The following is a 144,179-nucleotide window of genomic DNA, read 5'->3' on the forward strand; positions in this document are numbered from 1 at the left end:
GTGAGTGGGAAAAACAACTAGTAAGTCATGGATTTTTACCTATTTTTTTCCTTATGTATCATCTGTGAAAGATGGAAGGCCGGAGAAAAGCAAGCCTACAGGAACTTCATTTCTATACATAGAGGGAAACATGGTAATATTTTATGGGAAATTCAATTTCTCTTTTGTCACTACAAAACAACCAAGAAAAAGGAGAGGACGTGAAATGGCAAATTAAGTTTGGATGACAACATGGCATAGCCCTATAAGCAATGGGAGAAGAAAGGCTAGTTTAACAGTGCAGGTTGCAATTATAAGCCAAAGAAACAACAAAAATAACAAACAAAAAACTTAGATATTTGGGGACTAATAAAACCACCACTCCTTTCCTAGAGGAATAAATGGAAGAGAAGGGCTAAAAAAGAGAGAATAAAATTCTAGTTATGTATGATGAACAAGAGAAAGAAGATTGAATACAAAAATGAATTTCTAAACCCCATATACATTTTACCTGATCAGAATTAAGAGTCCTTGTAAGATGAGTAGAATTTCTTATCCATTCTGAATGCCTGATAAAATTGGTTTAAAACAAAAGGTCATGAAGCTACCACATTCTGCTGGATGCTATTCAAGAGACACAACATTTCCTTATACTGTGCTTTCTCATTAGATTCTGTTGATGGAGGTCATATCTGAGTTGTGACACAGGGAACATGAACTTGAACTGCTATTCAAGGAAGGAAACTCCCCTTCTTCCAGCTCATCTCACTCTGCTTTATCTCTGCTTCCAATTTACTGGCTGCTAAAAATGTTTGTATCTGGTCTTTAAACACATTCTTCACTTTCCTAGTCACTTTTAAGAATACGATTGGTTCCAGTTTTCCAGAGATGAATTCACTCCTTCATGATATCCAGCCACAGAAAATCCATACGAAATCAATGAAGCTGAGTTTATCAACATCTTCATCCACTTGCTATATCATATTTTTAGGGCTCTGATGTATCTAAGCCTTTCACTCTCTTCCTATTTGGTTTTCAACATATGAATTGAATGTGGTTATCATTTCAAGGCACAAGTCCTCAACACATTCCCTGGTACTTTATTTGCCTGCATTTGGAAGTAAATGCAAGAGTTGAAGATTGTATATGCATGTCTGCTGCTCTACCCTTAATGGCCTTGACATTTAGCTCAGATTTGAACTGGTGCTCAGAGCTTAGCCAATCCTGAGAACAGAGCTCAGGCCTGAAATATCTGCCTTACATAGGGTACTTTCTTCTTCAGTTGTCAGCAATATCACAATTTTTAGTCAAGTTTCTCAAAGATCTTATCATGAAGGGCTTTACATAGTAGTGATGAACTTGACCCCATGGCCAATATAACCTGGCTAAGGTCTTAGGAGTTTGGAATTACTTTCTTATTTTTTTAGAAAACATGGGCACTAAATTGAAAGAGCAAGTAGAGGGAAGAGAGATATCAAATGGGAAAGAATGGACTTGCTTTTGGAAAATCATTTTCTCATGTCTAAGATTATGGCATTCTTTCTTGATTAGTTAGCAAGTGAAAAAAATTTTGATGAGCACATAAATAGGCCAGAAAGACAATTTCATTTCATATTGAAGTTTGGCTTTTAGTCTGATGTGGCATATAAAAGAATATATTTAAAATCCTGGACCGGTTTTGGGTTAAGATTCACTTGGAATAAGTTTATTAATACAGGTATAGAATGATTGCAGGATGGCGTGCATCAATTTGACCTCTTCTGAACATCACAAGGGTTCACTTACAGGCTATCTCAAGTAGGAGAGTAGTACCATGATTGGGAAAGGACTGTTACAAAATATTACTCATAGAAACCTGAACTGAGAAATATTGTTTTCTTGTAAGTCATTTCTTCACAGGGAATCTCTTCCATCAAACAGAAACCACCTTTCAAAATTACTACTGTCAGTGATAATCTCTATTTTACAAAGGGGTTAACATATTGGAACTTCCATGTCTCTATACTAAGTTCCAACATTTGGCGTACAATCATTGGAATGGGTTGTCCTCATCTAAAACACTCAGAGCATTCTGACCAACACCTCTTTTGGGGAGGCTTTCTCTCTAAATATGGAAAGGTTTGTAAGAATCACCTTGTTTGTTCCATATTAATGCATTAGCAAAAACAGGAAGTATTCTGACAGATTATTGCCAACATTAGCAGGATCTAATTAACATTGAAAACACTTGCATTTACTGACATTCTCTGATAATTAAATAGGCTCCACTGTATGACCTCATCCAGCAGGATTTTAAGACAGAATATTTAAAGTGCTCAGTGAAAGCAGCAGCAGTGAAGGATACCTTTATTATTGTATTATTAATCAGTGGGTTTTTCTTTTGGATCTTGTAGATTCATCAAAACATTCTCTTCAGAGGCAATGAAGAGCTTATGTTTTGATGGAGGTAACAAATTATCAACATAAACCTTCAAAGGTTTTGAACAGAAATTATAATCTCTACACGTAATAGTATGAAAATTCTGTAAGAAACTGTGAACAGATTCAAAATAATTTTCCAAGTTAGGCTTTTGTAAAGTTCCTCATGGCTCCCATTCGTGGAAACATGGTAAGATCTTCCTTATGTGCCATAATGGAACCTCTGAGACTTGCTCAATAGATCTCACCTCTTCTTTTAGAGGCGTGACAATGGAAGTATTCAGAATTTCTTTCATCCTCACACATCAATAATCTAGGCACTCATTAGAGAATTCAACAACAAAAGAGTAAAGATTCAGTAAATTTGTCAGACACTTGCTTTTAAAAAAATCAAATATCTGAGATTAGAGAAGCAAGTTAACCACCTGCTACAATTTGAGTCTGGTTTTTGGTCACTACAACTCATGCTGAGGCTTAATTTCTTAATGAGGCAGTGTAGAGAGGTAGGAAGCACCTGGGAAGTGTTTGAGTCTTCATGAATAATTTAATGCCATCAGATGGGAGTGAGTTCTCATTCTCTTCAGGGACTAGATTAGTTACCTGAGAGCAGACTGTTATAAACTGAGCCTGGTTTTCCCTCAGACTCTGCCACATGTGCTCCTTGTGTACTCTCTCTTTCCACTTTTTCACCATGATAGAGTATGTGCCAACTTCCTTACCTCCAGAATCAAGAACAAAATAAACTGCTTTCTTTATAGATTATCCAGTCTCTGGTGCTCTGTTATAGCAATAGAAAATGGACTAAGACACTGTCCAGTTCTCAAGCGAATACTGGCTGCATTCACTATTGTCAAAATGCAACTTACTCATGCTGTACTATCTTAATTTTCCAAAAAAGTAGCTTCACTTTGACCTTAATATTATGTCCTTGGTTTTTAAATACAGTAAATACAGGAAGAATCCATTTCAAGAACATTTCTGTAGCCTTGGTAAAACCATGTATTGTTATCCAGTGACCTTTACATAAAGATTCTCATGATGAATTCCTCATAGAATTTCATGTCAGAAAATGCCTTTCTCTAAGTTAATACCAGCCTTCCTTTTTAAGACTCAAATACTTTGTAACTATGATCTAATACTCCCCATTTCTTTCCATCTTAATAGAAACCTCAAGTAACTTAAAAGTTTTATTGGGGTTATTGACTACATTCAGGGATCTGGCTATTTATATTCTCATACCATGCCTCTGATTGAATTTAATTCATTTTTTAGGTTAAATTGATTTATTGTCATAAATTACACTGATTCTTTTTATAATAGATTAGCTATAAACCTAGTGGCCATATATATTGTGTTTTACAAGGACATTTTGATTTCAAGAGGCTTTATTCTTTTACTTAAAGATGACTAATTGAAATCTAATAATCTGCTCTCATATATATTTGCAAAGTTTCAGGAAAATCCATTGCTCATTGGAAACTGGAGAGAATTTTGAGTTTATAGCATTGTCACATAAATAATTCCAACCACATTCCAACATTCCAGACCCATATTTCCACTGACCATTGACATCTTCACTTTGATGTCTCCCACACTCCTCACACTCAGCATATGTTTACTACCAAGCCTAGTGCTTTTTCCTAAATTTTCCATACTTTAGTTAGTGGCAAGTTTTCTAAACAATGTCCCTTACTCCTCACTCTTATTCAAATTAATCATCTATTTTATCTGTTCAACCTTTGAAATGCCTGATATGGTCATTTTTTACCTTATTTCCCTAGTTCATCATTTCTCCTTGGACACTTCCTATTGCTTCCCAACTTCAATTACCTACGTTTCCAGTCTTATCTCTTTCTAAAACCAAAACCTAATTAGGTTACTTTCCTGTTTAATAAAATTTCAATAATTTCTCCATTATCTACAGCATAAAGATCACTTTATATAACTATGACAAACAGCTGCTGTCCCTGACCCACCCTCCATTCCCACCATCTCCATCTATAATAGGGGTGTGTGCAGGTTTTATTCTTCATCCACCCTATTTCTGCTCCCTGCCTTAACACAATTCTTTTTAAGGCTGACCTTCCTCTAGTAACATAGGAGGAATTAAGGGTGTTTGGTGCACACCAGGGCCTGGTTTTCTGCTGTTTCCAGCTCTTAGCTGCTGCTGTCAGCTCTGGCTCACACCATCATCTGGTCTGCTTTCTTGGAGAGCATCACATTTTGAAACAACTGTCTAGTTAACAGCCACCAAGCACATCTCAGTAGAGAGACAATACCAAGGAGACATTCTTTTCCTTCTTTACGTTTCTCATGGCTCCTCTAACATGAGACTGTTTATATAGCTGGCTTATATGAAAGGTTTAAATATACCAGGAGAATATATAGAATAATTTGGAATAGGGAATAGCTTAATATTAAATGTTACAATCACACATCTTTAAATTCCTTTAGCTATCCTTGCAACTGAGAATTTCACAACTAGTTGACCTTTCCTTCTTAATCCTGTAATCACTTTATTGGGCCTTTTCCCTCTGTTCTTTTCTCCCCCGTCCTTGTTTTTTCTTCCTAGCTGCCTATGTCCAGTCTTCAAACTCCTCCTTATTTATTATGTACAGTGATTTTGCTTTCTATTCACTTTCTCTAATCTCTAACTAGGCTCTTGTTTTTTTCACTCAATAAAAGGACTATATGCAAGCAGAGCATGGACATTATAGATTATATTATTAGCCTGAGCTTCTCTTTCTACTACTTCCTATAAGCCAAAGGGGAAATATGTATATATGTAAATATTTATATACATATATATGTGCATATATTTATATATATTTCCCCATCTTTGTAAAACAAGTACATAATGATTGTTTTATACCTATAGAGATTCAGTCTGGAATTTTTTTGTAAATTCTAATACTTCTTAGAATGACCATTATCAAAAAAATGAAAGACAACAAGTGTTGACAAGGATGTGAAGAAAAAAGAACCCTTACATTTCCCTCTTTGTTGGTGGGAAAATAAATTAGTGCAACTACTAGATATATATCCAAAGGAAATGTTGAAGAGACATCTGTGGCCCATGTTCATTGTAACATTATTCATAGTAAATAAGATATGGAAATAATCTAAGTGTTTATCAACTGATGAATGAGAGAAGAAAATATCGCATACATACATAATGCAATACTATTCAGAGTTTAAAAACAAGAAGAGAAAATCTTGTTATTTCAACAATATTGATGAACCAGGGGGACCTTGGGTTAAGTGCAATAAGCTAGGCAAAATACTGAGTGATTTCACTACATGTAGAATCCAAAAAATTTAATTTAGTTAAATAAATAGTCGAAGAAGAGAGTAGAGAGTGGTTACTAAGGTTTTGGAGTGGGCAGAGTGGGAGAGATAATTGGTGAGAAGCCACAAAATTATGGTCCTATAGGAGGAATAATTTCAAGAGATCTATTATACAACATGGTGACTGCAATCAGTAACTATTCTAAAAGTAGATTTCATGTACTCACCACAAAAAATTGATAACAATGTGAAGCAATGCATATGCTAATTAGTTTTGTTTAGCCACTTCACCATGCATGAATATTATGAACCACCATGTTGTATACAATATTTACAATTTTATTTATCAATTAAAAGAATGATTTGTGTGAATTCCATTCTAAGTTTTATGAGTTTTCCTTCAACTTTCACACACAAAGAAATGCTGGTTATCCACACAGGACTTTTTGGGCTAATTTCCAATTTCCCTTCTGGTATTTTTACTTAACTTGATATTACACTGTTCTACAAATATCTTTTATGGAGCTTATCACATCATGTCATAGTTTTTAATGTTATTTCCAGGTGAAAATTTTCAGTTTTTCCTTGATTAGACATTTATCTGTGCATACATATTGTCAGAAATGTTTCTATCTACTAAATAGTTTAAGGACAGAATTTGTGAATATTGCTAGAATACAGGAAAGACAAGAAGAATGTTCAAGCCATGAGTAAAAAGCTTCTGAGGGTGTATTATAATAAGATGGAGAAAACAGTAACCTATATTGTTTAGCATAGTGAGAAAAGAATAGTAGCTATTTCACTAACCTGTTTTCTTGCTGGTACTGGATAAGATCAACAGCAATACCAACTCCTTTGAATAACTATAGGCCTCTTGCTAAATTAGAATATTTTTTATTGTTAAACAGATATTTCTTTATCCTCTGATGTATATTATAACTCAAACGTAAACTCATAGAAGTCCCAGAAGAGGAAGGAAAACTGATGAAGTACAGTTCTGCACAAATAATGCCATCTAGCTTCCAGCTAAATTATCCATGGCAGCTATTTATATGGTGTAAATCCTATATTTACCTGATAAGATGCTGATAAGTTTTTCCTACTATATCTTACTCAGTTGGCTTAATCAAGTCTCAGAAGAAAGGTAAGTGAGCAGTAGAATCTCTCTTCTTAAGAAATAGTTTATGGTTGTTATTCTAAGTTGCAGATAAAAAAATAAGCTATTGCATTTACAGGAAGCAGTCTCATCTTTGTGACTCCCTTAAAGAATGAGAATATAAACTTAATTAGGAGATGAACTGGGTCATCCAACCCTGCTCTATGTTTTCATGAACCATTGACTCATAGCCCAGGCAGAGGCCTTGAAAGCCTCATCCCACATGTTCACTTGTAACTGATTTTACACTAGCAATCCTGGATATCAGAAGTCTCCTAATGAATAACTGAATTCTTCATGCTGTTTTTTATCTTCTTATATCAGGCCTGAGGGTCAAAAATTCATAATTTATTATTTTATTCATTATTTGTCTTCTGATTTCATTTTTTTTCACAATCATAGTATATTTAAGTGCATGGACTAGAACACTTACCAGCTGTGTGACTTTGGGGATTTTTTTTTTTTTTTTTTTTTTTTGCAGTACTGGGGTTTGAACTCAGGGCCTCACTCTTGCTAGGCAGGAGCTCTACTACCCCTTTGAGCCACTCCACCAGCCCTGGGGAAAATTTTTTAAATTTACTGTGCTTCAGTTTCATCATCAATAAAATTGAGGTAACAATAGTACCTACTTTGAAGGATTAAATTAAAAAGAGTTAATACTTGTAAATTCCTCAAATTAATCCAGGCATATATTAAGAATTATGTGTTTGTTGAAAAACTTAAAACACATTAAGAAAATAAATAGAAGGAAATATAAAAATACAACAAAAGAAAAAAAACTGACAAAACCTCATTCTAAAGACAACACTATTTACATTTCAATAGGTTTCTGCTAGTTTTAGGCATGTATAAATCATACACATAGCTTGTAATTCGAGGTATTCTCTATTTGGATTTTCACTTAGCACTACTTTATAAGCATTTTTTCATATCCTTAACATTTGAAAATTATGCTTAGTGATTTTATAGCAATTTATTTTGTGAGTCTAACAATTTCCATTGTTGAGCTATAAAGCTGTTTTCATTCTTTTAGATAGCTTTGTAAATAAACTTTTATCCATACTTCAAATATTGCTATTCTAAATTTTCTTGAAATAGGTTATTGAGAGAAAGCATATTTTGAAGATTTCAGATATATACTGTTGAATTATATTTCAGAAAGACATGCAATAATTTAGGCTCCCATGAGGTAATGTATGAGATAACTAAAGTCTTTAAATGCAATATTAAATATTGCTCTAAAAAGGAAGTATTCCCAATTTGATGGTAAAAACTGTATTAGTTTAATATTTTAATTTGAATATTTTGATTCTTGATTTGAGTGAATGCTTCTCTATTAACTATTACAACCTAGTTAATATTTTTATCAAGCTTTAGCCTTTGGCTTTTCATTAAAATTCAGAATTATTTTGTGTTTCCTTTGGGTCATGTTTTCTAACTTGAACCAAGATTTTTCTTCTTTCAGTTATTTAATTACTGAAAACCAGGACAAAAGGGCTACATTAGTATTGAGAACAGACTATCATGTATTTGCCATAATGGGAGAATTCATCATGGTACTAGTTTGCAAGTCATAAATAATCATCACATGGCTAGTGTGAGTTAGTATCTATTTAGGTAGTATGAAGGTAAGAGAGGATCCTTGCCCTTTCAAAGTTTAAAGTCTAGTTGGGAAAAAAAGACAGATGCATGAAACAATTAGTGATCGATATAGGGTGAAAAAGTGAATTGTGGAATACAGATACGAAGTCATTTAAAGAAAGGAGAGATCAATGACATGAGTAATCTTGGGTAAAGCAGGGGAGGGGGCTGTCAGAGGGAAGAGCAAGAGGGTCAGGTGGAAAAAACTACTGAAGCAAATGGCAGCCTACTATAAGTGAAAAGAGCCTGGGATTTGGTTAGGGAGCCTCAGCTACACTACTTATCGTCTTAAGTAACAGCATTAACTAGTCAGGCTCTCTGGGTCTGAATCCCAACTCTGTTACTGATGAGCTATGTTATCTGGGCAAGTTAAAATGTCTATAGTCACTCTAGCTTTGTTCACTAATTGGGATTATAAATGCACTCACAGGTTGTTGTAGGGATTAATTGAATAGATGTGAAAACCAGGGCCCAACATATTGTAGTTACTTGTATTAGCTTTTATTATTAACCTACTTAAGCATCAATTTACTAAACTTAGTAAGCTATTGTTAATATGGTAGGTGTACCTATAGTTGCTTACCATAATCAATCACATTGAGAACTGAGCAGATTTGACATTGAAAAGGAGAGGAAGAGACTAGAACTTGAAGTTTTACTCCAAATCATAACCCACATCTTCTATTTTGAAATTAGTGCTCAGCTTTTCCTTTGGGTCAGTTAATTGTTCTAATCCATACTCACAGGCCTGTCTCCTTCAATCTGAACACAAGAACCCGATTTTTCTTTGCCAAGTTGAAAGTCAGCTCTGATTTTTTAAAAGCAAATCCAATATCCTCATCATACTTCCTAAATAAAAGATTTAATTAAAATTACAACGATAGGAATTAAAATAGAAATGTTAAAAATATTAATTAAGTATAAAGAAGTACTATATTTAATGTTACTAAATAGAATAAAAGGACTTGGAAAACTTAGAATACTGAGTGTAGAGATTTTAAAATATGTACAGAGAGGCTTTACGAAATTACTCTTCTTAAAAAGTGGAAGCCTAATTCCCCTCACCTGGACTGTGGGCTGGATTTGGCAATGATTCCAGTGACTGGAATGACATAGTAGAATGACTTCTAAAACTTGGCCAGAAAACAATTTGCAGTTTCCTCCTTTCTATCTTGGATTTTTCCCTTTAAGGAAGCTCAGTAGCCATGATGTAAGAAAACTCAGGTTCTATAGAGAAGTCCCCATAGCCAGGAATCAAACTGAGTTCTTCTGCCACCAGTCAGCACAGAGCTGTCATCCATCTAAGTGAGCCATTCTGGAATGGGATCCCCAAGTCCTCAGTAAAAATGATTGTAGTTCAGACAACACTTTGACTAAAACCTTATAATTAAATTCTAAGAAAAAACCACCAACTATCTGATTTCAGATTTCTAACTAAGAGAAACTGTGTAGAATAAAAGTTTGGGTGATTTTTTAACTTGCTAAATTTTGGGGCAAGGTGTTACTTAGCAGATATAACTTAGAGACTGAGCGTAGTATAAATTGAGATTTTACCGTGAGATACTTAACCTAATTTGCTATATAAAAAAGGAAGTCAAGTGCTTTTAGTGAACTAGAGGGAAATTTTGGTAAGTAAAATGAAGAAAATAATGTTAGAAGACAATCACCTATAAGCAGGTCATACATTGTGGCAGAGGCTGACTAGCTGGACACAAAACTCATATCTTCTTTTTCTTAAATACAGTGCTAGACTACATTTCTCAGCTTCCCCGGCAGTTTGATGTGGTAATAATATTGAGTGCTAACTAGCTGAGTGCATCACCGTTTGTTTGCTATGTACTGACAGCCAGTGTGATCTTGGAACCCACATGTTGAAGATGACAAAGGCTCTACCAGCCTAAGTTTCTGAATGTGGAATAGACAGTTCCCCAACCCAGAGTGATGCTGGGTTTGCCATCTTCAATGTAGCTTCAAAGTGCTTCTTAGGCAGCTTCACCTAGCTACCAGGTTGGAGAGGAAAGTGGGTAATGGCAGGCTGGTTACTTAACCACTTCAGCCAGGACGTGACACATATCACCAATACACATCCCACTGGTACAAACTAGTCACTTAGACACACCTAAATGAAAAGAGAGCTGGGAAATGTAGTCCTAGTATAGGGTACTACTCTCCTGCAATAACTCTACTTAAAGAAAATGGGGCCAGCTGTCTGGGGGTCAAGCCCATAATCCTGTCTACTTGAGAGGTTGAAGTTGGGAGGATCATGGTTGAAGGCCAGCTGGAACACATAGTTCAAGAGACCCTATGTCCAAAATGACCAGAGCAAAATGGAATGGAGATATGGCTCAAGCAGTAGAGCACCTGCTTTGTAAGCATGAAGCTCTGAGTTCAAATTCCAGTCCCATGAAAAATAAAAAAGTAAAGAAAATGGGGCATGGGTCTTTGGGAATCTTCCATGGTCTATCCTTTCTTATGCGTGGGCAAGGTGGATGACTCAAAGACCCACCCAGACATTGCTTTCAGCTACAAATACAAGACCTCCAATATATACAAAGTCTTCTTCAGAAGGGTGAGATGTTTCTTTTGTCTTTTCTTTCTTTCTGTTTTTTTTCATTACTGAGTTTAACCACAGGGCTTTGTACTTGCTACACAGGAGCCCTACTGCTTAAGCCACACCTCCAGCCCTTTTTGTCCTGGTTATTTTTGAGATAGGGTCTCACTTTTTGCCCAGGCTGGTCTGTTTAAGATTTCCACCTGTTGCTGAACTGACATGCACACCATCATGCCATGCCCAGGTGTTTTTCACTGAGTTGGAGTCTCCCAAACTTTTTGTCTGGGCTGACCTGGAACCACAATCTTCCCAATCTCAGACTCCAGTGTGGCTTGGGATGACTGGTCCACACCACAGCACCCAGCTACTAGATATGATGACGGTCTTGCTTTTGCCTGGGCTGATCTTGAACTACAATCCTCCTAAAGTTCAATCTCCCAAGTAGCTAGAGTTATAGGCAGGAGACACCACCTCCCAACTGGGGAATGTTTCTTCTTGTGATTTGGCAAACGATAAACAAAAAAGATAAGTTACACTTCGTAAAAAATATACAATAATGGAATGGGGACATGGCTACCACAGAAACCTTCTTCCAGTAATTACTGGTCCATAAAAATGCTGGAACTTTTTTAGGCAGTAATTTTGCAGTTCTTCTGTCCTGGGTGTGGAGTAAACTCCTTGATTAGGCTTTGTTCTCCTTTCTAGAAGAAACTCACTTGACCTCTGTTCTGCAAGGTCCTATAATTAAGCCTCTAGAAGTTTCTTAATATTGTCTTTTATTCTCTAGGACCACAGCTAAACTCAGGATCATGCCTTCTTTGTGTCTGCACAAAATTTCCAGTCTGTTTCCTAATAGTATAAGTTTTGGGGTGCAAGTGTTGCTTTTTTCAGACTCAAATAGTCAAGAGCTCATGGATTCTTTGACAATGAAATTTCTTAAGAAACGTTAGCACTATTTGTTTTCCATCAGTTCCATGTGCCAATAACCATTCTCAAATTTTCCTGTCTCCTGCTTGAATTTCTTTGCTTCCTGATCCCATGGCTTCTTTCTTAGCTTAAAGATGCTTTTTTGCAATTATCCCAAACAACCATGCCCTTATGATCTTTGACATGTCTTCACTGCAAATGAATTTTCATAATGCAAAATCTCTCTGCCTCATCTTTTACTGTTTAGGGTCTAGCATCTGTTTCTTTTAGCTGCCTTTCATTCTGCTTGCAACCAGGAAATTCTTTCCCAAGTTCATCATTTGTATAAGATATGATTGAAGGCAGAACTTGTCTCTACTCTCTTCCTGCTCTGGTGTCCTGGTTTCCCTGCTATGGATTTACTCAGCAGTAAAGGGCATCACTGAATATTTCATTTAATTACCAGGGGGAAAATGAGCTTGATTTTTAGCAATTGTTCTTAATGTCATTTGTATTTCAGAGCAGTTTTTGTTAATTTGGCAGAATATGGGCAAGGTTAAATAAAAGTCAAAGACAAATTAAAGCACATGAACTCTGCAGTCTGGAAAAATGGAAGGGGAGCAGTCTTTTGCCAGAATGCTGACTGTATAGAATCTATAAAGTTTTAATACTGTGAAGAAGAGAAAGAGGAAGAAGAGGAGAATATTTTCAGTCAAATATAAGAACTTTGTTGGATTTCTGTCAAAAACTCCTCTATTCAAAAGATAAGTGAATTTTCTGCCACATATCTTGCTGATGATAGGAGTTGGCTACTCAAGATCTGGAGGATTATAATACAAAGTATTCATATATTATACCCCACAATTAAGCAAAAGACAGTTTTACAAATTGTTCTTCTGTCTTATGAAGGAAAATCTAAATTTCTTTCTTGTTGATATATTTATAAAATGTTGAACATATAAGACATCTAAATGGGGATCAGGATGAAGAAGACGATGATGGCAATGATGATGACGAAAATAATGTTAGTACTTCTACTAGGGGGAGAGAGAGGAAGGAAAAAGAAGGAGAAGAAGGAGAGGGAAAAGGATAAAGAGAACAAGAAAGAGGAGGAAGATGGAGATGGACAGGAGGGAAAAGGAAAAGGAAACTTTATCATAGTGATGAGTACCCACTACAATGGCCTAAGTCAGTTTTTGGTCAAAATCCCTGATTCTGCTACTTAAGATAACGGGAGGTCTAATGATGGAACATCAGGTGGAATCCCCTTTCAGCATTCCTGTCATTTTATTTAAATTCCATCAATGTCATCTATAAAACATGATCATTTTATAGATGAAGAAACTGGCTCAGACAACTTGAGAAGAGTAGAGGATCAGATATTCAAACTTTGAATCGGTTGTCATGCCCTTATTGCATCATATGCTGTGAAGATTAGATAAGACACAATACGTGAAAGCAGAATGTCTGGCAAATAGTCATCTCTCAAATGTGACTTTCTGTCTGTCATTACATTCCTTACTGAAGGCTACATGTTACAGTTTCTTTTCATTTTCAAAGAAGTGTCAGCATAGGTATCTGAACCTCAGTGGTCGAGTGAGTAGGACAGCTGTGAGTTTTGATAATTTGAATTGGTTTAATATTTTGAGAAACATTACATTATCAAAAGCAGAATTTGTTATGATTTCTTTATAGAAAGGGTTTTCGCTTTCTTAAATCATATGACTATTACTTTATTTTATATGACAAATACAAAATAAAATAGGTAATATAGACTTTCTTGCAAGAAGGATAGTATTTCTTTTAACCTGGACTAAATATGGGTATTCAGTGAAACAAGCCTAGATTTTTATTTTTTTATATATTGCTTATTAGTTATTTACCTTGGGGTAGTCATTTAACATTCTTCAGCTACAGTTAATCGTTTGTTATTAAAACGCAGAAATTATGTCTTCCTTGTATGAATATGGTGAGAAATAAATGAGGCAAGGTTTCAATGGAAGAATATATATTAAAGACTCAAGAAATTATTTCCTCCTGTCCATGAGCTGAAAGCAGTGGTATTAATTTCTTAATTTTTATAATTAAATAGTATAATAAAGTCATACAATCTTAAAAAAAACTGATACTCTCCTTTTTCAAGCATTTTTAGCAAAAATCTACTAAATTAAGTATTTTCTGGAGAGAATGAGAAGAATTTTCGACCTCACTTATTAAAGTATGAAATTGATCAAGTGATCCTTATATATCCTATGTTCATTGAAATGCTTAAAAAAATGGAGACCTTAGAAATCAAGGTAGTCGGTATAATTTGGCAGAGTTCTAACTCTCCCCATTTCAGGGCACACAACTGAACTCCATTTCCTGGCTTGCATGAGACATGCAGCTGATCTTTGCTAATAAGTCATGAGGACGTACAGCGCCTGTTTGAGACTTTCACACTCTCTTTCTCCTTTTAGCTTGGCAACCAGCAACATTTGAGAAAATAACTGTCAAAACGGGTCCTCAAAAGCATTCATGGGCCATGCAGCAAGAGACTGCAGAATTGTTATTACTTAGCTCTTTCTGAATGACCAAAAGGCCTTCTAGAGAAACATGTATGAAGAAATAACTAGATTTTCTTCCTTAATAATAGATAAGAATCTTAATTTGATTTTGGTTTTAAAAAGGTGAAAGAATATATGGTGCCTCAGTTCTGATTGTGTCTTCAGAATCTTCAACCTTGATAACACTTATAAATAACAAGTACACAATTCCACTTAATAATACAAATTGTGGTGCATCCCTCAAATCACAATGGAGAGCAAAATTAGAGAAAATTAAGATCAAGGGCATAAGCTAACACAATATTTTCTTCTCACCTAAAGCTACCTACATTTTTAGATTTTTAAAAGCATTTATTCATGTTTTTCCCACATCACGCAGTTTGGTATAAATTCAATACTGAATAAGTTAGAGAAGCCCAAACAAGTTTTTGGGTTTTCATACATAGAAAGCCAAAAATTAATTAATTAATTAGGAACAGTTTACATTGTTTAATGATATGGTAACAAGAACAATGTTACACTTGAATTGGGGACAAATGTTACTTGTTTTGCACAGATACATGTCAAATATAATTTAAAAAAACCAAATCTGCATCAGATCAGATTTAAATAAGAGCAAACAAACACAATACAAACATCTTAATAGATTTATTTTAAAATGATGACACACTTACTGTTAACATAGAAGGCATCAAATGCCATAAGAAAAAGCTCATAACCTTCATGATTGCCCTTTATAATATCAAAAAGCACATAATCAACATCAAATTATTTTCATTTGGCAAGAAAAGCAAAATTTAAAGCACAAGGGAACCACAGGATAAAAATTCTAAATGCATGGTATAGGAATAACCCATCTTTGCTTTTTTACACAGCACTCATTTGAAGCCTGGCTGGAAAGCATAAAGATGCTAATGGGATCACAAGGCTGGCTGTTCCTGAAACTAAGACTTGTAGCAAAGGAATATGCTGCCACATTTCCCTGTAGTAAAATAATAATTCATGGTAAAAATAACTTCCAAATATGCCACTTTTGTGAGCCTGAAATTAAAAGGTTAAAAAATAAGTCAATAAACATTTATGGGATGCTGACCAAACAAAACAAATTTATGACTTATGGCATCTCATTCTGAAGTTGATTCTGAATTCTTCTTTAGTGACTTGTGAAAGAATAGTCTCGTTCTTAAAGTCAACAATAAGGCATGCCAAATTCCTACAAGAAAACTGTTATAACAAAAGCTTTGGGATATTAAAGTTCCATAACCATAAAATATATCCTAATATATACATAGACTTGTGCACATAAACTTGCACACTAACAAACATAAACTGTAAGTACACTCCTGAGTGTAAGCCACAGATTTTTGAAATCACTTTTATGTGTTTAAAATAACATCTTTTTTACAGTGTCTATTCTATAGTCAGGCAAATTACTTCCCAAGCTGTATGCCCATAAGTGCTAAAAGTTTTGAGACAACATTATAGAATACTATATGGACCACAAAATGATATAGGTGGAAATAAGGTGAAAGATAACAATTTGTTAATTATTTGTCTTACAAACTTTTATACACTGAGAAAAGCCAGTGAGACTTCATTGTAATTCTTCTCATCATATACATTCCTTATGCCAAGTTTTGGGAAATATTAAACCCATTACAGAGAGCTGTACGGATCTGTCTTATTCCTTTGATGCTGCTGAATCTAGTTGATGGTATTAAATCTTGTTGCAACTGGTGAATTTTGGCAAAGATTGTGAACCTCTTACATCAAACCACATTTTTTTGTGGCAGTATTACTTGTTGCAATAGAATGACCTTCAGATTGAAAAATCTCCCAATAGATATATAAAAAGATTGCTCTTTAACTTTAGGTGATTAAGCCAAGTAAGGTTTCATATGTGCCTACCATTATACATGTGAAAAAAAAGGGCAGAATGTTCACAGGCAACTATGTTTTTCTGTTACAAAGAAGTGAAAAACAAAACAGAATCACTTCCATTCAGACTCTTAATTCTTGATTCAATTGGCATGGTGCTCACTCACTCATTTGACCTTACCCTGGGAAGGGGAGAAATCACAAATGATTTTTGTGGGTGACTGAACCTCATTATAATGTCAAAACTGAAGCATTTTTGAGGTGCCAGGTATCTGCTTGGATACATATGCTAAACTTTTCTCAAATACCCAATAGTCTATCATTTATTTTCTGGACATGCAACTAAGAATGTTGTTTTCAGGGCTGTTAAGTTTTAATTTTCAGGTACTCCAAATTTTTCTTTGCTTTCTCCTTTTAATACAATTTACTTAATTTTTGTTTGGGTGAAGAAATAGAATTTAACTTAGGAAAAAGGAAAAGGTACAGAAGTTTTCTTTGTCTAAATTTGTACTTTGAAAGACAGGTGCCAGTGCTGGGGTGAAAAGGTTTTCCCAAACAAGTATGAGGAATGGACTGAGATTTTTAAGCAGACAGTAAAACTTGTGATCTCAAGGCAAGGATTCAGGTAGTACCTATTCAAGAGACACAGCAAGGAGATTAAGGTGATAGTATATGGTAGATGGACTTCATATACCTATATGAAACACAAATAAGAAGTCTCCTATAATTGCTTTAAGTGGGGTGGGGACAGGGTTGAGGGGGACAGACAATGGGGCAATGTACGTAATGTACAATATAAGTCTAATCAGAATTGTCACTATGAATCCACCCCCATATAATGAATATATCCTAATAAAAATTTTATATATAAAAAAAGGGACACAGCAGTCATGTGGGTAAAAGTGCTCCCAGACATCAAGAACTTCATGGTTCCCAGAAGCTCTGTATTTCTCTAAAACACAAATCAGCAAACCAATAGGGAGCCTGGAGAGAAGACATTCTTCATATGAATGGCCAGTGCATCAAATTATATGGCCTGCATCAGGAGCTCCAAAGTGCTGCTGAGGACACACAGAATTGCAAAAAGAATTCTGCAAACTCTGCCACAAACAGTTTAAGGTGCCTTCAAAAGGGCAGTTTATGAAAAACAAGAGGCTTAAGGTGTCCATTAGCAGCATTCATATTCCAATACTAAGGAGGAAAGGCAGTTTTCTTTCTGCTCCTCACTGTTGGATGTGCTGCTGAAGAAATCACTGCATAGCCATTAAGATTAGGAAGATGAACTTCTAAACCCAAGTAAACAAGCCAAAGACCCAGTTTTGTTTCTCTGGGTCTAGTATTACAGATGTTCATAGATAAAAACCAGCACCACATTGAAGAGATAAAGTCATACATCTCCATGAAGGATCCAAACTAACACCATAGCTCCTGTCTGTTGAATGTAACACTTCTCATGTGGGCTGGCCACAATACTTCTAGTATAAAAAGTATACTAGACTGAAAACAACAGTGCAAACATTTTTTGCCTGTATTACTTTTATTTTAACTTTATTTAAAAAAAAAAAAATTGGCAGCACTGAGGATTGGACCCAGGGCCTCACACCGGCTATAGTGGCAAGCACTTTACCACTAAATTACATTCCCAGCTCTTACCTTCATTTTAAATTCAAGTAATCTTCATCTTGAATTCAGGCACTGACAGGATGGATGAGGGTAACACAAACAGAACACCTGGGGAAAATGTGATTAAGGCAGTTACCTGAATTATGTCAACACAGCCTAAAGGTGTCATTCAAGTGGTTTTCTGAATTGGTCCCTTTTGATGTAATGGTCTGGTCTCAAAAAAGTAGAACCTTAAGAGTTGTGCTGTACATTTAAGCAGATTTAAATAATATTGTTGAACTAATAAGCATTTATTCGCTTTTGACTTTAAATTTTCTTTGCCTAAATGGCATTTTAAAAAAATGTTGACTTTACACTACATCTCTGTAATTTAGTAGCCCAGCAAGATTCATTAAATGTTTCCACATGAAAACCTCTGGCTTCTTTTCCCCTTTATCATCAATTTTATAGAATTGAAAAGCTTCCCTCACATTTGATTCTCAAACTAATCCTTCATCATAAACTGAAAATTGGGCCACAAATTAGTTCAGTTAGGTGTACCATTTGGCTAATTAATCTTGTTTCACCAATAAATAAACCCCAAATTCCACTGGTCTCAGGTATCTCATGATCTTTCATGAATAAATATGTAGATTTTAAAATGTATTTTAGAATTAAAAAACAAACATCACTGACCAGCTCCTCAAGCAGGTTAAGAACTGGACAATTAATAAGCCTCAGAATAGTAAAATTTATACTGCTGCTATGGTGGCCTCAACACAAATTTTGATATGAAAATAGAGTGAAACAAAAATATGGTTCAAAAAGCACAAAGAAAATAAAATAGAAATGAAAATCACGTTGTTAAAATTCTTTCTGAATCAGTAATTCACTAGCTCCTGGTTACACATGTACTTCAGTAGGGCAAGGCAATCGAGCTACATCTAATTTCCTCTGATGTCCACATGATTTCTTATTCTTACCTAATAATTCTCTTACACACATGTTCTTTTTTTCCTTTTTTGCATTTCACTGTCACTCTTAGTAACCCAAAGGGTACTTTACCCAACAAATTGATCATACATCCTAAAGAGCTCATTCACTTAAGATACCCTGACTCACATATTTTGCCAGTCAGTCATCCACATATTCCACAGTCCTCAGTACCAGCACAAATTTCATGTTACGATGATTTGGGCATTAGAATCTACAAAAGAATCACTTTCTCACTCCCTCATCCCTACCCATGCCCATTTCCAGCTCCAGAGTCCTCTTCAAGAATGACCCCACTGATACTTACAACACATTAATAAAACTCCTACAGTGGGAGATTGGAAAGATCTCAAAGAACAGTTGTGTGATGCAGGATATTTCTGAGGCTGCATTCCCCAACCCCTTCCTGAACAACTGCCATACTAAGGCAGTGTCAGTGAAGATACAGGGTGTGCATGTTACAAAGCTGTGACCACTCTACTCATCACATCTCTCATAGACCAGGAGTTTGTACTTTAAGAGGCAAGAACACACCACTACAATGGCCCAAATACGAGGTACTCAGAATGATATCTAGATTTGTATGAGGAGGAGATGAGGTCTGAAAATGAGTGCAGCTCCCACTGAATGGGTGGGTTTGATTCTTCTCTTCCATTGTAATTTTTTGGCTGTGGGCTTTAGGACTCCTGAGGCAACGGCTTGCTGCAAGTGAGACAGTCTGCTAGGCACAGTTCCCAAGACTAGCTGCAATTATATTGGCAGTTTTGTCCAAATAACAAGATGTCACCTGGAAATATGCCAGAGCCAATCATGACTCAGACCTATCTAGATGTTTAAATGTCTGGAGATATACTTTAAAGTCTCATGCTTTGTCTCTCTGGTGTGAGAACCAGCAAAGACTACAAGTGCACTGGTAACCAAAAATATGTCAAAACTACAAACAGAAAATGAAATTTACATTATCAATCAATCTTACTTCATTTTGAAAAAGGGCATGTACAATGCAAGTATCTGGTGCTAACATTGTGGGTTAGTTTCACATTGGTCTTATGATGATTTATATAATTTTCTTTTATTAGAAAGTTTTCCCAATGACTTATATACCACTTCTGAATACAGGAGTAATTTTAAATATAACACCTTTATAGTTTTTCAAAAATGACCAACATCCTCAAGCTTCAAAATAGTAACACTCAAAAGTCTATATTTTAGTTTTTAACCAAGTCATAAGAAGAAAAACTTAGGAAGAAAATGGATAAGCACCTGTGAGAATGAAATGTAAGCCTTACTATGTGATTAGTGCTTACTTTTCACAAATAGGCTACAAACTGATTTCAGTATATGTAGGACTTCCTCAAAGAATAATATCCCATATTTATGTAAAAGGAATCATTTTTATATTGGTCATTTGGCATGTTTTGCTATAGAATTAGAAACTTATGGTCATTACAGATTAATTAGTTTACAGCTCTCAGAAAGACAGGTGCAGCTGTTTGTGATTTCTTATGCATTTTTACATGGCTTCTTTTCTTCTAAATAGAAGATATGTGGAGAACAAAAACAATCACTGGCTGTTGTTGGATTATGAAATGAACTTTTCTTACTAGACAACTGTTTTTTAAGGGAAAAAAAATGGTAAAAAATGCCAAGGCAGATTCTCAAGAATTTTACAATCAGAATTAACTCTGTACAGCAAGAGCATCTTCCTCTACCAAGGACAGTTCCAAGCTATTTTCATTAGTGCTGGTTTTCATCCTGAAGTTGAAAGAACCATAGAGTTTTGCAGACTCTTTGGAAGAGGCAAATCTGTTTCGACGATAGAGCTCACCTTTCCACATAGACATCATTAGCAAACAAGACAGAACAACCCCTCCAAGTGTGAGGAGACAGAGCCCAGCAATGACACAACGGTCCAGGTGAGCTCCCAGCTTTGCACTCTCTTTTTCTAGCCGTTCCATCTCCCGGGCTGCCACTGTATTGGGATCCACCGTCACCTCCCGTGGGACAATGTAAGAAATAATCACCAGCAATATGCCAGTGACTAAGAACAAGATGGCACTGATAAAACCATAGTCAACTGACTTCCCTGAAGACGTGGCTTCTGAACTTGTATCATCTTCATCTTCAGATATCAAAGATATGGCAGCCTCCTGGGACCATTCACTTGGATTTACCCAGCCAAGTTCTCCATGATGATTACTCCCTTTTGTAGAAGGAGACCTTCGGTTCCGCTGCTCCAAGTTGATATTCTCATCCACGTAAGTGAAAGAAGTTTCTAATTCCTGGCTGCAGCAGTTGCAGACCTTCCGTTCTGCTATTATTTGGTTGTTTCCTGAATCAAGATGTCCTGGTGGGAAAAAGCTTGGCTGAATGGCACTGTTTTGCAGAGAGGAGGAGGGGGATGCTGGAGAAGAGTTAAGTTTAGATCCTTCCATCCCAGTTTGTCTTGGAGTGGATGTACAGTGTTTCTGAGAGCAAAGAGCATCTCTGATGGCTGCTGAATCTGCCTGGTCACCAGGAAGCCCTCCTGAACTCCAGTTCACAACATCACACAGATCTGCCTGGCTATTGTTCTTAGCAAGGTAGTGAAGCTCCATGGGAGTTAGCTAGTATCCTTCAGCAGCTTCCAGAAATTCTGACAACAGCAACAGAGTTAATAAGAACTCAACAGAAGCTAAGACTGTCCTGCTGGGAGTGCTTATCCTAAGGACCCTATTTCCTTTGCAGCCATAGATGGCTGTGGGTACCTCAGTCCCAATTCCTCCTAAAAGGGGCAAAAGAAGGGGAAGGGTACCTCTCAGCAGAAGAGAATGAAAAGAGCAAACTGTCTGACTTGTCACAGGGGTTGACAGTGAGAATCTCAAGTCAGGGTAGAAAAGGAGCCCGAAGGAAGTGACAATGTCTCTGAAGAAAGCATATTGCCATCACCAAGCCAAATTTATCCAAGGTCTCACACATTCCAGTGACAGGATCCCTCAAATAAGAAGGTAGGTTTCCTGTAGAAAGACACAAATGAGAAAGGCAGGGGCCCGTTTAAGCAGAGCTCTTGGATTTCTGGAGGACTTGAGGGAGCAAGACTTCTGAACAATTCAATTAAAGTGTGTTTACACTCTTTAGTTCAGAAATGATTCTAATACAGATTAGCTTTAATGAATATATTTTCCTATCAGCTGGGTTTCACTAGAGCAGGTGCTCAGCATCTAGATTCAGCAGCTCTAAAGTGGATGAAAAAGCTAGCCACCTCTTCTTAAGCATTTGCCTTGTACATCCAATGACCCAAGTCATAGAGCAGTGGACCCTGAATTTATAAGATCACACACTGATTTTTCAGTATGTTACCACTCTCCCTGAGCTTTTCACTGTTCCATGGGGGCAGCATGTGCTAGTTACCAAAGTGTGTAGACAACACACTTCACTGTGATTCCTGCAAAATGCAAGGAGCAAGCCCACTGCCTGCTCCAGCTGTGTGTCTGCTGTCCCTGCTCGATGAGTCTGAGTAGGTCTGAGTTCTTCCTCTCTCTATAGTTTACTCACAAACAAAAGAAATTGGCCTTCCAGAAATTTTTTACAAGGCCAATCTAGAAGTAGTAACAATAACAAACAAATTATAAACCCACAGAATTCTGTAGAGGCAAACAGGTGAGAAGCTACTTCCAAGGTTACCTGTGTAACTTCATATCCATGACACTCCCTCATTTCTATTGCAACATGCTGTCTTTCTGGAATGGAACTTTGGGTTGAACAGAAAGCCATCTGTCCATCTTTCTCTTCCCCTACTCTCTCTCTCTGAAAAATAAAAATCCACATTTTACTTTCACTAAATGTGGGGGTTTTAACCAAGAGCCCATTTTATTTTGATTTCAAATCCAGGGTGATAATTGCTTTTCAACCCATGGCTGGAGGCTTAATATACTTCAAAATCTACAATTCCAACTGCTGGTAACAGAGCCACAGGCAGGCTCACATAAGGTCAACCTGGCAACTCAAAGACTAAAAGTAAGGGAGAGGGAATAAATGTCTTACGCTATACATCAGAAGTTGATTTCCCCCCCCCCACAAATAAACATTTCTCTTCTATTATCAGAGTTTCTCTGCACCTAAAACAGGAAAAAAAAAAAAGCCAAAGCAAAACAAACAAGACACTAAGTGAGAGAAGATAAACCATAAGTGAGCTTGAGCAAATGGACAAACCCCCTACTGAAAAATCTCTCAATGAAGGAAGGGATGGTAACTGGTTTCATCAATTACTGAAATGAGAAACCCCCTCAAGGGTCCCTCTGGCATTAGGCGCTCTGATTAACCTTTGGCGCAATTAACTAATCACACTAGACTACTTTGGATAAAATCGGCAGGATCCTTTTTGGGACTTCCAATTTTTAACAAAAGGGGAAGAGAAATATCACTCAATTCTCTTCTCCTGCCTCGATCTTTCTTAAAAGAAAAGAGACTGCTTGTTCTATCGGAGATACACTAGCTATTACGGCCAATTTCCTTTGCAGCTCGGTGATCCGAAGCTTCCATCCTCAGCGGAGAATGGATATTGCCAGGGGACCAGTAAAGGTCTTTTCCCCTCCTCCTCTTTTTTTCCCCCTCTGATCTGTTTAAAAGCCCAGTGAAGGTGACTGCACCTCAAAGCGAGGACAGCACTTTCCCTGGTCGGTCTCCGGTCCACTAAAAGCAGTAAGATTTGCATAGGACCTGACTCGGGTGCGGCTGGTCTAGAGACAGCTCCTCGGGATGCGTCCGGCGCGCGCTGTACGAGAAAGACCCGCAGCGAGCACCCGGCGGCGGAGCCCGGCACCTGCACCGCCAGATCAACCACTCCATTCCGGTCAACCTCTGCGACCACCCGAGACACCCGCAGCCGGGCGGCGTCCTCCAAGGTTCCTGGAGCGAAGCAAGCACCTTGGGTAGGACGGAGACACGCGCCCCTGCTCCGCTGGGCACCTGGCTCTCACCCTTACGCCCGGAGCTTCTTCCCCATCCCATTCTCCGCCACTCACCTCTGCCTGGCCCCGGCCACCCCGCGCTGTAGGAGCACCGTGCGCACACCCCCACCCCGGCGCGGCTCCCGAACAAAGTCCCCCGCTCCCCAGCCGCTGCACTTGTAGCCTCTGCGCGCCGCTGAGCTCTGCTGGGTGGGCAGCGCCCGCGCCGGCTGGGCGGGGTGGGCGGGGCGGGGCGCTCCCTCTTGCTGAGCATCCCGGGAGATGTAGTTCAGGGGCGGTGCCTGCACCCCGTATTTTATCTGTTTCTTCTCACACCTCCTAGATTTTGCCTTTCCTGAAGACCAGTTCCCTCTGTCCCCTCATACTCCTGCCTGGCACTTTTAAGATGAGAGTGATGCCCTCCAGCCTCAAGTATGACCACAGGACTGTGGGGGAAGACAGGAGAAAGGCGTGTAAGTAAGTTCCTACAGTGTACCAAGAAATTTGTGTACTTTTCTTATTTAATAGTCAAAATAAATCTTCAAAGCAGATTTTATTAATCCTCTTCACAGATGAGGAGGCAGGCTCAGAGAGATTTAAGTGGGTATCTCATGCACGGTTACAACGTAGATTAGAAACTACAATAGTAGTTTCTAAAATTTTATCCAGGAGTGTAATTCCAAAGTTATTGCTTTTTCCAAAAAGTCAGGAAAAATGTGAACATTGAGGGTAAGAGATTATCCTGTTCACAAATTTATCCCGTGTTTAATGTAATATGTGGTATCATATGAATGTATTAATAGTAATGACTCCAAGTAACTACACAAATGACAGTCATAATTGCCAGGCTTTCTTCGTGGACTTTAGATACTTAACTCATTAAATGATCACAATGAAATTTTAAAGCACTGTAAAAGTTCTCATTTTTACAGAAGAGAAAAGTAAGCTAGGAGACGTAGTCTCTCCAAAACCATAATACTGGTCTTCAAGATGGGAGATGAAAGATGAACCCAAACAGATTATAAGTACCCTACATTGAGTGAACAGAGGAAAGACCAGAAGCAAGACTAGAAGGCCTCAGTAGTAAAGGAAAACTGGACATTGAAGCCTTTGAGCTATGGCTGTAGGATAGGACAAACTAACTTCTCTGGGTCATTTTAACCCAAAGTACACAGCCAAAGCCAATAGTTGAAAACCCAAAGCATGTGTAGTTTGTGGATCATCTCCAGTTTTTCAGCATCTCCTTCAGGATGATTCTAGGTTTATTCATTGTTTCAATCTAAGGGGAGAGCAAGAAAGATTACAAGTGTTTTTGCTAGTTTGCTGCTCATGAGTAACTCACTTAACTGGTGTAGTTGTTTGCTTTCCCGGGATAAATCTGTTTCCTAAAACAAAAGCATGCTTTTCTTTACATTGGATACAAGTGATAGTCTCATGACCTCAGACATTTTATAATCCAGCCTTTGTGAACCACCCCTCACTCTCTTTTAGCCAGGTAGGCCCATTTATTCAGAGTATTTATGGTACTTTTGTTCACTACAGTGTTCTCCAGTGAGAATATCTTTCTTCTGTTCCCTATTCCATTTATCCTTTAAGGACAAGCTTGTCAAGGCTCATTTACACAGAGGTTTCTATTTTTAGCACTATATATTCAATAAAGAACACAAAGGCACTGTGGGGTGTCCAGAAGAGAACAACTAAGATGTTGAAAGAAATTGAACTCATGTTAGACAAGGAGACGCTGAAGGAAACTTGGGATATTTAGCTAAATGAGAAGACTTAGCAAAGCCTAGCTTTAAATAATTTAAAGTTTGTAAAATCAAACAGGAATTTATGTCATGGTTTAAAAGGGCAAGTGCAGAACCAATGACATTAATGATATTTAATAGTGCAAATGTGCTATCATCTTACTCTTATACCAATATGGGGAAGACAGTATCATTGAAGTCATTTTCAGTGTAGAAATTGAGTTTTGAAAAAGTGTAGTCTCTCTCCAAAGGTCTGAGAGCTAATAACTGGCAGAGACAAGACTGTAACTTGGATCTGTCTTAATCCAGAACCTGGGCCTCTTTGCCACCATATTAGACTAAACAGTGCTTCATGGTCTTTTTCACCACAGAGCACACACAAGAGGTGATAAAGTTTATAACACAGGGATAATTGTAAAAGGTTTCTCATGGCCATTGTCCTGTGGCTGTGACTTCTTCAGTCCTGGCAGGACTGCTTGAAGGGTTAAGGGAGTAGGGAAGCCAGCACATCTGTAATATACTGCAGCACCTGAGGATGCCAGCCCCAGGGCTGAGAAGCTCTGTATAGCACTATCAGATTTCATAAGGAGATGATTTGAAGCTTAGCATAAGGGAAGATATTCTTTCTAAGAATATCTTAGATATTCAGTGTCTTATACAAGTGAATTCTCGTTTACTGGAGAGGTTTTTGTTTTTTTTTTTTTAAAAAGAAGAGCCAATTATTAGTGCTATCATAGAAAGGATTATCTAGAGGACCTTTATGGTGTCCCTGTTAGACTAATTCTAATTTACATCTCTTTCATGAAAGCACTCTCTTCTAAGCCAGCTCCCAGAGATTCCACCTGCTATGAAGTTTACTTGGTCTTGTCAGTGTTGACATTTTTAATATTTATTTTCCACTGCCATGTGACATTTCTTGAGTGGCAAGGTAGCTACTGAATGTTGTTTAATTTCTCACTTCAGCCCTTAACTATCTAATAGTAATTGTAAGCCCCTTTATCCTGCAGAAAATACAGTATCTCTGTTGAATATAGTGAGGGAAGATGACTGGAACTTCAGGTGATTTTCTATTAGTTATTCCCTATCACTCCTACTTATAAATAACACATTTGACTAGCTACATATTCTTTATCATGAAAAGAATCAACTCTATGCTAACACACTACAACATTTCCTTCAGAGTTCTGCAGAAAAATAAATAAAATTGTATTGACTGAGATCCTGGAAAGATAAGCTCTGTAAAAAAAGATTACCATTTGCTAGCAAAACACCCCCCTCCTCTGTGAAGTCCACGTCTAAAACTTTCTTAAAAATCTGACTGAAGAACATTTTTCCAAAAGCTTTCCTTGTTCAACATCCTGAATTTCATACTCTTCTAATTGGCATTCCAGCGGCAAAATGCATTTCCCTTTAAATTACCATTTTACATATATATATATAAGTATTTTATACATATTTTATACTGTCTTCTATGTGATCTCTCTTTCCAGATAAAATTTAGGCTCCTCGAGAACCAAGAAATTCTTTCTATTACTTTGAAGCTATCTATGAGCATGAAATAGTGCAACACATTAAATAGTGGTTCTTCAATACATTTATGAAACAACTGACATTAGCAAAATGAAATTAAAAACCTACATACTGATTTGGATCTTATGTAAATTCTAATATGTCTCATATTTTCCTGTTCACTTGTACTCTGGTTTGGGAACAATAATCATTACTAAACGAAGTTAACTAGTAGAAAAACATATTCTGAGAAGTAAACTTACCATGTAAATCAAGGAGAGTACTGAGATTTTTAACATCCTGTCTTTTATAATTACTGAGAATGCGTTCCAGTTTTCTCTCCATAGCAATAACAATAAGGGCTAATTGTCAATATGTGTCCCTAGTGGACTCAGTGTTATCATGAGGGGCTGAGTCCTAGGAAAGTAAAAAAGACATTTTTTTTCATAGGATAGATAGAGAGCCAGTAATTTAAAGGGAATAGTATTAGGAATATGACTTACTTCAAATCCCAAATTGGTGCTTCCGAGTAATGGAAGAATAAAAATTACCATAATTTAAAGTAATGAGGAAGATCTTGTTTATTTAGCAAGATTCAAAGAACAAAAAGAATTATATTAAATTTAAAAGGTTTTATTTTAGCAAGAATTCTCTCAATTGTCATGCAAATACATTAAAGAAATAAAGTAGCTGGATACAGACAGTGGGAGAAGACTTTAGCCAAGTTGAGAATGGATATTTTCTCTAAAAGAGAGAGAACTCCCAACCACTTCTCAGCCTGAGTTTTGTCTTGACTGAATGCAGTTATCAATAAAGGTTCAATATCCAAACTGTTAACTAAAAATTTAAAATGTTTTTAACACTGTATGAGTCAAAGAAAACTGTAGCTATGAGGAATGTTTGTTTAGAATCACAGTAGACTAGATAGTTTAGACTCCCCCCCCACAGTAGAAAAATCTGCACAAAATTTACAAAAATCACTTCCTTGAAAATAAGGTTAACAAGATAGAGAGAAACATTTTTTTATTTCAGCTCTCTTTGGCTTGGGATTTTCAATATCTGCTCTATACTTGCTTAATATCCTTCTATTTTCTCACTTAAAAATGACCACTTGTGGCTCACTTCTTTACCTGACCTTTTGGGAAATGGAACCACCTCTGACACCATATTACCATGGACTCTTTTTTTATTTTTTCAAAAAGTTTTTCAATTGCTGTAACTCTCTCTGTATGGTTTATTACATTCCTTTCTAGAAACATTATCTAGGTAATGGGACCATTGCTGCAATGAACTTCCTTGTTAAGATCATTAACACCTTTTAATAATTCATTCACTCAACAAATATTGTCAACATGTTCTATGCTAAGTGCTTGGAGATACATACAACAATGAACTAAAAGGACACATTCCAGGGAGCTTACTGTTTGGTGGAGGGTATGCAATTCAATATGCAAGTAAAACACCATTCATAAATGTTACAGTGAAGAAAATAGATAATGCAAGAGTATATACAGGAAGAATATCTGATTCAGAATTAGGGAGAGAAAGTCAGAGTGGATTCCTTCATAATGTAATATCTAAATGAGGCAAATATAGGAAGAAACTGGCCATTAAAGCATAAGGCAGGATGAAGATGGATAGTAGTTGATAATTCAGAAGTGAATTATTAGAACTGAAAAAGTTCACTGTGTTTGCAGTATGAAGTGTGAGAGGAAGAATGTCAAGCACTGATAGTGGGAATGTCAATAGTGAACAGATCATCTCTGAACCTCTAAGTAAAGATAAATTATGTGGATCTAATTCTAAAACCAGCAAAGTACCAAGGGTAGTTTTAAGTATGAGAATAATGAGATCATATTTGAATTTTGAAAAGATCATTCTGGGGAATAAATTGAAGATGAGCTTAGCCTAGTATCATCAGATAGCTTACTATCATCATTCAAGTAAGAAATAGTGGCAATGAAATTTCAATATAAAGACACAGGTAAGTTACAAGAATGAAATATATCCTGCGAACCTTAATCAGAAGGAAGCTGAAGTAGCAATGTTAAAGTGAGTTTCTGAACAAAAAAATATCACCTGGGGTAAAGAGAAATAATAATGAGAAAATGGGGTTGAGTTGAGTGTAAAATTCAATAGCAGAACACTAATCATTGTACTGATGTACAAGGCACTGGGTTCAATCCCCAACACTGAAAAAAAAGAAAGATGAAAAGCCAAATGCATCAAGAAACACAATAATGCTAGCTATGAATATACTCACTACATCTCTAAATAGCTGTATTTACAGTACTTGTCAATGGAATATGTGTGGAGTGATGTATGTTCATTTCCAGGCTGAGGTACTCGATGTGTCTGAGGTCTCTGTGTATCTCTTCACACTGTCCTCTTTCTCTATGTGATTCTAAAATGATCTTGAAGCCACAATATGGAAAAAGCCAGGGTACCCAAATCACAACTTAGGAAAAGCATCACCCGATCCATGTAATACTCAGGTGTGAGTATATAACCAGTTTCTATCCTGTTGGTGAGGTTTGGGGCTTATTTGGCACAGCCATCAGTCTGCTTCTTAATTGCAGCTGGTCATAAGGGACCTCTGAAGATGGACAGAAGTGATTGGCTAATCGATCTTCTGAGAGAATCATTTAAGCAATTACTGTATTTTGCTTTCCTTTAATGTTATAGAGGCCAACATTTTATTTTAGCCTTTTAATATAATAATTATCATTACTAATATTTTTTCTGTACTTAAACTTTTTTTCTACTTGAATTTTCACCACCAGTCCTTTCTCCTTTCATATAAAACATTCTTAAAAAGTATACATTTTTATGGCTACATTTTATACTTTTAAATGGACATCAGGGGAATTACTAAGTTGAATTACCATAAATATTTAAACATGTCTCTAGAGTAATATTTTCCCAAATACACATGTACATGTATATTTATTATATGTGTATATATGTATATATACACACATATCCCACTCTTTAAAAATTTAGTATTCTGAGCCCCCTTGATTTGTTAATGACTGATGTGAGGCTTTAAGGGTAAGACATATTTTTAGAGTTTTCCCCAAGCTTAAAGGATTATGAATCTTTCATTTTTCACTCAGCATATTGTAGAACTGGTATATAAAAATAAACTTTGAGATACACTGTTATGAAAGAATGATATTTTTCAAAATCCTATCAGAGAAGAACATGACATACTTTGATTCGTATTTTTCAGAGTCTTTATGGGTCAACTCTTTCATGCACTTTGGAGTTTACTGCCTTGGGTCAAATTCAGTGGTTACTATTTACTATCCTTGTGACTTTGAATAAGTTTTATAAAAGTACTGTAGTTCAATTTCCTTGTCTGTAACATAGGAATAATAATATTGTTGTTTATTTGACATAAAGTGACAAAGAAGTAAATAAGATGTTTAAAGTACTTAGTATGGCACCTGACATCTGTTAAATGATCCAATATATGTTACATTATTATTTTTAGTATTATTGCTTTTCAGCTCTTTCTATTATGCTGTTTAGTCCATCCATTAATTTTTATAATTTCAACAATTTTGCTTTTACTTTCTCACTGTTTAATTTTTTCTTTTTGCATTACCATCTGTTCTATTTCTTGTTTCATAAATGTGTTGTTGTCCCTTAACTATCCCTGAAAATTAATTATAAAAATCCCCAATTTCATAAACAACTGTCCATTTTTATTGCTCTGTTAACTATTTGTTGAGTTAAGGTCTTCAGTTTGGTCTCCCTTTTATGGGATAGGTGGCTAGTTGTTATTGTGCTCATCTTCATAGAAGGAATTTTCTGTTGGATTTGATGCTCCATCTGTTTTGGTAGCCTCCTTGAAGTGACTTCATATTTCTTCAGTCACAGCTCATCTGCTTCTCATATTTTAGGAATCTCTCCTTTCTGTCCCACTAACAGTCTTTCAGGTTTCTGAAAGTAGCTGCCCTGTGCTTTCTTCTTCCTTATCTCCCAACATAGACTCCAGTCTCATAAACTATGAAATTAAACAAAATTTCCCCTTGTATTCACAATATTCCTTTTCCTACCATGCCACCTCTACTTTGGCCAAGTGGATCTGAATTTCACCCCATCAACTTGTTGATCCGGGGAGTACCTACATATGTGTCAACTTCCCTAAACTGTGGTTTTCTCTATTAGCTTCTTCTTACCAACCTGTATAAGATTTGTCACTACTGTCTTTGTACCTCAGCTTATCCTAGTTATTACAATCATATCAGAGAACCAGTAGTATATTACTATCTTTAGATGTCTCAGGGAAAAGGGGAGAGCTTTGGTTATAATTTAGCTTTTCATCTCCAACCTTCATTTCCAGGCTAAAGAGCGAGGATGTCAAGGAATGTCTGTCAATTTGCTAAGCTTGCTGATGCATAAAAGTGCAAACTTTGAAGCTGGAAAAGATCTACATAGTACTATATAAGGAAAGAAGTGGAGGAAGGCAAATTCCAGAGTGGGAAGGAGGCTGGAAAGAGGGACTTTAGAGGAGGAGGGAGAAAAAAACAGCAAGAGGAGATTAAGAAAGATTCTTTGTGAGTAGGATGAGAAGAAGCAAAGAAAAAGAATGGCTACAATCTTTTGGATACAAAATGGATTAATGAATTTTCAGGACTCTAATTTTTTAGATAAATATATTTCAAGATTCAAAAGAGATTTTTAAATATTTTATTTTGTATTTGACAACTAGTGCACGTATTTATGGGGTATAGAATAATATTTGTTACACATACACATTTTATGATGACAAAATCATGACAATTAGCTTATCCATTATATTCAATATTTATCATTTCTTTGTGACTAGAACTTCAAAATTCTCTCTTGTGGCTATTTTTAATTACAGAATTCATTATTTTTATCAATAGTCAGTCTACTGTGTCAGAATCCATTCCTTCTAACTGTAGTACTTTATACTCATTTAGAAACCTCCCTGCTTCTTCCTGTCCCATCCTCTGGTAATCACTACTCTATTCTCTGCTTCTATGAGATCAACTTTTTTAGATTCTATACATAAATGAGGTCATGAAGTGTTTGTCTGCCTGTGCCTGCCTTATTTCATTTAACATGATGTCCTCCAGATTCAGTCATGTTACGACAAATGACAGGGATTGCATTTTTGTCTGGCTGAATCGTATTCTGTTATGTATATATACCACATTTTCATGATCCATTCACATGTTGATGAACACTTGGATAGGCTTTTACTTTACTTGTCATTTGGTTTTGTTTTGGCTCTTCTGCTGTGTAATTTAGAAAGCTAAAACTTTGTATATATAAAGTTATAAGCGTTGCGTAAAACTTTGTAAAAATCACCATATGAATTTGTGGCAGCACCCTGTGGTCAAACACATTATCTTCTTCAGCACAAAGTCTGGATATTCACACTAGCTGATAAAAAGAGTACAATAACCTTACATAATTTCAGATTTGCTTTTGATTTCTATGAATTTACTACCAATTAAAAATTATTTTGGTTTTAAGACTTTATTGGATTTCAGACTGATAACTAAGCAGTGGCATTAGATTATCCCTGCTTTCCATTCTCCTCTCTCCCAGGCCCTCCTGGTCTTGCCTGGGCTAGTTTTTGTCTCTGTGGTCAAATTATGGATCATAGATTTTTCTATCAATGGAACAGCTTGTCTCCCTTCTATGTGACCTCCCATCCTCTAGCTGACTGGATCTTTTCATAGGGTAGCAGCAGGGGTTCAAGAAAAGGAGTAGAAGTACCCAGAGCCTCTTAAGGACTTAGTTCAAAACTGACACATGGTCATTTCCAACACATTATTTTGTCCCAAGTCACCAGTCTAACCTAGATCCAAGGAATGGAGGATAGACTATTTCTTAATGGGATGACATACAAAGTCATATTACCAGCAATGTGGAACAGTTAGGACCACTTTTACAATCAAACTACCTTAATAATAAGGTGCTCAGTTTGAATATAAAGTGGGAACCCATGTTATCTTTGGAGACCCAGTCACATAGTCATTGGTTGCCCTAGCAAAATCAATTTTCCACCGTTCTATTTTCTAGCAGCACTTGGATTTCCCTTGAGGTAAGCATCTTCCTTTTTTATGTAACAGTTTTGAGGCTTGGAGGAGATTGACTATCCTCTGCTCAAAGGCAAAAATCAATAACTGTAATCACATTCCACATGCAATTGTTTCAGGGAAAGGAAGGAAAAGTTCCAAGCCAAATCAAATATGGGATTTCCATTGCCACAGCAGACTCAGAAATAGTGCAGTCAATTTAAAGTTCAAAACTGTGATCAATGATTGAAGATGGATATATAGTCTGTGTATCTTTTTATACTACATGATAAGCTAACCTGAGGACAAAGCTGATATGCAGGAAGGGAAAAGGGAATATCAACAAAAAATGGAATAAAAATCAAGGTTTAACTTTATGGAAGTTTCTCTTGCTTTTGAGCTTCTTGGTAATAAATCTCTAGCTTGAGTTGTGTTTTCTGCTACCCATGAAAGCATTCAAACATATGTTTCCATGTTATCTCATTAGACTCCTTGATGGACTAAGTTTAATTTGTCTAACACTCCAGTTTCAGTATGGTGCCTATTTATCATCAAATGTGCAAAAGAAGTCTTTAAGGACCTTATATAACCTGAACTCTACTATGACTTAGTTATCTTACATGAAAAAGTAGAAACAATATTCATAAATAAGAAAACAAAAGGCAGTAAGCAGACTCCCGTTAATAATAGAACTCAGTTGATATTTATGAAATGAATGTTAAATCAATTGATAAATGAAAAATCTGAACCTGAAATCAATAATCTCATATAGTTCTTCTATTTTGCTAAATCATAACTTTAAAAAAGTTACAAATAACTAAACACACCCAAAACAAACCAAAACAAAGAAATCCCTAACCAAAAGGAAGGGAATGTTCCAAAAAGGACAATCTGATCACTTTTTATGCATAATGAGTTTCAGAGTAAGAGAATAAGATAAGAAAATTAAGTCACAGGAGAGCTTAAGGACAACTTGATGATGAATTTCATGAACATCACAACTCCACTAACAGCATTCTTATTTTAGAAACTGTGTAGACAGGCTAAGGTTAATTCCCTACATCCTAGGGAAAAGGGAATCTGGCAGTGACTGTTGCAAAAATTTAACTAGAATGAATGCTTTTCTAAAGTGAGAACCTAACAGCAATGTGAAGTGCTAAATCTGTGAGACAGAGTCAGGGCTCTTACTAATGAATATTCTTTCTTTTATTTTCATGAGAATTACAATGTACTATGTGCTTTAACCTGCAAGATAAAACTTTTCCTTTTAAAAATCAAGGCAAAGTAACTTTAAGCAGCAATCTAAATGAAAAGGCTAAATATTGGGGGGGGGGAATACTATACTGAACTGTGTATTGATTTTGTCACTGCAAAATCAATGTCACTGTCACATCTGTAGAATGATGACATCTATCTATCAGAAAAACTTTAGAAATAATGAAGTGGATCACTGCAGTTTTACTCTCTCTCCCTTGCTGTGAGGAGGGGCTGTGTAACTCATTACCAAATCTCTTACCCCCAGCAGAGTCCTGACTGCTACTTTAATGCACCTCCTAAAGTCTTACATGTTTTTTATAGTGGTAACATATGAGAATGTTGCATGCTCATTTCTTCAAGACTTATGATTGTGATGAAAATCATGTTCAAACACCGTCTTTGAACAATACCAAGGAAAATGAAATTGCAAATTTCAAATATAAAACAACTTGCTTTGTTAACTCTTCGCCTAGTTCTAATTGATAGTTTTGTTACAATGATGCAGTCTGCACATTTGTGGCTTCAGGCATTCAGTAAAATCTATTGAGTATACACATTGGCCAGGAACTAGCTAGGTGTTGGGAATTCAATGCAGAAGAACATGTGATTAATGTCTGTACTTTCAAGTATTTCCCGGTATAGTTCAAGCTAGCTTGTAGAAGAAACATTTCCCTTACCTTTTCTGGTTTTCTGAAAGTGCCATAAAAGTCCCAGTGTTTAAGTCTATAAGCAATTGTTCTTTTTTTGGTGATAACTGGGTTTGAACTCTGGGCCTCATGCTTGCTAGGCAGGCACTTCACCACTTCAGCCACACCACCAGCCACTTTTTGTTTTAGTCACTTTTCTAATAGTGTCTCTCATTTTTACACAGGGCAGGCTGAATGTGGTCCTCCTATTAACACCTCTTATAGCTGGTATGGTAGGCATGCACCACTACATCCAGCTTATTGGATAAACTGAGGGTCTCACTAACCTTTTTCCTGGGCTGGTTTTGCAATGTAATCATCCTAATCTCTGCCCCCCAAGTAGCTGGGATTACAGGTATGAGCTACCAGGACCAGAGCAATTGTTCTTGTGTATTAAACAGCTTACTGCTTATTTATCTACCTAAAATATGCCTTAAACATCTCCTGAACTTAACTCAGTGATTCTCCTGAGCCAGTTTAAAAAACTGACCCTCTGCTGAGTACAATATGCTTGTGTCTTCCATAAACTGGGAAATTCCCTTTCCTCTGTCTTTTCTGAAGAACAGTGAGAAGCCACATTCTCTTGGTGTGAGTTGGAAAGAAAATATTTGAAAATCATCAGAGATGGAGGGATTCATTCAGTTCTCATGCTAATAGTTGGTACATTTTGAAAAGGAAGTTATAATGAAGTAAAAAAGTCCAAAGAAATTCTCCTTTCATATAGTCATGAATTAGAGTGAAAGACACTATTACAGACCTTTTATCCTCATACATATTTTAAATATCATGACCATATGTGCTTGCTATTTCTCTCTTAATTGAGCTGTGGGAATCTAATCACTGAAAAGGGCTGGCACTTCTGATTATCTCCAGGCATTTTTCCTGTTATCTCTGCTGCTCTTCTACTGACTTTCAATGGTTGAAAGATACATTGATTTAAAATTAATGTATATTTTCAGATATTTGTGTAAATGTGAGTAATATTATTTCAAAAACAATTCTATTTTCATCATTTGTAAAATCACTCATATTTGGAAATGCATGATCCAGAAATGTGTGGGTGTCATAGCTGTTAATCTCAGACCTGTATCTTGTTCTCTCTTTAAAATCTGAATTTGAATTTTTATTGCTCTCTCTTGAATAGGTTAGACACTGAAGAGCTTTAGTTTTGCTTCAGCACTCCCATTTCCTCTGCTCATATCTCTGCATTTGTTACTACTTGTCATCTTCAGTTCCCATCTCCTTGAACAAAATGTGAGCTCCTGTAGAGCAAGGAAAAATGCTTCATTCATCTCAGCACCCTCAGTGCCTAACAGTACTGAAGCCAAAGATCAAAAATTTTGAAAAAGAAGGAAGAAAGAGCAATATTGGGAGATGAAAGAAAGTTTCAGGAATGCAACAATAATGATAAGTGCAAAAGTATTTTAATAAATGTGGTAGAAGATTGTAAAAATTTCATTATAACATCTACTTGGCAAAACTGTCATGTTTGTTAAATGTTAATATATCTGTCAAGGAGGGGAAAACACTTGGAAGTAGAAGACCACTTCAAATACATAATAGTGTGCAGCTAACTTTAGTAAACTCTTTAAAAATATAGAGGCCTCCCCCCCAAAAAAGGCTATTTTATTAGGAAGACTCAAAAATATCACCGAATAACAATATGAGTCTGTACTATAACTTGACCTCAAAACTTGTACTTTCTCTGGCTGTTTAAAAGCAATAATCATGCATATGATCAACCCATCCCACTTATGGGTATTTATTCAAAAGAACTGAAATCAGGATCCCAAAGACAGAGTAGTAGTCCTATTTTAATTGTAGCAGTTGTCACAACACCAAGATGTAGAAACAACCTAAATGTCTAAGGATGGATGAATGGATATAAATATATATTCAAGGAGCTATTACTCAACCTAAAAAAAGAAAGAACACTGAAATATGTGACAGCATGGATGAACTTTAAGGACATTCAATTTAGTGAAGTAAGCCAGTTACAGAAGAGCAAATAGTGCAAGAATCCACTTACATGGGCCATTTAAAATAGTCAAACTCGTAGAAGCAGAGAGTAGACTAATGGTTTCCAGGCCTGAAGAAAGGAGGAAATATGTAATTGCTACTCAAGGGACTTAAAATCTCAATTATGCAAGATGAATAAATTCTAGAGACCTGTTATACATTTTCCTTATAGTTGACAATACCCTATTGTAGACTTAAAAGTTTGTTAAAAGTGTAAATCTCCTGTTGCATATTTTTATAAAATAATTCTTTTAAAGGAAAACGAAATCTTTTGTAGAGGAGAGAAACAAAAGAGGAAAGTTTAAAGAAAACTTTCACTTATACTCAATGTAGTTCTATTGTATTTATTTTTATTTTTTTGAAGGGGAGTGTTGTTCTGCCGCTCTAACCCAGGGTCTTGCATGGGCTAAACCAGTGCTCTTCCACTGAGCTACACCCCAGCCCCTATGGTTATGTTTTGTTTCAATATCTTGCCCATTGATAAATGCTCAGTCCCTTATGCAGTGCCTGGCATGTGATAGTGATAAATAAGTACTTATTGTGTAGTAAGTTTTTTGACTTGACCAAGATGGTTTTCGTGAATCAGGGTGAAGCTATGTCGCATTATTAACAAAGAGAATATACCACAAGAAATACTGCATGACTTCCAATGATAGGTGAAAAGTGGTGATGTAGTTTCTATATTGTTTACTGTAACATTTGGAGCTCTAAACCTTCTCCTAGGAAGTCTGATTACACCAAAACCAACGTGTTGGAGAGGCCATGTGGAGATGTTCAGTGGACATCCTACCCGAGGTCTAGCAAACATCTTCAATCAACTGCTTGCCGTGTGAGGGAGCTATTTGGGACATTTGGCCCCATGGAGTCTTCTTAAAAATGCAGCACCCATCATGCCATTCTCTGGGATCAACTGCATGAGGGACTCAAGCAAGAAATATCCAGTTGACCTCTTCCTGAACTTAGGACAGCAAAACTGTAAGCAAAATAAATTAGCTGGTGTTTTAAAGTTTATTTATTTTTAATTGACAAAAATGGTATATATTTGTGGTATACAACATGATATTTTGAAATATGTATACATTCTAGAATGGCTAAATTTAGCTAATTAACATTTATATTACCTAACATACTTATCCCTTTTTTTTGTAGTGGGAGCACTTAATATACATTCTATTAGCAATTTTTCAAATATTAAAAAAATTTTATGGTAAACCCTTGCTTTGGAATAGCTTCCTGCACCAGACCCAGAAGACTAGACCAAACCAGAATGGAGGCACTTGTGTTAAGTGCTTTATAATAAAACTGAAATTTGAAATGGGCTGGTTTAAAATAAACAAAGACAGAGATTCTAGTTATTCTGAATCAGGATAATAAAGTTGTTTGTGTTTTAATTTTATAACAAAAGTAACTTTGTTATGACCAATTTGCCTTTTTAAATCCTTTTTGTTATAAATATTTTATTAAAATATATTCATTATACAGGGGGGATTCATACTGACAATTCTAGTTAGGCTTATATTGTGCATCGGTTAGATCACCCCTATCATCTCTCCCCCTCAACTTCCTCCCCACCCCACTTAAAGCATTTGTAAGTTGTTCTTTGTTCTATTTCATGTAAGTACATGAAGTCCATCAATAATATACCCTCACATCAATCTCCTTCACCTCCCTCTCCACTACACTGGACCCACACACTGGACCCATTTTATAGTCTTGTCTTTCTTTGTTAATGTTTAAATTGATGTTCAAACAGGTTTCTTTGTGTATCACTGCTATGGGTATACTGTGTTTTGGTCTGTTCAACCCCTTCTATTACTCTTGCTTACCTCTTTACCTCCCACCTCCTTTTTCAAAAGTTATCAATACAATCCTTATATCCTCTACCTTCACAGATCTTATGTTTACGATATTACTGATGCTCTAGCATTTGCTTTTCCTTTTCCTGAGTTGCATAGAGTAGTTCCACAATTACTAACGTGGTCTGCATGTGAGTTTGTATATGATCATGATTGTTTTTGTGCATATGTTTATCTTTTGGATTTATCTTCCACATATGAGAGAAAACATGCAGCCTTTGTCTTTCTGAGCCTGGCTTACTTCACTTAACATGATGTCCTCCAATTGTATCCATTTACCTTCAAACTGCATGTCATTATTCCTTATGGCTGAGTAAAACTCCATTGTATATATATATACCCCAATTTCTTGATCCATTCATTAGTTGTAGGGCATCTGGGTTTTTCCATAGATTGGCTATTGTGAAAAATGCTGTGATGGACATCAGTGTACAGTTGCCTTTATTGTATCCTGACTTACGTTCCTTTGGGTAGATGCCCAAGAGCAGTATCACTGGATTATATGGCAGTTACTTTTTGAAGAATCTCCATACTGCTTTCCATACAAAGAGCCCAGACTTGATGGATTCATGGCCAAATTTTACCAGACCTTGTTTATACTCTCTCTTCAACAATATTAGAGATAAGGGCAAAACAGTTTCTGCCTGGCAGCGTGGAGGGTGTGAGGGAGCGGGAGCGGGTGGGGGAAAAGGGAGGGGGTGGGGGGTAGGGAGGAGAAATAACCCAAACATTGTATGCACATATGAATAAACAAAAAAATAAAATAAAAAGAAATATGGAAAAAAATAAAAAGAACCGATACCAAATGCTCCTCAAAATTTTCTAGGAAACAAAAAGGGAAGGAACACTACCAAACTCATTCAATGAAGCCAGCAAGCAATGCACTCATTCTGAAACCCACTAAAAATGCAACCGAAAAAGACCAGTCTCTTTAATTATAGACCAGTATCTTTAATGAGTATAGATGCAATGATTCTCAACCAACTTTCTTTTGGTATCTGCTTTCTTCAGGCCTTTTCTGTTTATAGAGCTTACCTCTTCTGCTCAGTTCCTAGGAACACTCACTCTAGTTTATAGAACAAGTTGTTGCCTGATTCTAGAATTCTAAACAAAACCCAATTAGATCTTTAAAATGAATTCTTGGTAATTTTGTCTTATAACAAAGTAGACAATACATTGTTGTTAACTACAGTCACAATGTTATACAATAGATCTCTTAAAAATCATTCTATCTTTATAATGGAAATGTTGTGTCCTTTGACTAACATCTCCCCAACCCTGTCGTCCATCTCAACTAATGACAACTTCTGTTCTATACTCTGTTTCTGTGAATTTGACTTTTTAATAGTTCATGTAAAATCTTGAAATACCTGTCTTTCAGTCTCTGGCTTGTTTTACTTACTATAATGACTTCCAAGTTCATCCACTTTATTTCAAATGATAAGATTCTCCTACCCCACCTCCTTAAGGATGAATATGTACTCTACTGTATATATATGCCACATTTCCTTTATCCATTTATTCATTGATGGATGCTTATCCATTGATGGTTATTATGAATAATTCTCCAATAGACATAGGAATGCAGATATTTCTTCATTATACTAATTATTTTTCCTTTGGATATGTGTCCAGTAGTGGGGTGTGTGGATCATATTGTAGTACTATTTTTAAGTTTTTAAGGAACCTCCATACTTTTTCCAATAATAGCTGTAGAAATTTACATGCTGATAAACATGGTTCCCTTTTCTCTACCTCCTTTCCAACATTAATTATCTTTCTTTCACCTTCTTGATAAAAGTCAAATCTAATTGTGGTTTTAATTTTTACTTCCCCAATAATTACTAATGCTGAAATTTTTTTCATATCCTTATTGGCTGTTTGTATGTCTTTTTTGAGAAATGTCTATTCCAGACCTTTCTCTACTTGTTAATTGAATATTTGTTTTCTTTCTATTGAGTTCTTTCAGTTCTTCATACATTTTGGATATTAGAATCTTATAGCTTGCGATCTGTTTTCTTCCAATCTGTAGGGTTTTGTTTCACTGTGTTGATTGTTTCCTTTGCTGTACAGAAGCTTTTTAGTTTCATGTAACACAATTTGTCTTTTTGATTTCCTTATCTGCTTTTGGGGTCATATTAAAAAAAAATCATTGCCCAAACTAATGTCATGGAGCTTTTACCCACTAACTCTTGGGAGTAATTTGTTATGTAGTACTTTTAGAACACTTCCATTTAAGAAACGTCTAATCAAAGCCTACTTAAAGCAGTTGAGAAGTCAGGTAAGAGTAGTTAGTAACAATTTTTTTTAAATAGAAAAAGAAAAATTTAAAGGGTTTTGCTTTAAATTTTAGGGGGGGCAAATGAATATAAGTAGTTTTTATTGGGATGGGTGCTAGCTGAACAAAGGAGAATATTGATCACAATCTGCATAATATAAAAGGCTTAAAGTATTTAAATATTTGGCATAAAGTTTGTTGATTTAGACAGAAAAACTTTGAAAAGTTCCACAGGTAATATTTTATACCAAACTCAGTAAGCATGCTATTTCACCCATCAAGCAGAGATTATATAAAAAGCATAAGATGGATTTTTATATTATTGATGCTAGTTACTGAGGCATAATTCTGAGATACATATTTTTAAAGAGGTCAATATGATAAAAGGAAAAAAAAGAAAAAGCTAACCTGCAAAAGATTCTAATGCATTTCATTAGCCCCTACAATGTCTTCAGATTGTTTCAAAATGGCTAAGGCTTTTTTCTCTTTTATTATGTAGCAGTTTAATGTGGAGTCTGGCAATGAACAGATATTGAGAAATCTTTCCCTTGGCAATCCTGGATTTTAAATGTCTTCTGAAATTTCAAGTAGCACACAATATGGCAATGTCTAGAAATGAATGCAGCACAGATCTTTCCTTCTGGGGAGAACATTAATTCTGATAATGAAAGTTCAGGACATTTAGCTTACGTGAATTGGCAGAAAGCTAATGTTCTCTGGAGAAATTTTAGAATATGGGCAATAATTATAATTGCAAAAGCTTAGGTTTTACACATATCCTGTGATAAGAAATTACCCTGCAAAGATTTTTAAAGCACTTTCAGTTTCTCAGGCTGCTGCTTCAGTCTTTCTTGCAAGTCATTTCTCATGTTTCTTTGAAACTTTTTCCAAATTCTTTTTTATTCCTTGACTTGTTGAAAATAAAAATTTTTAAAGTATTACATGTTAAGAAATATTTGCAAAAAATTAAATGTTAATGATGCTAAAATGCATAAAAATGACCTTCAGTTAGTCAAGTTGTCTTGCTCCCCAGGAACAACAGGTTTTAACTTATTTAGCATATTTTCTACGCATTTGCCTCCAGAATTTTAAACAATATGCTTTTCTTTTGTCATCAATAAATCATTTCAGTTATGGTCATCAAAGAAAAATAATTAGAAGGCCATTAACCAGGGGTTGGTTCTGTACCCAGAGTTCCTATGCAAACAAACTGGAAATTAACTTGGAAACATTTCTTATAAATGACTTAAAAAATAAAACAGCAAGATAAATCTCAGCAAGTCACAGGCAACCAGCTAACTGCTTATGTAACAAGGGCCTCTTTTAAGACCATGCTCATATTCAAATAAGGTAAATGCTCAACCTAGCACACTCAAACAAGTCAAGGGCATAGCTGTAGCCAAGTGGGTGACTCCTCAACACTGCTTTCCTGTTTCACCACTCACATTGCAAACACAGCCTCTCTTCTGGTCCTGACCAATTCCTGAATCATTCTTTGCTCCAATAAAGGTAGATAAATTTAATTTGTCTAAATCTTTTCTTTTAATGTAGTATGCAAAGATTTAACTCACAATTACTCTTCTCCTTTCTTACTCCTCATTTCCTCCTAGTATATAGCAATTTTTAGTTAAGGAATACTCAGTATTTTCACTATTATGATTATGTAAATATTGGCCATACTGAATTAGAAAAAGATATTAGAAAAATAAGCTTTAAAGCTATAAAGCTCCTTTATAGTGACTAAAGCACATGGGATTTTTTTTGTTGGTTTGGTCTTTTGGTTTTTTGATAGGACTAGAGTTTGAACTCAGGACTTCGTGCTTGCAAAGTAGGCACTAAACAAAGCAGGTGCTCTGCCACTTGAGCCATACTTCCAGTCTATTTTTCTTTGCTTATTTTTGGAGTTGAAGTTTTGATTTGTCCAGTCTGGCCTCAAATCATGATTCTACTGATCTTGGCCTCCTAAGTAGCTAAGATTGCAGGCATGAGACTCTGACACCTGGGTAAAGCTCATGTTTTATTTTTTACTTCATTTTCTTTGAAAAATCTAAATTTCCTACTTTCTAGTAGCTCTTTAAATACCTCTCAGTACAATTTTCCTGACAGTCAAACATGTCAGATGAATTATTAATCTCAGATATTTTTTCTTGAAACAGCCTTTCATGTTCTGATATAAACAGGTTGCTCTCTAGGCTGGATAAACATGTTTTTCTCCTCCTTTGAATTGTTTCATTTCATATTGAAAGTTACATTTGTTTCTGTCTTTTATTGATTCTTTTTCTTCTCTCATTTGGATTCAATTTTAAGTAAAAAAACAAACCTCCCTAAAGAGGTGTTTAAGTAAAGGAAGTTTTTTTTTTCATGTAAAGATAATCTATAGTAGGTAGCTTGACTGGTACTGTGGCTTCACAAATATCATGTAACCAGGCTCCTAATTTGTTCCTCTGCCATACTTACCATGCTGCTTCATGTCTAAGAGAGTGGTTCAGTCTCCAGTTTATCGTGTTTTCATTCCAGTCAGTATAGAAGTGGAAGGGTGACTCCTCCTTTAGAAACACATTCCTTACCCCAAACACAACTACTTGCTATTCCAACTTGAAAGAGAGCTTAGAAAATAAATTATTTTATCTGAGCCTCAATATCTCCACTTAAAATTTGGAATTGAGTTATTAAATATAATATGCACAACTTATAATTTAGAATTCCTAACCCTTTCATGTTCTCAGTTGGTTTTTGTGAGGATTGGTAAGTGAAGATACAAATAAGGATGGTGAATAAAGAGTAAAGGTACTTCTCTGGACACTTCCTTGTCCATGCAATTCTTCCTCCGGAAGATTCTTTTTGATGAGCCTTTCCAGTTTTGCAAATATAAAGGCACTCATATCCCTAAATAAATGGTATTATAAGATGTTTATGGACACAAGAAAGCATTTCCTTGAGAATAATAATCCTGTATATCTAGCTCTGCTTCCTATGGAAGAGATGAAATAAATGTGTATAAGGGCAAAGGACCAACCTCCACTTCCACACAAAAAAGTAGAGGAATGGAAAATGTCTTCCAAATATTTAATAGTTGGAAAGGGAATCAAGGCACTGAAAGGAAACTCATCATGATGGAAGGAGAGATCTGGACTGCTGACCTGGTTTCAATACCTGGACTCAGATGTTGCTGTGGAGGGCTACAGTTCAATGTTCTTCTGGAGGATCCAGATCACAGACACCATTACCACCCATTTAGAACTGGGACCAACTTGGGAATCAATAGAAATGTTTAATCCATCATTGTGGTAGAAATGGAAGCATTTTAATTTTTCTGTGGTTAGTGTTTTAAAGTGGAATTGAGCTTTATGAAATAATTAAACCTCAATATTTCTTAAATAACTTAGGGATATAAGGTGGCTTCAAAAAGATTTTGGTATTTCCTGTTTATATGAGTATATGAGAAATAGCTAATTTCAAAATAAAATAAATGTGACTGTTATTGAACAAAGGTTTGTCTAGAAACCAAATTGATCAGAACCTTGATATTGGACTTTAACTTCCAGAACTGTGAAAAAAAGTAAATCCTGTTTTTATGGCAACCTAAACAGACTAATGTGATCTGTACTCCAAGTTAATAAAGTAGATCATAAAATAGTTAACATCAAAATAATGAAAAAAATGTCATGATTAGAGATATGGGGGTTAAATGGGAACAAATATGTTCCATACCACAAGCACAAAACTAGGAAGTTACTCATTGCCCTCTCAGACACTCACATGAAGTCAAGGTAAGCTTAGCATTGGATTCAGCTGGTAATCTACTACCCTAGGATAACTAGTAGAGCATTTTAGAAGTCCAACAGAAGTAGATAGTGTTGGCAATAATGGCACTGATAGGTTTTGGTTCTTACTGCACCCTTAAGTTTCTGTTTCCCAGGGTCACAGTCCTGCCTCAAGTCTACCTTGAATTCCCCTTCTGCCCCAACCTCCAGTCAGCATGAGCCATAAGATCCTAATCAATCAGATCATGCCAAGTCTCACTGAGGGTTATTTAAGCCCCTGCCCTTCTCTCTCTCTCTCTCTCTCTCTCTCTCTCTCCCACGCAGCTTGCTCCTCGCCTGGCTGGCAATAAAGAATCTCTTGGCCAGATCACTCCTCTCTGCATGGTCACTTTGGGGCCTACAGGTAGATTTTTTTTCCTCTTTGATTTCAATATACTGCCTTTACCAAGTTAAGGAACTATTTTTTGAGAAACCATATCTCTGTAGTGACACGCATATGGGACAAGTTTTGTCAATGTCTTTTTTTTTTTTTTTTTTTACTGTTCTTAAAGGAATGAAAACAGATAAAATTCTATTGAAACCAACGTTCTCCAATTCTGGGATAACTAAATGCTAAAATATATTTTCTTTGACTCTTTAAAGTAACTCTGCTGTGGGAAATCATGAATAAAACCTTGCTATATTTCAATGTTTCTTTTTGCTTTGTAAATTAAGTTGGGCTCTTTATTACCTTTACTAGTTAAGAGGGTAGACTTGGTGATAAGATAGCTTTGGGATGACAGGAAAAATGACCCTTCCAGAAACAATGCACAGGCTCACTGATATTCAAGAAATTCTAATTTCTAATTATCTACTTCTTACTTTAACAATAGAGTAAACTATTAGAAGTATCATGGAAAAGGTTTGCTGAGCTTAGGACACAGTCCATTTATTATTCATTTCCACTTAGCATTGGGAGAAGGCAGTTTGATTCATATCTGATTTCTTGGTCACTTATGCATTTTAAGCACTGGTAGGTATCTTTTGAGTGAGGTTTTAAAAATTATGCTTTTGTTTTGAGAAAAAGAAAAACACTAATCCATTCCTCTGGATGAGTTGTAACTTGCTTATGTGAAGGTCACAAATTTTAAATCAGGTAGATCTGGGTTTAATTTTGGGCTCTACCACTGGTGTATGACCTTGAGTATGCTCTTTCACTTTATCTGCGTAGTACGGTAGGATAATGATGAGGATTAAATGGGAAGAGACAGAAAAGTTTTGACACAAAGCCCTGTACACAGCAGTTGTTTGATAAGTCATAGCTATTGGTGCTATTGAGATTCTGCTAGCACGACTAATGGTGAAGACATGTACTAAGACCAGAGTGGAAAGAGTTCCTTTCTCTGATTTTCATGTTCACTCAACACTAATTCTGAAAATGTTCATGAGGTATCAACCATGTGTCCAACACTGAACCAAGCACATAGTGTAACAGAATACACAAAATAGGTATGACTTCTGTGTTTATTACACTTACAGACTAATCATGGGCAGTATTAAACTCAATAAGGCTAACCTCTCTGAATGAAAATTCATAGTGCTGTGAAAAAATATAAGAGGAATGAAATTTAACTAAGGGATAAACAATGAGATCTGTGAAGGTATAAGAAACCTGAAAATAATTGGGCAAAGAGGCTTTAGGAAGAGGTATTGCAAAAGCCCTTGACTAGAAAAGAAGTATGTGCTCTTGAGGAGCTGTAAGAAGAGCAATGTGACTGAAATTTATGTGGAGGGTGGGGAGAAATGGTAGGACATGAAGAGAGAGAAGTAGACATAGGACAGATCCAACTTGTTAAAGAATGGATTTTTTTTCTTTCCTGAATACACTGAAAAGTCATTTTGAATGGAAGAATGATATTTCTAGTTTATGTAGTTTTTAAAACCCTTTGACAGCTTTGTGGATACTGAAGTAGAGAGATGCGGAGCAGAGCAGGATTATCAGTTAAAAGCTGTTGTATTAGTCTAGGGAAGATATAATGGTGGCAGTCAAGAAAACGAATGGCTATTTTATACACATGCACACATACATTAGGTAATGCTTTCAAAAACCATCCTGTTTTTAATTTGATGAGTCAGAGAAAACCAAAATGATGTTCAATGCCACGCAGGTAGAGAGTGGTGTTGCTGGAAACCGACCTTGTATCTAGCGTGGTTCTAAAGTCCATTTCCTTAAGCATGACTCCATTCTGTACTTGCCACCTAAATGCAGAGAATGAATCTCACTTCTACCCCTCTGCATGACTACCTTTGAAGCTTTAAACCCTCTGCTGGGGAGCAGTGGCTTGTGCCAAGAGCCTTTCTCTGAGGCCTCCTCAATCACTTTCACATCTGCCTCAATATCAGCATCACCCGTGGTTCCAGGAGCCCTCCTCCAGAGTGCTCTAGTGTTTCAGGAAACTGGACTTTATAGAAAGTGAGAGGAATTATCAGAGTCTTATCCTTGTACATTAGGAAAAGTGGAATGGTAATTGCTTTATACTGTGTGGTGCTTCAGACAATGAAGCAGAGGAATCAGAATAAGTATTTTGCAAGAACTGTGGAAGATGACCAAACCAGATGTGTTTTTGATCAATGACAAATAAGAATTCAAAGCAGATTTTAAGGGAGTATTCTTTGGGAGAGGAGAAGGAGGTAAATAGACTTATTAGAAACATCTCAACATAATTGAAGAGAGGAGACATGGGGAAAACACATCAGATATTGGAGAAGGGAAATTCAGCAATAAATGATACCAATTTTGAAAGGTTATAATATACAATTAAATGCATAATTTCTTTTAATTCACTCTCACAATAGCACCTATTTACTGAGGCACAGGGATATCAGGAAATTAGACTTGCATCACACAGCTAATAAGTGGTGGAGTCAGGATGTTATGCCCACCTGTCTTCAGGGCTGAACTTGATTACTACATCCTCCCAACACTGAAAGGGAGACAATGTGATGTGTTTTAAATGAATCCTATCAATGAATCTTGCCTTGACCCCCCCCTCCCACCAAGCTGGAAAGGAGCCCATAAAGGAGAATGTAAAATAGAGGAAAATAAGTTGCCTGAATAACCAGTAGAATGCTCTCCTTTTAGAAGACAAACACTTGCTGAAAGAATTAAGGAAAGATTACAAAGCTTGACAAACAGCACAGGCAAACCCTCAAAGGCTTTGTCTCTGGTGACAGAATGAGGTCTCTGAAGAGTTATTGCAGATACCAGACAAATGGTTGCACATTTTGAATCATGCATGGAGAATAATAAGGGTGATGAGATTTCTGTTCTTATTGTCCCTTTCTTTGGTTTGACGTATTGTGGAGGGAGTAGGGCATAGGAGAAGGGATTTGTGTTTGGTTTATAGATTTTAAAATGTATGAAATGCCAATAGTTAGAACTTAACTGCTTGCACTTCAGTCAAAGGAGCCTATTTCAAGTGTGAGGATATGTTATCAAAGACAGAAAGGACTTCTCAATCCTTGGCCAAGGCTGTTTATGGAGGAACACAGTGAGCTCCCAAAGATATTTGTGGATTGCATTGGCTGCGTGAGTAGTTACTAGGTAAAATGGACAGATGCAATTATCAAGTACTTTCTGTGTCAGGCACTACTCTAAATGCTCCCCTTGCTTTAAAATATCATTCAGTTTTCATAAGATGTCATGTACTAGGTGCTATGATTACAATAATCACCACTTTATGGATAGGAAAACTGAGGCAGAGAAAGTTAAAATTTTATCTAAGCTTGTATCATTTTTAGATGTTAAAGTTGTGTCAGTTTTAGGTGTTAAAGGGCAATGGGTTACACTGAATGTTTCTGGTGACATTTGGGAAATGTGTGAGTGAAAAAAAACTATGGAGCAGAATCCCCTTTAGTCAACTGTGACATTTTTCCTTCAAAAATTTACTCTCCTAACTGTAGTTCCCTGATTTTTTTCCCTTATCATAGTCATTCTCAAAGTCACCTGCATTTTCCTCCCCTATAGCACACAAGGCCAAAATGAAATTGGTACCTTTCTCTTCTCTGAGGCATTTTAAAAGCATCCTCTGCAGCCAAGTGGGAGACATGAACTTTTAAAATTTCAGTCAAAAACATTAAAGCAAATGGGAGCTATAAAAAGGTTGCCACTGTATCTGCTAAAAGCAAAGGTTTTACTCAGACAATCTGGGTTCCAGTTACTTCTATTACTTACTGATTGTGTGTCTGGTACTCTGTCTTTGTGGCTTTAGGCAAAATTATCTGATCAGTAAAATATTATACCCATTCCAACTCCATAAAATAGTTTGGATGATTCAATTAGAGAATATAAGCGAAGCTTCCTGGAATAATTTCAACAGGTCTCATTTTTCCATTTGCATACATGTGTATATGGTATTTGGAACTATTCCAGGAATGCAAGAGGGGGATAAAGGAGAATGATGGAGGGAGGGGTGAATGCAACAATGTACCCCTAGAACAATAAAAAAAAAATGGAAAAAATATATTTGAAAGGAAAAAAAAGTGAGGCTTGGGGAAGTAGACACCTAATAGATGGTGGCTATTATCTTCATTTATATTATTATTAAAAATGGTCAATGCTTGCACTTTAGGTTCTGCCTGGCACATACTGAGCATTCAGTAAGTGGGAATCGCTATTATTATCAATATTTTTTGTTCTGAAATGCTGGTATTGGTAGAACAGACTAAGCAGCAGATTAGAATCTATTCAGTAAGTTCACTTTCATCCTTACTGAACTGAAATTCCATGGTAATTTTCTAATTTAAACTATTTGGTTCTTTATTGGAATAAAAGAGAAAAACCATAAGATACAGTGCTGGAGTTACATATCAGGCAATACTATTTATGTCATTTCATCTCCTTACTTTGGGGTTCAAGCCTGGGATCCTGCTCCCTCCATACTCTATTGAGAGAAATCTGGTTGATATGAATTATGGACTCTAGTTTGGCAACAAAAAATATGAGGCTCATCTCTCTTAGTGAACTCTGAGATAAAAGTTGTTAAGCTTCAGAATCAGAATGGGGCAGTGTCAATAAAAATGTGAATAAATAGTTTTGCAAATATAAAAATATAATATCATAAAACTAGACCAAGCATTTATTAATCTAAATTTGAAAAATCTCAAATAATGATTTAACTAAATTTTTTATCCTTTAATTCAGCAGGTTTTTATTTAGTGCTTTCTGTTCCCTAAGTCCTTAAAATTTGTATCATTTAAATACCCAACAATAGAATTGGTCATAGAATTGAATTGAAAAATAATGAGCTAATAAAGTAAAATTGAAGTTTGTAATAATGTGGAATAATAATACTTCCATTTGTGGTTTGTCTTATTTAGCAAGTTTGTGTTTTTTCATTTTCTACCTCAGTCTTATCTATATATTAGCAAGTTACATCAGTTTCATTGGCTTTTCTTCACCAAGTATTCCTGATTTCACTTGAAGTCATGATCATGGCAATTGCAAACTCTTCTTTCACTTCAATATTCATCACTAGTACTTTAATACTCAAATCACATTTCATATTTCAAGTGTATCTAGAAAATTAGAAAAGGGCTGCGTATATAGGAATCAAACAGTCAATGTAGAGTGAAAGCAAAGAATCAATGCAGGTGGTCAGGTAGGTATTGCATTAATGAATAAATCATGAGACATTTAGGCAAAGGGTCCAGACAGCACTGAAGTAGACAGTGCTGATGGCAGGGAGGATGGCACTGAGTTGATTCTAAGGGCAGATGTGAGTTTATCACTTGGTTATCTCCTGGGCAGGGCTGTGATAAATAAATTAGAGTGGTCTGTGATGAAATGACAGATCAGTGTACCTCACTGCTGTTTGAATGCTTCATCTTGTATGTATATGTGTGCTTCTGGTTCAGTCTCATAAGTCTGGGCATGTCTAGTTATACCCAAGTTACATTCATTGTGCCCAATGTCTGGAGGTTTGTACAAACATTATTTTTCTGTGTAAACAAGCTGTTTTCTACTGTGTCTTTTCTGGAGTCACTCCATTTTGGGAATGCTCTAGAGACCATAGGAGTACTTCTACTCCCATGCTACTTACTCCTTGTCCATGCCCCTTCTTACTGGCACCTGGCACAGGTAGCATTATTTTTTCCCCTTGCTCCTTCAGGCTTAGAGGTAGCAATTCTTTCACCTGTTCATAGTTCCTGAGTGCAAATATACCTTTTGCTGGTTTCATTACCTCTGTCCACTCCTCTATAGACTGTCCTTTTGTCACATATTCCTCAAAATCTCTTATGTGTGAGCTTTCTCTTTCTTACCTGAATTTTGACTGATACCTACATTTAGTTATCTAGTAAACAGCTGCATCTGTAGAGCGAGGAATCTGTTAAAAATATAACAGAAACTCACCTCAAACAGTTTTAACATTTCAAAATTAGTATCTCTACCAATCAGCATCATTAGGTGACACTGCTTGGCTATCATTTTAATTCATATTTATATCTATATTTCTAGTAGTATACATGTAGAGCATTGGCCTTTAGTGACTTCCAGGCAATAATTTATCTGCTAGCTTTTATTATCCTGAGATAATAAATTAACTCACATGTTGTTTTGTGTATTTTAGCCTTACATGCCCAAGCATAGGTTTGGCACGTGTCTGGTTAGGTACACTGAGACTTTTCCATAAGAGATCAAGTTGCTCCTACTCTTTGCCTCACAATTTCTCTTGATTGTAGAGAATAGCGACATGAAACCAGAAAGGAAACACTGTGTTTTACACTGTAGCAGGAAAATCAAAAGGAACAGACAAGCTTCCATATAGGTGACAATACAGTTGGAAGAATAAGTACTAATTAGCTAAATGAAAAGCTCAAGCTGTGATTGTTGAAGAGTTTAATTTTAGAGCAAATCGAGATGTTTTCCCAATTCTTGAGAGGTAGAAGGAGACAAAAGTTCAGAACATCCCACCTGCAAAATCTTGTTAGTAAGACCATTCTATGGCTCAGAGTGCACATCTCTGAAGCTATTTAAAGGAAATGCTAAGAAATATTCTGGTTGAGAATTAAGTCCTTTGGTTATTTAAACATATCTTACTCTGAAAAAAAGTAAAAATATTATCCTGAAAAATTCTTTAATTATATTAAGGGAAGTCTATGAATGTATACATTACATACTAAGATTAGGTTTGTTATAGTATTGATAGAGTCTTCTATAGAAACTACTATTCAAATATATTGCTATGGAATGAACAACAGAAAAAATTATTTCTGCCTGGCTCAAATGATCACATTGAAGATAAAAGGAAGATTGTAAGTGTTTTTCTTCACTCCAAGTTAGTAATTATATTTATGTCATCCAAGATTTCCTGTTAAAACATAACAGGAGGTGGGGTCTTTGGGAAAGTGACAGTCATCGGGTTAGTGCGCTTGTAAAAGAGACCCTCAGAGAGTTCCCTTGTCCCTTCCCCCATGTGAACATATAGTGAAAACACTGTGATCTATGGAACAGAAAGCTGTCTGAACAGAATTTGATGATTGTCATTTGTTGATTTCATTTTCTGAAATCAGACAAGTCAGTCTGTTTCCCATAATGTTTTTACTTCTTAAGAAGAAAAAAAAGAGGATCAGGATATTCACGGTAACCAGTCTCCTGACTTCATTTTCATTACTTATTTTTACTTTGAGATTATTAACAGAGAATAAATAATGTAATTTACAGTTTTTTTTTTTTTTTTGGTGTCCTTGGTTGTAGAGTATGTCAGGAGACAACTCATTTTAAGATTTTGTATTACTACAAATAGTTCGCATATTTCAGGATTTAGTTCTCTTTTCACCAGCATTAAACCTAGCTATTTGAGATCTAATTCAGGCTCTTTCTTCCAGACATTGAAAACACAAACAAAACAAAGAAAAACAAAACCAAAATCAGAGTTGAGTAGCTGAGCATTGCCTTTATTATGGTGATCCTCCATGCCTTCTCTGCCTTTGGCTTCAGTTATTTCCTATGAATATAAGAGACCTGACTGAGAGAATGAGGTCTTAACCTCTTCTCCTGTCTTTCCTTCCAACAAAGTCATTTGATGTAAAGACAAGACTGTGCCAAACATATTTATCATAGAAATTTCTGTATCAACTTTAAGTTAATCCTTAAAAAATGTGTTTGGCCTTAATAACAAGTCTCCTGAAAAAGCTGGCTTGGTATTTTGATAAATACAAGCCTTGGTGCTGATGTGTGTGCAGATTTTCTGAACTGAATATAGTTCACTTGTTTAACATCATGATAAGAGATCAGCATGATAGAACTGGCAGTGATCCTGAAAAATATTAACTTGAAAATCTCATTTGGAAAAATTCCTTTACATGGCAATTATAATAAGTATTTTAATAAAAGCTGGAAATTCTTGGTTATATGTATGTATAATTATAATCTTCAATTATTAACTAGGCTTCTGGTTAAATTTTACTTACATTTCTGATTAAGGGAGAGGTATACTTGATACTAAGCAATCAACACTTCATTTTTGCTCATTCCTCATAGAAAATATTTTGGATTCTGGTAGTCATCATTTCTACCTGAAATTTACTCTGACTTCACGATTGTACCTGATCATATTCTGTACATAACTTGAACAGTGAATTTAAAACAAGGCTTTTGCACTGTATGAATGACCCTAGAAAATTAAAAAATAACCAACTCTTTGGTCAAAATTCTTCTAAGAGAGCATTTTCCTCTAAATACATATCAATATATACAAACTACAGAATAGCCCAATATACCAAGAGCGTAACGAAATAACAGAAAGAAAAGAAAATACATTCATGAAACTAGATCAAATAAATCTCAGAAAAAATTAGAAAATAGTATCTTATTGTTTAATAAATGACTTTAATAGAAGCCAAATGAAACTTTGATTCTCGTATAAAGGTCAATATAAAATTAAGATTTGGAAATATAAAATTGTTACCTATGTATGACATCTGTGAAAAAATTACAAAGGCACGTATCTCTTTTGATGACCATAAGGCTATTTACCATTCTTTATTTCATAAATGATATTAGACACACACACACATAAGGCACAAAGTAACTATTTTCCAAGATAACATCAGTTACCTAGATGCTTAGAAGGCCCACTAGTAGAACAATTGTATTAGGAATAGCTTGTAATTTACCTTCAGTGGTAGATACAAATCTTTACTCTTTAAACATTAAGTATGGTTCTATACAGACAGGTATAAAGTACATCCCATCTTCAAAAGAGATAAACTACTAGTATACTCAAATTATAAACCTTCGCTGCAAAATTTAATACCTTCTTCCAATACAAACTGTTTGATTCTAGCAAAAACAAATCGAGTTATCTTTATATATTGCTTCATTTCAAAAAACTAGGACGAGAGACTTGATAGGGATAAATCATTTTGTAAATGTCTTCACAAGTGTTAGGATTTGCTTCACACTATAATATGTCATAGACACTAATTTCTTGGAATGTAAGTTTTGTACAGGCAGAAGCTGTCTGAGTTTGGTTCAATGATATGTGCACAGTGCCTAGTACCAGCAACTGAATTGCTGTTGTTGATGATTCATGTTAAAATCACACTACCATGGTGACCCATTTCATTCTTGCCAAGAATATAGTGTAGGACAGAAATTTTTTCTAGCTCTTTGATTTTACAGAAAAATAAAACTTTATACCTTGGAGGAAACTTCAGGATAATATGCTCTGTTCTCTTATACCTGAATGTCTTATTTCCCAAGCAAAATAATTTAATTGTGGATCCCAGGTTAAGCCTGCTTTTCAAAAGCTAGTCTTACTAACAGAATGGGAATGGTTGAAATTAGGTTTTTGATTGATGATGTATCAATTCAAACAGTTTGGAAAAGGGTTCTTCCCAGTTTCCCTTCTTATTTAGAAAATATTTTGGTGAAGCTAATAGCTTTAGAGTTACAAGTCACCCAGCTAACAGGAGTAAAGTTAAAGAAACTACCTGCTTCAATGTTAACAACATGACCTGGACACCTTTAACTAGTTCCAAACTAGTTGTTTGTGCCAAACACGCTTAGTATTACTTTAGTAACCACTAATCAAACACTTTCAATTGTCGAGACATTCCTGAAGCAAGTAAGTTTTACATGCACAATTTCTGCCCTCTGCCTAGCATATAAAGTATTTAAGGTTTTCATCAGTCTCTTGAATTTCTAACAACAACTTATTGTATATTTGGAAACTTCTATCATAAGCCAGAAATAGAAAGTAAAATTAAAATATTATTTTATAAAGTTCTTGTTAAATTTTGGTTGCATTCTCCTCTGCATAAATTAGATAGGTATCCAGAGTTGAATGCTAATTATTTATGACACAGATAAATTTCAGAGCTGCTTTTTTCATAACTAATAAAATTTTGACAACAATTCCTCTATTAGAGGATTTTGATGAAAATTGTATGAGATAAATATGCCAGCTATCAAGTTGATCTGCAGATCCATTTTTCCAATCAAAATTCCCACATATTTTCCTTTTTGATTTTAAAGTTTATGTGGAGATGAGAGACAATTTTATACAGACAGTAGCCAAGGATATCTTGAAAAAGTAGAACAAATTTTGAAGTTTTTCACTGGTACTTTAGGGCAATGATAGACAAGCTAATCAATGGGACAAAATAAAATTTCAAAAGCAGATCCAGATATCCTTAGTCATTTGAAATACAATAAAGATGACATTCACAGTGAAATGGGGAAAAAATGGTCTTTTTGTTAAACAGTGTTGCCACAGTTGGATATCAGTTTGGAAAAAAAGTGCATCTGAACTGCTCATACAAAAAATAAATTCCAGGTGAACTGATGATATAACAGTGAGAGGGAAACAAAGCTTTCAGAAGTGCCATCTTCATGACCTTGCCATACTCAAAGATTTCTTGGGCAGAATACAAAAATACTAACTATAAATTTTAAAACTTAAAATGGAATTACATTAAAATTAATAATTCTTGTTTACTATAAGACACTGCTAATAATATCTAGGAGAAACCTATTGCCAAAGAAAAATATTCATAATATATTTGCCAAAGAAAGGATTTATATTCATGATATAGTTTAACACTCTACAATTCAATAATCTGTGGCAAATTTGACCCAATAGAAAACTGGCCAAAAACACTTGAACCCTTCTCACAAGAGAATGTTCAGTACGTCAGCGATCATATGGAAGGATGCAGAACATCAAGAGCTTCAGGGGAACACTCACCATGTACAATATAAATTTATCACAAAGAACTAGTATCCAAACTACATAAAGAATTTCTGAAAATCAAATCAATAAGATGAACTACCCAATAGAAAAATGGGTAAAAGACTTAAATAGACCTTTCATAAAGGATGGAATCCAAAGACCAATAAACATGCAAAGGTGTTCAACTTCTTTAATTATCAGGGAAATACACAGTGAGATTCACCTCATAATGACTGGATTGGATAAAGTCTGACAATAGAAAGCATAAGAATTTGAAATGGTATGTGATCTGTTTTCTTTTTAAAACTGCCCAATTAGTGCAGTTCAGAAACACTTGGGCATTGTCTATTGAAGCTAAACCTATGTGGCCCTACTCAATATGTCTAGGTATGTACCATAAACCTATCCACATGTGTATAGACACTTAAAAATTCTCATAGCAGTATTATTTAACAACTGTGAAGAACAACAGATGTTGGCAAAGATGTGGGGTGGGGTGAAGGAAGCAACCCTTATATGTTGTTGGTAGAAATGTAAATTAGTGCAACTACTATGGAAAGCAGTATAGAGGTTCCTCAAAAAAACTAAAAATAGTGTGTGATCCAGCAATACCACTCCTGGGGATGTATCTGAACAAATACAAGTCAGGATACAATAGAGATTCTTACATACCCATGTTGATTGCCAAGCTGTGGAAAAATCCTAGATGCCCTACAACTGTAGTATTTGTACACAATGGAGTCTTATTCAGCCACAAAGAATAAAATTATGTTGTTTGCAAGATCATCATTAAGTGAAATAAGAAAGGCTCAGAAGGACAAAAGTCATATGTCTTTCCTTATATGTGAAAGAAAGCTAGACCTAAAAGATAAAAATATATAAATATATACACATGATCACACACACACACATATATATGGGAGAGAGCAAATATGATTGTAATAGTATGATTGTCTAGGGGTATTGGGGGAGGCAAGAGAGGACAAGAGAATGACAGAGTGAATAATATCTAAATACATTGCATCTTTGTATGAAGATGAAACAATGAAATGTATTGAAAACTGTTGAATAAAAGGGGGTTTGGGGTCAAAAAGAGCATAATAGGGTTAATCTGATTAAAGTACAATATATGCTGTCTGGAAAATTATAGTGTGGTGTATGCTATCTTAGTGCTGACTGTTACATAGAGTAGGGTTAGTTTGGCAAAAAAGGAAAACTCAGTCAATAGCACTGGATGGGGGGGAGGTGTTCTACCAAGTTGAAAGCTGTATACTGGACTTGTCCTTATATCCTCCTGTCTCACTTCTTTTCTCTAGGAAATGCTACAGAATTTAATTTTCACAAGTATAATGTGACAGCACCATATTGCTTCTATTTTTGACTTGGGGATTCTTTTGGATGCTGTGACATAAGATAGCTGTGAGTACTTAAAGGTGCTATGTGGCACCTTTTGACTAATGGTAGAGAAATCTTGTCCCTTCTTTTCCTGAAGTAAACATTCTAAGGCTTAATCTCTGTCTCTCAGAAGATCTTGTCTGGATTGAGCTCCAGTTGTCCACTGAAGAGCTCAAAATTGGCATATTATCAGTGAATGTTCTCTTGGTTCATCTGTCCCACTCTCTTGTCCCTCCTTACTATTCTCTCTTCTCACTTCCTCAATAAACTACTGCACAAAAAGCCCTGTTCCAGTTTCTGCTTTTGGGAGTTGGTGGAGATGAGGTATGAAAACATCAGGCTAATACCAAAGTACAAGAAGAGAAAATGGAAAACTGAAAAAAATTGGTGCAAATAAAATAAAAGGGTTGTTAGAAAACAAAACTACGGTAAATTAAATTTATTTGTCTTTTATTTGCAATTCTAGCATCAGGCCACATTTCATTCTGTAAAAAATATTTTTTATTCATGATTCTAGAATTGGGCAACGTTGTCACTCTATAAGATAGAAAAGGTGTTCTGTTGGACAGGAGAGAATAGTTGGTTTTTATAAGGTGAAACTTGGGAACAGAACAATAATGAAAAGCAGTGTGGTTAACTTCAGATTTCTGCGGGTCACTTTTTTTGTAAGGGTCAAAGCAAAAGAAATATTCTCAGTATGTTGATCGAATAGACCGGGTTCTTTCCTTGGCTGCAGTGGATACACTGCAGGAAAAGCTGATGTGATTTTAGGATTGACTAGCTTCCTTAAAGTTCCGCTTTGATTATATGGCATTTGGTACGAATGACTTCCTTTTAGTTTGGTCTGATCTGCTGGGGCTTAGTACAGTAATCCAAAACAATAGCCTCCCATAATGTTTGTTTACCAAAGTGCCTTCCTTACTTTAAACTTTCAAAAGAGGACTGAAGAAAGTTTATGATAATAGAATCGTAGTAATAGACTAAAAGGCATTAACACAGTAACAAAAGCAAAGCCGCATTGCAAATGAGAAGATGTTTGCATCAAGTTCTCCAGTTGGAACAGAATTCTAGAAACTGAGTGAAACCTTTATATCTGAATTTCCTAGCACCAGTGCAAAATGTGGGTCATATAACTTTCAATGTATAGCAGTCGAGAGCAAACTGATTAATCAGTCAAAGTAAATGCTTTCTGGATGCTGCACTCCAGGAGAAATTTTATCAGCATGATTTTAATACATGGGATGTTGAATAATGTAATAAATAGTGTATTTGGTAGTAGAGCTGTAAATATTCAGAGACATCCCATGAGGGCTTCTTCGTGTATTAACTCTTCATCAGTTCTGAAAATGTAAGTTCTAAAATGCTTACTTTTAAAAGTAAAAGTCACTTTTCCAAAAAAGCAGTTCTTAGTTATGTAAAATATCCTCAAATGTGTTCAAATATCGACTGATTAGAGCACAAAAGAAGTGACTATTACTGGGAAACAAGTCAGAGATCAACACTTAACTAAACTAAGGTGGAACCAGAATATGATCCTAATGATGGTAACTTTTGAACACAACTGCATGTTGATGAACTTTGAGTAAGATACAATAGTTCCATGCTGCACCCTCACGTAACTAAATAAATTACCATATTAAACAACTTTTCTTAATCATGCAAGTATGACAAATGTACTGCAGATGTCTCCACTCCCTCCTGTATGTATGGCAGACATTTATTCCTATTTTCATTCTTTCCTCCTGATCTTGGAAGCAGCGTCTGAGCTTCTTAAAACAGTGCTCGGCACTGAAAACAGTAGATATCACAGATGAATTGAATACTGGTGATTGTTACTGTATATTTTAACCAACTGGATTAAAACACATGCCTCCCAAAAATGATTTTTGGGTTTTGTTTTCTTTTTTGCAGGGCTGAGGATTGAACCCAGGGCCTGGTGCATGCTACCCAAGCACTCTACCACTGAGATACATCTCCAGCCCCCAAAAATGATTTTTGATTGAGAATAATAAATAACTCTTCTCAGTCACATTATATGGACCATGGATCTCAAAGTTTCTTCAAACTACTCCTGGTGTTGAAGGTAGAATAAGTTCACTGTGCTCAGCATTGAAAACATAATATGTGAAAATGGAATGAGATTTCTAACATGACTAAGATACCTAAAAATCACAAAGAACTAAGTGTCTTTTTAATTGCTTTTTAAAAAAGTTTCCATGTCTGGGACTATGGGACAAATGAGGAGTAAAGGAATATTCTTTCCCTCCTTCCCCCACAAAAGATGAATTATTTTGCCAGAAAGATAAGATTCACAACAATAAATTTAAGTGTCCCATCATTCTGAAGACTATTTGGTACCACAGGTGTGTGACACTATTCCTGGCTTCCTTTTTCATATACTCTCAATCCTCTACCCTCTCAACTACAGGAGAGTATGATAGAATTCTTGTAAATGTGATCAGTAAAAGAAAAACTCCATCCACAATTTTAACGAAAGTAACAGAAAGAAACCTTTCTTACATCAGCACACTGTTTTTCATCTTATAATATTGTGGTAGGTCCTCTTCCATGAAATTGAAATCTCATATATTATCTGTTTACCATCCTTAATACTAGAAATACAATGAGCTGCTCCTGCTCAAAGAAGCAGTTTTGATTGTTGTCCTGGGTGAGCTGTAGAAAGGCATAATATTACAGTATAGAGTTTAAATGAAATCCTCTCCATCTTTAATGTGAATAAATTAATAAAACATTTACAAAGTGTATAATTAATAAGTAGATGATTTCAGTTTAAAAATAAATGTGTGAAGTCAAGCACTGGTGACTCATGTCTGTAATCCTAGCTACTCAGGAGGCAGAGATCAGGAAGATCGCAGTTCAAAGCCAGTTGGGCAAATAGTTCAAGAGATCCTATCTAGAAAAAACCCTTCACAAAAAAGGGCTGACAGAGTGGCTCAAGGTGAAGGCTCTGAGTTGAAGCCCCAGTACTGCAAAAAAGAAAAATAGAACTTCTTTAGAAAAAGTAATTTTAAAACAAACTGTTGATGTATTAAGTTTCTAATGCTACATATCTTTTCAGATTCATAGATGTTCATTATCTACATAGGTTGAAAAATGTAACTAAGTAGTAAAACCAACTGCATTCTAGGTCAATGGAGGCCATATTAAGGGAAATAATTAGTACTCAAGTAGTTAATAATTAAGCTTGATCACTGTCTAAAGAGGTCTCTTTTCATGAATAGTGTATGAAAATAGTGTCATTGTTCCAGTAGTCCTTATGTACTAGTCTTGTGATGGCAATATATTTTATGCCTAACTTTCTTTCTAGTCATGGATAATTTTCAGGGAGATTAATTTTAGGTTACTGAGTTTTGTTGATAAAAAAGGAAATAAATGTCACAGCATAAAGAGAATGTCAGTTATTTCCTCCTTAAAAGAGAATGGCATCCATTTGTGTAGAAAAGTATAATTCAGTGTGAATTATTTAGTACTTACAGTCCTATGCTGTTAGCATTAGAAGGAACCTTGGGGATTTCCTAGTTCAAAGGTTTTCAAAAGACATTCTTTGGAGTCCTGGGGCTCCTCAGATGTGCTAGGTACCACTCAGCTCTTCACTTCTACTTCAGCTAGATCAGTTATTTTATTTACTGTTTCATGTAATGTATGGCTTATAAGATTTAATTGAAAAAAGAAATTTTCTATTAAAAAAAGTAACTGTGCCATTATATTTTTCCAATAATAAATTGTAGGATCTCATGATGTAATGAGATTTCACTTCTTGGGTAATAGAGGTAGATGCCAAAGTCCTTTCTGCTCAACAGTGATGTTTTTCTCCACAGAATTAATTGAAATGGCTCCTGTTCAAAATTGTTTGTAGTTTTTTTTTTTTCTTTTATTATTCATATGTGCAAACAAGGCTTGGGTCATTTCTCCCCCCTGCCCCCACCCCCTCCCTTACCACCCACTCCACTCCCTCCCTCTCCCCCCCCTCAATACCCAGCAGAAACTATTTTGCCCTTATTTCTAATTTTGTTGTAGAGAGAGTATAAGCAATAATAGGAAGGAACAAGGGTTTTTGCTGGTTGAGATAAGGATAGCTATACAGGGAGTTGACTCACATTGATTTCCTGTGCGTGGGTGTTACCTTCTAGGTTAATTCTTTTTGATCTCACCTTTTCTCTAGTTCCTGTTCCCCTTTTCCTACTGGCCTCAGTTGCTTTAAGGTATCTGCTTTAGTTTCTCTGCGTTAAGGGCAACAAATGCTAGCTAGTTTTTTAGGTGTCTTACCTATCCTCACCCCTCCCTTGTGTGCTCTCGCTTTTATCATGTGCTCATAGTCCAGTCCCCTTGTTGTGTTTGCCCTTGATCTAATGTCCACATATGAGGGAGAACATACGATTTTTGGTCTTTTGGGCCAGGCTAACCTCACTCAGAATGATGTTCTCCAATTCCATCCATTTACCAGCGAATGATAACATTTCGTTCTTCTTCATGGCTGCATAAAATTCCATTGTGTATAGATACCACATTTTCTTAATCCATTCGTCAGTGTTGGGGCATCTTGGCTGTTTCCATAACTTGGCTATTGTGAATAGTGCCTCAATAAACATGGATGTGCAGGTGCCTCTGGAGTAACAGTCTTTTGGGTATATCCCCAAGAGTGGTATTGCTGGATCAAATGGTAGATCGATGTCCAGCTTTTTAAGTAGCCTCCAAATTTTTTTCCAGAGTGGTTGTACTAGTCTACATTCCCACCAACAGTGTAAGAGGGTTCCTTTTTCCCTGCATCCTCACCAACACCTGTTGTTGGTGGTGTTGCTGATGATGGCTATTCTAACAGGGGTGAGGTGGAATCTTAGTGTGGTTTTAATTTGCATTTCCTTTATTGCTAGAGATGGTGAGCATTTTTTCATGTGTTTTCTGGCCATTTGAATTTCTTCTTTTGAGAAAGTTCTGTTTAGTGCACGTGCCCATTTCTTTATTGGTTCATTAGTTTTGGGAGAATTTAGTTTTTTAAGTTCCCTATATATTCTGGTTATCAGTCCTTTGTCTGATGTATAGCTGGCAAATATTTTCTCCCACTCTGTGGGTGTTCTCTTCAGTTTAGAGACCATTTCTTTTGATGAACAGAAGCTTTTTAGTTTTATGAGGTCCCATTTATCTATGCTATCTCTTAGTTGCTGTGCTGCTGGGGTTTCATTGAGAAAGTTCTTACCTATACCTACTAACTCCAGAGTATTTCCTACTCTTTCTTGTATCAACTTAAGAGTTTGGGGTCTGATATTAAGATCCTTGATCCATTTTGAGTTAATCTTGGTATAGGGTGATATACATGGATCTAGTTTCAGTTTTTTGCAGACTGCTAACCAGTTTTCCCAGCAGTTTTTGTTGAAGAGGCTGCTATTTCTCCATCGTATATTTTTAGCTCCTTTGTCAAAGATAAGTTGCTCATAGTTGTGTGGCTTCATATCTGGGTCCTCTATTCTGTTCCACTGGTCTTCATGTCTGTTTTTGTGCCAGTACCATGCTGTTTTTATTGTTATTGCTTTGTAATATAGTTTGAAGTCAGGTATTGTGATACCACCTGCATTGTTCTTTTGACTGAGTATTGCCTTGGCTATTCGTGGCCTCTTGTGTTTCCATATAAATTTAACAGTAGATTTTTCAATCTCTTTAATGAATGTCATTGGAATTTTGATGGGAATTGCATTAAACATGTAGATTACTTTGGGGAGTATCGACATTTTTACTATGTTGATTCTACCAATCCATGAGCATGGGAGATCTCTCCACTTTCTATAGTCTTCCTCAATCTCTTTCTTCAGAAGTGTATAGTTTTCCTTGTAGAGGTCTTTCACATCTTTTGTTAGGTTTACACCTAGGTATTTGATTTTTTTTGAGGCTATTGTAAATGGAATTGTTTTCATACATTCTTTTTCCATTTGCTCATTATTAGTGTATAGAAATGCTAATGATTTTTCTATGTTGATTTTATATCCTGCTACCTTGCTATAGCTATTGATGATGTTTAGAAGCTTCTGAGTAGAGTTTTTTGGGTCTTTAAGGTATAGGATCATGTTGTCTGCAAATAGGGATATTTTGACAGTTTCTTTACCTATCTGTATTCCTTTTATTCCTTCTTCTTGCCTAATTGCTCTGGCTAGGAATTCCAGTACAATGTTGAATAGGAGTGGAGATAGTGGGCATCCTTGTCTGGTTCCTGATTTTAGAGGGAACGGTTTTAATTTTTCTCCGTTAAGTATAATGCTGGCTGTAGGTTTGTCATATATAGCTTTTATAATGTTGAGGAACTTTCCTTCTATTCTTAGTTTTCTTAGAGCTTTTATCATGAAATGATGTTGGATCTTATCAAAGGCTTTTTCTGCATCTATTGAGATGATCAAGTGGTTTTTGTCTTTGCTTCTGTTAATGTGGTTTATTACGTTTATTGATTTTCGTATGTTGAACCACCCCTGCATCCCTGGGATGAAGCCTACTTGGTCGTGGTGAATAATCTTTTTGATGTGTTGCTGAATTCGGTTTGCCATTATTTTGTTGAGGATTTTTGCATCAATGTTCATTAAGGAGATTGGCCTATAGTTCTTCTTTTTGGAAGTGTCTTTGCCTGGTTTTGGGATAAGTGTAATACTGGCTTCATAAAATGTGTTTGGCAGTTTTCCTTCCCTTTCTATTTCGTGAAACAGTTTAAGGAGGGTTGGTATCAGTTCTTCTTTAAAGGTCTGATAGAATTCAGCAGAGAATCCATTAGGTCCTGGACTTTTCTTTTTGGGGAGACTCTTGATTGCTGCTTCAATTTCATTTTGTGTTATAGGTCTATTCAGGTGATTAATTTCCTCTTGGTTCAGTTTTGGATGATCATATATATCTAGAAATCTGTCCATTTCTTTTAGATTTTCAAATTTAATTTGAATATAGGTTCTCAAAGTAGTCTCTGATGATTTCCTGGACTTCCATGGTGTTTGTTGTTATCTCCCCTTTTGCATTCCTAATTCTACTAATTTGGGTTTTTTTCTCTCCTCATTTTAGTCAGGTTTGCCAGGGGTCTATCGATCTTGTTTATTTTTTCAAAGAACCAACTTTTTGTTTCATTAATTCTTTGTATTTATTTTTTGGTTTCTATTTCGTTGATTTCAGCTCTTATTTTTATTATTTCTCTCCTTCTATTTGTTTTGGGATTTACTTGTTCTTGTTTTTCTAGGAGTTTGAGATGTATCATTAGGTCATTGATTTGGGATCTTTCAATCTTTTTAATATATGCACTCATGGCTATAAACTTTCCTCTCAAGACTGCCTTAGCTGTGTCCCATAGGTTCCGGTAGGTTGTGTTTTCATTTTCATTGATTTCCAGGAACTTTTTAATTTCCTCTTTTATTGCATCGATGATCCACTCTTCATTAAGTAATGAGTTATTTAGTTTCCAGCTGTTTGCATGTTTTTTGTCTTTACTTTTGTTGTTGAGTTCTACTTTTACTGCATTGTGGTCAGATAGTATGCACGGTATTATTTCTATTTTCTTATATTTGCTGAGGCTTGCTTTGTGCCCTAGGATATGATCTATTTTGGAGAAGGTTCCATGGGCTGCTGAGAAGAATGTATATTGTGTAGAGGTTGGATGAAATGTTCTGTAGACATCTACTAGGTCCACTTGATCTATTGCATATTTTAGATCTTGGATTTCTTTATTGAGTTTTTGTTTGGATGACCTATCTATTGATGATAATGGAGTGTTAAAGTCTCCCACAACCACTGTGTTGGCGTTTATATATGATTTTAGGTCTTTCAGGGTGTGTTTGATGAAATTGGGTGCGTTGACATTGGGTGCGTACAGATTGATGATTATTATTTCCTTTTGGTCTAGTTCCCCTTTTATTAGTATGGAATGTCCTTCTTTATCTCGTTTGATCAATGTAGGTTTGAAGTCTACTTTGTCAGAGATAAGTATTGCTACTCCTGCTTGTTTTTGGGGGCCATTGGCTTGGTAAATCTTCTTCCAGCCTTTCATCCTAAGCATATGCTTTTTTCTGTCGGTGAGATGAGTCTCCTGTAAGCAACAAATTGTTGGATCTTCTTTTTTAATCCATTTTGTCAAACGGTGTCTTTTGATGGGTGAATTAAGTCCATTAACATTAAGCGTTAGTACTGATAGGTATGTAGTGATTCCTGCCATTTAGTTTTCTTAGTTGTTTGAGGTTTGATTGTATGTACCTAACTTGATGTTACTCTCTACTGTCTTGCTTTTTCTTATCCTGTGGTTTGGTGCTGCCTGCCTTTTCATGGTTAAGTTGGGTGTCACTTTCTGTGTGCAGGATCCCTTGCAGAATATTTTGTAATGGTGGCTTTGTGGTCACATATTGTTTTAGTTTCTGCTTATCATGGAAGACTTTTATTGCTTCATCTATTTTGAATGATAGCTTTGCTGGGTAGAGTATCCTGGGGTTGAAGTTATTTTCATTCAGTGCCCAGAAGATTTCACCCCACTCTCTTCTTGCTTTTAATGTTTCTGTTGAGAAGTCTGCTGTGATTTTGATGGGTTTACCTTTGTATGTTACTTGTTTTTTCTCTCTTACAGCCTTCAATATTCTTTCCTTAGTTTCTGAACTTGTTGTTTTAATGATGATATGTCGTGGGGTAGTTCTATTTTGATCTGGTCTGTTTGGTGTCCTGGAGGCCTCTTGCATCTGTATGGGAATATCTTTCTCTAGATTTGGGAAATTTTCCGTTATTATTTTGTTGAATATATTACGCATTCCCTTCACTTGCACCTCTTCTCCTTCTTCGATGCCCCTGATTCTCAAGTTTGGTCTTTTGATGGAGTTGGTGAGTTCTTGCATTTTCTTTTCAAGGTCTTGAGTTGTTTAATTAATAGTTCTTCGGTTTTTCCTTTAATTACCATTTCATGTTCAAGTTCTGAGATTCTGTCTTCTGTTTGTTCTATTCTGCTGGATTGGCCTTCCATTTTGTTTTGCAGTTCTGTTTCGTTCTTTTTTCTGAGGTTTTCCATATCCTGGCAGTTTTCTTCTTTATTGTTGTCTATTTTTGTCCTGAGTTCATTTATCTGTTTATTATTCGTGTTCTCTGTTTTACTTTGGTGTTTATACAGTGCTTCTATGGTTTCCTTTATTTCTTCTTTTGCTTTTTCAAATTCTCTATTTTTGATGTCTTGGAATTTCTTGAGTGTCTCCTGTACATTTTGGTTGACCCTATCCAGTATCATCTCTATAAAATCCTCATTGAGTACCTGTAGTATGTCTTCTTTTAAATTATTCTTGTGGGCTTCATTGGGTCCTTTGGCATAGTTTATCTTCATTTTGTTGGAGTCTGGATCTGAGTTTCTGTTCTCTTCATTCTCCTCTGGTTCCTGTACTAATTTTTTGCTGTGGGGAAACTGGTTTCCCTGTTTTTTCTGTCTTCCTGTCATTGTCCTTGGTTTGTTACTGTCCCTGTACTGTGTGTAATTAAGTATTTTCTAGCTTGTAATAATAACAATGGTAATATTTAGAATGGAAGAGTGAGCTGAGATGGAAAGCAAGAATTTAAAGAAAGGGGGAAAACAAATATACAGACAAGAGGGAGAAAGCAGAACAAGGTATCAGACAAGAGAGTTTCAAAGGTATAAACAGGGAGTGTTAGTGTACTAATTGACAGTGAGCTGAACAGACAGTAGAGAGACAGAGAGAGGATTGAAAATCAAAGATTAAAAAAAAATTAAGTAAATGAAAGAAATATCTATATATAAAATGGAATTAAAATAAAATGGAAAATAGAAAATTAAAAAAAAAGAAACCAAAAAACCTCTAAGTTTATATGCAATGCAGTTTCAGTCTTAATAATTTGGGTGTCCGTCTCAATCTCCAGTCCTGGAGTTGGTGCCTCAGATGTTGTTCTGTAGTTGTCTCATCAAAGGGGATGCATAAAGTAGAACAAAACTACACACTCACACACTCACACACACACACCCACACAAAAATAAAAAACAAAAAACAAAAAACAAATAAAAAAAATCCCCACCAAGTGTCCCCAGTTCAAATGCAATACAGTTTCAGTAAGTTTTTCGGCTTGCAGGTGTAATTCGGTTGTTCTCTCATCAAAGGTAAGGAGAAAAAGAAAAAAAAGCATCTGCAGACAGTTCTGAGAGTGGTATCTGCAACTGTGGCTTGCCTGCCTGCTGCTCTCAGCCTGTAGCTGGCGGCGTTATTTATGCAGGTCTCTGGGGTGAGCTAGCACTCACCTGGTCCCACAGGCTTTGTTTGCTCAGAGTTCTCCTGTGCGGGAGCCTCTGCTACAGGCTTTCCCCTTTCCAAGCACTGGGAAAGGTGACACTGCCCCCGCGTTGTCAGGCCTGCGTGTTTATTTACAGTTCATGTGGGAGGTGGGTCTTCCCCCCTCTCCTCTGAAGTTTTCCTCCCACTGCCACTTTCAGGAGCTTTCCTGCTCCTGCTTACTGGACGGTGCTGCTGCTCCTGCAGGCCACCATGTTTGTTTACAGTTCACGTGGGAAGTGAGTCTTCCCTCCTCTCACAAGCTTCCCCACTCCTGGTTGCTGGGCGTTCGCCCTGCTCCTGCCAGAGGCTCTCCGGCCTGCCTGGCTTGTTTATTTATAGTCCCGGGAAGGATTCCCTTCCCCCAATCTTCAGCGCTCAGGGCGCCCCACCCTCTTTCCAGCGTGTCTTAACTGGTCTTATTGCTTACTACTCAGTTTCTCTTTTTTTCCTGGGTGGAGGTCAGTCTGTCCAGGGCGCTATGCTGCTCTGGCCCAGGCTTGTCTGTGGGGCTACCGCGGTACCACAAAGCTCACCTGGTCCGCGTCTTCCCAAGCCGTATGGGCACCGGCCACTGGCGGCCCCGGGGGCCTCCTCGTTTCTCCGTAACGTGAAGTGGAGATTCTCTGCGGGCTGGAGATGTGGAGGGGTCAATGTTGTGCCTTTTCTCGGTGATTATGTCTGCAAAGTGTGTCTTCAGCGTCTCCAAGATTTCACTATAGGAGGGTCGCTTTTTGCTTCCTACCTCTAGCCGCCATCTTGGAATCTCCTGTTTGTAGTTTTTAAGTTTTAAAGCACCATTGAAGAAACAGAAATGTATGAAATATCCAAGGTTAGGTCTAATTTTTAATGTATGAATATAATATTGTTTCAAAGGGCAGAAGTAGTTGACTATTTTGTGGCATTAAATTTGTCAAGCAATTTGAAAACACTGGCATGAGAAGGAAAGAAAGGAATGAAGGAAAGAAACAAAAAGGAAGAGAGATAAAGGGAGAGATGGAGAGTTGAAGGAGGGAAGGAAGGAAGGAGGAAGGAAGGAGGGAGTGAAGGAGGATGGAAAAAAGGGAGAAGAAAGAAAAGAGAGAAAGAAAAGGAAAACAAAAGCAAGAGCTATTTGTTTTGATAAGTGTGGCTACATTTGGACCTTATTGACCCAAATCCTTGTTTTGTTTTGCTTATATTTTGAGGCAGGATCTTCTACATAGCTAGGGCTGGCCTTGAACTTGTTATTTAGCCTAGGCTGGCCTTAAGCTTGTAATCTTTCCACCTCAGCCTCCCAAGTGTTGGTATTATACCTGGTCCTAAATCTATTTTTACAATGAGCCATTAAAATATTAGATATTACCTAATACCATATAGAAAGTAAACATTTGATAATAACTGCTTTAAAATAGGTTGTGATTCTTTGGCTTTTCAATTCTATGCATACTCTTCTAAGTGAAAGGCATTTAACTTGTTTTAAAAGAAAATATTTGGAAAGCTGATATAAACTTGAAGAAAAGTCTTGTGTTGGGCATTTACAATTGAGAGGATTTATCTAAAGCAAAAGTAAAAACTGTATTACCTTGAAATTAAAAATTATACAATGATTTCAGGGGTTGATGCTATATATTTATGATTTGAGACTTCCAGGGTTTTTTTTGGGGGGGGGTATGAGAGAGTTGTGAAATTCACTCTGAAATATCAAATAGCCTAGTTTGAGCTTATAATATTCCTTTCATTTTACATTGATGTTATTTCTTTACTTATTTGTTTCTCATCCAAGGGTACAAGTTCCTTATCACAGAGATCTTATTCCTTACTTATCTATTTTTTATGCTTGGTGACTCTCATAGACATGCTGTGGATCCACTATTAATATTTATTTAGGGAATGGAACGTGCATGAGTGAGTATGAGGGGCTCTACACACTGAGATTCTGGGTTACTTGTACTTTTTATTGTCTTTTTAAGAGCGCATACTATTTAATGCTGTTCTCATTTCAAAGTATATGGTGGCAAAAATAGAATTATATGTCCAGATTTCCTCACAATTCTCTATACTACTATAGTGACTTACAAACACTATTGAAAAACCAAGTGCACATGTATTGTAACTCATCTCTAGCATCACAGAGAGAATTCTAGCCCAAACAAATATGTATTGATGATTTCCCTTGCACATCTTCACTTTCAATTATAAAACACAATACACAGATACAAGTACACAACTGTTTATGTTCATATACAAGGATGAGACCAATGATGGGCTATTCCGTTTTAGGAAATAAAAATAAATATTATTTTATACACAGCATGTGCCAAACTATGTAAATATTAAAAATACTGCTCACTCTTTGCAACATTCTTGTGAAATAGTTTCCACCACTATTACTCTTATACAATGAAGGAAACAGGCTTAGAGAGGTTGTCATTGTATATAGCGCTTACATTGAAATGTTTCGTTTCAAACCCAGGCATATCTGATACTGTAAACTAGACTTGTTCCTTTTTATGTAATATATTGCATGTATCAAAGGACCTCATCCAGAGCATCAAAGAAAGAAGGGGAAATACCCCACTTCAAAAGAGAGCTACAAGTCCAAATCCTTTCCTTTTTGTTTTCTTTTAACTACTGGATTTTGATGCTTTTGTACCATCATAGAAAAGAATATTCGTAAGTATTTTAAAAGTCTCTAATTGGCAGACTCCATTTTAACCAAAGCCAGGATAAATGGGTGGTCTTCTTTCCACATATGGAATTCTCATCTTTTTAATAGATAGCTCAGTTTAGGTTCTTTTGAAATACAGTCATCTCCTCTGTTAATTTACAAATTTAAAAGATCAGTGAAGCATGCGAGTGAAATGAATAAAAATACAAGAACATATGCCGAGGGTGCTGAAAGAGGCAGACAATACAGTATTTCTCAGCATGAGGTCTGCTCTGTCACATTACTACTTGGGACATCTGTGCCTGCACTAAGCTGTCTAAGAGAAAGGCTTCCAGCCAAAGCATCATGCAGACCTTGTCTTCTACACATAGTTGTAGTGATTCTGCTATTTGGAAGCAACTGCCTGCAAATGCAGTTTGCTCACTGATGCTGCCCCAGAATTATGCTCTGTCTTCATCTAATAGCACCTTTACAGTCTCTCCACAGCAGGGGCTCTGCATGGTTCTTTTAATCTTCTCACCCTCTGTGGGAAATAAGGAACTACGATTTTTCTTCCCCTCACAAATTAAATTGTATTACTAGGTAGCAATGGGGCAGTGCCAGCTGAATAAAATTGATAGCAAATGCAGACAGAAGAATTCCAATATCCTCAGCTGTCTTCAAGAAAGAGAGACTTTTATTTCAAAAGCAATAACTCAGTGAGGCATGAGTGCCAGCACCATGCAAGCACCCTAGTGTTGCTCATTGCTAAAGCCAGGAATGGCATGGAACAGATACCATCTTCTAACAGCCAACTTAACTTAGGTAGCTCCATCAGCAGCCAATCTATGCTACACTGTCTCCTTGCAAATCTATTTTTTTATATTACATTTTTGCCTTAATAAATAGCAGCCTTAAAACATTGTGTTACATTCACTTATTTAAATATTTCTAAGCACAACCAGTAGAGTTGGTTTTCAGATTACTAAATTCAAGCTCGTGAGGAAGGTTTATTAATGTCATACAAATGAGGCATGTTGTGAAAAACGTTTTCAAATTGTGAAAATCCTGCTGCTTGCTTCTGACAAGATGTAATAAAAGTTTGAAAAATATCTTCAGGATTATGAACGCAGTCTTCTGTTGGTGCCATGGCATTTATGTTGCTTATAGTTCTCTCAAGTGCCCGTAACTAGTATCATCACCACTGCCTTAAACCAATTATAGATACTAATATAGCTTCACTTTGTCCAAAGTACATTCCTTGGAACACTAATACTGCTTAAAACGGTACTTACTATGGGAACAGTCTATCAGTAAATGTTTCTGTGAATTAGAGGGAGCAAGATATGTTCTACTGAATTTTTCAAAATTACTTTATTAGGGATTTTTTCCAAAATATCTTGAGAGACACATACCCTGTTAGAATGCCCATTTGAGGAAAGAGTGTGAGAACAAATTGCAGCATAGATTGTCAGCATGCAAATGTTCATGGTGGACTTGCCGATGAGAGAAGAAGCAACTCTTCCCTACTTGAGTATTACTTTCCTCCTCAGATTAAGACCCTGTGTGTTGATTTCCACCATAGTTTCATTATATCATAATCAGTTACAGCGAAAACAGCACAGACTGGGTCAATAATATCTACTCTTGTTTTCCTTAGTGTAAGGCACACAACAGCTACTCAGTAGGTAAATGCTTGTTCAATAAATGAATGGGTATGAAAGAGCCTGCTTGTGCCTCTTTATGAGTGTGCTTACCTATGATATCACATTGCCTGTTTTTCAAAAAGTAATGAGGCGGTATTAGAACAGATGTTTCTAAGCCACCACAGTGGCTCTGCTTTCCTGTCTGTAACTTGTAAATAATGAAATCACATGTGCATTTCAAAATGTCAGTCTCTGTTGCTGGCTGTGTTGTTGCCTTAGCAACATAGACTATGACATTATAAGCTATGGTCTCTACCATGGCTGCTGTTTGAGAGTTATCCTGCAGAGTTTCACAATGAGATATTATTATTATGGATCTTTAACCACCCCTGATCTGAACTTTGATGTGTGTGTGTGTGCCTGTGAGAATCAAGTTTGCCTTATGTTAATTCCCTTCATTATTCAAGCCTAGTATTCCAGCTGCTAAATAATTACTTTATTCTCCTTTATTTGCTTCAATTATGCTCACAGTGGATGGCATATTGTTTATGAAAATATCCTAAGAGTACTGATGATCAGACTTTGGGATTTTGCAGACAAGAAGAACTCAATAGACATTAGAGGAGCAAAAGTATGCCCATCCACTTTTTTATTGCTAAGTAAAATCAAAAAACAAAAAAAATAACCATTATCCTAGTTTTATTAAAGAATGAACATTTTGACCCCCAAAAGAAGGACAGTTTTAAGATCAGGAACATCCTTTAATTTGAAGAACCCTGTAAAATATCAGTCACATTGTCTTTATTTAGATTGCTGAAAATTTCATTAAGTGTAGACTGTATTTTGTAAATACATATTTGAAAACCTGAAGAGGACAGTAGGAAAATAAAACTGACTAGAAAATGTAAGAACCTGTATATGGTTCTTATGTATATGGAATTCAAGATTTCCATCCTGTCAGTAGCACCAAGGAAAACAGGTTTTGTTTACCACTCCAGACACAAAAGTGTATGTGTTCAGATTCACAGACATTGACTTTCACCATCCTCCTCCAGCTAGCAGCCCAACTCTGTGCTCTTCCTCTTGGTACACTGCCTCATTTCCTTTCTCTTGAGAAAACTGAGGTCATAAGTCTCCTGGTTCCATATGTGCAAATTAAACAAATCTCTATCCATTCATTCCAGGTTTTGATCTTCTGTTTTGCATGCTTGTTTGAATTTTCAAACTCTTCACTGACAACCTGGGCTTTAGCCTTCACCTCTTTGTTATGCAATTCTCCACAGTAAGCACTAAATCTTACTTGTTTTAAATAAGCATTAAATCTTATTGTTCATTGTGCATGTAATCACTAAGTCCCCAAAAGAAGAATTGTTCTTTGTATGTATACAACATTGCCCTAAATCTTGGAGAGTAAGAGTTAAGGCCTAGGATTAGGATAAGTGCCCCACTCCAAACTTAATACTTTACACCTCTAGCTCCACTTCTTTTTGCATCCTACCCACTGCAATCTGGCTTCACTACCCACAGCACATCCTACCCACTCTGGCAAAATTCACCAGTGTCTTCCTAATTGTCAAATCAAATGACATGTATCAATTTTGTAATGTTTTTTAAATCTTAAAAATCTTGAATTAAAAAAATATGTGAAGATTTAAAAATCTTGAAATCTTGAAAACTTTTTAGCTTTTATTTATTTCATTCTCCCTGTTTCAGATACTCTTAATAATTTTCTTTTTGGAATTTTTCAGTCTTTTCTTCCATAAGAAACACGTTTAAGTGTTTCTTATTTTATTCTCTAACCACTATTCCCCAGGTTTCTTCATTAAAGTTCTTAAATGTCAATGTTCTTTTAACATTAATCTTGACCTTCTAGTTGTCTTACTCTTCTCTCATTATGTCTACTAGGTTGACTTCCAAGTCTAATATACAGTTCAGGTCTATTCTGTGACCCCCAGTTCCATACAGATCAATCTTCAGTATTGCAAAAAAATTAATATGCCTAATTTACCAAATATCATAGTTCAAAAACACAGGACATAGTAGACTACTGACTACTGTGATCAGTAACTGAGTTAGTGGCTGAGAGAAGCTCACTGTGACGGCCCATCATCAAGAAGAAGTACTATACCAACTATCACTAGCCTGGGGAAAGATTGAAAACCAAAAGTTGAAGCACTATTTTTATTGAACGTATATTTCTTTTGCACCATCAGAGAGTCAAAAAGAACATTGAAATTCAGGGACTCTTCTGTATATGAGTTATACCTCAATGTAGCAATTTGAAAATGAATCATCATTTCCGCTCAGGTCTACTTATTCTTTTGTTCCTTCTCTAAGGCATTCTCTTAACTGCTTAAGAAATAAGAGCCCTAGAAGGTATTCTAAATTACTCTCCTTACCTTTGCTCCAGTGTCCAATTTTTTACCAAGTCCTACTTAGTATACTTTCTAATATTTCCCTGATCTGCCTCATACTCTCCATCCCACTATCATTCCCTTTATCTGTTATCTCATGAGTAAACTTTGTTTTAATATGCCTCCCTGTGCTATACATGGACTATAAAAGGAATGGTATTGGAATTGTGTGTGTGTGGTGGGGTGGTAGTTATGGAAGAATGTTTTTACTTGCAATCTTGTTGATTCTTTTTTTGTTTTTGGCTGTTTTACTTGAAAAGTTTTAGGTAATAACAGTAGTAATGGAAAAAGTCTGCTCTCATCTCTGCCTCATATCATGCTCACTTTTCTCTATATTTATTGATGCATTTTAAGATGAATCCAATTATAGAGATCATGCAGACCAACTTTGTACTTTTGAGCTTATACTAGGGATCCATTTTATTTTCTCATTCTCATTACTCACTTGCAAACAATCAAAACTTCTTATTTATTTTACTTTAATTGTGCAAGAATTAGTACAATGCTTCTATCTCTATACAAATAAATATACAATTATTTGGAGATACAACATATAATAATTACTTGTGGAACTTATAAAACATAAGATAGGAGATATGTTGGGAAAAAACATTTTGGAGAATTTGACTAATAATTAATTTTATGTAAAAGGAAATATTGTGAAAGTAAAGTATTTTACTAATATAGGACAATGTTGCCTATGGAAAAAGAAACTTTTTGGATGATCAGACCTCATAACAATGATTAATACATTAATTGTTTGAGAGCAAATTATTTTGTAATGAGAATTATTGCTGTCTACTTTTTAGGAACATGAAAGGTAGAATGTTTAGTGGTTGGAAAATAGAACTTGGCAAAACATATGGCAAGTCCAGAAAGTTCAAACTCCTATCCATTTAGGTGGTTTTATGGACAGAGTCTACATTGAACTCATTACAGATAGGAACAGGAATCCCCAATTTTGCCAATCTAGGAGCTACATCCTTTTTTCACTACCCAAGACTGATTTGGGACAGGGAGATTGCTCATTTTCAATTATTAAGGTTCCTGCCCACAGATAAATGTACTCTCACTGCAGGGGAGCCATATGCATTGACAGTATAAAATGAAAGTTTTGCCTGATCAGTTCAGTCACAGAACAAAGGAGTTTAGGTGATTTTTCTGAGTAGTCCAGATTGGCCTCAAACTTGTGATCTTCCTGCCTCAGCTTTTCAAATGCTATGATTATAAGCATGGCTGGAATTAGGTGATCTTAACACCTGTCTCAAATGGTCCAAACAATGTATATATATATATATATATATATATATATATATATATATATATATATATATATGAATAAATGAATAAAAAATAAAAAAAGACCTCTCTCAGAGCTGAATCAACATGAAGTACTCTATGGAGACAGCCGTCAAGGAGACAGAGTGCTTGGGTTCATCAAGCAAAACTCTTTCCTTGCATGGAGAATGATGCTTCATCTTTAAGGATTCATCTTCCTTTGGTGGAAATCTATAACATGTATCTGTTGGGAACCAAAAGCCACAGTCTGACAAGGTCGCTGTGGCTTAGCAGCATTCCAACAAGGTCGGAATCTGCAGGTGCACCATGCCTCTACCACGGTGGGAAGGAACGCTAAATGGTTTCCCTTGACTGAAAAGAAGTTTATACTTAGTCAAGGACACTGGGCAGTAAGAATGCAGGATGGCAAAAACAGAAAGGTTGTAACTAAGTCAGAGTGTTTTAATGTTTAAGTGTCTTCCTTTTTTGTATAAAGCTTGGTGAGAAAAATAAAACTTTGCCAGTTGTTCATCATCCTGGTGGCCCTCTCGATATGTGTTTTGTCATTCCCTTCCTGAGTGAGTAAGTCTTTCGTATGTCCTGTCTTGTTCATTCCTTTCTTGAGCCCTTTCAGGTCAAGGACCTCTGCAATCCCAGTATGTATCTGTGTATTAAAACAACACACAATTGAATTAATGTTGGAAATAATAATCAATTGTGATTCATCTACTATCATCTGCTTCCTATATTTGATTAGATTGTAGTTTATTTTAGTTCCAAAGTCAGACATGTGGGCCCAATACTGAGAGACTTGAATATTGCCTTTTTCCTCAGCCTTTAACATGTCAGACTCCTAAATTGTATATGTGTTTAACCAGTTAAACTGTTAGAGGACACATTTTTCTCTCAGTTTAGAAAGTATTTCATCTTAGGGCCATCACTTTACTATGTATTCCAATGTGATGGGCATACAATGTGATGGGCATAATTAGACTTTTAATCGTGAATCACATCAAAACCTTGACACATTATTTGCTTCCCACAAAACAAATAAAAGTAATTTGTGCATTCAAAAATGTGCAGTTATTTACAGATGTGCATTGCTTAAAGAGAGGATTACCATTCGAGAAATCTACTGTTAAGCAATTGTTGTGCAAACATTATAGAATATACTTGAATGAACTGAGATGACTAGGATATCACTAGGTGAAATAATCTTAAAACCCCTAGTATACATGTCATCCATCATTGGCAGACATCATTATGCAGCACATGACTGAATTTACAAAGGATCATATTTAAATCCATATTGCTTAATTAATCGCCACTTCCATTTTTAAAAAGACATTTTGTTATAGTCCTACACACATATCTTCTATCTGTGTGTGAATTTTTAAATCATTGTCCATCCTTATCCATACATTCTTAGTCTAAGACAGTTATTTCATCATCAGAAATAATCAATCAGTTACGAAAGGATGAACAATTCACACAACAATGGGCAATTGGCCAAACAGTGCATGTTTGAGATGCATGATATTCCAAGAGGAATTACTCTCAAATCCCTGTCCCCTCAAAAAATTCTTTCTAGACTAATATTGCTAGATGTGAGAAAGCTAGACAAAATAGATCAATATTTTGCCAAGATGTGACTAAATGTAACAAAAGGCAGCAAATGAATAGGACTGAAAGCATGAAATACATTCAATCCACTTGGAATTGATTTACCTTCAAAACAGAGTCAGCAGCTAAAAGAGAGGTGTACCACTTTTGCTGTATTCTTCTAGCATTCAGGTAGCCTGTTTAACCCGGGAAGCCCAATTCACCTGTACAAATGGAAATAGTTTGTTATTTTATTATGAAAGATCTGTGGTCACAATCACTATTGTGAATCCTCCACTAGTTATCTGCCACTAACTTAAGTTCCTGAGAGTACTAACTGGCCCTGCACATGTGTGTGTGTGTGTAAGAGAGAGAGAGAGACAGAGAGAGACACAGATAGAGAAAGAGATAGATAGATAGATAGAGAGAGAGAGAGAGAGAGAGCTTGAACTCTTATACCTATGTAGGTCTCTTGTGGTCTCCTGTTGCTGTTTTAGTCTAACATTCAGCCAGGGTAAACTTGATGTCCCAGGGAACACTATTTATCAAAAAAATATGAATAATAATCTCAGTTCTCAAATACACTTGGGAAACAATATTAAATAAGAAAATGGAGGATTCCTTAAAATTTTCCAAATGCATTAATCCAAATGCACTAAGACGCTCTTGCACATTGTATATGTTTATAACTGACACACTGCCTTTTTTCTTTTCAGATATTTTTTAACCCTGAGATTTCCATTCATATGTAAGTAAAATATCCAGAGGAACATGATTGAGAAGTTCTTATTTGGAGCAAACTCTGTGCTCCTAGGGACCTTTACTCAAGTCTCATCCCATATCTTGGCCCTTAAAATTGTGCCTCTCAGAAACTGAGAGGCATAGCATACCAAACTAAGTTGCATACCCTTAGTTTTCCAGGTCTACCAGTCTGAGACAGGTCTGTACTTATGTACTGAATGATACTTGCTAGGAAACTCTTCATAAATGGAACCAAGAGACTGTGAACCCTCAATCAGGGTAATTTAAAGAGTAAAAAGGGCATTACAACAGAGACAAAGCCTCTTGTCATACTGTGTCTCTCTGCACACGCACCAGGGTGCTTGACCTCAAATCACACCAACCCTTCTCCTGCACCTTTATTTGAGGGAAGTGGAGTCTGGTGAGACATCCATGTTGTCCATAAGATTATTACTGCACACGTACAGATTTGTAAATACTGGATTATTGTTGTAGGGTGTTACTCTTACCTCAGCAAAACATAAGCTTTGCAATTTTCAAAGATCCTTTAGTGATCTTTTGTTTAATTAATGTTTGCCTTTTTTTAAAGGAACAAAAATACAAGACATGGAGAAGAACTCTGTAAATCGGTATGATCTAGCTAAAAAAAAAAAAAAAACAAAATGAAAACAGTGTCCTATAAGCATCAGGAATCATCTAATGCCTCACTTATAACGAGTGCCTACTGACATGCAATGCTAAAACTTCCAACAGATTGGCAGAAAAAACAACTGCTGTGACTTAAATGTGTAAGATGGATGTGGAAACAAGGGCCTGCTCACATAATACTTAATTTTTAGTAAAAAGATAAAGGAAGGCAATGACTGAACTAAATTTATTCTTTATTCAACTGAGTAGGTTGCAAGAAGTACTCTATGGAGTATTTTTACTTAGAAAATAATAAACCATCTGGGTATGGTGGTACACAATCATAGCTACTCAGGAGGTGGAGGCAGAAGGATCACAGATAGATAGTGAGACCCTATCATCAAAAGAAAACTAAAATAAATAAATAAATAAATAAATAAAGGCCTTAGGGTATTGCTCAAGTGGTAGAATACTGGCCTAGCAAGCTCAAGGTCCTAGGTTCAATCTCCAGTAGGAAGAAAGGAATGAAGGAAGGAAGGAAGGAGGGAAAGAAGGAAGGATGGAAGGAAGGGAAGGAAGGGAAGGGAAGGAAGGAAGGAAGGAAGGAAGGAAGGAAGGAAGGAAGGAAGGAAGGAAGGAAGGAAGGAAGGAAGAAATCTCTGTCACTTTTTAGCAAATTTCCTTGGGCAGTTTCATTAAACTTTCTTAGCCTTAGTTTGTTCAACAGTAACATGAGGATAATAATTCCTAACTCAAATGATTAATATGTGAACATCATCTTATAGTGTGTTGGGTCGTAATAGGCATTCTATAAATTAGTTTTTTTCTAGACTAAAATGAAATCAAAGCAAGCACCCAAAAGTGGACTAGTACTAACAAGAACTGTCCAGTTGTGTATCTATGACTCTTGTTACTCCACAGTAAAACCGTTTCACTTAATTTGATCATAAGTCAACACATCTGTGATAAAACATAGTATTTTGGTGGTTTGAAATAAGCTATGTACATCACACTCACAATGATAAGAGGTAAAACTAATTGCTCCATTTGGCAAAAAGAAAGGAACCTTAGCCTAATTTTAGGGGGTTGCTGGCAGACAGCAGATTCACCATCTTGAATACGTTTCCTTTATTTCAGACTCAATCTTGAAAACAAAGTCCTATGCTATAGGCTAAACAAGACAAGACACTGATGAAACAAAATTGCAAATTATGATTGAAATGGTAGGTCAGATGTCTAGAATCTTGTTTAAATGTCAGTGCCAGTTGTTATTTGAAAACTTCCACTTATAGTTTTATGACAGAAGAGGCCTCAGGCTAGTTTCTGTGTAGACTATCCTCTCATTGTGGCCCAAAGCTCATAATCCTGACACATTCAACCATCAATTTTTATGAACTCTAATAGCAGAGACTGACATGTTAAAGGTGAAATACAACCAGTCTGCTTGAGAGCAAATATAAATTCCTGGGGATGCTTTAAGAGAAATGAAATGTGGTTTGGGGGTGACTTGTATCAAATAAGCACTTGTTAAAAAACATATTGAGCAGGAGGTTTAGCACCAGAGTAAGCACCAGAGTGATTTACAGAATCAGTCAGTGTTTGAGTGGAAAAAATAGAACCATTATAAGTATCACTGGCAAAAAGAAATAAATAGATTGAGGTTCAAATAAATGTGGAAGAAGTGAGGGAACTGAAGGTTTGGCAGGCTCCAGCTGGAGAACTGGGCAGAAGCCATTGATGACTTCAGTCTGAAGCACTGGAGTAGGAGGAAGTTAGAGGTCAGGAGCCTGAAAAGCCACTGCTTCTGGTCACTGTGACCCAAAGGGGGGAACCCTTGGAAATTTCCACAGAAAATCACCTGCCTTCCCTCCACACCATCTGAGAACATGGCTGCCTCTTCATTTATATTTTCCAAGTCTTAGGGCTCCCCTCATTAGCAGCTTCTAAATCAGAAGTATGCAGGGAAGGGTATTTAGGAAACAGTTCACAACCTTAGAAGGATATGATAATGTTATTGGGTTGGTAAGATAACCCACATGGTCACACTGTCCTGATTCCCCATGGAGGACAAATGAGAGCATCCCAGAATGTTTGGAAAGTATGTAGACTTTAGAATCACTCAGCACTCTTTCTATAAGAACTCAATTGGCAGAAGTAGAAGCAAAATGACTAAATGACTAACCTCAAGAAACAAGAGAAATCAAGCAATTAGGGAGCATCTCTTGCACAATAGGCACTAAATGATTTATAGGTATTATTTCATTTACTTTCACAAACATGGATATTGTCCCATGTTACCGAGAAGTCAACTTTATTATAAAGGTGAACTAAAGATCTCTTGAATAATTTAAATGCTAGGTGATGAAGTAGACAAAACTTAAATTTGGATTAATAAACAGTGCTATTAATACCATACCATATCCAACATGTGCTTTGTTATTAAAAGTTTACATTGGCATTTATTTAACCCTCAGTGGGAATTTTGTGGCCTACCTGAATCAGAGTGAAAGAAACAATTTTAAACTATCTCTCTAGGTGATTGATATTTTACCCAATTGTTGATTCAGATATTTGTCGATTGTTGATTTAGATATTTCTTCAGTCATTAGGGTGATCATAGACTGAGGGGAAAAACCTAATTTTAACTGCAATTAATATAGTAGAACATATCAAAATACAAAATACAAGATTTTCAAAGATTCTATGACATCAGAGTTAGAGGTAGTTCTAAGCCTTACTTTCTTTGTCAGTATTGTTGCTTTGCATAATTGCCTTTCTGGAATTAACTAACAAGCTGTGGTTATTTCCTAATAAGAAGGAATCACAAACCAAAAAATCTAAGTGTTTATTTCTTCCTGGGGAAAATCAGTACAGTTATGTAAGGCCCTAGCATTTTTCAAATATTTATTAAAGTAGTCTGTGATTATTTTCATTCTCAGCCAAATTTCCACAGGTTTAGAACACAGCCACATTACAAAAGTCTGTTAGTAATGTGTACTTGAGTTCATTCTGGTTTCCTGCATAGTGACCTAGTACACTCAGCACTCCAATGACCTTGGCAGGAACAACAGTACTTTAAAGTAGTTACACTCATCACTCAGGAACTCTTGGTACATCTTGTGCTGCTGGTCCCAATAGTTAAATAAAATATAATAACCTTAACTGGAGATGCCTATCTTTTTGACAGAGAGATCTTTGCAGACTGAAGCTTGTGTTGTAAATACATGCATCAACATGAGGAAAATCATTAAGAGAATAACCATAAAACTTCAAATGCCTCACCTAGAGGATTTAGGCAAGAAGCAAATGCTTAATTATGTTTTCTCCATGGAACTAAACAATTCTGCTTCTCATTTTCTGTTTGCTAACCAAAACATTTAAAAAAAAAACAACAGCAGTTCTTATTATCAGGATATCTTCCTAAAAAGCACAAAATATTTATATTCAATAACCTAAGGAGAATAACACCAGTTAATCTTAGCTAATTTGGTTTTTAAATTGAAAAATATAATGGAAATTATTTTACTTCATAAAGAAATATAAATTAAAAGAAGTTCTTATAAACATTTCCAATTGGGGAAAAGAATGGATCTGTCTGGAGCTATTAGGATTCTTCCCAAGTACCCTGACTGAACTCCTCCGCTCCAGTTGCCTGAGTCCTTCCTGCAGGGTCTACGACTCCTTACTGGTGGTGATTTTGAGTAGGCTCATGGACACCATATGTCCTCAATTAATTCCTACAAGATCCTTCTTTTTTATCATTTAATCTAAACTTTGGATTGTCTCTGTGGCCTTTACATCTTTTGGTTTTCTGTACCCATCTCACATGTGTTTTGATATTCTTCCTTTTTCTTCAGATCCCTGATACTTTGGTCTACCCTGGAAGTCCTTGAGTTTCTATAATCAGCATGATCATCTCATCTGATTGTAATAAGACACTCAAGTAAGCCTGATTCTAACAGACACTGACTCACAATTCCTTTAAGAGTAAACTATTAAGAAAGTTTACATAACAACTCTTTCTCTAGACCTTTATTTTTCTCATGCTTAATGTGGGAACCTTTATATTTTTCTCCTAAGGTAGCTTTGGGAGTTAAATGAAAAGACACATGAAAGCATCCAGTGTCTATGCACATGCATCACATGTTACTTGGATGCTAATCACTCCTCTACTTTATTACTACTATTGTGCTTTGACACCTATAAACTTATTCTATTTCATGTGATAGTCTATCTAGTCTTCTAAATAAACACAGCTTTAAATAGAAGTTTTAAATCTCTTGGCTAAATTATATGATTTATTTGGAAGCCTCATTGCCTAGCACCATGCTGACCATGACAGGATATATCCAATAAATAATTACTGAAATTAACCAAAGTGAATGAGGAACTGGAAGAGTTTTGATGACAGTTGCCAGGCTGCCTGTTACACCTGTTACATGTTATTCCTCACAGAATGTCTTCCATGAATTAATGATTCAGAATACCAGGTGGCCAACCTCAAGCTTCCTATAAAGGAAAACAGGCAGGAGAGAGGAGGGTTTTAGAATGAATGCCTAAGTTTCACCACAGTGAATTAAAAATCCTCCCTTATCACTTACAAAACTAAGCATCTGGTGTCACAGCTTCATTCCAACTATTAGTGACAGTGGCAGTGGTGTTTGGGCCAGGAGGCAGTAGACAGAAGGTTACTGAATTCCTCTCACCCCCACCCTGATTCCAACTGTAAGGATTCCAATGATTTATTTGCACTTAAGTCAACCCAAAAAAGGTACAATTTTAATTTATTTGTAAACTATATGTCCAAGTTTTTTCAAGTTAAAGTTAATAGAAAACTATGATGATTTTAATACTTCCTAAGATCCAAATTTGGAAAGAATATAGCAACTTGGAAGAAAATTTTGGCTGGTTTCAGAAATTGCATTTATTTTATATCCAGTCCTTTGGAGTCCTGGGGGTCATATAAGAGTGGAAAGTCGAGTTAAGAACTTTGAAAAATTTTACTGAACTCATGCTTCCCTGATAATCAGTATAAAGCTATGGACCACTTGATTACAGTACAAAATATACATTTTTAAACCAACACTGTGTATACACACTCACTTTTCTTTTTTTTTTTTCTGCAATACTAAGGTTTGAACTCAGGGACTCATGGTTGCCAGCCAAGTGCTCTACCAGTTGAGCCTCACTTTTCTTATTGAATTAGTGAATATTTTTCTTTCATGTAAGAATCCCCTTTTACCACCATAACAACCCATGGCCCAAGGAGATGAGCTTAAGGGGCCTGTTAGTGCAAGGTACATCTCTAGTTTGATATTGCAGGTGTGAGCTTTAACTTTTAGAGAGATCTTAGTACCTTTCCATAAACATGAGTATTTTGAGAGATTGCATGCTACTTTACATCTAACTTCATATTTTCTATGTCTAGCAGAAGTATATCAGAAAAATATAAAAATTACACAAATTCCACACATTAACCTAGTAAAAGGAGAAGAGAAATGCTCTTATGTTTTAAGACAAGTGAATGTATAGATTGTCATTGGATGATCCCATAATATATGCTTAGAAACTGTTTTTGCTAAAAAGCACTGAATCCCCACTTGGTCATAAATTAACTAAAGCAGGATAAAAGTCTGGTATCCCTGTCATTATTGTGCATCTGTCTCCTTTGTCTTAAAAAAACTTTGGGTCAGACTCCTGCTTAACTCTGCACATAGGCAAGTTAATCACTCAAGGAGTGTCTGTCCAAAAACTGTTGATGATGCCTAATCTATTTCATCCCCCTTCCAGGCTAAAAGCGCAAACATAAGGGTAATTGAGGTATCTTACTGTCATTTTTTACACTGTCCTATTGCAGAGCCCCCCCAAAAGGCACATGAAAGTCTCCAGTCATTGTCCTAAATTTAGGATCACCAAGGATTCCAGGAACAGCAGAGTCTTGCAAACAGGTCACCCAATGATGACAGCTCCCCCAAGCAAAAGCAGTCATTTTACAGGAGGCTGATTGTCCCCTCTAGTAATAAGGACTTCTTCAGGCCATCATGCAGAACCAGAACTGAGATAATGATGAGCCAGAGGACATGTTGACCAAGACTGTTTAATTATGCATAACACTTGCCCCCTTGTCTCAGTTCTTCCTCAGTTTAAGAAAAGCTAGTGTCTGTATCCCAAAGGTGGGCTGAAATGCCTATTTCCAGTCTTCTCAATATATGTATGTTGATTAAAGTCTTTTCCTACCTTTGTTTTAAAAAATTGTACAGTGGGGTTTATTGTGATGCTTCCATACATATATACAATATTCTTTGATCATAAATACCCTTTTGTTTCTTATCCTAGTCTCTCTTTTACTATAGTTTTAATGTGTCTCATTCTATTTTGACACATGTATATAATATAATTTGATCATGTCCTTCTTCTTTTGAGAATTGTCTGTCAAATTCATTTGCCTATTTATTAATTGGATTGTTCTTTTGTTTTTAATTTTTGGAGCTCTTTATATATTATTGAAATTAATGTTCTGAATGGAACGTAAAAGAGCAAGGTGGCTCTAGTCTGACATACTTAGTACTTATAGCTGGTGAGTAGTACTGTTACTACAAGTTACAATCTTAAAGAGGCATAAGAAATTTTCAGGATGATGGGAATGTTCTTCAATCATAACTATAAGTTGTGTTTATGTAATGGTATATATTTGTGAAAATTCACCAACCCAAATATTTGAAATAGGCAAATGTTGCTGTGTGTAAATTATATCGCAATAAAGCTGATTTTAAAAATACAAAATATTGATTTGCCAAAAACAAGCATAGGTTTCAAAAGTTTCATTATTATCTCTAAGAAAGACCTCAACTTGTCTTTAGGTAAGGATCACTTTTCAATTCTGTCTTAATTCAGTTCTTTCCAAATCCTATGTGATTACTGATGGGCTTAGTGCAGGTGGTAAGTATCTACATAATCTTAGGGAGATATGGAAATAAGCAGAAAGGTAAGGAAAAAGCATACCACATCCATGCTATTGACACTTTTCTATTAGGTTTCTATTTTTAAAATCATTATTGTTATTTGTTATTTCTGTCATTTGTTATATTAACCATATTTTGACGATAAATCACATTAGAGCAATTGGGAAATTTTTAAGATAATGTGATTGTTAGACTTGTGATTTGTTTTAAACTAGCTAAAAAGAATGAATGTTACTAGATTTTTGTTTCAATTTTTTTATTTTAATTTTTAAAATATAGATGAATTTAATATGTAACCCAGGGATGTGGATACAAATTTCTTGATTAAAGATGTTCTCACAATTTGGTGATGAATGTTGAAAGTAGCAGTGTAAGTCTACAACATTAACCTTCAAGGTATAAAATATTTATTGAATAATAAATAATATTTCTCTATAAAGTCCTAATCCTAAATAAGTGGTAGAATTCCCCTGCTTCTCTTTTCCCTTCCCTTTGCCAACAGTCATTCTGTCTCCCCAAAACTTTTTAAAAACCAAAGGAAGCAATCCATTTTTCCCTTTGTTTTCAGATGCAAACAGAGTATTTCTTTTAGTGTCACAGCCAAGGTGTGAGGTAGGCATGTGAGAAGGGCAAATAAGTGAATTATGTATGTTTCAAAAATTTTATCTCTCATCTAAATTCCAGCTCTATGTATCTAGCTGCCTGTTGGATACTTCTACTATGACTAGCACTTCAAAAACAACATGTCCAAAAGTGAGCACATCTTGTTTTCCTCCAAGCCTGTCCCATTCATTATGTTCTCTAGCTCAGTTAATGGCATAGCTATCCATCAATGTATTGAGTCAAACACTTTCATCATCTATCTCTACCTCCTACATTCATGTTCAACCAATATTAAGTCAGCACCTGCTGCATGCCAAAAACTGACCAGACCCTAAGCACTCTATATGGAAAAGAAATAGATATCTTACCTACATTCATGGAATTTATTGCATAATGGAAAGCAGGGAATTATATCTTTGCCAATAAATAAAATTGTTACATCTCTTGATACTCCTGTGATGGAATAAAGCAGGTGTTCTGACAGAATGATAATGGGAGCAATTATAAATACAGTGGTCAGGAAAGTCCTCTGTGAGAAAATGACATTAAGTTAAGACCTGAAGTTTTCAGTCATGAAAACGTTGGTATGGTAGGCAAGTCAGGATTATTGTTAAAGAGAAGAGAAATAAAAATCCCCCTGGAAGAGGTGCAGAGTCATATTGCTTTTACCTTTTAAACAGTTCTTAGCTCTCTCTTCTCCTATGCCTCAACCTCTTTCTAGACCAGTATCATCTCTTTTTTATTCAAACATCCCTAAAGTGGCATCCCTGCTTCTGAATTTGTTCCAATTCCATCCATCCTCCACATTGTAGCCAACCTGATTATTTTGGAAAAATTGAATTATCGCACATCTATGTTCAAACCCAATTGGGTACACCATCCCGAATGGGACTAAGCCCAAACTCTACCCTCTATTTTATAAGGCTCTACAAGACCTTACTTCACTAAACCAATCATTTCCACCAATCACTCCTATCCTGCACTTTAGTCACACCAAATTTCTTTTATTTCTTCATATATAGGATTATATTTCACATTAGAGCCTTTGCTAAACTATGCCTTCTGCCTGAAACACCTGTCCTTTCATTTGCTTAAATCTTTTACATCTTTTGATGTAATTGATGTAATGATGTCACTAAAGACATCATTACACTGGGAGAGGCGTCCTTGAACCCTCAAGTTTGGGTAGGTGCCCTTCTTAAGTGGCCTAGCAACACATTCTCCTTCCCCTCTCACTCACAGCCTGTGTTGTAATTTTCTGTTTACTGTCTGAGTCTCTAAACTATAAATTTCAAAATACAGGGACTTTTTCCTTTCCCTGCTCTGTCTTGTAAACCTAGAATAGATCCAGTGAATGCTTGGTCAACACATATAGACATGTTGAATAGATGAATGAATAAGTTAATGAACCAAAAATGTTATTATTAAGTGATGAAAAGTATGGTTGAGTTTTGCTTTTTTTGAAGCTTTTCAAATTCTAAATTTTTGACAAAAAATTTATATTGCTACTCTAAGAAAGAAGAATACATATTTTATATGATCTGCAAGTATAGATGTACAGAAGCTAAGTCTTCCTACACTATCCAAAACCTTTAGGCTTATATAGTCTAGGCACAAAATTCATGGTCCTAAAAGTGGGTAAGAGCTGAGGTAGGGAAGCTTCATCAAATGCATGAGACCAGACAGGAGGGTCCAAGGGAGAGGAAGCCTCTAGGGAGCAACTTAACATAAATACAAGGTGACTCATCCAACTGAATCATCCTTCCACAGGAATTAGGTGAATAGACTGCACTCAATTGTTGAGCAACTGGACGAATTTCTAGAAATCTATAGAAGGAAATGTGAAATAGAAGGTAGGAAGTAGAACAAACCTGGGCAATGTCTCTGAAGCAAGATCACATCAACTCTCTTTTTATGGAAAATTTTATCTTCAGCACTGGTGATGAGGAAATGTTTAATACTACTGATAAGAGAATGGTCATTTTATGGTTCAAAGACCACTGGAGTGGTTCTCATGAGACCATTATTTATACCATCTGATTTTTGTGTGACCCAAGAGAGAAATATATCTTTTGGGTCTTAGTTTCTTTCTTTGTAAAACTGATGGATTAAACCAGCTGATCTCTTAAGGCTATTTTTCCCAATTAGAACATTCTGTGTTCTCTCATTCTGGGCAGAATGCCAAGGTGTTCAACAAAATAAATTTGTTTCAAAGTGATATATGAAGGAAGTAATTCACCTGCACTTATTTCTGAGACACAAAGTGAATTTTCTGACTTTCAGATAACACCTTGACACATGCTTGATAGTTTCTGAATAAACTTGCTTTATATGTGATGAAACATAACTAAATTTAAATTGACTCAAGTTTAATCTAAAAGCCACAGCAATCTAATAGTTTTATCCCTAGAAAATAATAGAAGGATTTCATTTACTACTAGTGCTTAGTGCTAGAAACCTTTGAAAGTCATTTATTTTATGATTCATTTATATTAACTTGGGAAAAATACATTTAGTAATTCTGTGTCAGTGCCATGAAGAGTCAAAATAATATAGAAACATTAAAATTCTCTTTAAAGTGTGATAGGAGACTACATCTAAAATGATATTCTGGACATGATGTGCATTAGCTCTTACTCTTGAAGTCCATTTGTCCATGAGACATCCCTTTATGAGGTGTCCGTCTTGACTGAAGGCAGAGAAGAGCTTTATCTTTGATTCCAATATACTCTCAAGACCATCTTTCTACAAGCCTTGTTCTGATCTTGGTGACCTGGAGATACCTGCTTCAATCCCCTGGCATTTTAAAATCTGCTCTAAGCTTGTTTGACACTATTCAAGCTCCTGGTTAGAATATCCAACATTATTCCCGTCTTGTATATGCTTTGCTGGCTGGAATTTTCAGGATTTTTATGGTTTCAAGGAGAAGTTATGGGCAGATTTCCTTCTGTGGTAATGGTTCCTGGTAGGCATCCTCCCCACAATAAAGCACGGATATCAATGTTACATTGCTCCAGGACATGCAAGACCAAGCTATAGGACATACTTCATGAGTACTGGAACAATAGCTAACCAAAACAACTGCTCTTTTTCTTTCTTATTATCTTTATATTATCATTAATAAGAAGAGTTTATGATTATGCCAGGTCATTACCATCTAAATGAACGTACCTGACCTCTCTTAATATTCAAATCTTATAAAAGTTACTTTCAGATCATGTACCAAAATCTGGTCAAATTAGCTACAGTCTGATAACAAGATAATTTCATTTGACCCACAGATACAGTCCTATCACATAAGCAAGAAGAATTTCGGAGCTCTTGCTTTAGAATGGGACAACGTAGATGAATAGGCATCTGTGGCTTTATGAAACTTTTGATTAATTAGATTGCAGAGGAACAGGAAGCACCATTAGTGAAAGGTATCATAAACCCACTAATGACTTTTGCATGTCCATACATCTGATTCAGGAGCCTCATGTACCCTTCTCAGGGGATTTGACAATCTTGCATGCTGACTCCATTCTGGTATCTTTCAAGATACTATCTGTAGGATCAGATCCATTATCTTTGTTCTGCAAAGAGGTCTCACTCGGGATAAAATTATGCCCACAAGTATTATAGTGTAATTTATAGGGAACTTTAGCAAATTGCTATAATTCCTATAAAATCTAAAGTATAAGCAAAAAAAAATCTACATTTTGCTTTTCACCACTAAGCTATGGAAGCTTTTTAACTAGAGTCATATCCTAAATTCACCCTCTAAAAACTGAAATGCCAGATCCATATAGTTGATCCAGGCCTCCTTCCAAAACCGCCCATTCTAGTGGTTAATCTGTAGGGTAAATTGAGGTGGAAATTGGAGAACTACTGAGAGAATATTTTTAATAATGATTTATAAATTATTTTTCTATTTATTTATATTATAATTATTTCTATGCTTAAATTTAATTTTATTCTGTATTATGTTTCCTATTTTCTACACAATTTTTGTTTTTTTTCCATCCACAGGTCTCTTAATTTATTTATTTTGGTTTATTTATTCATTTATTCATATGTGCATGCATTGTTTGGGCCATCTCTCCCCCTTGCCCCATGTCCCTTCCCTCTCCTCCCATCTCACTTCCAGGCAGAACCTGTTCTGCAAAGAAATAGCGTTTTTTCTCATTTGAGATAAGGGTAGCTATACAGAGAGATTCTTAGCATTGCTTCCATGCACATGTGTATTACAACCCGAACTGGTTCATCTCTACCAGACCTCTTCACTACTTCCCAGTCACCTTCCCATAGTGATCTCTGTCAGTTTAAGATTGCTATATTAGCCCCTCTACAGTGGTCATATCAAACACTTTCAAGTTTTGGGTTTCTTACCTTTCCCTAGTCCTCCTGTATGTGTTCTCCCCTTAGTGTGTGACCCATGTCCAATAATATTACTGCATTTGTTTTAGATCTACAGTCTGCATATGAGGAAGAACATACAATTTTTGGTCTTCTGAGCCTGGCTAACTTTGCTTAAGATGATGTTCTCCAGTTCCATCCATTTACTTGCAAATGACAAGATTTCATTATTCTTCGTGGCTGAGTAAAATTTCATTGTGTATAAATACCACATTTTCTTAATCAGTAGTGGGGCATCTTGGCTGTTTCCATTACTTTGCTATTGGTGCTCCAATGAACATGGGTGTGCAGGTGCCTATGCATAACCTAAGTTGCATTCCTTCGGGTATATCCCTAGAAGTGGGATTGCTGGATTATATGGCAGATTTATGTTTAGTTTTTTAAGAAGCCTCCATATTGTTTTCCAAAGTGTTTTATTAGCTTATATTCCCACCAGCAGTGTATGAGGTTTCCGTTTTCCCCACATCCTCAACCAACATTTGTTGTTGGTGGTGTTTTTGATGATAGCTATTCTAACAGGAGTGAGGTGGAATCTTAGTGTGTTTTGATTTTCATTTCCTTTATGGCCAGAGGTGGTGAGCATTTTTTTCATGTGTTTTTTGGCCATTTGGATTTCTTCCTTTGAAAAAGTTCTGTTTAGCTCAGTCGCGCACTGCTTTATTTGTTCATTGATTTGGGGGGAGTTTAGGTTTTTGAGCTCCCTGTATATTCTGGTTATCAGCCCTTTGATGTATAGCTAACAAATATTTTCTCCCACTCTATGGGTGGTCTCTTCAGTTTAGAAACCATTTCTTTTCTTGTGCAGCTTTTTAATTTCATATAGTGAGAGAATATTTTTAATGATTTATAAATTATTTTTCTATTTATTTTTATTATCATTATCAGTACACTTAAATTTAATTTTATTTTATATTATGTTTCCTATTTTCTACACAATTTTTGGTTTTTTTGATGTCTTCTTTTCTACTTTTTTATTTTAATTATCATTTTGGTGTTTTCTTTGCCTTAAAACTAATTGGGGAATTATACACGTTGTCCCTGCTATTTTAGTAGTGATCCTTACATTTTTTTCTTTATTCATTTATTCATATGTGCATACACACACAAAACTCACTTAGTTATGTCTTAATTTTGTTAACAGTTTTACCTTTCTCCTTTACAAAAAGGACCTTAAAATGCTGGAAACACAACCACCCTTCTCTGTCATTAAAATTTTATTGTCTTTAGTTTCACTTTGTTTTAAAATCTTTAAATATCACTTATTTTCTAGATTGTTTAGATTCACCCACATCTTTCTCAATTTATTTATTTATCATTGCTTTGCTCATGTAACTCTTTCTAGGTTCATTTTTTCTTGCTGACGTGTACTCTTTAGTACTTTCAGTAAATGAGTAGTAAAATCTCTCAATTTAGTATATCTGAAAATGTCTTTAGTTAACATTCACTGTGGAATAATAGTTCTCAATCTCATATAAGTCTATATTAATAAGTATTTTGGCTTAGAGGTTTAAAAATATTCCATTTTCTTCACACCTCTAAGTTGCTGATGAGACGTTTGTTGGGAGGATTGATCATTCTTCATATATATTGTTTTTCTCTAGTCCCTTTGATTATATCTTTTCTGTCTACATTATCAATTACCTATATCTAGCTGCAGCTTCATTTTAATATCTCAGGAAATAGGGGGAATGTCTGAATAAAATATAAAACTGGAGGATGTTTTCTTTTCATTCCCAATGTTCATGTCTTTTTAGCTTGCCTAGGTCTGCATTAGACTTCCTCCATCCAATACCCTTCAGTGTTCCATCTATCCTATATTTAGGTTATAAAATAAGTATAAGTCTGATCATGTCACTTTTCTGCTTAAAACATTGAAGACTTTACTGGGTTTCTAGGTTAAGGACCAAAGTCCTAAACAAGAGTAAAAGCCCTAAATGATTGCCCCAGAATTATCTTGGGCCCTTTTTCCCTTTGCTTTCTGCCATCTACCCACACTGACTTCTTCTTAGTTCTTCCTCTCTTTCATTCAGTTAATTTCTAGGCATTCTTGAGATTTTATTTCAAAATGGCTCCTAAAATAAAATCTTCTCTGTTGCCTTATAATTTATCCGATCTCTATAAAACCTTCTTCCAAAGGGTAATAAGACTATATAAGTATGTGACCATATGACTGTCTATCTTGTCATTTTGAGGGCATAATCCTCTTCCTACTTCATCCAGCATTGTAATCTCAACACCCAGAAAAATCTTGGCAGTGGTTATTTTAAAAGGCTAAAAGTAAGGCAATACTGTTTAAAAACTACTAAGCATAGTCTTTTTATTTCTCTTATATGAGTGGAAGATACTAGTACCTAGTAACCTAAGAAAATTGCTTAAAAGACTTAGCAGACCTGATAAATCATTTTTACCAGCCTTTAAACCCTGCTAAATTGGCAAAATACATCATAGGTAGTTATGTTTTCATGTAGTTAGTCATTGCTTGTCAAACTAAAAAGGTGAATGTCAACACCATATGATATTTTGGTTTGGAAAACGTTCCCCAAAGGATGCATTCTTCTTTATAAATATAATGTATAAATATGCATAAATATGATACCTTCTTCTTTATAAATATAGTTCCTGGTATTTTACTTTATTTTTGTCAAGAAGATGTACAATTGAACATAAGATGTGCATGTGTACATAAAAGTAACTCTGATTCATATGCTTTTACAAATTTGGAAAACAGGAAGATGGAACAAGTCCTATATAAGGGGGTACCAGTGGGAGGGAGAGGATGTGGGGAAAGTGTGTGGGAGGGTGAATATAGTGAAAATACTGTGTACACATGTATGTAAATGGAAAAATGAGACCTCTTGAAACTATTCCAGGAATGGGGGGGAAGATACAAATAGAATGATAGGGAGGGTGAATTCAAGTATGACATATTTGATATATTATAAGAACTCTTGTAAATGTCACAATGTACCCCCAGCACAACAATAAAAAAGTGAAAAAAAAATTTTAAATACTGTTGGGATCTTAGTCTCAGCTAAGCAGGAAGCTGCCATCTGCAGAAATGATTTTCACACTCTGGTGCCTGAGGTAGCCTCACAGCACCAAGTGTGACATGCCTCCTTTACTTGTTTTCTAATTAAATGTCATTTGCTTTGAAGGAGTTGTTAACTAAAATTATAATTCTACTGATACAATCTGAGCAAAATACAGCCTGACAGGCAGAGGAAAAAATGGAAGGTAGTTTTCATACTACCCTTTCAAAATAAAGTGTGACCAGCCAAAAGCATGGTTAATCACTATCCTTTATTTTGAATACTGATTTTCCCTTGGGTTTCCATTCCTATAAAAACTGTAATTTGAAATTCCCAGCTCACTTATTTTATAAAAGAAATGAATAGCAATCTTCAGGTTTCCCTGAACAAATATGTATCACTTCCTCTCCTAAGGCTGCACACATGGAAAATGAAATGATTGGCTTTGTTGCTTTTATTTTTTCCATGAAGACTGATGATGGTGTGATCAGCGATTTGAGATTGCACAGCAAATATCCCACAGCAATGATCTTAAGTTTGTTTATGGTCACAATTGCAAAGGACATATAGAATTATATGTACGTATGTACATGTGTGTCCACATAGTGTGTGCTGTGTAGACACACACACGTATATATATAAAACTCATGACATTTTAAAATATCCTTTTAACTAACATAACAGCTTGTTTATGCCTGTTAGGATTTGCATTGAGCTGCCATAGCAGAGATTGAAAATAACAGTGGCATGTACATGTCAGGCACATTCTTCTCTTGTGTAATAGAAGTTCAGAGGTAAGAAATCCGAGGCCTAAAAGGCAGCCCCACACTTACCAGGGCCCCATATTACTTCTGTTCTACTCTGGAAGTCTTGTTGTTAAAGATGAAATTTTTGTGTTCCCCTCAAATTTGTCTATTAAAGCCTTAACTTCCAGTGTGATGATACTTGGAGATTGGGCCTTTGGGAGGTAATTGGGATTAAATAAGGTCATGAGGATGGGGCCTTCACAACAGGATTGGTGCTTTTATACATATATGACAACTGAGTAATCTCTTCCTCTCCCCCCTTCCATGCATGCACTGAAGGAAAGGCCATGTGGGGACATAGAGAGAAGAGAGCTTTCTACAAGTCAGGAAAAATGCCCTCACAAGGGAACTGAATTAGCACTTTGATCTTGCATTTCCCAGACTCCAGAACTGTGAGAAATAAATCCTGGCTTAAGCTACCCAGTCTACTGGTTTGTTTTGGTTTGGTTTTTTGGTAGCTAAGCTAACTCTAATATACTTTGCTTGTGTTCCCATTGTCAACTTTCCCCTTGACCAAAATTTCTGCTTGAGCTCCACCTTAGAAACAGGAGAAATGAAGAGGTCATGTATGCAAGGAGGCTTGGAAATGTAGCTTACCAAGAGATTTTCCTTGTTATAAGTATGGCTCAAGAGGTAGAGTGCCTGCCTAGTAAGCATGAAGCCCTGAGTTCAGATCTCAGTATAGCCCAAAACAAAACAAAAACAGCAACAAAAAAAGATTAAGACACTTTCCCCAAGGTTCTATAAGGGAGAAAGTAACTATTGAGCAGACACCTTGTCATTTTTGTCAAAATGTGCCTGTTTCTTTTCTCCAGAACCAGATAGGGTATGTGTTTACATGCTTGCTGAACAGTCTTTTGGACCAATTTTATTCCAATCTTGGACACTAGGAAATGTTGGTTTCTAGGAAATATTGATCCAGGTCCATTAATTCTTATTTTGTGAACCATGGTACCATCTATTTTATTCACTAAATGTGGCTAATTGAGTCATATTTAAAAAGTATTAGAAAAACTAAAACACAAAACATCATTTTTTGAAACATTCAATTGATATGTCAAATTTATTTTTAATGGAAATCATTCTTAATCCTATTTTTTGCTTTTGCTTCATTTTAGCAAAAGTAAGGAACATCATCTTAGCAACAGCAATTTACCAGTTCATATCAATTGAATTTTTTGGTAATAATGGTTAATTTACAAAGCAAACATGAGGGAACTGAGGTCAGGTATACATGTCCACCCCAGTAAAGTCATTAATGCCAAAACTTAGCAGATATTTGTTTCCATCTTTCCTATATCCCAATGAATGAAACAAATAAAATACAATAGAATACATTAATGTACTATTAAATTCCTGATTTAATATTTAGAACTTGCCAATCTGAAAAAAGGGAGCTTTCCACATCTTTGCCATGTTTAGAAGCTGTGTTCATATTTCTCTTGTTCTTTTCAGTAATGGATAGCTATCTCTATAGATAACCAAAAAGAGTAATAACATATCATTCATTATAACAAAATAATTCATTTAGATAACTAAAGTATAAAATGTTGTAAAAATACAGAACAAAAGATCAAAACAATCTAGGAGGCCTGTTTCTCTTAATAGAAATGAAAATGATAACTCAGCAACCTTAGCATCTCATAATCATAATCAATAATTTGAGGACCAAGAGGTCCTTACTTCATGAGGAACTGAAGGAAGGTGTGGTAGAAGAGGGGTAACTCTCTTCCCCTGTATTCCCAGATAACTGATAGTGATGTTAGCCAGTTAAAATTTTCTTTTGAAAGACATTGGGCAGTAAATCCCCCTCTCATCTCTATTAGAGATTAATTATTAAGTAGCAGGCATATAAGAATGACTCACGACTCAATTCAAAATAGATATAAAGGCTAGAGAAGACCTCATATTCTGTTTCCTTCCCCTGTTGCATTACACATGAATTACCATATAAAATAGAATGTTTTATATCTTTCTATATCATACTCATAATTACATGACATTCATTTCTTGCAATCCTGAAATGAACAAAATATTTTGTTTGGTCTCTAAATAAAATTTTTATTATCGTATTCTCTGTGAAGTATTATCAGATATGCTCCTGCTTCCCCCAAGTCAAGTTCATTGCCCACTTACTTTCTGCCCATTGTTTCTCCAATATTTTTCCATCATTATTTTTAGTCAGTCCCAACTCATTGATTTTGTTTTCTCTCATCTTATCTTCTATCATGAGCTAGTGATGAATTTTTTTCCGTTCTCACAATCTGCATTTCTTCTGTAAGTTAACAGCCAAGTAGAAGGTATGCATGTGCCTGGTCTATTACTACAGTTTTTAATGTAACTCATCGACACTCAAAGTATGCTTATTAAAGAAGTGACCATATGCCTGCATTTGGACAGTAAATTAGATGGTCACTATAATCTTGAAAGGATGAGAAGTTGTAATGAAGGTAAACATGAAGAGATCTATAGTCCTCAAGAATTAACTGTTGTATCTGTCACAAGTTGGGGAACCAAAGCAAGTTGGAGTTCCTGAAGATGTTTTTGCCATGATACTGGTCTTAAAAGGAATTATAAAGTTCACTGAGAAGGATAGTGTTAGTAAAGCTAGAGACTGTACAAGTCCTTCTGATCTCATATACTGAGATTTCCTTCCCCTTTCCATGCCTGCTGAGGCACCCCTCTTCTAGTATATTGCCCTTCAGTTTTTACTTTCCTGGGCTATTATTCAAAGTCAACACTTCCTACTTACACCCTCTTACATCTGTCATCTTATAAGACAAGTAATCAGATTCATTCTGTAAATACTTTATGAGCACCTACGATTACCAGGATTGTTTTAGGCACTGAAAATTAAAGACAAAAAGACAAAGCTTGCTACTTTGCTATTCCCTCTACCCCTCTCAATAAGTCAAATTTATAGAAAAGCTTATATTATATTGAAGACCATGATCAGAGACAAATTGTCTGGGTTCAGTTGTTAGCTGTAGCCTTCTCAGTAAGTAAACTAGTGCAATGACCTAAACTCTCTGTGTTCAGTTGCATCGTCTATAATAATAATAGTATTTAACTCAGTCAGACAGTATACCAGGCATATGTTAAAAATACTTCAAATTATTAAAAGAATCATGCTACATATCTAGCACTCACTAAATATTGGCTCTTAAGAGCAAGCCCTAAATAATCTAGGCATTTCAGATTTCAGACCTGAATATCATTACAGAAATATGGATGACACACCAATGTCTGCTGTGCCAGTTGTAACTTCTCAGTTGGTAGGTATTGATTTTTTGATTGATTGGTTGATAGCTTTGGAATAGTGAGTGGGTTTTATTAATTAATCGACACAGCAGTTAAGTACAAATGACCTTTGAAACCAGACAGAATTGGTTCAAATTTTTGTTTGCAACTGTGTGCCGTGTGAACTTGTAAGAAATAAGGTTAATGATTTTACTAACCATGCATTCATTTAATCAGTAGTTACTAGGTACTAATGACAGCTACAAACTATTGCAGCCCTGAGGATTCAAGAGTGAACTAGACAGATGTAGTTTCAACCTTGGTGGTGTCTACAGTTTGGTGAGGAGAGGAGAAGAAAATAAATAAAAGAGTTTCACTACATGGTAGGTAGTTAGGAGGATTACAGTCTGAGGCTGGTCCTGGGAAAAATGTGTGAGACCTGTCTGAAAAATAGCAAAAGTTAAAAAAGGACGGGAGTCATGGACCAAGTGGTAAATTGTCTATCTAGCAAGTGTGGAGCCCTGAGAGCAAATCCTAATACCTCCCCTCAAAAAATCCAAGAGTGGTTTGTGAGGATTTGTAAATTCTCCAGGACTGGAAGTCACCAGTACGAAAAGAGTTCATAGCTTATGTGAAAAATAAATGCACCAATAGATGTTTGTCAGTAAAGGCAGAAGGGCAGCGAAGTTCCCTCAAAGAAGGGAACTTAGAGAAAATGAGATCCACAGAGCGGGAGATTCTGGGCACAGCACCAGTCATAGCATGGCAATTGGCTACTGGGAAGAACAGCAGGGAGGTGCTATGACAAGCTTTTCTATCTAAGGTCATCTTGTCTTACATTTTGGCTAAGCACTGCTGCCTGAATTATTTTCCAAGTGAATTTGCTTTACACATTAGAGCTCACCTAAACTATTTATTTTTCCTTGCTCTCTTTCCCAAGTGATCAGGTACCATCTTTGTAGATGATCTTTTTGATCTTTCAGAAATGGTTAACGGATCTGAGAACCCAACCCAAGGGATTCAGAAGCACTAATCTGCTACAAAATGTCCTTTTCATTCTGAGGTCTTATCACCGAAGATCTCTGCTGGGAGTGTGTGTCTGTGTGTGTGTGTGTGTGTGTGTGTGTGTGTGTGTGTGTGTGTGTGCGTATGAGGGGGGTGGATGTGCTGGCTTTTCTTCTGTATTTTTCTCTGTCTCTTCCTCATTTCCTCATATCAAATTCACCTTTGGAAGTTCACCTGGTGAGAAATTACAGAAATTTCAGACTTAAACACTTATGGCAAGAGGCCAGTACCCAAGAGATTGACAGATCACTCAGGCCTCCACACTGGATAATGCAGAACCACTTCAAAGAGCTATTCCAGGAACCCCTGATCATGTAAACAAAGTGAGATCATTGAAATAAGTGCCCTGCAAACAACCAGATCCATATCTGAACTTCTAAAAAGTGCATCATCAAGTTTTGTGCAAGGCTTCTAAGAGGCCCCTAAAATCTAAGAGGATTTATAGGAAAATGTTTATAAAGGCCTAGGAAATCTTTGTGACTTTAAGGCTCTTCTTTCCTCTTTAGATGCATTGAAACCAAGATTCTACCTTATATAGAATTGAACAATTTGTAAATTGGTAATTATTGCTGTTAGAAATGCTTCTGTCTCTGAGCACCAGTGGCTCATGCCTATAATCCTAGCTACTCAGGAGGCAGAGACCAGGAGGATTGTGGTTCAAAGCCAGCCTGGGCAAATAGTTCATGAGACCCTATTTCAAGAAAAAAAAAATCTTCACAAAAAAGGGTTGGTGGAGTAGCTCAAGGTGTAGGCCCTGAGTTCAAATCCCAGTACCACAGAGAAGAAGAAGAAGAAGAAGGAGAAGGAGAAGGAGAAGGGGAAGAAGGAGAAGGAGGAGAAGGAGAAGGAGAAGAAGGAGAAGGGGAAGGGGAAGAAGGAGAAGGAGGAGGGGAGGGATGAGAAGGAGGAGAAGGAGGAGAAAGAGAAGGAGGAGGAGGAGGAGGAGAAGAAGAAGGGGAAGAAGAAGAAGGAGAAGAAGAAGAAGGAGAAGAAGAAGAAGGAGAAGAAGAAGAAAAGAAAAAAGAAATGCTTCTGTCATTTTGATGTGAATGCATGAAAAGCCTCTTGTGTTGATCTCAAGACTTGTTTGAATCTGTGGGTGGTTTTTCATCTTTTAAATATACCTGCACTATCAGATATCAATTTGATCACTGCAACCAAATAGTAAGGCAAAATTTAGAGTGAAAAGTGCTGAAGTAGAAGTCTGTATGATCGCTTGCATTTTTTCTGTGTGTGCTCATGACATTGTTAACAGAAATAGGTAGATTGGAGGCATTCATTCTCTTCCTTTTTCTCTGTCATCAGCTACCTAGTTTTGCACTCCTGGCTGATGACTTCCAAATCTATGTCTTCTGTATCACCTGGCAGCTGCAGGCTGTAGATTCCCAACACTCATCATGTTCAAAACTTAAATTGGTTGACTTCTTTACCAAACCCCATTCGTATCCTTAATGTCTTAAATTAGTACACACTATTTAGACAGCTACACAAAACTGAAATGTCACTGTTTCCCAGCAATGCTTGAATAAGTGACAATATCTGTATTCTAGGATTCCTAGTGAACAATTGAAGAAGAATAAGATTGTAGTACAAGGGACCTAAATACCCTGTTTTAAGAAAGTCCTTTCATTTGGGTGACATGATCACTTTGATAGTTTGATAGAAAGTGTAAATAATTCACTATAACCTATTACTACACTTAAAAAAATCAACTTTAAGCATGTCCAGTTTTAAAGACTTGGGACTGCATTTTTTTTAAGAATCAACTAGATTCCAAGTTTATGTAAATTTCACCAGTTTTTTCATTGGTGCCCTCTTTCTGTTCCAGGCTCCTATCTAGGGCACCACATTTAGTTGTCATATCATATCTTGCCTTCTGTTCTATGATAGTTTCTCAGGTTTTTATTTTCTTTCATAATCTTGATGGTTGGACAAACACTGGTCAGGCATTTATAAAATGTTTTTCAGCTTGGGATTGTCTGATATTTTTCTCATGATTATTTGGCATATTGGATTATTTTGAAAGAATGTTATCACCTGCTTCTCCTAATATCTGCCAGTGAAAAGTCACTATTTTCCCATCTCCATACTCTATCATGGATGCACTTAAATGTTTAGAAGCCTTGGATTTTTCTAAAAAGCTTTGTTTATTTGCCTTTCTCTTTAATAGTTCTCTAACACATAATACCTTCTTCCAGAAAGGGGGATGAACAAACTTATTTGAATTTCTTCCTGGAATCTAACACAATCCAAAGTCAACTTTTAAACAAATATTTTTTCATTGTCAAAAATGTAACTCAACCCCATGCTGACTGTTTCATATAGAACATTTACATCAATATTATGACTCATAGTTGTAATGCATTTGAGCTATTCTTGTCATTGATTGACTAGATTTCCTAGAACTTATAAAAGCTAACTTATATAGACAGTCTTTATGACATTAATCAATCCAGAAAGCACTCATAATAGTCTTTTTATATAGAAAAACACATGTAATGTATTTATGCAGTTTTTTAAAGTTCCAATAAAAAGAAATATATTTGAAATATTGCTGATACATTATGATTTACTTTAGTCGCAAGAAAATATTAATATAAAAGAATTTTAAATTTCATTTAAAATTATTTATAAATCCAAAAATTTCCTGATTTGGTGAAAACATAACTAAGCAATGAAATATTAGCTGTAAAACATTTTTTAAAGCTAAAATATGTGTATCAGTCCCTTTCAGACTAGTGGTTGTGTGGCTCAAGGTTTGTCAACCATATTCAGCTGAGCTATATCTACATACTTTCTGAAACTCTAAAGCAGAACAGAATGCTGGCAGACATGGTTTGCACCTAACAAGGTCAAATAATGGGAACATTAAATTTATACTCACTAGGCTTGTCATCAACCTTACATTTTTGAAAAGTTCTTCAGGAAAATTTACAACTATGTCTTTTGTATCTGCAAGAATACTGGTGTAATTGCTGTAACATTGAATAATTGAATTTTGAAACCCAGAATACACTTTAATTGTATAGTTTAAGACTAAGTGGTATTTGCAATTAGAATTTAGTCTTATGTGGTGACAGATTTCCAAGAACAAATTTCATTTGAAGTGCTGTTACACACCACAGGGTGCAAGTCAGCATTTTGATATTCATGAGACTGAATGTTGCATTAAAAAGATGGATATCCCTCCAGCTTCTGTGGATAATAAGGGATAGTTCCCACTGACTATATGGTTGAAGAACAGTGTTCATTTGCAGTAAGATGATTCTAAAGCACCAGCTGTGATTACAAGTTGTGTGTGTACACTGGCGATGCCAAGCTTCAGGAGCATCAGCTAATGACTCAGGTGGCAGCAATGATGTTCTGTATGTTTCTCTGGGATAACTGCTAGCTGTGGTTGGAAAAGGCCTCAGCAGCAGGTAAAGGCTGAAAGAGGTGGAGGACCCAAGATTATTTGATGCTCACGCCAGTTTTTCTTAATTTCCATCTTATATTCCAGCATAAGCAGTATCATGCAAACTGCTTGGCTCTCTGTCAAAAATTTGAGCAAGGATTATATCTTCCTTAATGCACATACTGATGGCAAGAAAAAAAAACTGGGAATAAAATGCTTATAATGCAGACATAAGGAACTTTATAATCATCTACTGATACCTTTACCATAATCTAGTTATTTAAATGGTCAAATGGCAGCAAATGAAGCAATGTGTCTTATAATATGCATTTATTTTATTGGGGTTTTCCCCCTGATAAAACCCTTGATCTTTAAAAATGTAAAGAGCAATTCCTCAAGTGACCACATGGTGTCAGGAGCTACATATTGTTCTCATAAAGGGACTAGATTTTTCAGCCTAGAAAAGGAACCCAAGAATGCTTTTAGAAGACTTGCCTTACTAATTTTCTCCAGCTTTGATGCTTTGACTTCTCAACATTTTAATATAAGTTCCAGCAATTTGGCTCAATGTTTTCATTAGTAAGTTATTCTTACTTTACTAATGTGAAGATTATTTTTCTCCCTTTATCATTTTAACAATTACTTACATGTGTTAAGATTATTAATAAAATATGACAAATTAAAATTTGTCATTATCTGTTCCTGGAGTATAGCTATAATAAATAACTACTCTATAGATACTCTGCCATATTTTTTTCCTCATTACCACTACAGGGTTTGTCTGTAAAGAGTAGTGTAGTAGAAAGACAAGGAATCAGACCTGGACTCAAATCCTTGCTGTGCCATTTTCTTGCTATAATAACCTGCTCAAGATATTTATTATTACTGACCCTTAGTATAGAGTAAGGATACATATTTACAGTTTCTACTCAGTAAATGAGAAAATATATGTCCTTTAAAAATATACAGGACAAGGAAGAAAAGGAAGAAGGGAGGATGGGAGGAAGGAGGGAAGGAAGGAAGGAAAGAAGGAAGGAAGGAAGGAAGGAAGGGAGGAAAGGAGGGAAAGAAAGAGAGTGGGAGGGAGAAAGGAAAAGAGAAATCTTTTGCCTGAATTCTTGGCTAAGGTCCCATGTGGGGTGTCATCCAGTTTTTCCTTCTTGACATACCTGAATGATGGTGCCATCCAAGTGTTCCTAATCCTGGACCTTCATTCCCTTAGCTTCTAGTGTAACTTGTGAGCTTTTGATGGTTCTAGGTCTCCAGTTCCTCAGCTCATTCCTTTGATGGTGAGGTATAAATGATGAAGCCCAGATTCTCCTTAAGTCACAATCTCTCAAAAAGTCCTTCATAGCCCTACAAGGTCCCACAGAGATCTCCCAGCCTGGAAGATCTTTTCATTTTTCTGAAGGTTCAGGTTCAAGAATCAATTAACATTATTAACATGATTCAATTAGAATATAGGATTAAGAGTTGAGTAAAGGTTCTCAACTTCCCTGCCATTATCAACATAGCATTTGGACACTATCTACTTAGCTTCATCTCTGTCCCCTGATATCTGAAGCAAGAAAGGAAGGAACAAAGACCTCCATACATAGGGTCATGAGGAAAACCAATCAAACTGAAAGATGAACTATTCTTTCAAAGGTCTGTGTATTGACAAGGACTGGAGAGAGCAGTTCATACTGCAGAAATGCATAGGCATGAGGGCTACTAATAAAGTAAGAATGTGGGACTGTAATGAGAGAGCAGAGAACATTTTCTGGGAAGGCAGAATGAAAAGGCATTTCAAGATATTGAAGAAGAGAGGAAGGAACAATTAATTAGGTTAAAAAATCACAGACAGATTTATATAAATGTTTGAGACATATAAATAAATATTGAGCTATAATTTCTTAAAGGTCACAGCTGTTAAGTCCAACCTTTTCTCAGGGAAAGGTTGATTAGGGGACTTACTCAGAATATAATCTCTACTGCCCATAGCACAGTTTACCATACATTAACAGTAATAGATGATACCTGACACCAGAAGTAGATTCTCAACAGGACTGCACAAGCTTTAGATAATGGTAAAAATTGACCCAAATCAATCACAGTAGTTCTTGGAATGGCTGAGAGAACAATGTGGCTGACATTAGGACTACAGCTTTTGAGAGACCAGCCTTTTGGACAGAATGATCTCATTGGAAAATCATGCTTAAGTACATTATGTAAATAAAGAAGTTTAAAACTCTTCTTAATAAAGTTAACACCCCAAAACTATTTGAAAAACTGATTCAATAAATGTTCTTACATTTTTAAGAAAATGTGTACTTTTTCTAGAAGAGAATAAAACACTGGGCAGAGAGAGAAGCACAGGATTTTTTTTTTTTTACAACTAGAAATAAACCTTAGTCCAGTGTTACTTGTTAGAGTAAATTTTGTACATATTTAAATCTCTCTGTTGGGCTGGAAAATAGTACACAAACTGAGAAAGTATTGCAGAGCTTTCTTAGATATGGGGAGAAAGATTTTTGAGTGGTAACTTTAACAGTTTTGGAAACAGCACAAGGACAGGTATACTCGGGCAGCAACATTCTGTGAGAAAACTGAAGTGGTCTTGTGGAAAGGATTCCATGTGTAGACTCAAAGCAATGCAGTCTGATGTTTCCATGAAGGTCTGACTAATGTCCTAGAATATAGGCATAGCAGGATTTTCAGCAAATGGAATTTATATGATTCATGTAATAGCTAATTAATGATGGATTAAGCCAACAGCTTTTTGATTTCTCAATGGGAGACTCTGCCAAATTTATCAACCCTAGTTAATATCCACTTAAATTTGAATTTTAAATAAATAATATATTTTTTAATACTTCCCCAAATAATGCATGGATGCACTTATACTAAAACATTTTTATTATTTATCTAAAAATCAAATTTGACTACATTTATTGTATTTTATTTGAAACACTTATGTTAATGTGTTTTTGTTAGTAAGAACCACAGTGTATTCTATCTGCCTCTCTCCAGCATGTGTAGAGTACCTGAGAGGAGTAGCAGAAACAGATCAGGGAGAAAGATTATGTCAACAGAACATGGGTATGAAGTGTTCAAGACCTCTTTTGTGAGGTTACACAACAACATTGAAAGTGTCATAAGACAGAAATGAAAATTTAAAGGAATTCCCTCTCTCTATTTATGACTAATAGAGAGAATAACAAAAGTATAGCAACAAAATTAATAGGGCTGATTGTTGTCAGTAATTTAATGAGAGATGAAGAGATTGATGAGAAATTTGGAATAATTTCCAAGTTTCTGGTTTGATTGCACAAATGGTATCATGATCAAGAGGAGAAAGAACTTGACTTTTAGGGACATATTAGACTCAAGTTTTGAACTAAATGTGTGGATTGATCAAGTGGTAGAACACTTGCTTTGCAAGCCTAAAGCCCTGAGTTCAAATCCCACTTTCAAAAACATAGATTATAATTTTGAAATGTTGTTGTTGAGACACCTTTTGGTGCATGCAGTCAAATATATAGATTTTGGAGCCCCAAGAAGACACTGTAGATATATTCATAATAGTTCAGGCCATAAAAAAGAGGTTAATTTGCATGAAAACTGTATAGATAACGAATAGCAAGGGACCAGTAATAGAACCCTGGAAACAGAAACGGGGAAATCACACAAAATAAAAAAACAGGAAGAAAATGAAGGAAGAAAGGAGAAATAGTGTTACAGAAGAAAGACAAAAGCACTTCACAAATGAAGTATTCAAGAATGCCAAATGTAGTGGAACAAGACCCAACAGAACACACTGAACAACATAGGGTAGGGGGCAAGAGTAAGGAAGAGTAATAGAAGGGTTTAGACTAATTAAAGTACATTATATTTACAGGTAAAATACTGAGGTAAAACTCCACTGAACAATGAACAGACATTTAAACAATAAAGGACAGGCTGTAAAACAGGTCATGATAAGAGGAGGGCACTATCGGGAGAGAGCATGTACACAAAGAGGGTTAAGGAGGGTGAATGTGGTCTATATATTTTCTATACATGTATGAATACCCAATATTGAAACCTGTCAAAGTCATTTTTAAGAAGGCAGAAAGGGAAGCAGGAGAATAATGGAGGGATTGAACCAAATCAGGGTACAAAGTATGCCTATATGAAAATGTCACTGTATAACTGATACATACTAATAAAAATGTTTTTAAAATAATAACGTAAAATTATTTAAAAAAAGAATGCCAAATTTTGATGAAGGTCAAGGAAGATGTAACATAAAAAACGTTGCTGAATTTGACAAATGGAATGACATTGGGAATGTGTGCCAAAGTATTTTTATTGAAGAGGTGGAAGCCAAAGCCAAATTGAAGTGAATTTGCAAGTCACAGAAACAGGAAAGTGGAAATGTTGAATGTAGATCAATCAATCAGTCAAGGAGATGTATTTGAGGAGGCATAGAGGCACTTAAAGGAGACAGGACTGAAGGATCACTCTCCAGTCTTTTTTTTTTTTTCCTGAAGGGATAGGTGATTGAGGTTTGTTGTGGTTTAATGGAATAAACTTGATCATACTTATGAATTGTAGAAGTCAATGATGAAACTGCAGAAAAGAGCATAGACAATAAAGAATGGTCCCGCTGGGTGCCAATGCTCACACCTATAATCCTAGCTACTTGTGAAGGTGAGATGGGTAGGATCAGGCAAATAGTTTGTGAGATCCCTTCTCCAAAATTAACCAGAGTAAATGCTCTGGAGGCATGACTCAAGCAGTAGAGCACCTGCTTTGCTAGGAAAAAGCCCTAAATTCAAATCCCAGTCCTACCAAAAGAGGAAGGGGGATGGAGAGAGAGAGAGAATGGTTCAGTAGAGGTAGCATGTTTCACGTACTTTTTTGTGTACTCTAATAAAAAAGAAGTAGATAAAAATCAGCAAATTGTTTAAGCAAGGGGGAGTTTGGAAGAGACAAGTAATTTAGAGAAACAAATCAAGTTGCCCTTTCAGACTTAATCATAAAATAACATATCTAACAGAGAATAGTCATGTTAGCTAAAATTGACCTATATCTAAAGAAAGACTAAATCATAAAGATTCCAGTCAGATAGTGTAGCAAGAAGGATAAAAGGAGTAGTTGGCAATGATTTTCTCTCATTCTGTGGGCTGTCTCTTGAATCTAGTGACTGTTTCTTTTGCTGACCAGATGCTCCTTAGTTTGATGTAGGCCCATTTGTTCATTCTTTCCCTTAGATGCTGAGCCTTTTGAGTTCTACTTGAGAAGTTGTTCCTTACACATACATGTTCCAGTGTATTTCATACTACTTTCTGGAATTGTTTCAAAGTTTCATACCTTAATATTAAGGTCTTTGATCCACTTTGAGTTGCTTTTGGTGTAGGGTGAAAGACAGGGATCTAGTTTTAGTCTTCTACATGTAGATATCTAGTTTTCTCAGCAACATTTGTTGACGAGGCTGTCTTTTCTCCAATATGTATTTTGGACTCCTTTGTTGAAGATCAATTGACTGTAGATGGTGGGTTTGTGTATGGATCTTCTATTCTGATCCAGTGGTGTTCCTGTCTGTTTTTGTGCTAATACCATGATATTTTTATTGTTATGACTTTGTAGTATAGTTGAAGTCGTGTACTGTGGTGCCTTCAGCATTGGACTTTTGCTCAGAATTTCTTTGGCTATTCAAGGATTTTGCATTTCCATATGCATTTCAAGATTGATTTTTCTATTTCTGTGCAGAATGTCATTGGAATTTTGATAGGGATTGTGTTGAATACATAGATTGCTTTTGATGGTAAGGCCATTTTCACAATGTTGCTTCTACCAATCCAGAAGTATGGAAGTTATTTCTATCTTCTGATGTCTTCTTCAATTTCTCTGTTTAGTGGTTTGTAGTTTTCATTAAAGAGGTCTAGAAGCTAATATCCAGAATCTATAGGAAACTCAAAAACTCAACTTTGAAAGAAATGGGCACATGAATTCTCTAATGAAGAGGTACAAATGGCCAGTAAGCACATGATGAAGTTACAACTTCCCTGTTTATAAAAGAGATGCAAGTCAAAACAACACTTAGATTTCATCTCATCCCAGTTAGAATGGCTGTATTCAAGGGCAATAACAACAACAAATTCTGGTGAGGATGCAGTGAAACAGGAACCCTTTACACTGTTGACAGGAATATAGATTAGTACAACCACTATGGAAAACAGTATAGAAATTCCTCAACATCTAAAGATAGAGCTACCATATGGTCCAGTGATACTATTCCTGGGCATCTATCTACCCAGAAGAATACAATAGAGATACCTATGCGCCAATGTTCATTACAGCACTATTCACAATGACCAAGCTTTGGAAACAACCCAGGTGCTCTACAACTGATGAATGGATCAAGAAATTGTGATATATATATATATATATATATATATATGTGTGTGTGTGTGTGTGTGTGTGTGTGTGTGTGTGTGTGGAATGGAGTTTTACTAAGCTGAAAGGAATAATGACATGCAGTTTGAAGGTAAATGAATGCCATTGGACACAATGTTAAGTGAAGTAAGCCAGGCTCAGAAAGACAAAGTTTGCATGATTTCTCTCATTTGTGGAAGATAAATATGAAAGATAAACATAATAAAATATAATTTTTATTTACACAAAAATAAATATAATCATATATAAACCCAAATGTAGAACATGTTTGTAATAGAGGAACTGCTCTATGGAACTCAGGGAAAGAGAGAAAGGAAAATGTGTGTTGAAAGCCATTGAAAAATGGGGGTGGGAGGTAAAGGGATACAGTAATAAAAAGGGCTCAATGGACCAAAGTAGAGTATACCCCCCACAGTGGGCATACATTGAGAAATTCTTTTGAACATCAACTTAAATATTAATAACGAAAGACAGAACTGTAAAACAGGTACAGTGTGTGTGTGTGTGTGTGTGTGAGAGGATACTAGTGGGAGGGGAGGAGGTGAATGAAGGAGATTAAGGTGAAGGTATATGATTGATGGATTTCATATAGCTATATGAAATAGAACAAAGAAACCTCTTGCAATTGTTTTAAGTGGGACAGGGAGAGGGTTGAGGGGGAGAGACAATGGGGCAATGTAACTAATGTATAATAGAAGTCTAACTGGAATTGTCACTGTGAATCCCCACCCTGTATAATGAATATATTCTAATGAAAATTTTGTAAAACAAAGGAATATAAAAGGGAGATGCAGAAACCAGTCAGGCTCACTAATATTCCAAGGGAGAAGATACTCAGTGGGTCTTCCTGACACATACATTATTAGTGAAACAAAATAGGAGATCCTTTTGACTTTAAGAATCAACTGTTTTAACTATTTCCCTGGTTCTTATTTTATCCTAAACATGTCAAACATGTTTGTCAAACATGGCTTTACCTAGTATGGATGTTTATTCCATCCTCAGTTAACATTCTCATTTCAAATAAGTCAACTGGCATTCTGTTTTATTACTTAGCTTCTTACGTGTTAGTGTGAGTCAACTTTCTTAAAATAAATTAACAATAGCAATTGTATCAGATCTAAATTTTTGACTTGCATACCTGACAGCTAGATGTTGATTAAGTGAATGTAATCATCTTATAAAGCTTTCTAATAACAACTGGTCCAGCTCTCTTGGAGATATCTTAATCAAGACTATTTTCAACTACTCTAATTCTGTTTGGAAAATGAATATACATATCCTATGTTCAGCCTTAGCCAAAGGATAGTAGTCTAAGTGGTATATCTCTAAACCACATCAACTGAATTAGAATCCAGGCTTTCTACCTGAGCTGGTCAGGCAAGTCTTGGAACTTCTTGTTACCTTAAATTTTGCACCTTGAAAAATAGATATAATATCTACCTAACAGTTTTTGTTTTGTTTTTCATGATAAATGATTTGTGCAGGATCAAGTGGGGCAGAATGACCAGGGATATCTGGAGACAAGATTCCCTGGCCCACCCCACTCTGTCTCCAGCACCCAGTTTTGGGTCTATCTAGCCCAGCCATGATGAAGTTGATCCTCATTTTCAGCAGCCATGGGAAGTCGTAGATCTCCAAGTTCTACCAGACTTATAGAAATACAGGAAGACACACATCAGCAAATCATTAAGGAGACTTTCCATGTTGTCTATGAGACATGAAAATGTTTGTAATTTCCCAGGAGGAGGATTATTAATTGAAGGATCTAACAACAGATTTATAGATATTATGTAATGCTACCTTTTCTCTTCCTAGTAGATTCTTTAGAAAGTGAACTTGGGGGTTTAAATCTAGCTCAAGTATTTATGTAAATATTTTTATATAGACAAGGTTTGTAATATTTTTGCAGAAATGGTCATAGGAGAATAGTATTGGAGATAACACAAATGTGATAGTGACATAAATTGATGCAGAAAGTAAACTGAAAAAATCTGAGGAAGTTTTAGTGGGAGTTCCAGCCTATGGTCGATCAGCTGTAAATATGAATCTTTCTGAATCCTCCAAAATATTAACATTGGTAACATCAGTAAAACAGTGTGAACCCTGCCTTCTTTTAAATAAAATATTTTAAAAGGGCACCCCTGGATAAAATCTGAAGGGAGTAATCACCTATGTTTACCATATAGTTGTTTATCAAAAATAGAGCAGGTGAGTTTAAGTTAAGTTGAGTTTAAGTTAAGGTGCTAGATAGAAATTGGTTAAAATCACTATGGAAGTTCAACATCGCATTTCTTGCTCAGTAATTTTAAAGAAATTGAGTAGTTCCAGTTTGATTTATTTTTCTTTTCTAAATTGCATTCCTAAGACATTCCGCTATGTGTTGACTATTAATGGTGTTTCAAAAAGTGAGATGTTTCTTTAGTTGTACACAGTCCAAAATGTTAGTGCTTTGCATGAATCACAAGTGCAGTATTTTTAATTTTTTCTGTTGTTTGTGACAATTATTATTTAAAGAATGAAGTATATATTGCAAAACAACATAGTAACATTTTACTTTTAGATTATGTAAACTCTAAGGTAACTGGACTTCTAGAAGCACCTTTCTGTTTGCCTGACATCTACTACAGCAATAATTTTTTATGAAAAAGCAAATAAAAGTATTTTTATCACTGCTAAAACTATTAGATGACTTGATTTGGGTAAAGTTCTTAGTTCATTTTTTAGCATATAATAAGTAGTTCAATGACATTACTACTATAGCTCTAAACTTGTCATTCCTTCAAAAGTCATAAACTATGTCATAAACTAAGAATAGAAAAGTCATAAACTAAGAATAGAAAAGCTATTCTTACCTTTTCTGCATTTCTTTCCTTGATGAAAATTTATTAAGTATTTTTTTATGCTTACCTTTATAGTGCTGCATACAAAGAAACACTGGTGAGTAATGGAGAAAGACCCTTCCCCAAGCGTCTTACTATCTGCTGGGAAAGAGGGTGATAAGTGAACTGTCAATCAAAAAATAATAAAATGTGACACCTATCATTTAAAGTCTTAATAAGCAACCAAGTCATCCAAATAAGAAAACACAAAACACAAAGAAAATACCCAAACTTCCTTCTCAAACAATGGTTCTAGAAGAACACCAGATTTTGTATATAAACTAGTTCACCTTAATGGGTCTTGCATATCTTCATTAGATTTCAAAGAACAACCATTGGCAGTCAGAGTAAATTGTGTGCTTCTCTTGGTTTTTGTTTTTAACTAGTTCCTGACTGGGAGGGTTGGTACCATTGGGAGGGGGGAAGAGGCAGGGAAGATTAAAAAAAAAAAGAAATAAGAGGGGGGGGAGAGAGACAGACAGAGAGAGAGAGAGAGAGAGAGAGAGAGAGAGAGAGAGAGAGAGAGAATAAGGAAGTTTTCTTTGCATGATGTAGAAAGACCTTTAAAGAAAACGAACAAGGTACAGAACAAAATGTATTTTATGCCCATCAGATGTAAGAACAAGGTAAACTCTACAACCATATTTCCTTATATTTGCAAAGAGAATATTTGGGGGTTTGAGAAGATATTAGAAAAAAAAGTGCTTCTTTGAGTCCCAGTTTGGAGCAGGGTGATTCAAGGTAATATCAAAAGTTCTCATGACATGTCTTTTATTTTAACTTTCAAAAAACATGTATTGAGAACCATGTGTATTACCTACCCAAATATTAGAAGTAGAACATGTAGTCATGGTAAAAATCAAATAACTAAATAAAATGCAAAAATGAAAGACATGCCTCTGTATTGATTGTATCACCATTACTCTGTTACATACCACTTAATTTTTTAACCACCAAGCAAAGTATAATTGCACTCTCTTTCCCTTTACAATTTAATGAGCAATGTAATTTTCCATCTCAATGAAACTTGATGGGAACTAATGTGATTACTTACTTATTTTCCATACTAGCACAAAAAAAGTAAATCCAATGTAACATTACTTAAACTGTGGATAGAATATTAATGTTATAGTTTCTTTTGGCAATCATCCTGTGAATATATTTCACAAACACTGCACTATTAGATTACTTTATTCTTAAATCAACAGTGGTAATTCCTCATTCTGTTTTGATTATGTCAAATTTCCCATTAAATTCTGTATTTCAATTTTTTGGTTATTTTTAATTTAAAACTGCTATTTTTCCTACAACTGCAAATTTTCACTTGATAGCAGCTTTACCTATCTGTCTATATGAACTATATTACACATGAAGTTGTGGCAGCAATTTCTACTCCTCCAAAGATGTGTATTCAAAGTCATATATTAAAGTATCTTTTAGTCATATGGCACACACACTTAGTGCTCACTAATATATTTTATTTTTTTGTTTCTACTTCCAGGAAAAATAGCCGCTTTTTCCCATCTCTTCTGATATTAAATGTGATGGTTTGAGTTCTGGTCATAAAACAGGACAGCAGTAATACGGGTACTTCCAAGCCTGGTGCATAGAAAAACTTCCACCTACAACTTTCAGGCTTTTGTTTTGTACTTGTGAACCAAATGAAAATTTTGTTGACTTAGAAGAGGAAAATGAACAAAATGTTAATACTTGATCCTTGAGTGATTGCATAGAACAGAAATTGCAAAATACCTCTTCAACAACCTAGTTTGTGCTAACCAACTGTTCAATATTTATGGTGTTAAGGCATTGATAATTTGTGGCTGTTCAGAATTACCCTATCTGACTAACAGAGACAACCACGCCACATCTGAAATTATTTCAAGGCATTGATTACATATATAAATTTAAGGTTTTTTATTGAACATAAATACAAAATTTTAGGAAATATTGATAATATGATACTCAGCATTGAAAGTGGACTTTAAATTTTGAGGTATGATTATAATTGCCAAAATGTTGTATGCCAAAAAACCTAGCAGTACATTTGATTAAGCACTCAATTTTACATGTGTAATTCAAATTTAACTTCCATGAAAATCTTGTCCTATGTGAACATGGATTTTATTTTGTCTTTTCTGAGTTGCCAGCATTTTCCTCTACATTATGTATATTTAAAAATTATCTCTATTATGTATTATATATTGATAAACAAATAAAATATTTAAATATTACTGAATATTTCCAATATAAATTTAATATAACTTAATCTTAGTCTATTTACTAGTCATCTTATTATGTAAGTTTTGGCCTGGGGATGAGTAAATAGATAAGAATAGCAAATAGAGCTTATATGGACATTGTAGTATGAGTTTTCTCTTTCTCTTTTATCCCCTTATTAACATTATCTAATGTTTTAAAGAATCAGATTCCTTTTTTATTGTTGTGCTGGGTGAGGGTACATTGAAGCATTTACAAAAGTTCTTATATATCAAATATATTATACTTGAATCCACCCAATTCATCATTCTCCTTTATACCCCTCTCCATCCATTCCTGGAGTAGTTTCAACAGGTCTCATTTTTCCATTTACATATTTGTGTGCACAGTATTTGCACCATATTCACCCTCCTACATCTTTTCCCCACATCCTTTCCCCACCACTGATATTAATCCCCACCCAGATAAGACCTGTTCTGCCCCAACTCAGAGCTCTTAAAAAAAAAAGCAGAAAAATATCTTCTGAAGGAACTAAGGAAAAAGGGACATCAGTGAAGATTGAAGTATTTGTTAACAGTTGCTAAAGAATTTATAAATATATTTGTTAAGAAATTTGCATTTAATAAATTAAAACAACATACCATACAGGTTTTAATGGTTTTGTGCTAGTTTTTCTTTTAACTACTCCCCACTATGAACAAACTCAATGTGTGTGTGTGTGTGTGCATGTGTGTGTACACACATATATGTATTTAGTACTAGTATTATTTTTCAAAAGAAGTTTAGTGTTGAATAATTATTCATTCCTTTAATAACGCATGTGTTCAAAGTCCCCTAAACAGACAGCCAAAATATGACCAATTATGAATTAAGATTAAATCAGTATTAAAGTTTATAAAACAAACACAAAATTTCTAGTTTATCAGCAAGTTCATGAGCAACAACCAAAACTTTGAAAAATGTTTTCATCCAGACTTTTAAAATTTTTGCTTGATACCATTCCTTCCATGGTTCTGGGGGAAGAAATGGGATAGACAACACAGCCTTTCCATTTAGATAAATGTGAACCATTAAAGCTTATCATTATACAGTTAACATGTTATTAAATGGGGACATGTTTTTACAAATGCTTTATTTCAAAGAGTGTTAAAACTTGTAACATAAGGTGATAAAATCATTTCTCTGTTTGAGAATCATTATACTTGATTATTTTAATAAGAAAATTTAAAATTCCCTTTTAAGCTATTTTTTAAGAAAACATTGAATCTTCAAAGGTAATTTAAATTGGTATCTTTAAAACTACACTTGGACAAAAATTAAAATTAGGGAAATGGGATATTTAATCAAAGATAACTTCAGCTCTTTATGCTATAACCAATTTGATAAAACTATGTGAGACTATCAATTTCTGAAATCCTATATTTTCTTTCATGTAAAAATTGAAATTTTAATTTATTTGATTTTTGTTAGATTCCAAAGAAATCTATTACCAATACTTTAACATGCTGGTCTTTGTAAAATTTATGCAATATTCTGATGACTATGCTAATAGAACAGATTTTATCGATCACACATGACAAAGGGTAAAGACTTTTCAGTGTTAGTTTAGAGAAGTCACTAAGCAAATAAACAACCACAATATATTATAAATACAAGAAATAAACCCTGAGAAGGGGCAGCAGTCTGTATTCCAGAGGTACAACATATGACATTCAGAATGCCAGTCTTCAATAAAAATTATTCAGTATTCAAGGAAAAACAACTCAAAGAAAATTCAAAGAAAAAGATAATTAACAGAAACTATCCCTATAGAGCCCAAATGTTTGACTTACTAGACAAATAGTTAAATCAAGTGTCTTAAATATATCAAAGAGCTAAAGTTATCCTTCATCCATCTTAGACGGATAAAGACAGAAAGAAAATGATGCATGAACAAAAGTACAATAACTGAGATCAGAGACACTAGAGAAGTTCAACAAAATCAAGAAGGCAAAAGAAAGAATAAAAAGAAATGAAGATTGCTCAGCTGAAATTATCTAGTGTGAGGAAAAAAATAAAAAGAATAAGGAAAAATGAATATCGCCGAAGAGACCCAGAGAGTATCATTAAGCACACACACACACACACACACACACACACACACACACATCTATATAATGTATATACAAATATGTATATGTGTATAACACGTTAAACATACATGTGCATAATGGGAGTTCCAGAGGAGAAAACAAGGAGAAAAAGGAAAGAAAAATATATTTGAAGAAACAGTTGGAAAGTTCAAAAATTGAGTAAAAGACCTGAAGCTACACATCCAAGAAACTCAACAAATTCCTAGAGGGTAAATTCAAAAAGATCCATACTATTTTAGTCTGTTTAGGCTGCCATAGCAAATTACCATAACTTAAGTTGATTACAAACAATAAAATTTAATTTGTTATTATTCTGGAGGGTGGGAATTCTAAGATCAATAAAAGTCTTGTTCATAGATAGCACTTTCTGCTTCTATCCTCACATTGGTAAAAGGGGCAATTAAAGTTCTATGGGCTATTTTACAAATGCACTATAGCTAACAAAGTCCCCATATTTTAATTCTATCATATCAGAGATTGGATTTCACTTGAAATTTTAGGAGACTAAAACATTTGTGCATTTAACGCACAAATACACTTTGTCAAACAGACACAGAAAATCTTGAAAGAAGCAAGAAAGAACAATTTTTCACTTATAAGAGATCCTCAGTAAGATAAATAGTTGATTTCCTATCGGAAACCAAGGTCAAAAAAGCAGTAAGATGACATCTTTAAAGTGTAAAAGTGAAATGACAAATGCTGAGAGTTTGCTGCTAGTACATATATACCCCCCAAAAAATACTATTTGAAAACGAAATAAGAAAATAATGCCATTTACAAGAGCAGCTTAAAGAATAAAATCTTGGAAATAATCTTAACCGAGGAGGTAGATTAATTTGCACACTGAAAACTATACTACATTGATGAAAGAAGTTAAAGAAGACACAAATGAATGCAAAGGCAGTTTGTGTTTTAGATTGGAAGACTTGATATTATTAAAATATCCATACTACTTAAAGTGATCTATATGTTTAACACTATCCCCATCAAGTGGCAATTTTTAGAACAATAGAAAAATTTCGAAAATTCAGATGGAATAACAAAAGTCTCAGAATAACCAAAGTCACCCTGGAAAGAAGAGCAAAGCTAGAGGCACGCTTTCTATTTTCAAAATATATTACAAAGCTACAGTAGTAAAAATAGCATATTATTAGTAAAATACTGAAGTGTAAACCAATGGAACAAAGTAGCTAGAAAGAAATCCATACAGACTCGGACAACTGAGCTTCAACAAAGACACCAAAAATATATAATGAGGAAACAGTAATCTTTTCAATAAATTGTTTAGGGAAAACTGTATAGCCACATGAAAATGAAATTAGATCCTCAAAATGGATAAATTTAAGACTCAATATGCAAAAATCCTAGAGGAAAACATACAGGAAAAGTTCCATGACACTGATCGACACAATGATTTCATGAATATAAACACTAAAAGCACAGACCAAAAACAACAAAAAAAGCAGTGAAACTACATCAAACTAAAAGATTCTGTACAGTAAAGAGGGAAAAAGGCAACCCATGGAACAGGAGAAGTATTTTCAAACCATTTATTTAATAAGAAATTAATATGCAAAATGTAATGTTAATGCCAAAACCCCAAATAATCCAATTAAAAATGGACAAAAGTCTTGTATAGATTTAGCTCCAATGAAAATATATAAATGTACAAATTTTCTACATTTATATGAAAAGTTTGTCAACATCTCTAATAATCAGTAAGTACAAACCAAAACCATGATGATATGTAACCTCACTTAAGAATGACATATTTTAAAAGCATGGGCACCTACACATGTATAAAAGGTAAGTATTGGTGAACATGTGAAAAAATTTTAGCCCTTATATAGTGCTAGTGGGAATATAAAATTCTGTATCCATTGGGGAAAACAGTATTACGGGTTCTTGAAAAAAAAAGAAAACCAAACAGAATCAACAATAATTCCACTTCTGGGTACATAGCCAAAAGAACTGAAATCAAGATTTCAAAGTTATTTGTACTTCATTATTCACTGCAGCAATGAACACAATAACCAAGGTTGGAAACAACTCAAATATTCATAGGCAAACAAATAGATAAGGAAATTGATATAGAAATGTAGTCTGATATATATTATTCAGTCTTGAAAAGAATGATCTCTTACCATTTGTGGCAAGATGGATACACCCAGAAAAACTTCATGCTAAATGAAGTAAGTCAGTGACAGAAGAAAAATACTGTATGATTCCACATATGAGTCACTGAAATAAGTAAAATTTATAAAAACAGAAAACAGAATGATAGTTGCCAAGGAAATGGGGGGGAATAAGGAGTCAGTTGTTTGTTCAATGGGTATAAAATTATATTTATACAAGATAAGTGTGTTTGAGAGATTTGGCATACAATATAGTGTTTATCATTAATAATACAATATTGTGCTCTTAAAAAGTTCTTAAGGGGACAATTCTAAAAGTGACTATATAAATAAATAACTGTCTTTGAAAGACAAATGAATGAAACCATAATTATAAATCTGTTAATAGTTTCACAATAGATAAAGAGCTAAACTGTAGCAATATTAACACAAAGAGTGGGGTAGAGAGTTATATTGAAGCAAAGATTTTGTACACTACTGAACCTAAGTTGTCAATTCAAACCAGACTCTTTTTTATTATCATATTATTGTTGTTCTGGGGGTACATTATGACATTTACAGAAGTTCTTACAATATATCACAGTTGAATTCACCCCCTCCACCATTCTCCTTAATCCTCCCTTCCCCTATTCCTGGAATAGTTTCAGCAGGTCTCATTTTTCTATTTTCATACATGAGTACATAATATTTCCACTACATTCACCCTCCTACACCCTTTGCTTATATCTTTCCCCCTCCCAAAAGTACCAATCCCCTCAGATAGGACCTGTTTTACTCTGTTTTACCTTCATGTTCTCTATTTTTGAAAGACTATATAATGTGTTTCATTGTGACATTTCCATATATATATATATATATATATGGTCCATCCCTTCTATTTTTCTCCTTTCTACCTTAGTCCCCTTCCTGTGGTGATTTCAACAGGTTTAAAAATTCTATATTCATTTTTGTATGAAAAGTACATCAACCATGTTCACCTTCTTAACTTCTTTCTTTTACACTTCCTTTTCCATTAGTGACCTCTGCTTAGTGTGACCAGATTCTTAAGTTTAAGAAATATGTTAGTTAGTTTTCTATCACTGTAACAAAACACCTGAGATATCAATTATAAGGAGAAAGTGTTTATTTGGCTCGTGGTTTCATTCCATGGTCCCTTGGTCCTATTACTTGGGGCCTGTGGCAAGGCAGTACCTCATGGTGGGGAGTGTGAGGCAGAGCAACACTGCTCACCTCATGGTGGCAAGAAAGCATAAACAGAGAAGGAGCTGAGAGCCCAATACTCCTTTTAAGGGTATATCCCTCAGTGACTTTACTTCTTTCCACCATGCCCCACTACTTGAGGCTTCCAGAATCTCCCAATAGTGCCGACAGCTATTGGAACTATAAATGCCTTTGGGGGGACATTTAAAATGCAAACCATAACAAGAAATTAGTCAAAATCTTTTGGTAACCACTAAGACAGTGACAATGGGATGCACAGAAAATGAGAAAAGAATCAAAATGGCACGCTACAAAATATCAGTTAAACACAAATGAAGGAAATGCAGAATGATAACAAACTTAAGACACGTAGAGGGAAAATGCCAAAATGGCAGAAGTATGTCCTTTATATTCACAGTAAATCAATGAAGGTAAGTTAAAAGGAATGAATTGATGGAATACAAAAAAGCCACAAGTCAGCTATATCCTGCATACACAAGCTAACTTGAAATTCAAAGTCACAAATTGAAAGTGAAAGGATGGAAAAAGATACTCTACACAATAGAGAGTTGGGGTGTCTCATTAATATCAGACAAGATAGACTTTCAGTAAAAAATGCTAAAACTGACAATGATGGGCAGTATATATTCATAAAAGGGTTAATACATCAAGAAAAATTAAAAATAATAAAACCAATACATCAAAAAACAGAGCTCCAAAATAAATGAAGAAAAATGACATTGTGTTCCTAACTCCTTTGATCAAAATTAATTCTTACCACTGTAACTTTACATGCTCTATATATTTCAAATATAGTACTTCTCATCTCACTTGTGTAATTCTCAGCCACCTTCCCACTTTACTACTTTTCAGAGAAATATCTATGATGTATTTCACCTTTATTTAAAAAAAAACAGCTAATGGGAACTTATTGCTCAGTATAACTTATTATATCAAGAACCACAGAGGTTTAGGAAACAGACTCCAGTGTCTTTGGAGGATGTGTTAAATAAATAAGGAAAAAGGAGGCATAATAAAGAATAAAGGAGTCTTACAACATCAAGATTATAAACTATCAGAGGATCTGTGTATGCGTAGACTAAGAAGTCATTTATAACCTGAGTATTTGACTTCCCAGATTACATAGAGAATATTAGATATAAACTCTTCTACCATCTGCAGGCAGATTCTATTATGTAAACAAGCCCCTAAATATAGTGAATCATATATTGAGTGGTCTGACATTAATAAGGAAAGAAGCTAGGGTTAGGAATGAAATAAAATCATAAGACTTTTCTCAAGAGGTGGTAATTCTAGGAGGCAAAAGAGGATAACTGTTTCTGAGGTAATCTAAAGTTTCTTCAAAATCTATATTACCATGAAAAATTGTTAAGTGCCTACTTATGAGTCGTGAAGTGGTGACTCTCATTTAAGCAATTAATAAGCAAGATATATGCTCAATTTGGAACCAAACCATTCATTAAGTTTTCATATTTGATTAATAGTTCTTTTTCAGATCTCAGTTAAATTCCGAGGATGCACAATAAAATTTATCATATTAATAATAATCATATTTTGTTGCCTTTGCTATGATAACTCAGTTCTTTTTTTCATTTTTATTAGGATATATTCATTGAACAGAGGTGGGGATTCATTGTGACAATTATGACTATTGTACATCAGTTAGATTTCCTCCACCATTTCCCCCCTGCAAGTGCAATTCAGTTCTTAAAATTAAATTGTATTAACCTTGTTGTAAGTGGCAAAATATAAGTATGATTATATGCAATTGTTTCTTATAATTTAACTTAATTTGTGGGGGAAGACATGCTACAAAACAGCATTAATGGAATCTATAATATGAAAGTTTTTGGAGATTTGATTACAAAGATTTCATCCACTAACCTTAAATGGAAACACATAAGAAAAATATACAATCCTTTTTCTTATGCAATAATCTTTGAGTTAATTAACTTTGTTCCCTTTAAAGAGGTAGGAATCTTATATGAAGTCATAGTGCTTTTAGAGCAATAAAAATTAACTTTATAAACATATTAAGTAGTTAGTGAAGAATTGAACAAGGTGTGGAAAAAGTCAAACTGGGAATGAGAACTAATGCCTTATACTCAACAAGTGATTTATCATCTACTTTGAGCCCTGGTAAAATAATAGAATCTGTCTACATAAGCAAGAAGGGTTGTTATAATTTCCCTCTCTATCTAGCATAGAGAATTAAACACTAAGTTACCAATGTCCTCTTAATAGAGTCCAACCCCACACAATTCTCCTAATATTTTATAATCTGGAAGCTATCAGACTCATGATTCTTAATATCAAACTAGATCTATAATAGAAGCCATGAGCTCTGGATAAAAATAGAAAATATCTCTGGAATATATTCAGTGAATAAAACACAAGGAAAGTAAAACACACACTATTGTCTAAAATCCATTTCCAAGACAAGTGTAGAAGACATTAGGGGATGAGATCCTTTGGCAAGGGTCTGCCTTATGTTTCCTCTCAGCTAGCTGTGCTTTCATTATTAGATTCCACAGCATAAGTATTTAAAATGTAAAACATTTTATAGCTGATTAAAAATGGGAACACATAGATGTCAATATAATTCTTAAAAATTATCAGGAATATTATTTATAGAGAAAAAACAATGAATTAGAATCATACACATGGCCAATTATGGACTATTTCTATGAAGAATAAATGGCAAGGACTACTTTTTCATAAAAGACCTCATATGCAGTTTTCTGAGAGTACTATTATTTACAGTTAGTCGATATTTTATATGATATGTATGATATGCTTTCAGAGTATCTTCAGAAACCAACTACCTTTCACTACCTTCACTGCTCCCAAGCCACCATCCTTTCTTAACTGGATTGCTGCACTAGCCTCTACTCATTTTCTCTCTTCCACTATTATCTCGCTCATCATCTTTTCTCAGCACAGGAATAACAAGAGTAATTCTAAATATAAGCCAGACTATGTTGCTTTTCAAACTCTATAACATCTCCCCTCTCACTTCCAGAATAAAATCAAAGTCCTTACAATAGCTAACTTAGTTTGAATTTCTAAAAACACAGCCAGAGACAAAGAATTCATAAAAGTGACAAAGAGAAGGTGTGATCTCAGTCATAACCTTTAAGGGAGAGAGTGAAGCAGGAGAAAGTAGGGGAAAGAACCAAGAAAAGATGTGTCTTCAGGTAAGGTCCCAAAACTTTGTGCACAGCAGAGGGAATCTGGTACAAAAATAGATCACAGAGGTACTCCCTATTTAGTCATGAAAATCAGCTTTTTAAACCCTTGTATCTATTCCATTGGTTATAAGCAAGGAGTGACTTCCCAGCTCACATGGGTCCCATCTGCAGGATATTCCTAGTAGTTGAGACAGAGTACATAGATCTGAAAAGAGGGACATGGACAGACCCAAGAGCATCTACTACAGTAACCTGAAAGGCTTCACAGGATGTAACACCTAGCTTCTTTTGACTTTATCATCAATTACTAAAGCATGTATTTCCCTTATTTCATTCAATAAATAATTACTGAATGTGACATAAATGACAGACATTGTTTTAGGTCCCAGTGGTTATGAGAACAAGACAGGTATTATCCTTAAATCTTAATGAAAGAGACAAACACTATCTCAAACAATGAGCAAGCATGTAAATATCATCAGTGATCCATTCAGGGGAGAGGTAAAGTAGCATGAGATATAATAGTTACCAGGTAGCTAAATTGGGTGTTATTAAAGAACTTTTTCCCCAGATTTTACTCAACCTTAAATTGTAATAATAAGGAAGAACCTGACAGGCTAAACAGCCCATGAAAAGGGAAAGGTAATATAAAGGATGAAAATTTTTTAGAAAACAGAAACAGCAATAATAACAAAAGGCCAATGTTCCTAGAAAATAGAGGTAAAAAATGATGATACTAGGTAGGAACAGAAATATGGACAGTGACTACAGATAATTCCAAGAATTTTGCTATTAAGTGAAGTAATGAAAAACATTGATTGCTGGAGGAAAATTGGAAGGTTTGTTGTTGTTACTTTTCAAAAGATGGATGATAATTAGTAAGCTCACATTTTGAGAGAAATTATCCAGTGAACAGAAAGGAAGCAATGCTTGTGAGGGCAGAGATAATTTCAAGACTGAAGCCTTCAAAACGGGAATGATAGAGTGTGTGTCAACAATATCATAATCCATAACATCTGTGAAGACAGAGGATATAAGGATATATTGAAAGCTGTTGAAAAATGAGGGGTGGAAGGGAAGGGGTAAGGGAGAGCAGTGGAAGGGGTGGAACTGACTAAAGTAAAGTATACTCACAGTAGGGCTACCTCAAGAAACCCCTCTCAACATTGACTTAGAAATTAATAACAAAAGACAGGACTGTAAATAGGTACAGTGTTGAGGATGGTACTTGTGAGAGGGAGAAGAGTGAACAAAGGAGATTAAGGTGAGAGAATATGGTCGATGGACTTCATATACGTATACAAAATAGAACAATAAAACCTTTTGCATTTGCTTTAAGTGGGGCAGGAAGGGGTTGAGGGGGAGAGATGATGGAGGAGATCTAACCAATGTACAATGTAAGCCTATTTGAAATTGTCACAATGAATCCCCACCCCATACAACAAATATATTCTGATTAAAAAAAGAATAAAGTCTTCAGATTTCTTTTTGAAGATGTTGATTTTGATAAGAGCAAGAACCCCCTATTCACAGGAGGGCAAGCAGCTAGGTCAATAAATTTAGTTGTGGAAATCCAAGGTGATGAGCTATAATGGCAGAAAGTAGTTGTTGAAATTCTCAGGAGAGAAAAAAAGACATAAAAGGTATAAAAAATATTTATACCACGGGAAAGTGAGCAATTAGAGAAATGTCAAAGAAAACAAGAACCTTCTTGCATTACTGAAAGTGTAAATAATGTAGCAATTTTGGGGCAATTTGGCAGCATTCAATGAAACAAAGCCTGTTTGTATATGCTACTTCTTAGCTGTTTCATTCTTGGCAACATATTCCAAAGAACCTTTTAAACAAACACAGAAAAAAACATGAGAAAGAGTGTACCTCCTTGCAACATTGCCACATTTCTAATGCCAGCAAAGGGTAGCTAAAATGTCAAAAAGCATGCGAGGGTCTAAACAATGGACACATTCTACATATATTGCTAAGGCTAGTGTCTAAAGCATAATGTTGAATCCAAAGAGGCAGGAGCAGAATGAGAAATAAAATTTAGTTTCTTTAAACACACAAAGCAATATTTCATATTGTCTTTTGATGCTAATGTATTACCATTGCCTTAGGTGGGGGGGAAAGAAGTCTGAATGGGAGATGAAGGTAAATATTGGAAATAAAATAAAAATAAGAGCAGCACAAATCAATGACACAAGTTAGTAAAAACTGTCTGTTGTATATCCAAGGCCTCTTAGCAGCAAATAGAAATGGAAGACTAGATGTAGAAGATAAAATACTTTAGTGTACAAACTTACAAGCCTCTACTGGAAATTTAAGGGGAGGAAGATCCTCTGTCTTTTCAAGTTATCAATGAATGATAAGTAGAAATTATACTGATACTAGCACCTATTATTGATGATTTAAGATTTATAAGAGGTCACTGATAACAAATTTATTTGATGTGTCATGTTCATTGTCTTATTTTAGTTGACTTAAATATTGATAGGGGTTTTTTGAAAATCTCTCTCTTTACTTCTATTTATATGTTTTACTACAAAATTTGAATACCCCACAGAGATATATAAAATGAATATTTAGAGAAATCTAACCTCCAAGATCTGGGATGAATATTACATTTCTACTTTATGTAATAACTTTCTCTCAATTACCTGTGCCTGTCCTGTCTTTGTTCAGTGAGTGATTTCTCAAGGGTGGCACCACTGGCATTTGGGTTGGATAGCTCTTTCCTCTTGGGGGACTATTAGCCATATTTTAGGATTTCAGTAATATTTCATTAGGTGCACCACTCTTCTAGTTGTTACTGTCTCAAAATGTCTCTAGATATTGTTGAATATCCTCTGAGAGTTTATTAAAAAGTTATACCAAAGGTTGAATAATTTCTAAGAAGTTGACTAGAATTACCATTGTATAATACTCTATAGACTGCCTACTCTCTGAAGATACTTAGTGCACACCTAATCCCATTACGAACCCACATGTAGAATATCCATAACAAGCACATGTCCTGTGTGTCTACAGACACACTGCATAAGCATACTTTATCATTTAGATTATTGAGTTGAGCCATGTGCAATTCTGATAGAGAACCAATGTGGACATTTTTTATAGTTACACCTTATAAATGTCAGAATCTACTATCATCTTGTTTATTTATTTCCCCGGTGGAATTTATTTTTCTTGAGAACTCATTGGTATATCCCTTAGTCATAGTAGTGGTCTAATTCAGATAGATGAATATTGACCATAAATATTAATTAATTGATACACAAACATAATTATACATTAGATAAAATTATTGCAGGGACTAAGAAATTATTTAATAGCTGAAAATATCTATTGTTCTAGTCACGTGGAATGTTTCACACCTTCCCACAAGATTCATTAAATAATTGTAGTCACTGCTCATGCCTGTCAGCTTATTTAGCAGTTCAATATAGGCTTGGAAGAGAGATATCCAAAGTCTGAATTCCAGCAGCATTACACACAGCTGTGTGATCCTGTCCATCAGAGAATATAACAGTGCTTACTTCCATGGATTGCTGAGCTACTTCAATGTATCAGTACGTGCAAAGCACTCAGCTAAGTGTTGTCTTGGGGTTGGCATTTGATCCATTAGATGCTTTTTATTTTGTTCTATTTACTTATTCTTCTTGGTTAAATTTCTTATGATTGGCCTCTGGTTTGTTTTGTTTTGTTTTGTTTTGGGTTCTTTTCATTTGGGGCATTTTTTTCAGTTTGGATAGTATTTTTCAACTGAGGAAAAGTAGGAATTCAGGGGCTCTACTATATTGCTTATTCTATTTCTCAAGCTAAAAATAAATTTGCATTAATTACACATACAAATATGTATTTAATTGCATTTCATGTTTGGTTGATGCACAGAAACACATGATTTGCTTGTTATTAGATTTTAACATAATGACCCTACTATAACCATACTTACTGAAAGTATTTTATACCAAATTGTAGTTTCTTTAATCTTTATGAATAGAAAGGATAATTATGTTGCAATTGTATAATTGTTAAAAGATATCACTAAGTGCATTTACACATTTCCACTTAAGCTAAATTATACACTAAGCAATATACTGAAAAATACTTGTCTTTTCTGCTTAAAATATTTTTTCCTCTAAGATATTTTACAACCTAAAATGCAGAAACATATCCTGCTATTTAAAAAAAAATTACACAGGCTGAGTGCCAATCAAATGTTGTCTTCCTAGAGTTTTATTTTTTAAGGGGATCATTTACTTAACACTGTTGATTTACAAAAGTATTTTTTCAACTTTTTGGTTCCAAATAAATTGCATTCTTCCTCTGATATTAGATTCTAACTTATCAGCAGGTTTGATGTCTGTTCCTTACATACATGCTGCCCTTTTGCAACCGAAATACTTTCTGGGAATCTAGTATAGCTCACTGTATCAGTTTAAAATTTTACTTCATATAATGATTAGAAGATCTTTTAAAACATGATTTGGAAACATCCATTAATACAAAAAAAAAAAAAAAAAGAAAAGGGTAGTCAATACCCATAGTTAAATTTAAAAAAAAAAAACACTATCTTTCTTGCAAAGAGGACAAGGACTTCAGAAACCTACCCTAATTCTACTTGGTTTGTCTTGCTGTACAATTCTGGAATATAATCCTAGCTTCTTATTTGAATTTCGTTCTACACATACTTTGGTGACAGATGTACAGGAAAAGAACATTGCTCAGTTGGTAGGGGTACACAGAAATCCTCCAGTGTATACTTAGTTAACCAAGATGCACATGTATGTGTGTTCACATACAGTCCAACAATCTATTTCCCTTTCCCAGCTTAGAAAAAGTGAGAATCCATTCTTCTCTTTTCGTATCTTTTTCCACTCTCCACGTTTTCTTATTTTTTCTCCTGTTCTTCATGTGTATATCATCATCTTCAAGTCCTTATGTCATCAGCTCCCAGAAGGTGTCTTATGAGAAGGCACCTTCATGTCTGTTTTTCTCCAAGAAGACTCAGGATTGCCCTTGCTTTACTCATTAATTTGGCAGTTCTGAACACAATGTAAGTGGCAGTTTCCAGAGAAGCAAAGATGAACAATTTCAGAATAGCTTCATCTGTCTCTAGACAAACTATGCATTTACATTTGTCATATCATATATACTATGTCCCATCTGTTGCTCACAAGAACAAAGATATTAATTTTCCCATTTCACAGATAAAGAAACCATTTCATAGGAGTCCATTTATTTTCAGCCCACAGAGATAGTAAATGGAATTGTTGAATTAAGAACTCGGGTTCTTTCTCCTGCTGATTGCTTGGGTTCTTTCTCCCGAAATCTGCTGATTGCTGACCATCTCACTTATCTCAGTGAGCCCTGATAGCATATTGTGTCTTGTGTGAGGTGTCATTAGATTCGTGTTCTAGCACACCTCCATTTTACCCATAGAGGATAAGTGTTGTTGATGAAAATCTTCCATCAGAGACAGAAAGAAGCAGTAATTCCATTGGAGACCAAATCTTAGGTACAGGTCTTCTCCTCCTACCTTCTGCTCCCTCCTCCTGAATGAATTTTAACCACTCAACTTTTTTCAATCTTTCTCCCATCCCACCTGCCACAAACAGAGTAAAGATGATGGTCTTTATCCATTTTGCATAATGTGAGGGAAGTTCAATAGTAATTCATTAAGTTGTAATTGAATATCAATTGCTGATTTTAGATTTTCAAAATTTAGCTTATGAGCAGGACAAAAACATTGGCATACAAGTTTGGTCTCCAGTTAGTGAAGGAGAAGGCATTCTTTATTGTTATTAAGTCCAGTCTTGTCTTGTACTTATTGGGAATTATAAGCTCAAGATTTCTACTTACAAAGTTGAAGAAAGACAATGAAAGGGAGTTCAGTCGAAGAGTTTTATGATATATTATTAATTTTTAATTTCATATTTATGATCACACATATATAAAGGCTTGTTGTAAGAGTTAATAAAAAAGAAGCTCACAATAAAGAAACAAATAATGAGAACAGGAAAAGTCCCTCTATATTGTATCACCAGGACAACATACGCAAATCTTGTTGAAATGTCATTTTAGGCATCTATGTATTTCTCTGAAAAAGGAAAAATATGGACATAAGTGTGTAGCTACCTTTATCTCAAACAAACAACAATGTCATTTTTTTTTTCTGTAAAAAAATCAGAGAACAGGAGGACAGAACAGGTCCTGCCTCAGGGGCACTGAGGGATTGGTACCTGTTGGAGAGGGGATGTGGTGGGGAAAAGGGATAGGATGGTGAATGTGGTGCAAAACATGTGTACACATGTATGTAAATGCAAAAATGATACCTGTTGAAGCTATTCCAGGAATGGGGGAGGGGAAGAATAAAGGAGACTGGTGGAGGAGATAAATCCAAGTATGAAAATTTTGATATATTGTAAGAACCTTTATAAGTGCCACAATGTACCCCTACCCAGCACAGCAATAAAGGAAAAATTCTGTTTATAAAAGTAACAAAAAATATGTTGTTTTGTGGTACCTATTTTCCTGAAGGCTGTTTTAGACATTCTTGTCATAGCAAGAAAAATTTAGTTAACAGCTGAATTTCAAGCAAATAATATGTACAGTAGGAGAGAGCTTAAGAATTCTGGACTCCATTTCCTTGCCAAATTCTTAAATGATGTAGTTGAAGATGCCAACTTGGATGCCTTTGCTAACCCAAACTCAGTGTGAATGATCTTATCTCTCTCCATGGCTTCCCATGTGTAAGACAACTCTTAAGGGAAATTTGCAAACTAGTGGAAGGGACAAAGTATGCACAACAAACATACTACAAGGTAAAAGTCAACCATTACTATGAAAGGGATTACTCAAAGTTAATTGAATGTTCTAAAAAGGGAGAGAACACATTCAGTGTTCTAAGGGAATGGAAAAAGAACATAAGGATGGTTGACACAGAAATGTACTTTGTGCTGAACCTTGAAACATGAGCAGAATTGGGCCAAATGATAATGGGGAAAAGTAGTCTACCTTGTCAGCTTCAGGCTGAAGAAGCAAAGTGAAGAAGCTGCTACTGAAATCTTATAAGAATGACAGCCTGAGACCTGAGTAATAAGCAGATAATCTTTTTAAATTTTTTATTGGTGATACATGACTTTGTATATGAGATTTCATGCTAGATACCACAAGAAAGTTTTAGTTGAAAAATCAGCATGATAAAGAGAAAAGAAAAATTTCAAATTGTGAGGCAGTTAAAGTCAGGGGTGGGGAATAAGAAGAAACAACTTTAGCAACAACAAGTTGCTATTGTAAGTTATATTAATGACCCAAATTCCAGGATGTTGTTTTTCAAGCACACAAGAGGATAAATGATGACTTATTTCATCATAATTTTTCCACACTTAACATTTTCAAAAAGACAGTGTTATTTTATTTTACTATTTAAAAATATTTTATTATGTGTTAGCAACACTTTTGAGAAGCCAGGTCTTCAGTTCTCTTGGTTTCTCATTGATCTCCCAGTTATATATAAAGAGTTCCTATAAATTTAACATCAAAACTTTTGACAAAAGGTGTCAAATTTTCAAAATTGTCAGAAGTGTCAGTTATTACCTACATACTTGCAAGGCAGGACAAACTGAATTCCTACATATCCCTTTGTACTTCAGCAATTATAAGCATAAATTCTTTATACTTTTTGTATAAAGTGAATTTTTTGTTTATACTTCCTATAGATCTCTACAAAACAGATTACAAATACAGTCTTTATGAACTACTGACAGACTGGGGTTACATTTGTTAAATAGCTATAGAGGAAGAAAGCACATCCTAAACATGCACACCAGGAAAAAAAAACTGTAGCTTCAGTCATTTGGCACATTCTTTACCCATTGGTTAATCCATTATTTATTCATTTAGCACTATGATTTTTTTACTTATGGGTACAAAGTACAATGTTAAACACAAAGTACAAAGTTACATGGCTTTATATACCCGGTTTTGCAAAGTTCATGTCTCTGCAAGGGAATTACACATGACAAAATTCAAGCATGCAACCATCTTACAGCTATTTCAGAGGTCCACTATTTCTAATATTTTTGACATTTTGTATACATGGTACTGTCACCAATGACATGCTACCAACTTCAGAGATTGAAAGAATGAGGCACAAAATTGTCCATCGTGTTCTTGGATATTCATCTTTCCTTGCAAATAATTTCTAAAATTATTAATAGGAAACTATTGACAAACAAAAATAATTAGTTTTTTCATATGTATTGTGTAATTGTATTACGTTGTGCTATTGCATTATATTCGCAATAGTTATCTTTACTCTGAGACTATGGGCATAAAAACAATCTATTCTTTTTCATTTTCTCCGTATCTTATATTCAATATTCTTTGCACAAATAACACCACATGGCCTTTCCCTTTTGGGGAGTGTACAGGAACATATTGCTACATTCTTGTGTTATAGCACCAACTGTTAAACAGAAATTCTGTTTTTACAAGGTACAGCAAACATAGCGGTAATTTAACAGGGTATTTTCCTCCTATCAATTGTACAGGGGACTCTTCAAGGTCTCCATCCACACCACAGGCAGATTGGGTTTTGTAAAATTCAAAATTGATCATTTTATCTCCCTGCTTAGTATCTGCCAACAATGTTCAATTACCATTAGGCTTTTAAAAAAATTCTTTAACACAGCCAAATGTTTCCTTTCCTGCCTCCTTTCAGGCCAGCAAGGAGGAGGTATGGGCATTGCATCATCAAGAAAGGGGTATTGAGGGCTGGCAGAGTGGCTCAAGCTGTAAGAGCACCTGCCCAGCAAGCATGAGAACCTGAGTTCAAACCCCAGTTCTGCCAAAAGGTGGGTATTGAAACAGATTGGGGAGATGAAGAACAATAAACCCAAGAATAAGTTAGAACTTCAGAGTGGATGTGTACAGCACATCTCATAAAGGAATGAGTAGTTACCCCCAACAGTGTCCCTGAAATTGGGGTAAGGTAGTCAATAGTAAGTAGCAGAAGGTATAGTTGGAAACTTGGAAAGACCTGAAGTATGCAACTACAGCTCTGCCCTTGAACCACAGCAAATGGTTGTCAGGTGCCAAGTATTTAAGAACCTCTTTCATGTTTCCCCACATCCATTTAGAAGAAATCCAAGGCATTAGTATTTCATCAAGAACATTTCTGATTAATCTATTTCTTCCTGAATGGTCTCTTCATTTATGTTTTATTTTCCCTTACTTTCTTCTTCAAGGCAAAAATCAATTCTGGTGAACTCCACATATTTCTGAGGCTATATGCTCACTCTCTCATTCTAAAAAAATAAATTAGTCTGTATGTAATAATCTTTCTGTTATTCCACAGATAAAATTACTTTTCTTTTCTCTTTCCATTATCAACAGTTAACCCCAGAAGGATAAGAATGACATTTATTTTCCTATCTGGAGATTCAATCTTTCTATAATATCCACAGTCTCCCAGAAGATGTCAGTCTTACAACTCAAAACGATGCTTTGTTGCTCTTGGGAGACACCACACAGTAACTCAACTGAAGATTCAGGCCTTTGAAAGTCTTTTCAAATTCCCTACATAGGTCCCTAAAACTTCAGACAAAAGACAAAAGATTTTTATCTTCCCTTTACACCTGAGTGTTTGTTCACCACTGCCCATTCTTGCTCCAAGATTCCTTCTAGGCCTCTTAAGTCTTTCTGAGGTTTCCCATCATGTTTGTTACTCCAGATGTCCTTATAAAGCTCCTCAAAAGGCTGAACTAAAGAGAATACACAGTGTGTGGTTGCCCAGAGCATAGTCACCTGGGGATTTCTCAGGTACCTTCTCTTTAGCACCTCTCATAAGTATTGAGGGAGGTAACTTGTCCACCAGCTCTTCCTCAGACAGAGTGGTCAATTCTATTCCTCAGGTTACTAATTTCAATAGTTACTGTGTTATACATTATTGTCTCCAGTTGGAGAAATCTTAACTCAAAAGTGATTTTGAGGTAAGGAGATAAATCAGGTGTATAAAGCCTTTGATTGCACTTAGTGATTTCAGGGAAAATTGAGAGGGTACAAACTAGAGCTGATTTCCTGGGCACTATATAAATTTAGCCCATACTGAACTGTAACCATACTACTTCTCCTTTCTGTCTGGCTCAGAAATGGAAAACTAATGACATAAGCTTTTTTAAATGATTTAATTTTAGTACTGAAAAAAACAAGAATGGCTAAATGATTAGAGAACTCAAAATATTATACATGCATTTGAAAATTTTTTGAGTATTCAGTTTTATAGGACAGGCACTGTGCTAGGCATATCTCATTATTAATATATATTTCATTCAATCCTCAAAAGTAATTTCATCTTCTTGAAGTCAAGAATTTTTATCTACTTTTGTATAGGAAATATTAATCTCAGATAATTTACATAGCAAAACTGAGAGATGTGCATTTCAATCCGTAACCTTTGTAATTCATACCACTTCCTTACATCGAAAATCTATAAATGTTAATAAAAGGTATTAAGGAACTTTGGGGAAAAAGCCACAGCTATATCAAATGTACATCCATATAAGCCTTTGTTTCTCCTATTGACATCAGTGATTGTTTGAAGAAGTGTTTTACATAGGCTTTATTTATATAAACATGAAATATTAACCTTTCCCAATTTGTTGACTTTTGAATAGCCCATTATTGTACATTCTTAAATGAACAAAACATATGGACTTTTTAAATGGGCACATCTTCTGTGAGGTCAGCTTCCTTCCTTATTAGAATTAATAGTTGCAGCTTTTCTCAATTCAAATTTAGTTTTGTTAGAATTTCTATAAAATCTTTACCTCTTTCCTTATTCCAGAGTGGAAAACTCAGCAGCAGTGTTCTTGATGTCTGGGTAGTTATCAAAGCATACTAACTTCTGACAGTTCTCCATAATCTCACAGTTTTTAAAACCATGCTGGTTCCCTTGAGAAAAGGTTTCTTTTTTTTTTTTTATTGTTGTGCTGGGAGGAGGTACACTGTGGCATTTACAAATGTTCTTACAATGTATCAAATATATCATATTTGAATTCACCACCTCCATCATTCTCTTTTATCCCTTCTCCCCCCATTCTTGGAATAGTTTTAACAGGTATCATTTTTTCCACTTGCATACACAGTATTTTCACTACATTCACACTCCTATGACCTTTCCCCACCTCTTCTCTCCTCCCACGAGTACCAACCCCCCTGAAGCAGGACCTGTTAATGAAATCTAGCACAGTTCCAGTCTTATAAAAATAAATACTCAAAATTATTCATCGTTTTTACTTCTCACTCTGTTGGTAACTACTTATGCCAATTTGGCAGATTAGAATGGTAAATGAACAAAAATAAAAGTTAAGTACAGACTATAATTTTCTTTAAAATTTGATCAGTTTGAGGGAAAGTGTTATAAAAATGCAGAGCATGACAACTATGACTATAGAGGAATGAAACCTGTTAAAAGTTATTTTAAAAACAGGATAAGGAAGATTAATAGTGGGGTGAATTTGATGCATTTATGGAAATATCACAATGAAGCCCTTTGTACAATTTATATACAATAATAAAAATGTAAAAGAAAATTAAAAAAGAAAAATAATTATAAAGACTTTATATTAATCTAGAAAATATTTTTGCTTTAAAGTGGGGGAAAAAAGTAGAATACAAAATTTATCTATAGCTAATATAAAAAGAGCAAAATGCTTTGATTGTACAAATGGCATAAATCATAATTTTCACTTTAAAAATACTCATAGAAAACTTATAATTGCATCACCCTAAAAAATGCTCATTTTTTTGGTCATTTTTGGCCCATTGTATACTTGCCAAATTCTCTTTTGTTACTTGATCTTTCAACTTATTATTCCATATCCTTGGATTACCTTTTATTGTAGTCTCTAGCTAGAAAAGTCATTAATCATCTAAGTACCATATAATATACACAAATAATGTAGTTATGAAAAATCTAGAGAAGTGTTACTCCTTCGAATTTCTCTTACTGAAACAAACTTTAAGGAACATCTTCTTTGTGAATCCTTCTTGATGACTACTTGGATTTAATTGGGTATTTTCTCCTCTGTATTCAACACTACAAGAACATTTATCAGATTATACAGTAATAATTGGTTATTGCATTTCTCCTTAGCTAGACTGAGGAAATTGAAAAAGACTGTCTTATTTCTTACTGTAAGCCTTGAACCTAAAATATGCACCTTGTTTACAATAGGAGTGATAGATGAAGGAAAGAGACAAATGGAGAGACAGAAAGAAGAGCAGGGAGAAGAGAGGGAGAACATGAGATCTGGTGCTAAATGAAAATAAATGAGTTTGACATATGCAGATGTGGTCTCACAAAAGCATAGGGAACAGCAGCTTCAAACCATAGAAAAAGCAACGATACAGGGCTTGCGGGGGTGGGGGATGACATCCATGACCTTGGATTCATTATCTTGGTGCTTGTTAAACTGAACAGTCAACCTACATTGTCCTACATTGACAATTGTATTTATTTTATGATCCATCTTTATCCAGAACAATGAAAGTAGTAGAGCATCATAAGAATTTAATTACCTCCTATTAGTAGAAAAAGAGATGTTTTGAAGATAACTTTTGCCTCTTGCAATAATAAACCACATTTTTTTTTCTTATTAGCTTGTAGCAGGTAGAAAGGATGGGGTTTCTGTTTAAGATTTATCCACAAATTCTCGTCTTAAGAACTATTGATTAATTAGGATTATATGTACAGGAGGAAAATATATACACATGTTCTCTCCCTCCTCTCTATCCCTCTCTCCTTCCCTCTCAGTCTTTCTCTCACATATATACCTTACCTCAGTATCAGAAAGAAAATTACTTTCTTTATCAGGCTTCCCAAGAAAATCTTAAGAATTCAAAAATGCCTTCCACAGCATCTTGTGTGTGTATTTATGTATTCATGGGTCACTGAATGGTTTCTCACAAATTGACTCTACAGGAAAGTTTAAATTGTTTATTTCTTTGTCAAAAGCAGTATTACTTGGTCATTGTCTATAATGGTGATGCAATTTTAGCAGTAAAGACAGTCTTGAAACTCTTCTTACTAGATACCAGACATGTAAGGATCCCAAGATTTTATAGTTTTTGAACTTGTATGGAAAATCACCCATCCATTCATTTATCCATCCATTCACTCAGTTCCTGATGAATGCAGGTACATGACTAAGACTAGGATAGCAACACAGCTACAAATACAAATGACATCATACCACTTGCTGTTAATGATCTCACAGTTTAGAAAAACAAAATAAAGTCAGTTAAATTTGGTGTTATTTTTAATTTTGATCAACAAATGGCTGATAGTGGTACCTTATTATGTAGTTTTTTGTTTTGGGGGTTTTTGGTATGTTTGTTTGGGTTTTGGGGGTTTGTTGTTGTTTCTGGTATCCTAGAGTTTTAACTCAGGACCTTATGCTTGTTGGGCAGGCATTCACCACTTGAGCCATGCCCCCCAGCTCTTTTTTGCTTTTAGTTATTTTTCAGGTAGGTCTCACTTTTTTTTGTCATGGGCCAGCCTCAGACTGCAATTCTCCTACTTACAACTTCCCATGTAGCTGGATGACAGGTGTGTACTACCATGCCAGGCTATCATTGAGATGGGGTCTTGCTACCTTTTTACCTGGGCAGACCTCAAACTGAGATCCTCCTGATGTCTGCCTCCCAGGAGGCTGGGATTATACATGTGAGCCACCACTCCCTACCCTTCATTATACTTTTAGTTTGCATTTCCTTGAGAACTAATGAAATAGAACACGTTTTCATGTGCTTATTGGCCATTTATACATCTTTTGTGAGTTGCCAGCTATCTTTTGAAAATCAGAAGTCTTTAAGTAGATAAGCTTATCAACTTGTAATGGTTTATGGTTTTTGAGTCATATCTAAGAAATATGTGTATTTTTGACTGTGAGTTTGTTTTCTTCTAGAACTTTAATGACTTCTTTTTGTTTTTAGGCTCATGATTCATTTAAAGTTAATTTTTTCTATCTGTCGCTTGTTGAAAAACTTATCTTTTCTTATTAAAATAACTTAGAGACTTTACCAAAAATAAATTGGCTATCTACTTTGAGTCTATAGTTGAATCTTTCATTCTGGTTCCTTGATCTATGTGTGCATGCTTATCCCTACAGATATCATCTTATTTACTGCTGCTTTACAGTTAGTCTTGATGTGACATAGTACACACCCTGTAATATTTTTCTTTTTCCAAAATTATCTTGGCTATTCAGGATCCTTTGCATTATGTATGACCTCTAGAATCAGACTGTCAATTTTTAAACAACAACAGAGTAATGGGATTTTTATTATAATTGCATTTAATCTATAGATCAATTTGGGGGAAATTCATTCTACATCACTTCAACCACATAGGTATCTTTTAATTTCTCTCAACAATTTTTATAGCTTTGAAAATAAAAGTTATGCATGCATTTTATTAAATTTAACTATAGTTCAAACAGCATTCATGATGGATTCCAAATTAACAATATTCTCTAACTCTAGTTCCGGTCAACTTTGTAGCAATCTTTACATTTTTTGTAACATCTTTTTCTAGTTCTTAATGGACCCAAACATACATAATGTTTACAAGAAATTAAGCTATGTGGTCTTTGTTGTTTAAACTTTCATGTGTGAAAGTCTTCAACTGGTCATAGTATGCTAGAATTATGGAAAGTTAGATTTTTGTAGAAATTCATGCACAGGACTCATCTTTTTTCACAACATTTGTATGGCATTTTGCTCTTCCACATATAATTACATGGTAACCAGCACAGTTATTGACCAAGACATAGAGGACTTGACTTCAAGTCAAGTATTTTGCCAATACTATTTACTTCCTTGAGAAAGCTGCTTATGTTATTTAGGCTTTTGTTTCCTCATCTTGAATAGTTAATAATAATATGTTTTTGTGCACAGGCAGGAGACCATACCCACTGACTACTTGGTATTTTCCAGTTCTATGACTGAAAAGGAATCCTCAGGGTCTTGTAGCAAGGAAACTTCTCCTTATTTTAATGAAGTCACTCTTCAGTACCTCATATGCAGTTGTATTTTAATATTTTTACTGTGCCATAAATGTTAAGCTGGCTTAGGTTGAGGATGCAGATTGGGCACTTGGTAATTGGTGGTCGCACTTCTAAGTATTATGAGGTCATATAATATAGGACTTAGTTTAACAGACTCTAGAATGGATGATTCAGAAAAATAGCTTCAATTTGGCTTGTTATCCTTGTGTAACAAACACATTTTTTAGTATTGGCCATTGGACTGGTTGGAAGTATTTTCAGTGAAACTATAAAGTGTAGAATGTGGTCTGGTCTGAGCATACATTTATGTCTTATGACCCACCGTTAAATAGCAGTATGCTTGGTCAAAACTAGCCTTCTGTGCTGTTAACTAACATTACCGCTACTGAGAAGTGATTATGGGTTTGGGAAATAGCATGGAAATATTTTATTTGTGTCAAAATGAATAAAAAGTATAAATATAATAATCATTTAGATATTTAGCTTATTTTATGGAATTAGGGAAAAGTAGGTAAAGTCCAAGATTTGTGAGTCATTCAGTCCTAAGTGGTGGACTTAGGACTGAATGACTCCCTTCTATAGTTTTCATGGGCCTGGTCTAAGTGTATTGGTATGTCAAGAACCCTTAATAGCAATTCAGTTGGCACCAGACTAGACATTTTAGACAAGGTATTTATTGATCTATACCTGATTTTGGTGAGTCAGAGAGTAACTTTATGTCATATTTATTCTTTGTTACACCAAGACTTAAGAATAATGTCCTTCCCTGCAAGTGGATTTTAGGTAGCAATTGACTTTCCAGCTTCAAAGTAAAGCGATTTTTCCCCCTTCTGTTTGGTGAGTATCAGTCAATAAAGAGAGAGTTCTGCTGTGGATTTATGGTTAAGTCCTTCTGGAATGATGCACTCAACAAACGCTGATATAAAGCAGAGGTGGTGAAAGATAGATGCAGATGTCTCAGCAACCAGGCTCTATGTAATGTTTCTCGTTTTGTCATCAACTTCCTGTTCCCTTTGCTTCTGCTCTTTATTATTATTAATAATATTTAAAATGTTATTATAAGTATATAATATATATTATTTAAGTGCTAATATAATTATATAATATATTATTTAAATGCTAATATAATTATATAATATATAATATTACTATTATTATTATTATTAATGTTTGGTTGCAGTGGGGTTTTAACTCAGGACCTTATGCTTGCTAGGCAAGTGCTCTAGCACTTGAAACCATGCCCGCAGTCTCCCTTTTATTGTTTTAGTTTACTTTTCAGATAGGGTCTCACTTTTGCCCAGTCTAGCCTAAGACCGTGATCTTCTTATTTCTGCTTCCCATGTAGCTGGGATTAGACATAAACCACCATGCCTGGTTTGTTTTTTGAGATAGGATCTCATTAACTGGCTAAACCTCTGGAGTAGATTCTGCTCTATTTTCCTGTGCATTCATTTCTGCTATTCAACATACCAACTAGATTAGATGGTAGGCTCTGGAGGTGATGCTCTGAACAAAAGAAAGCCAAATTCTAGAACTCTTTGGATTGTCTCTTTAGATTATCTTAATCATGACAATATATCATGTCTGATTACTTATTCTATTCTCTTTTTGGGGGGCATCACTTTTTCTCCTTTATTGTTGTGCTGGGTGGGGGTATACTGTGGCATCAACAAATGTTCTTGCAATGTATCAAATATATCACACTTCAATTCACCTCCTCCACCATTCTCCTTTATCCCTCCCTCCTCCAATTCCTGGAATAGCTGCACTAGGTATCATTTTTGTATTTATGTACATGTGTACACAGGTTTTGCACCATATTCACCCTTCTACTCCATTTCGCTGCCACCTCATCTTCTCCCTCCCACCGATACCAACCCCTCTGCCCCGGATGCAGGACCTGTTCCACCCTCCTGTTACTGGTTTGTAAAAATGAAATGAAAAAGAAAAAAATGACATTTTTGTTTGTTTGTGATAAAGGTAGATACTCAGGGATTTTCCTTATATTTCCATGTATATATGTATTACAACCCCAATTGGTCTATCTCTTTTGATTTTCTTCATTCTGTATTAGTCCCTTTGTTATGGTAGTTTCAGGCCATTCAAGATTTCTATATTCATTCTTGTACAGAGACTTTATCAATCATATTCATCTTAGTTTCCTTCTTTTACCCTTCCCCCCTCATGTGTGACCTCCTCAGAGAGTGACCTGCTTTTCATAGTATTGCTATATTTGTATTAGGCCTATATTCCACATATGAGAATTCAGCTTTTAGCCTTCTGAGCCTGACTGCTTCACTTACGAGGAAGTTCTCCAGTTCCACCCATTTACCTGCAAATGAAAAATTTTATTCTTCTTTGTGGCTGAATAAAATTTCATTTTATATAGATACCACATTTTCTTAATCCATTCATCAGTAGTGGGGCATCTTAGCTGTTTCAATAGCTTAGCTCTTGTGAATAGTGCTGCAATAAACATGGGTATGCAGGTATCTTTGTGGTAACCTGACTCATATTCCTTCAGCTATATCCCTAATAGTGGGATTGCTGGATCATATGGCAGATCTATTTTTAGTTTTTTAAGAAGCTTCCATACTGTTTTCCATAGTTGTTGTAGTAGCTTACATTCCCACCAACAATATATGAGGGTTCCCTTTTACCCACAGCCTCCCCAACATTTGTTATTGTTTGTGTTTTTGATGATAGCTTTTCTAACAGGAGTGAGGTAGAATCTTAATGTGGTTTTGATTTGCATTCCTTTATGGCCATGGTTAATGAGCAGTTTTTTCATGTTTTTTAACCTTTGGACTTCTTCCTTTGAAAAGGAAGCTCATTTGCCCATTTCTTCATTGGGTCATTGAACTTTTGGGAATTTAGTTTTTTGAGTTCCCTCTTTATTCTGGTTTTCAGTCCCTTGTCTGATATATAGCTGGCAAAGATTTTCTCCCATTCTGTGGGTGACCTCTTCAATCTAAAAAACATTTCTTTTGTTATGCAGAAGCTTTTTAATTTTATGTAGTCTCATTTGTCTTTTTTTTTTTACCTTATCGGTGCATTTTATTATTTTATTTTATTTTATTCATTTATTCACATGTGCATATATTGGGTCATTTCTCCTCCCTGTTCCCCACCATCACCCTCTCCCCACCACACCCTCTTGATTCCAGGCAGAATCTGTTCTGCCCTTATCTCTAATTTTGTTGAAGAGAAGACATAAGCATAATAAGAAAGACAAAGAATTTTTCCTAGTTGAGTTAAGGGTAGCTTTACAGAGAGATTCCTAGCATTGCTTCCATATAAAAATGTGTTACAACCCAAGTTGATTCATCACTAACTGATCTTTACATGGGTTCCTGATCCCCTTTTCGTGTTGACGTCTGTCACTTCAAGTTTTCTGTATTAGTTCCTCTGGAGTGGGGACATCAAATGCTTTCATGTTTTGAGTTTTCTACCTATCCTTTCTCTTAGTTGCTGAGTCACTTGAGTTCTATTAAGGAAGTTATTGCCTATGCCTATTGCTTCCAGTGTATTCCCTGCTCTTTTATGTACTAACTTCAAGGTTTGAAGTCTTATATTAAGGTCCTTAATCTACTTTAAATTGATACTTGTACAGTGTCACAAACATGGATCTACTTTCAGTTTCCCACAGGAAGCTATCCAGTTTTTCCAGCAATATTTGTTGAAAAATGTCTTTTCTCCACCATATGTTTTTGGCACCCTTGTCAAAAATTAAGTGGGCATAGCTGTGTGGGTTCATATCTGGGTCTTCTGTTCTGTTCCACTGGTCTTCTTATCTGTTTTTGTGTCAGTACCATGCTGTTTTTATTGCTATGGCTCTGAAATTGACTACTGTGTGATTCCCCCAGCATTGCTCTTTTTTCTCAATATTGCCTTGAGTATTGGTGTTTTTTTATGTTTCCAAATAAAATTTAGGGTAGATTTTTCAATCTCTGTGATGAATGTCATCAGGATTTTGATGGGAATTGCGTTAAACATGTAGATTGCTTTTGGTAGTATAGCCATTTTTACTATGTTGCTTCTACCAGTCCATGAGCATGGGAGATTTTTGCATCTTCTGTAATCTTCAATAGTTTAAAATTTTCCTTGTAGAGGTCATTTGCATCCTTTTTTAAGTTTATTCTTAGTATTTGGGTTTTTTTGAGGCTATTATAAATGGGATTATTTTCCTGTATTCATTCTCAATCTGTTCATTTTTTGGTACATAGAAAGGCTAATGATTTTTGAAAATTGATTTTGTATCCTGCTACATTGCTGGAAATTTTTATGCTGTCTAGGGGTTTTGGGGTCGAGTTTTCGGGGTTTTTTTAGGTATAAGGTCATGTCATCTGAAAATAGGGATAGTTTGACTTTTTCCTTTCCTATTGGTATTCCATTTATTTCTTCCTGTCTCATTGTTCTGAAGACAATAGGAATTCCAAGACTATGTTGAATGGGAGTGGAGAGACTAGACGCCCTTGTCTCATTCCTGACTTTAGAAGAAATGGTTTCAGCTTTTCCTCAGGTAGTATGATGTTGGCTATAGGTTTGTCATATACTGCCTTTATTATGTTGAGGTACATTCTTTCTATTACCAGTTTCATCAGAGCTTTTTTCATGAAAAGATGTTGAATTTTATCAAAGACTTTTTCTGCATCTATTGAGATGACAAAGGCGTTTTTGTCCTTGCTTCTGTTAATATTTTGTATTACATTTAATGATTTGTGTATGTGAATCATCCCTGCATCCCTGGGATGAAGCCAAGTTGGCCATGGTCTGTGATCTTATTGATATGCTTTTGAATTTGGGTTGCCATTATTTTATTGAGGATTTTTGCATCCAGGTTAATTAAAGAGTTAATGTTTTAAAAAGATTTATGTTATTCTCTTTTTTTGTTGTGTCCTTGTTCAGTTTTAGGATGAGTGTTATACTGGCTTCATAGAATGAGTGAGGCAGTGCTCATTCCCTTTCTATTTTGTGGAAAAGTTTAAGTAGTGTTGGTATTAATTATTTTTCTTTTTTCAGTTTTTTAAAAAGTTGTTCATAGTTTTATTTTAGTGATGTAAAATAACATTTAATGGAATTAACATAAAACCAATGTAGCCACATAGCTACTAGACTTATCTGTCTGATTATATGCACTTATTTATTTACCTTTATCTTTTTGAATACTCCTCTAGCTGAAGTTTAAATATAACAAGAACTAACATTTGCTCCTTTGTTTTTGGTAAGTATTAATAATATTTAGCAGCAATAGGCTGCATACACTTTCTGAACTGGGTAAACATACATCTGCTTACTTGATATTAGTTCTTCTTTAAAGGTCTGGTGGCAGTCAATGGAGAATTTGTCAGGTCCTGGACTTTTTTTTTTAGGGAGACTTTCTTTATTCTATCCTTCATGTTGTGTTTGCCCTGACTATTATAATCAATGGCCATATACTAGAAGGTTTTGTAACCTGGAAATCAGACTTCTATGTCTTGCAGAATCTACTGTCATGTTAATGTGTTTGTATACACTTTTTTTAAATGAAATTTTAGACTTTGAGTTTTTATCTTATAAGCTATATACACAATAACTGAATTTATAGAGTATTTATGAGCTATCATGCTTCTTTCTCATTATTTGCCAAAATGTCCAATCCTATAAATTGCTGTTTAGCACACATTAAAATTATATTTAAAAAGAGAAGATTCTCCTACTGTATCTATTCTAATGTTCTTTCTATAGATAGATGATAAATACAGATATATGTATATATATATCTGTATTTACACATGGATACATGCACAATCATATATATATGTTCATATATATACTAATATATGCATGTGTATATCTATCTATTTCTAGTATATTTATGTTTATATGGATATCTAATCTAATGTAAGACGGCATATTGGCTCTGCTACTTGCTAGTTCTATGCCTTTATGAAAGTCACTTGCCTTCTTATTTTTCTCATGTGAATGAAAAGGATGGTAAAATCTACCTCGTGGAGTAATGTGGATCATCTCAATGTATAATAACTGTTATTTTGTACCTTGGTCACATGTTTAAACTGCACTCTTATACTTCAAAGTTTCCATATTCAGTAGAAATTTTGGATGGATTAATTTCATCCAGATTCTTCTCTCATTTCTGCCCTGGCCACTAAGTCTGGATCTCAAATTATGTTTCTCATAATCTACACAGTTTACAACTTTGCTCAATAGTCCCTTCTTCAACTCAGCCTTTCTTTTTATGTAGTTATTTTATACCTTTCTTCTCCCTTCCACAGTGCCATGGAAATCTCAGACTTGTTATCAATAAAACCTTTCTTTCATTCTCAATATTCTTTCTACAATATTGCTTTTAATTTCATAGCAAAAAGCTTTTACCTATGTTAGAACAGACACTATGCAAAGTTATTTTACAATTTTGTTGCTTCCTAGAATATTCTTCAAAGATGTAAAGTGGGAACATTGAGTCTGTGATTCTGTGAGATATCATGTACTAAAGAAGGTCGTAATGCAATAA

The 144,179-nt window shown here is 35.3% G+C and overlaps 1 protein-coding gene, 1 long non-coding RNA gene and 1 pseudogene across 3 annotated transcripts; 2 read left to right on the forward strand and 1 right to left on the reverse strand.

Annotated features, from left to right (window-relative positions):
- Positions 1-14,959: 14,959 nt before the first annotated feature.
- Positions 14,960-24,056, reverse strand: Tmem74 (transmembrane protein 74). 2 transcript variants are annotated; one of them, XM_074069057.1, is made up of 2 exons: positions 23,962-24,056; positions 14,960-21,954 (listed from the first exon to the last, which is right to left on the reverse strand). In XM_074069057.1, exon 2 carries the CDS (start codon positions 21,553-21,555, stop codon positions 20,638-20,640), a length of 918 nt encoding a protein of 305 aa, XP_073925158.1. In that variant the 5' UTR covers positions 21,556-21,954; positions 23,962-24,056; the 3' UTR covers positions 14,960-20,637. The 2 variants fall into 2 exon arrangements, with proteins under 2 accessions (XP_073925158.1, XP_073925157.1); XM_074069056.1 differs by lacking the exon at positions 23,962-24,056 and adding an exon at positions 22,622-23,363.
- An 18,618-nt stretch (positions 24,057-42,674) lies between these two features.
- Positions 42,675-113,849, forward strand: LOC141421363 (uncharacterized). The gene is made up of 5 exons (XR_012445953.1): positions 42,675-42,810; positions 45,390-45,468; positions 57,598-57,700; positions 59,588-59,759; positions 113,197-113,849. It is a non-coding gene; the product is annotated as an uncharacterized lncRNA (long non-coding RNA).
- Positions 110,402-110,937, forward strand: LOC109674626 (AP-3 complex subunit sigma-1-like; annotated as a pseudogene).
- Positions 113,850-144,179: the final 30,330 nt, after the last annotated feature.

The sequence above is a fragment of the Castor canadensis genome, chromosome 3, assembly GCF_047511655.1.
Source record: "Castor canadensis chromosome 3, mCasCan1.hap1v2, whole genome shotgun sequence".
NCBI classification, from domain to species: domain Eukaryota; kingdom Metazoa; phylum Chordata; class Mammalia; order Rodentia; family Castoridae; genus Castor; species Castor canadensis.

Bases quoted from the DNA above. Each gene is read 5' to 3' on its own strand.
- Tmem74 (XM_074069057.1), bottom strand. From the start codon at position 21,555: ATGGAGCTTCACTACCTTGCTAAGAACAATAGCCAGGCAGATCTGTGT.